We start from the raw sequence: 144179 nt of genomic DNA on the forward strand, positions 1-144179 counted from the left end.
GAATTGCTTGTCCTCACATGTTAAACCCACAGGGCCATAGCGTTCTCTGTTCTGTGTGATGATGCCATCTGACACAGAGATAAATCCAGCTTCTAAGTCTGTAGCCCAAAAGATTATGTTTTGGGGGCACAAGGATACCCAGGTCACCATCTGGGAAGTTTCAAGTACACTATTTAAATTAAATGCCTGAGTTATTGATGACTGGCTATTCAAACTGAGGGCTTGAGTGTAATCTCATTTTCAAAACACTTGTTCAGAAGTTGTTTTCTCTTTCTCATTTTGCTTTTAATAACCTGTCTCTTGTCTTAAAATAATGGTCTGTGGCACTGTGTTGAGGTACATAATTCAAAGGAAAAAAGAAAACAACAGGAAATTGAAACTTCTTGTTTCTCAGGAAACAAGAAAAATAGAAATACTTGCTACTACTCCACCGATTTTCAGATGTGAAAGAGAAGAAACTTCAGGCAATAATTTCTTTTTATAGATTTTCTTAAACAAAGTATTCTTTTATATTGTGGTAAAATATATACAGCATAACAAAATTTACCATTGTAGCCATTTTTAAGCGTACAGTTCAGTGACATTAGGTACATTCACAACGTCAGGCAGCCTTCACCGCCGTCCATCTCCAGAACTTTTCTCATCTTCCCAAACTGAAACTCTGTTCCCATTAAATGCAAACTCCCCATTCCCCCTCTGCTAGTCCCTGTTAACCTCCAACCTACTTTCTATCTCTATGAATTGACTTCTGCAAGTACCTCAAGTAAGTGGAATCACATAGTACTTGTCCTTTTGTGTCTGGTTTATTTGCTTAGCTAAAAGTTTTCAAGGTTCATCAGTGTTGTAACGTGGTATGAACTGAACTGTATGCCTCCAGCTAAAATTTATGTGTTGAAGTCCTGACCTCCACTACCTCAGAATATAACCACATTTGGAGGTCAGGTTTGTACACACATAATTAAGTTAAAATGAGGTCATCAGGGTGGGTGCTAATCTAATATGACTGGTGTCCTCATAAGGGGAAGGAACTTGGACATAAACACATACACAGGGAGACGATGACCATCTTCAAACCACACAGAGAGGCCTGGGCCAGATGCCCCCCACAACCCTCAGAAGGAACCCACCCTGCTGACACCTTGTATGGGACTCCCAGCCTCCAGGACTGTAGAAAATAAATTTCTGTTGTTTATGCCATCCAGTCTGAGGTACTTTGTTATGACAACTCTAACTAACAGCATGTATCAGAAGGTCCTTCCTTTTTATGGCTGAAAAATATTCCATCCTATGTGTAGCACACATTTTGTGTTTATCTGCTCATCTGCTGTTGGACTTTTGGGTTATTTTCATTTTTTGCTATCATGGATATCTACTTGAGTCTCTGCTTTTGATTTTCTTGGGCATAGGCCCAGAGGTTAAATTGCTGGATCATATGGTCATTCTGTGCTTAACATTTTGAGAAACTGCCAAACTGTTTTCCACATGGCTCTACCATTTTATATTGCTACCAGCAAAACACAAATGTTCCAATTTCTCCACATAATTGCCAGCACTTGTTCTTTTACATTTTTTGTGATATATTTGTTTTTTTAATGCCTGTGTAACTGGAGGCATTAGGATGAACATCAAGGAGTTTCACTTCTGCAATGACAGCACATGCTCCTTACAGGTTGATCCTCCCTCAGAGGACCACTGTGAACTCTGTGTAAAATACAAAAACTAGTCCTGGAAGGCTCTGGAGAGTGAGTAAAAGTGAGTAGATTTTGAAAAGGATCAAAACCTGAAAGAAGGGACCAACATGGAGTGGTTTCCAGTTTTGATGTCTTTAGCTTGAAGGCAGGGTGCAAAGGCCTGAAATGAACAGTAGCCAAAACTCCAATAGCGATTCCGCCATCTTTCTGGTCCTGTGGGGCCCTGTGACCCTGGAGAGCGGGGGTGGGGCCTGGACAGGAGTGAGCTGCAGAAGGGGAACTCCCAGATTCTTCGTATTCACCCAAATGCCTCTGGCTGAACACTGCCAACACATGTGCAGGTCAGATGTAAGCAGCTTCCAGCTAAGGCTAAACAAAATTGGTTGTGTTTATATGTATATATTAGTAGTAAAAATTGGAAAATGAAATGTTTAGAAGTTACAGTATCATCAACAATTTAGGAATAAATTTAACTAAAGATGTCCAAGACTTTTATAATGGAAGGCACCTGCAATATGAGAAATGAAGGAAGACCTAGATAAATGGAGTGATATACTATAATCAGAGATTGGAAGACTCAAAATTGTTGAGGTGTCAATTTGTCTCAAATTGGTGTGTAAATTCAACACAATCCCAATCAAAATCCCAGCAGTCACTTTTGTAGAAATTTAGGAGCTGATTCTAAAGTTTATGTGCAAATGAAAATCATCTCTTTATGTGCAAATTGCAAATGCATCAACCAAAACAATTTTGGAAAAGAAAAACCAATTTGGAAGATTTACCTTACCTTGTCTTAAGACTTGCTACAAAATCATAGTGATCAAGGCAGTGCGGTATTGGCAAAGGACAGACATACAGATCAGTGGAACATAAAATTGAGTCCAAAATAGATACACACACATAGGGTCAACTGATTTTCAACAAAGATGCCAAAGCAATTTAATGGGGAAAGTTTAGTCTTTGCATTCTATTGGCCAATGCAGGTCACAAGGCTAGTCCAGATTTAAGGACTAGGGAAATAGACTCAGCTTTTGATGGGAGGGGCAGCAAAGTCACATTGTTAGGTGTGTGGACAGAGATGGGGAGACAGGAAGTACTGAATTCATTTTGGAATTGACCACCACAGGGAACCTGGGTGGGCCTTTGGGACCACTCACCACGCAACTCCGCTTGTCCACCTAAGTCTCAGCTCAAAGGCCACCTTCTTTGAGAAGCCAGCCCTGATAGCTCTATGTCAAGGTGACTCACAGTTACCATTTGTCACACTGGCCTGTTTAGCTCCTTCATAGCCCTTCTAAAATCTTGCTCATTCATTTCTTCATTGTTCATTTTCTATCTTCCCTATTAGGATATAATGATCATTTAAGATGGCTTTGAAATGACAGAAAATAAAGGAGACCCGAAAGGCAGCCAGAGGTCAGGCAGGGAATGCCCCAGTAGGTTTAGGCATCCAATTACAGAGAAAAAAGGAATCAGAAGTTCAGAGCAAGGGAGTAACCTAACAAAATGGATACTTTCTAACAAGATCCCTATGGCAAAGGCACTGATATAGAATCCCCGGGGAGGAAGTGGAAGGGAGAATTGGAAGGAGTGAGAACAGGGACTCCTGAGGGCGACTGTGATGGTCTGATGGTCTGAGTGTGAGTGAGTGGCCTGGGTGAAGGGCCAGTAGTGATGGGGGGCCAGTTCCCTCAAGGCTGATATGACCAGACCTTCTGACTTCTCAATAGAATATGGATATTTAGATGTTCTATGTAGAATGGCAACACTTTTTCATTGTTGGCAACTAATAAAAATGTTTAAACTGTTGGGAGTGGGCTGTGGCCTGATCCCCACTGGACAACCTCTCTGCCAAGCACAACATAATTATGATTTCACAGGCGTAATTGTAGCTGAACTTGAATGCCTGGAATCCAGGTTATTGCTGCTCTGAATGGCTTGTGTGTGCAACCCAAGATACAGCACCCAGGAGACAGGGTCAGGAGGGGAGAGGGGGCGGGGTAGGAGGGATCTGTGAGTCCGTGGAGGGAGGGAGTCCAGCTCTCTGCCCTCACTGGGAGGAACTGGAATTCTCAGGTTCTCCTGTTCTGGGAGGAGGAGTCAGAATGCAGCCCTGCCACATCTTTGCTCCAGTTCCCTCCCTGCGAAGTGGGGTTATCAATTCCTTTTTCTTAGAGCTGGTGGATGAAGAGAACAAGAACATATCACTACTTATGTTTCCCTTGTCTGAGGAGACCTATCCAAAAAAAAAATATTACTATTTGACAGCAATGTCAAAGAGTTTACTGCCTATGTTTTCTTCTAGGAGTTTGATGGTTTCAGGTCTTACATTCAAGTCTTCAATTCATTTTGAGTTTATTTTTATATATGGTATAAGAAAGTGGTCCAATTTTAGCCTTGGTTGGTGTGGCTCAGTGGACTGAGTGCTGGCCAGCAAACCAAAGGATTGCCGGTTCAATTCCCAGTCTAGGGCACATGCCTGGGTTGTGGCCCAGGTCCCCAGCTGGGAGGACTTGAGACGTAACCACACATTGATGTTTCTCCTCTTCTCTTTCTCACTCCTTTCCCCTCTCTAAAAATAAATAAATAAAATCTTTTTAAAAAAGTGGTTCAATTTTATACTTTTGCATGTAGTTCTCCAGTTTTCCCAACATTATTTATTGAAGACTTTTCCCTATTGTGTTTGCCTTCTTTGTCATAAATTCAATTGATTATATAAGCATGGGTTTATGTCTGGTCTCTTTATTCTGTGCCATTGACCTATATGTCTGTTTTGTGTGTGTGCGTGCATGTGTGCTGGTGCCATGCTATTTTGATTACTGTAGGCTTGTAATATAGTTTGAAATCAGGGAGAGTGAAGTCTCCAACTTTAATTTCATTTACTTCTGCTCTGGTCTTTATTACTTCCTTCCCTCTAATAATTTTGAGCTTTGTTCCTCTTTTTTTAGTTGCTTTAGATATAAGATTAGATTATTTGAATTTTTTGTTGTTGTTTCCTGAGGGCCTGTATTGCTAAAAACTTCCCCTTAGAATGGCTTTAAAATGGCTTTTGCTGTATCTCATAGATTTTGTGATGTTGTTTCTATTTTCATTGGTCTCAAAGTATTTTTTTGTTTCCTCTTTGATTTCTTCATTGACCCATTGGTTGTTTGGTAGCATGTCGTTCAGCTTCCACATGTGTTCTTTCCAATTTTCTGTTTATAGTTGATTTCTATGTTCTTATAATTGTGATCAGAAAAGAGGCTTGATATGATTTTAATTTTCTCAAATTTATTGACTTGTTTTGTGACCTAATGTGTGATCTATCCTGGAGAATGTTTATGTGCACTTAAAAGAATGTGTGTTCCACTGTTTGGGGATGGAATATTCTGTACATATCTATTAACTCCATCTAGTCTAATGTGTCACTTAAAGCCAATGTTTCCTTGTTGACTTTGTCTGGATGATCTATTCACTGTTGGGGTGTAACTGGGGTGTTTAAGTCCCCTCCTATTATTGTGTTACTCTCATTTACTTCCTTTATATCTGTAAATACTTGCTTTATGTACTTAGGTGCTCCTATGTTGGGTGCAGATGGTTACAAGTGTTAGATCCTCTTGTCATATTGATCCCTTCACCATTATGTTTTACCCTTGTATGTTGTCACAGTCTTTGTTTTAAAGTCTATTTGGTCTAAGTATTGCTACCCCAGCTTTTTTTTTTTTTTTCATTTTCATTTGCATGGATTATCTTTTTCCATCCATTCACTTTCAGTCTATGTGTGTCTTTAGGTCTGAGGTGAGTCACTTGTAGGCAGCATATGTTTGCGTCTTGTTTTTTTCTTATTCATTCAGCCATCCTATGTCTTCTGAATGGAGCACTTAGTCCATTTACATTTAAAGTGATTATTAATAGGTATGTACTAATGGCCATTTTAATTGTTTTTATAGTAGCTTTATAAGTGTTTAGTTTATTACCTTCACTATATGTTTGCCTTTACTAGTGATATTTTTTTTCTTTCATATATTATCTTATTTCTAGTTTTGACCTTTTCTGCTTAAAGGATTCCCTTTAGTATTTCTTGTAATGCCAGTTTAATGGTGATGAACTCTTTTGGTTAAGCCACCCTTCTGAAAAAGGAGTAGAAAGATACACAAGCGGGAACCAGGCAAACTGGGTTTCAGTCCCAGATGTGCTACCTCCGAGCCTTGTGGTCTTGAGGGAGTTACATTTTACTTAGGGCCCCAGTTTCCTGCAACACATTTTGCCATCTGTGAAATGCAGTGACACCTATTCTGGTGTGCGATTAGCAGCCAAGTGGCACAGGGCTTGTCCCATAACCTTCCAAGCCGGGGTTTCCTCATTTCCAAAATAAGATTAATAACACCAATTTCCATGTAGGCAAAACCTGGGCCCATGGTAGGATCCCGGAGCCGCACTTTCTAGGTTGTATTACTGACAGTAATGCTGCTCACTTGAACTGTCCTGACATTTCCCCCATCCTAATTCCCCTCTGCTTTGTGCTGCGTAGCTGGTGACTTGTGATGACATGGCCAAGGAAACAAACACAGCTGTTTTTGAGCTTTTTTCTCAAGTGCTATGGGGTCTTGTCAGCTTCAGGGGAAAACAAGACTGAGCAAGGACTCACTGGTGACGTGAGACCACAAGCTACAACGCAGTTTCATGTACAGGACCTTTGTCTCCTGCTATCGGACAGAACAGGTCACCCCTGGGTCAGCTTCAGGCCCCTTTCAACGCTGCTGCCGTCCTGCCATCAGCATCTTGGGTGAGAGTGGCCCCAGTCCCCTTTATGGGACCTCATGAATTCTGGTCCAGCAACTGGTAGCTCCAGGGCCAAAATGCTGCTCCAACAAATTGGTTAGTTAAGAAAAACAAATGTTTTTCTTAAACATTTCCCTTCGTTCTCTTTTTAGTCATTTTCTTGGACAGAGTTTAGGTGATGGTTTTCACTTAAAAATATGTGTGGGTACAGGATGGTTAATAATTAACATTTCCAGCACACAGAGATGGTATTTAGGGAACAAGATAACCATGAGGGATTCTGTGGTCTTGTGCCTTTGAGGAATATAGGAAAGAAAATGTCACTGAAATTTCTAAGGTATGTCATCCTAGATGCATAAGAACAATGGACAGAGCTCACTCAAGGTAAAGCTTGACCGTTGCTAAGGAAGCTGTAGGCCTGGGGTGTGACTACTCTCCGTACCCAGTTAGGAATTGACGACCAGACCATCCTGTGCTAAGGTTCCTTTTGTTAAGACCTTCCACATGGGCCCCCTGAGCTTGTCAAGTTAAGTATATGGACCCTTTTTTTCATTCAGAGTTTCACATCTAGAACCCCCAAGAAGAATGGGGCAGGCCTGGGTGGCTGAAAGAGGACACTAGAATAAGCCTAAGCTAATGAAGGGTACCAGAATTCCTGACCCCAAAATGAACTGAAGGCCATTAAGAACCAACGGGTGCAGGAAAATCTATTAAAAGAGGGTACAAAAGGAAATTCACATTTAAAAGGAAATTTCTATTATAAAGGTATCTATCTCCCTGACTGGTGATAGGAAGAGGAGGACTCTTAATAACTCTGATCAATGAAGAGAATTCAGACTTAAATCTGCACAACAAGCCCTACTAAACAACCCTTGTTTACCTTACTTTTCCCGCCACCTTCCCATAACTTGCTTCCTCCTGCAGAAGTCCCCAAACCCAGTTTCCTGTGTTTAGACTAAGATGGTCTATAAGCCTCATTCATTTGGCTGCCTTCTGGAACCATGTTTTTTCTCTGTGAACTGCTAATTACATATGGGTACATAACTAAAACTGTTGTTTTACCCTCTTTTTAAATCCATCTTCGATCACTTTGATCCACAAGCCCCAGCCAATGAACCTAAGATGTGTAGAGGGAAAAAGAATTGTTTTCCTTTCCTACAGCCATCTGCCAGCAGCGCCCCGGTAGCAGGGCAGTGGAGGATGGGTGCAGAGAGCAGAACATGAGGGTGGTGTCTTTGTCTTCAGAATCCCCAGAAGGTTGCTCTCTCAGAGGACTACTGGCGGTTGCCTCCTTTGATGGATCATTTGGTGCTAGGGGATAGTGTCTGCCTTTTTCCTCATCCTAAACCTTTGCCTGCAACACTGCAGTTAGAGTGTTTGCAGAAGGGGAGAATGACCAGATGTTTGGCCCTGAATTCCCTGGGAAGGTAACCCCTCCTCTTCCTCCAGAGAAAGGCGGCCTGATGCTGCATATATCTCTCATGTGCTCCTTAGAATAACTGTTGGTGATAGGAAGAGGAGGACTAGTAATAACTCTGATCAATGAAGAAAATTCAGACTTAAATAACTCTGAGCAATGAAGCAATGTCCAGTTGCCTGCATTTGACTTAACCTTTTGGAGAAAGCCATCACTGAAGATAGTAGCTCTAATTCTGCATTATATTGTAATACAAGGAACAGACAAGAGCCACGTTAGCTCTGTTTCTTCTTACTTCTTTCTTTTTGGCTAGTGTCCTAGCATGGAGGGCACCACAATGTGTCAAATAAGCTCTGTCCGAGACTGGGCTTGCCCTTATACTTAGGGATACAAGAAGTTTCCTAGAGCGAACTCTGACTTTAGAGTGAAATTGTTCCCACCTCAGTCTCCATATGAAACTGATGGCAAGGAAGAGGGCCACGTGTGTGTTCTCACGAGGGGATTCCACTGCAAGACAATAAAATGCAGTGGTAGTTGGGGCAAAATACCTCACTCTAACTAGCAGATTGACAGTGGAACAAAACCCAAACAAAAACAAATACCAGTATCCCTCGGAAGGTACTTGTGACTAAGAAGAAAAGAGCCACAATAAAGCCGGCCTCCTGAGGTCTGTAGCAGGCTGCCTGGTACTTTCTGACTTAAATGGCTTCTCATTAGTTCACAGAAGTATCTCTGCAGCCATTGAAACTGTTGTGTAATCGTTTTAAAATAAGGTGTTTTCATTTTAGGCTGTGGGCATTTCTTCTAGGACATTGGGCATTTTCTTCCAGGCCCCTATTTTAACAACCTTCTGATTTAAAAAATGCTTTCTTTAAAAAAAAAAATGTGTGGGTAGGTACAATCAAGGCTTCTTCTCTCAGACCCAGACATTAATTTTGGAATTTGTGATAATTCAACCACTACCGAACTGATTTTCTTTAGTGAAGCTACACTGGTCATGTACAGTGTGAAAACCACCCGTGGGGAGTGAGAGGGTCTGTGTGTGAGTGTAGTGGGGTGGTGGGGGGAGATGTTTAACTTCTGAAAGGTCCATTTACCACAGCAAGCCATGAGTTTCTCCTAGATGGGAAGGTGTTGTTTGCTCTGACTTAGAAAATCAATTTGTCATAACCTGTCGTATTATGAACCAAGGAGCCAAAGACCACCACACCTTAAACCAGCTCCCTGTTTGAGGGGGATTTTTTTTTTTTCCACAAGAGTTGTGCCCAATGTCACCTGACATTGATCTGATGTCACCTTATCCATGTATTTTAGCTCACTGTCCATCCCATCCACTTCACTGACAACTTTGTAGGGGCTGGAGGGAGAAGAAACTCTAGCACGTTTAATGGACATTGCAACTCTAAGATGAATTCCCATTTTAGGAATGCAGTGTTTTCATTTACTGTGTCCTTTGGAACTGCGGAAACAAGATATTTAACTGTTTTATAAGTCACAGTTTGTACACATGGAGACCATCCCCCACTCCCACCCCCACCCCCAGCGTGTCTAATTAGATAAGACGGGGTAGCAAACTATGGCCTACTGGCCAGATCAGGTCCATCTACTGATTTCTTTTTAAGTATTTCTTTATTGAGGATGCTATTACAGTTGTCCCATTTTCCCTCCCGTTTATTCCCCTCCCCCCAACATCCCCTCCCACCAGCATTTCCATCTCCTGACTTTGTAAATAAAGTTTTATTGGAACCCAGCCATGCTTATCTGTTTATATATTGCCTGGGGCTGCTTTCCCTCTCCAGCAGCAGAGCTGAGTAGTTGCATCAGAGGGTATGTGGCCTGCAAAGCCTAAAATAGTTACTCTCTGGCTCTTGAACAGAAAAACTTAGCTGAATCCTGGACTAGGTTATCGGGATGCAATCTGGCCACCTGCAGACCGTCATAGCCTGCAGGTATGTTTTGTTGATATTTTATAAGTGAAGTAACAAGCAAACAAGAAGACATACAGGCAGCTTGGCCCCTGTGGTTGGCACCTGGCCTGCTTCCTCCATTTATCTCACTGCCTGGATCCTATAATCAATGGAGTCCCATCCTTGGTTATGAGATCAGGAAGGATGTTGGCTTAGAAGTCAGGAGAGCTGGGCTGTGGTCTTGGCTGTACATTGAGCTTGTTGTGTGACCCTGATAAAACTACTGTACTCTCTAGGCTCAGTTTTCCCAATCCTCAGGCCAGAGGTTGGATCACCTGGCTTCTAATCAGCCTTTTCAACTCTAAAAGGCTGTAGTCTTGCTATTCCAAGGGTGGTCCTCAGACCAGCAGCACTGGTGCCCAGAGCTAGTTAGAAATGCAGTCTCAGACCCCAGATCAGACCTACTCAACAAGAACTCCCACTTTAGCAAGCTCCCCAGATGATTCTTATAAACACTACTTTTGAGAAACACTTCTCTAGAATATTACCTTCCTGGTGTGATGTTAGTAGCAAATGTCTGTCTCTACTTTCTAAGTTGGAGGTCTTCAGGGATTTCAATTTCTGAGTTGCTTTTACTCCTAGAGTGATTTAGGTGAGATATAAAATGTATGCTCTTATTAGTATAATGCCTCCCCAGCCTTCCCTCAGGTACTCTCTTAAGACTTCGTAGGACCCATCATGAGTCTGAAAGTCAGCAAAGCCAGTCACCATTCTTAATACATATGCACAGCAGGAATACAATAAAGGCAAGACCTAGGTTGGAAATGGCAGGTAGACCTGTAAAGAAAGAGTATTGTGGGGGTAGAAAAAATAATTTTTTCCCATCTTTCTAAGTTCTGACTGGACTAATAATCAAATTAATATGAGATATATTAGGAGAAAATGACCAAATTTATTATGTAAGTACATATGGGGGTTACCCAAGATATGGCACCTGAGAATGTATTGAACAGTTGAGGCTTATATGCCTTTCTGGGCCATGGAGAGGGAGGCAGGGGTCTGGGAATTCAAAGAGAAAGCAGACAATTCACAGGTAGTTAAGAAAAAGGAAACACATGGTAAATAATTTCTTATTTGGCCACCCAGAAACAATGAGTCACAGAGGGGGATCTAACAGGCTGGCTTGGATCCTCCCTATCCACCACACTTAGTTTATATATGCTACGGGGAATATGCTAAGATTCCCTTCCTACAGTAGGTTTTTCATATGAAGCCTTTTAGGCAGGTAAAGGTGAAGGGGGGAAAATAAACCTCTTGTTGAATTTGTTGGATTTTTTTTCAGCTTGAAATAATCTGCATGCCAGGGGTAGCACATTCACAATTGTGTGTGCGTGCGTGCATATGTGTGTGTGTGTGTGTGTGTGTGTGTGTGTGTGTGTATGCTGAAATTCCTCTCTCAGTAGGCAGGTCATATTTGAACAGAAGGTCTCAAATTAGTAGAAGGTCTCAGAGATTAGAAATAAAGAAAGGAAATTTGCTGGTGGACTTAAAAAACAAACACACAAATTTTTATAAGCCGCTGTTTCTAAGGGCAGAGGATATTGCAATTGAGCCATGTCCTTCCATGGTCCACTGTTAGGTAATATAAACAACAATAATAATGGTAAAAGCCAGTATTAATTGAATGCTTCCTATGCGCCAGGAGCTGTTCTAAATCTTTAAACCTGCATAAACCCATTTAATCCTCAGAACAACCCTGTAAGGTAAATATTGTTACTACCCCCCATTTTATAGTGGAAAAATGAAGGAACAAAATAAAATGGCTTATCCAAGGTGACACAATAGATTCATGACTAGAATCAAAGCATTGAGCTCCAAAGCTCACGCTGTCCATGACAGTGCTGCACTGCTATGCAGATGGGATCTATTTGGTGAGCAAGTGGAAAGATCAAGATGGCTATAAGCCTATTTGCGAGGAGGTTGGGGGATGTCTTGGGAAGGAGCACAAACTGGAATTCTGCTGGGATTCAAGCAGGTCTGAGTAGATAATTGTCTGCTGTTTCTTGCCCTTCTCTGATAGATTGTAACTAACTCCTTAAGGACAGGGACCATGTCTTCTTTGTCCACTTTGTGTTTCCCATGTCTCACACAGTGCTTGGGATATAGTAGGTACTGAGTAAATGCATGGTAAATGAATGAATGAAAGAATACACTAGTGAATGAGTGAGTTGCCTGTTGTTCAGAAGACAAACCACGGAGTCTGACATAGTACAGTCTGGTCAAGGCCAAAATCAGTCACACAGTTGGTTGAAACAGAGCACCTGGATGAATCAGCAAGGACTTCCTGTAGGAAGTGGCAGAAGGGTGGCCTTTTAGGTGGGAACATGAGCCAAAAGCTCATTGTGAGCTCTGGCCCAAGCAATCACAGACACCTCCCCTGCAGAGAGGGACCACACAGGCTACACATTGAGCTGACAAACACCTTCCTACTTGGCCTGGAACTTTGGCTGGAGCATGTTCCTCCATCCAGCTTTGGCACCACATGGTCCCTTGTGTTGGCCAAGGATTCCTGCCTGTCTGCTCCTGCTCCCTCTCCCTTTATCAGCTGAAGATGAACTCCATGGAACTCACTTGTCAACTGTAGCACAAGTCATTCCCTTGTAGGGCAAAGGCTGGCGATCTTTTGCAACAATACTTCATAATTTATATATTTGATTAAAAAGCAGAATCGGCGCCAGCAGCCTGCATAATCTAACATATTGGGATCATTTGCTGCTTGTGTCACTCTTCTATTTTAAAACTTTCCATATTTGAACTCATGGAAGTACATCCTTCACATTTATTAAACTTTTCCCATAAAAATAGTTAAGTAAGTCTCCATCATTTCCATAGAATTAAACAGAAAAGCCCTCAATAAAAACCTTCAGACATTTTCTTTAGGGAATACCATTTTATTTAGGCCTTTAAAAACATTTGTTTTTTTCTTACCAGTAATTAAAGAAAAAATCAAGACAAATGAGATTTTTAGTGGCATGATAATTACTTCAAGATGAGCTTTTGACTTGGCTTCTATCCTTACTCTTTGCTGCAGCTCTTCCCTGGCCTCTCAGGAGCCTCCATTCCCCAATCCTGGGACAGTGTTAGTGCCTCAGTTTCCTTGGGTTAGTTCTCTTCCAGCTTCTCTGACTGCTGCTTTCCTGTGCTTTGCTCTTATATTTTACCCACCGTCCCTCTCTTTGGAGAACAGAGCCAGCTCCACTTTGCCCAGAGGTGTTGCTGCCTCCAGCTCTAATACGGCCTCTCTTTTTCATAATGGGCCTGTTTCATGTGATTTGGATGTGGCTGTCTTTTCAAATCCTTTCTCTTCCCCATCAGAAGTTGGCTGATTGGCACCATGATCAAGGTCAGTCACAGTGCCCCGGCCATCTAGGCACAGTAATTGGTCAAAAGATAGGACAAATCAGAGTCATTACCCAAAGCCCCAGGTGGAGATACTTCTTTTTCACTGGGCTCACTGGCTCCAAAGGCAAGGGTGCCCCTAACTGCTGCTGGCGGCCACGTCTACTACCATCTGGGTGAGCCTGCCTGAGGGTGAAGCCAAAGTGAAGGAAAACAGAGGTGAGAGATGGAGAAAGGAAGCAGATTCTTAGCTTCATAATTTGAACTACTAGATCCAGTTGTTCTTGAAACTGACCCTTCTCTTGAACTTTCTGACTAGAAAGAAAATTCTAGAATGTGGATTTTCTCTAATTTACTGGGGGTGGGAGCGAGGGCGGGGGGGGAGGGAGTAATTTAAACTGGTTTGAATTGGATTTTTCTCACTTGTGATAAGAGAGGCTTAGATAATATTTCTTCTGTCTGCAAGTCCAAATGCTTTCTGTTTTTAAAGAACCGACATTGTCCCAAATTCAGAACAAAGAAATACTTCATGCTTATGCCTGCAGGTTTTATTGTCATAGAAAGAGATCCTTTTGTTTCAAACTCGTAGAATCTGAGTGAATGTGAATAGCAGCTGAGATAAAAGAGCATGCACACTTCTTCCTCCAACAGCATCCTCTACAGTCTTGGCTTGTCAAAGGCAGAGACATGTAAGTGGCCAGCACAGATGCCATTGCACAGCCTTTCCTTTCATGTAACTTTCTTATATTTGAAGCCAAACATTTGTAGCCAAAGTCTGAGAACCCAGTGAGTCAAGTACTCATGTCACTATTATTTCCATCCTTATGGGACAGACTTGATTAAAAACCCAAATGAAGTAGGGAGTGTAATGGCTTCAGAAATGTGTGATCTACCCAAGCTGAAACATGAAACTTCTTGGTTATCAGTCACGTTGTTTTTGGCTGCAATTCAGAAGACCCCCCACTCATGAGAAACCATTTAATGAGGAAATATAAAATGTGCAAATCTTTATCAACCTGCATACAAAATAAGGAAATAATTCTCACGTAACAAGAAGCCTCAGGGTGAGTTCACTAACTCTGTGACATACCCAGGGACCTAAGTTCTCAGCTCCACAGTCCTCAGTTACTGGCTTGGTTCTCATGCCTCCTCAAGTATCTAAGGTGGCACCAAGAGTTTGAATTCACCATCACCCTGCTAAAGAAGAGGGAACTCCTTGAGAAATGGCCAATTCCAAAGCTGGGGTAAAGAAAATACAAGATGATCTGGGAACTCCTTGTGACAGAAGGTAAAATTGTATGTAAAGAATGATGGGGACATGTCCAAAGGACATTGTGAGCTTGAAGGAGCTATCTTTGGCCAAATTTGGAACAGTTTGAGCATCAAAATAAATAATGATAGTAATAGATGATAAACAATTTGATAAAATAGAAATCTATAACTGCAAACTGAAATAAATAAATGAATAAATAAATAAGATAGAGCTTTTCCTGGTATTAGAATGCTAAGTAATAAACATTGACAGAGGAAAGTGGTAGTGGAAAAATGGAGACAAATGTACTTGAACAATGAAAAAAATTTTAAAAAACACTGAAGGAGTGATTGAATGAGAGAAATCAACATTTGGCAGTTATTATAGTAATCATTAATTCAGTCAAGAAACATCAATGTATAATAAAATCCAGTGGGTGGGATTATTATGAGAAACATCATATTAACATAGTCTCAAAGCACCTTCCCCCAAATGCTCATTAAATACAAAGAGAAAAAGAGGAACTTGACACTAGAAAAATCTAGCATAATCAAATGTTTAAAATTAATATCAATACTAATGAAACAAATAAAAATCTTTAATTATCTGATAGGGTGCAATGAAAACAGTACCACTTCCTTGACATTCCTGCCAAACATGCAAAACCTGAATTTTAATTATGAGAGAATGTCAGACAAACCCAATTTGATGGACATTCTGCTCCATAAGTGACCTTTAATATTCTAAGATGTCAAGATCATAAATGTCAAAGACGGGATGAGGAGCACTTCCGAATTACAGAACACTAAAGAGACAAGATAATTAAGTGAAACACATGATCCTGGCCGGGAGCTTTTTGTTATAAAAGACCTTATTGGGACATTTGGTAAAACCTGAGTTGTAACTGAGGGTTAGCTGATAGAATGTTAATTCCTGATTTTGATGGTTGTTTGTATAGTGATGTAGGAGAATGTTCCTGGTTGCAGGAATTATACACACATATTCAGGAGTGACGGGGCATTGTCATAGCCACACCCTCAATTGGTTCAAGAAGAAAAGTTCTTTGTTCTCATAATATTTGGTAAGTTTAAAATTATATCAAAGGAAAAAGCTGGGCTATTCCCCTCAGAGCATCTCTTTTCATTAAAGATGAAAGCTTTTTTTTAAGAAAAATATTTTATTTATTTACTTTTAGAGAGAAGGGAAGGGAAGGACAAAGAGAGGGAGAGAAATATCAACGTGTGGTTGCCTCCTGCACAACCCCTGCTAGGGAGCTGGCCCGCAACCCAGGCATGTGCTCTAACTGGGAATTGAACAGGCAGCCCTTTGGTTTGCAGGCTGGCACTTAAGCCAATGAGCCATACCAGCCAGGGCAGAAGAAAAACTTTTTAAAGCAACCCTCAATGGAGAAGCCCCCTTGGCCAGGATTGGGTCACATGTCCTTTCTATGGCTGCAAAGGAGGCTGGGAAAGTGAGTTTATACAATGAGAAGTAGGCTTTTCCCACTGGGAAGAGAAAGTGGGGGTGGAGAATGGCAACATGTAGGTGGCCAACAGTGTCTGCTTCAGTTTGAAGTTTTTATATTTGGTGTAGGCCACTTTGGAATACAGAGCCATCAGCAGCAGTGAATCAACCAAGAGCGCTAGACTTTTTGTTCTTTCATTTAGTTGCTAGGCCTTGTACTAAGGATTGGAGAGGCAAAGAAGTCCACAGGGGAGCCTTTCATGAATTAATAACTATCGCACAATAGAATCAGTGTGATGATCGCTGTGAGCCTAGGGTATTAAGATGGCACAGATGACACCCCAGGGGGGAGGGTAAGGCCAGGGAAATGTTCCTAGAGAATAGAAGTGATGGGAATGGTGATCACTTTTCTTGCTGATGTGGGGGATGAATCATGTACCAGTTAACACTAATATTTTAAAGCATATGTCCTTCCAATTCTGGTACAGAATCCCACTGAGCTGCGGTGGCCCCATGGAAGATGCAGCCATTGAGCACAGTGTGGGGAACTTGAGGAGAAGGGGACAGCCTGAGCAATGGTGCAGTGGTAGGGAAGGCACAGGACGCATCCAGGGACCTGCCAGCTGTTCATTTAACTTCTGAAAGGGGAGCAGGAAGCATGGTGGGTTAGGGCCAGGGAGTTAAGGAGCTTGATTGCAAGGCTAAGGATTTTCAATTTGTGTGTGTATGTGCAGTAGGGAGGCCCTGAGTGTTCTGTGAGCAAAGTGCATAATTAGGCTGTGTTCCTGAGCCGTTCCTCTGGGCTGTGTGTGCAGACACTGACTGAGTTCATGACAGGGAGACTCACTAGGAAACTGCTGTCCGGCTGAGCAGGAAACGTTCAAGGTGAAATACAACCATGACCTCAGGGGCAGATGGAAAGAGATGGTGGAAGAGAAAAGACTGCACCAAGGGACCCAACAGGGGAGGGGAGTGTCAGTGATGAATCAGATATTTCGAATGCAAAGTTGGGGTGTCATTAGCAGTCACGGGAAGGCAGGAGCATGCCCTGGGTGGGGTCTGCGGCATCTGTTCTGGGTCATCACTCCTACCCACACAATGGTGTGGACAAATAGGCATCATGCTGTGGTTTCAGCAGAGGAGCGATCATGTAATTGATACTCTCCCTGTCTAGCTGTCACCAACCTCTCCTTAAAATTTCCTGAAGGCTCCCCGTTGCTTCTAGAACAAAGACCAGTCTTTTCTGCTGCCCGCGAAGCTGGGTTAAGACCTTCGTACTAATCTAATGCCCACTCTGTGTGTCCCAGCTATACCCGTCTTCTTTCAGTCCCATGCACGAGCCATGGTCACCGCTGTATTTCTAACACCAGTTCATAGGTATCGAATAAACTGGTGCTACTTTCGCCCCAGGGCCTTTGCACAGGCCATCCTCATATCCATCTTTAACCACTGTCCTTTGTCTCTTTGCCTACTCAGATGTACCCACTCTTTAATTATCAGCTCTAAGTGTTATGTTCCCAGGGGCACACCTGACATCCCTGACTAGGTCCAGTATCTTTCATATACTTTGTAACAACGTGTACCTCCTCTTTATAGCATCCTCGGTAGCTGTGGTTTTACATTGACTGTGGGAGTATTTACCTAGGGCTCATCTCCCCCTCAGACTGTAAAATCCAGGGGGAAGCATTCTTTTTTTGAGTGTTAATCTCTGTAGTCAGCATAGGAATTAGAACTCTGTAGTAGTCAGTGAAGATTTGGAGAATAAGTGAGTGAATGAGTGAATATTCCATTGATGTTTCTGGGAAGGGACTGAGAAGCAGGTTATGCTTGAGAAGCACCTCCTAGGACAGGTGGATTTTCAGCAGGAGTTGGTCTTCAAGTAACTGGGTCAGAACTAGCAAAAGCCTGGTGGGGTGTGCTTGATCAAAGGGAGTTTCTGAATGTCTGGGAGAAAAAGGCAAATAGAAATCTAGAGAAATTACGGTCCTAAGACCAGGAAAAAAATTAAGCCAAGTTTTGGAAGGATTCACACGTCAGGTTGAGAACTTGGTTCTGAACTTGAGAGGCAATGGAAAGCCATGAAGGGTAGCCGAGGAAGATGACACGCAGCTTCTCCTTAAGACAGGCAGGACAGGGAAACTGAGTGCGGCTACAGAGGAGGTAGAAGCAGAAAACCACCTTAGAAAGATACTGCAGTAGCTTTGGTCAAACTTGTAACACACGAATGAGGGTACTGCAGATGAGAGATGACAGCAAAATGTCGGTGGTAAAATTCAAGAGACTTGGCAACAGATGGGAAGTTTAAGAAAGAAGGTCACTAGAGACAGGACTGCGAGTTCCTAGGACTCACGTTGTCTTTTGTCCTTATATCGGCAGTAGAAAAAGATGGTTTTTTCTTAGAAATTGTGAGAAGTAAATTAACTTGGGGGCTGCAAATACCCAGAGAGGCCATAAAAGGAGAAAATATTGCCCCAAGACCTATTCTATTTGGCTCATTCAATGTTCAATTGGCAACATTTAAAAATGGAGAGATTTCTCATAACAATCTAGTTATGAGAAATTTTCTTAAAGTCTGTCCACACAAGTTGTCATGTCACATGTGACCCTGTTTGGCGGCTCCCCAACCTTGTACCTGGTCTTACTCCCAGAAGGGTTCACTTGCTTGGGCTTGGAAGGCAGCTGAGTCTGATCCCTCCTCTTTAAGCAGCTTATCAGTTCCCAGCAGGCTACTTTTTGGTATACCATGAAATACAACATGCACGTTCCATCAGTGATCTGGGGAAACCTGAAACTGGGGGTGGTATTCAGCTCCACGGACCTCTGTTCTTCAAAGACATTTGACGAGACCCCCATCGATGACGAGGCGCACCAGCATTTGTAACGCCTTTTGTCAGCACCGGCATTCAGGGTTATGGAGCTAAATGGATGCCACAAAATCACTGCCTCCGTATAAATAATTAGATAAGGGCATATGTGGGCTACATAAAATGTTTATTGATATATTTATCATGCCAAAAAAAGATTTTTATTTAAATTCAAATTCCATTTGAAAGGAGGCAACAAACAGTCATTGGGATACCACCCCGCTCCTGGGGGAGCTCCCAGGCTCACGGAAAAGCGCGCGCATTCTACAGCTACGTGATTCCATCACTCAGAACTGCATTCTGCGAAACTCCTCCTAGACATCCCTTGCAGGCGATTGTGTCTTTAGTTGGTAGCTGGGAAACAACAGCAACAAAAACAAAGTAACTTCATCCTTAGACTTCTCAGGATATTTCTGGCTTGGAAACTATTGACCCTCAAGGATCTACCACCACCCACCTAGAATATATGTGTATATATATTCTCACTGAAAAAATTATCCCTGTTTTTGTTGCTTGCTGGCTGTCACTTCAGACCTGTAGGATGGCCTCAGCGCACCTGGCTTTCCTTCTCAGGGGGCGCCTGTGGATTCTGGCCATAGACAGGTAGCCATTCAGGAGCGTTTGGACTTGCTGCAAGTTGGGCACAGAAGCTGACCCTTGGTGACAATGTATGCGCGGCCACTCAGTTGCTGCTCGCAGCCCTCGCAGACAAAGTGCTTTCGGTGCCAGGCCAGGTCTTCCACACGCTGGTAGTCCTCCGAGAATATTATCTGGAGAGGAGAGCAGAAGAAATGAACCTAGTAGAGACAGTGTATTGAGGGCAAGTTGTAGGATGGTGGTTCATCCTATCCTATTCTTGTTTTGATCTTTAAATGCCTCAGTGGAAGAATCTGACATTAATCAGATGCACTAAGTACAGTATTGGTGACGGCCATGGTTGCATCTTAGTTTCTCAGATGGAAAGAAAAGTCCTCCACCATCAGCAGGTTTTACTCATCTAGTCTCTGGGGCACTGTTTGGATCAATTGCAAAGCCCAGTTGTGTTCTGAGACAATATTAAATACCCTAGTGAGGACAGCCTTACGATAGAGAAGCTGCCCATGGCCAGTCTTCAAGAGCAAGATTATTATTGTCTTTATTAATACACCTGAGAGTTCCTCTAGTCTTCAGCCACATTGGTCCATTGAGCCCCTTTCATAGCATCTCTAACAACTGTATTGTATTTACTGTATTGTGTTATAATATGTTAATGTATTATTAGGTCATATTATGTTACATTATCCTAAGACTAACAGCAGCTCCCATTTATTCGTTACTTGGTCAAGCCCAAACCAAGCATTTTCATTTAGTATCTCATTTATCTTCATAGTAACCACATGGGATAGACAATGTTATCCTTCCCATTTTATGAGTGAGAAAACTGAGGCACAGGAGTTGAATAACCACACAATTAATAGATGCAGAGCCAGGTCCGTGCTTCCTGTTACACCCCCTATGATGTTCTTCTGAGCATTTACTAAGTGCCAAGGACAAGACTGGACAGGCACTGTATGTCTGACCATTCCCAACAATCCTTGGGGTGGAAACTATTATTGGCCCCATTTTGCAGATGCAAAAACAGACTGAGGGAATGAAGTATGACCGGAGCCTCAGTTTTCCTAGCCGTGGATCATCATCAATGAAGCCACACTCCCCCTGGCCTCTGAGTCCTCTCCAACGGTGGTAGGGGTACCCACCCCACCGCCCAGCCCCACTGCCTATCACCTCATCGCAGCCGGAGCACCGGGGCCGGACGCTCTCGCAGTAGTGGCGGCCGCACCAGGGCGCACCGTCCTTCCAGAAGTAGATGAGGTCCACCAGCGGCTCGGAGCACTTGATGCACACAAAGCAGGCAGGATGCCACTGCTTGTCGTAGCCGGCCCTGTCCACGTAGACCACAGGGCTGTCAGCAGGTGCTACTCCCTTGCAGAGCTCACATACCTAGAGGAGCGGGGGAGGACCCCAAAGAAACGAGGTAGTTAGGAGAGTCAAGTGACGCAGGTTCGAGCTTCAACTTCCTTGAATAAATTACTATGCCTCTCTGTTCCTCAGTTTTCTCATCTGCAAAGTGGGATAATACTGCCTACCTAGTAGGCTGTCATGAGGACTAAATGAATTACTTGTTTAGCACAGAGGTTCTCAGACTTTTTGTTTTCATGACAGTTTATACTCTTAAAAAGACTTTTTATTCATATAGGTAATAGCTATTGATATTTGCTATAAGAAAAATTAAAACTGAGAAAAATTGAACAATTATTAATTCATTTAAGAACTGTGAGAAGATAAATTTCTGTTGTCTAAGTTACCCAGGCTCTGGTATTCCCAGTTCCCAATTATAGCCTGAACTGACTAACACAACCTATACTACAAAAACTTGAGCTTAATTTTAATACTATACAGTTGACCCTTGAATGACAGAGGGGTTAAGGGCATCAGCACTCTATGCAGTAGAAAATCTGCATATAACTTAAAATGACCCCCTGCATATTTGGATTCCCAATTGTGGACTGAAAATCCAGCTGAACCTTGAATAACACAGATTTAATTTGCACGAGACCCAGTTACTGTGTTTTTGAAGGGTCAACTGTATTTTGAATTTCCAAAAAAAAAAAAAAATTGTGGAAATGTTTTCTCTTGTTACATAATGTACCTACATAATATCATTGATTTGGATCGTGGCTCACAATCCCTGAAATTCTTATTACTACAGAATAAGAAAATATTTGCTGCCCTTAGCTTTGGATGAGAACTCTGTTACCAAGCAGTCATTACACGTCAGCCCCCATCGAAGTAGGCGTTGTTTTGACATGTAGACATGAGTAGGCCTGTGTTAAGAGCCTAAACACTTAGTATTCTTAAATATTTTCATTACATACTTATTTATAATATACTTCTGTATATGAAGAGGAAATAAAAATTAAAATAGTGAAAGTTGAGGACAGAAAACCAAACGACAAAGGATGTCCTTGTGCCGATAGTAGTCCCTTAGCATAGTGGTTCTAGGGAAGGAATATGTTTGGTTAATTGACCCAGAATGCCGGCTAATGTTCCTTAAGACATGCTAGATTTGCGGTTTGCATTATGTCCACGAGGTGTGGTGTGAAAACCACATGCCTGGAACTCCTCAGAGGGTCTAACCCAAAAGTAAGTGATGAATCAGCATTCATTTATCTTCACCATCTCTTTTAGCATAGCTGTGAGGTGTCAACTATTTGGCAAGGGCTGCCCAAGTACCAAGTGAATTTTCTGTCTGTCTGGCGTTTTAAATTTCACGGATTGAAATTTCCAGTCCTTCCCTCTCACAGAGGGACTTGGTGCTGATCCATGACACCAGGTCGAGTATCATCATGACGCATCAGGGGGGCTCCCCATGGCGCATTTCCAGAGAAAGGGAAGGGGGGAGGGACTCATGCACCTGGGTGGGTCTGGGTCATCAGTAGGCTCCTGACCCAGGGAAGGGAATTGGAGGGTGACCATGGGTGGCTCTGAACCCAGGTTATGGGTTGGCTTTCACTCTGGAAGGAATGGGAAGCCCTCAGTGGTTCTCGAGGTGAGGAGTGCTGTGTTCTGGTTTGTAGTGTAGGGAGGCAATTGTGGCAGCAGAGTGGAGGGAGGAAGGAGAGATCTGTGCACGTGCGCTTGGCATCCGCTCCTTAGCATGAGGCGTGTCTCTTCTCCCGTTTCCCCAGCACCCCTGGCTCTTGGCCTCATTACTGCCAGTAGCCAGCCCTTCTAAGTAAACAGTGCGACTGTCACTTTATGAAAGTAAGATGTCTGGGTAATGAGTCCTGTCAACATGTGTCAGGAACCAATTTTCCCCTTCTGGTCTGTGAGCTGTTTTCTGTGCCCTTTTTCCTGTCATCTCAAAGAATGACAGATCTGATAGTGACCTGGCCCTGTCACCGGGTGGCCCCCCAACCACTAGGGACAGGCTGGCAACTGAGAGTCAGAATGCCTAGCCTGCTTGGGTCCTAGAAGCCAGGCCCTACACTCCTGGCACAAACTTATACTTTGTAATCTTTGGTACTGAGGTTTACAATTTCTAAATTGTAGGGGGTGATTGAGATGCGGGGGGGGGGGGGGGGGGCTGACTTTGTGACCTCGGAAAAGTTACTTACCATCTCTGTGCCTTAGTTTGGGAATACTGCTACTAATAATAACATCATAGGGCTGTTGCATGATTAAATGAGATAAGAAAGTTAATGGGCTAAGGGTTCAATAATAATTAGCTAAAATCTCATTATTCCCTATCCCAGCCCTCCTTATAAGTAAGAGAGCTGAGAGGCCCTGGCTGGGTAGCTCAGTTGGCTAGAGTGTCGTCCTGATATGCCAAGGTTGCAGGTTCAATCCATGGGCAGGGTACACACCCAAAGCAACCAATGAATGCACAAATAAGTGAAACAACAAATCAATGTTTCTCTCTGTTTCTCTCTTTAAAAAAATCAATAAAAACAAGTATAAGAAAGCCAAGGCTCAGAGGAGTTAAGTCACTTTCCCAAGATGACAAAGTCGTGTTAAAGCTGGGATCTGCCTTTGGTCTGGAGGCCTAGGGTTCCTTTTCATAACAGCACTGGCATGCAGGCTGGCATTGAGTTGTGAGAGTTTCATTGTCTGGTCACTGCTCCAGGCTCAGCCACAATCAGTGCCAGGTTTGGCAGGCCTGCCCCGATCCCTCTCCAACTGCCCCCACCTCTAAGACAGTGATTCTCAGGCTGGAGTCTGCCCCAGTATCCCACAGAGGGCTTGTTCAAACAGGCCGCTGGGCCCCAGCCCCGGAGTGTCTGGTTCAGTAGGTCTGGGATGGCGCATAGGAATTTGCAAGTTCCCAGGGGATGCTGATGTGATCAGGCATCCGCACTTTGAGAACCACTGTCATAGAGTGTTTAAAAATGATCTTTTAAATAAGCTCACCAAAAATGATATCACCAATTCGATTTGGTTACAGCAAAAGCCAATTTGAATTCCCGCCTGCTTAAATCCTAGACTATTTTTAAGAAAGCCCAATGTGGTCATTCTTAGGCCACTTTGCCTGTGAAGGAGACAGTGTGGTCAAGCAGAAGTCCTTTGGGACTGTTAAAAGGCATAGAGAAAAACATTCATCATTAGCATATCAGTGGGTTCTTACTCATACTCCCAACTATCTAAAATCAGAGCTTGTGCATGAGAATCTTTCCAACATTTGTCACATAGCTTAGTTTGCAGACTCTCTCCCCTGTGGGGAAGATGTCTGCCACAAACCTGTCATAGGTAGAACAAACATGACGTTTCTTCCAGTACCACTGAAGCTTTGCCCCATCCTTGTTCAAGTGGTGAGTGATTCTTTATGAAAAGGTTCTAAGTGAAAGAGCTGGAAAGAGCTGGAAAGTTGTGTATTTTGGACCTTGGTAATCTATCAAAATACCTGCTTTGAGAAAGCAAATCAAAATGCTTTGAGAAAACATTTTAGATTGGGTTGCCTCAGATGCTAAGACCCCAGAGAGCTGGGGTTCTCTCTGTGTGTGAAAATGATGTTGCAAATTCTGGGACCTTCCTCTAACCAGTGGGGTGTTACGTTCCTCTTTTTAATGTGCTCCTGCCTGAATGGCTTACTTCTGTCGAAGGGAAGGGGTGCTATGGACCCCTGACGAAGGTCACAAAGGCAACACAGCTCCTACTGGGCTTCCTCTCTCACTACACACACCCTGGCCCTGGGCAGGCAGGAAAGAAGTTCTGAGGCCTCCATGCCGGGATGACTATGTTGGGAAAACACACAGAAGCTACTGCTGGCCCAGCCCTAGGTGTTTACATAGTCCCAGCACCAAGGCCAGACGTATGAGTGAAGGAGCTTCAGAAGACTCCAGCCCCCATCCTGCAAGGTGCTTTCAATGACCCCACATGGACAGAGATCAGCTATCCCCACCGAGCCCTGCCCAAAGTGCTGATCTGTGAGCACAACGAGGGTTATTGTTTTAAGCTACTACATCTCAGGGAGGTTTGATAGGCAGCATGAGGTAATAGGAACATCATATGTGGGTCCACGGGATTTTTAAAACTTCTGAAATGGAACTAATCAAAACACGGAGTGTTTTAGGTGATAGCAGATTAATGACAGTGGCCAAGGTTTACACAGCCAGGCAACGGTCTCTAAGGGTTGAACCATGTTTGACTTCAGAGGAGGGTCAGCAGGTATGGAGAACCCTCTAAATGAGCAATCCTCTCTCCATCAGGGCTGCTAGAATTCTGTCCCGTTCCTGCTGTCTCTTCTGGAAGGCTCTTATCCAAAGGCCTACCCAGTCTAAACCCAGAGTGCCTTGTGAAAATCTCACCATTACAATATAGTAAATATTAACACAAGGGGCTTGAATTCAGGCTCTGGGTTCTTTCCAATGCAAATACTCAATAATTTATTTATAAACAGCATCTCCTCATTTCCTCTTATGGTGATTATGCACCATCTCTGCTCTGCAGCCTTACATATTCCAGAGTCATTGTTTTTTCTTTTCTTTTCTTTCTTTCTTTTCTGTTTTCTTTTCTTTTCTGGCTCGGGGTCATTTCTGGCATCCTCAGGCTGTTGCATTCTGTTCCCCACAAACCGTCATTTTCCTGAGGCTCCCGCCTGTGCAGGACAGGCAGGCTGGGTGCAATGCTTAGAGTCACGGCCTCTGGAATGAGGTCTGCACCATGGCTTCTTCACTGGTCAGCCCCTGGTCAAGTCGCCCCCCTCGCTGAGCCTCACTCTCTTCATCTGAAATTTGTGGCAAGCCCTGGCTTGTGGGAAAAGCTTTACACATGGAGGTCACTGCTATTGACAACCACTTTGCTTCATGCTTCCTCTTGGGGCAGGTTATTGAATATGGGGCTCTCTGTGATGCCAGCTAAAATGTTAGGTGTTCCTAACTGAATCTACCTCACTGGGTACCTAGTGAAGAGGGGGAGATGGAACCAGGAAGTCTTCATAAATCTGCACTTGCAAAGGAGAACGTCAGCCTGGGTTGTTCTCAAATCCAGCTTTGTGTACTGTGTGGGCAATGACTGACCTCTTGCAAATGGAGGCTGCTGAGGAGGGAAAGGCCTTACATGTGATCGTCCCTGGGCAACAGCCTCGCACGGTGCCTCCAGCCGGGGCTCTGCCAACGGGAGTTCCTACTCTTTGGGGCCTGGGTCGGGCCTGAGTTCCAGTTCTAGTTTAACCACTCACCGGCTAAGTGACTAGACAATTTCCTCAACTCTATGTTTTCTCTCTCTCTCTCTCTTTTTTTTTGGTCTGTGATCCAGAGTAGGAAATACATGTTATGGCCTGACAGTACAGAAACACATGTATACCTACACACCCCGAGACAAAAGGTTTCCAGAAAAATATTTACTACCTCTGAAGCACTTGCTTTTTTTTTTCAAAAAACATTAAAAAAATTCTGGTTGTAATTCACTAAATCGATTTACTGTCCACTAATAGGTTATGACTTGAAGTTTGAAAGCACTGTTTAAGTAAGCTAAGAACTTCTTTTAATATCTTAGTCTTTAAAAAGGGGGATCATATACCTTGTAGGATAATTCTTAGGATTAAATAAATTGACAATGTGAAGCCCCTGGCTCAGTGCCTGGCACAACGTAGTGGCCATTGAATGATAGATGACATCCTCCTCCTCGTCATCCCCATTGTCCATTAAACTATAATAGCCACATAAAATCAGATAAAACCAAAGTGATTCATAAAAAGGTCAAACTATTTTTCATGGGTCTTCAAGTTCCAGGATCAGCAAACTACCTCGATAGGCTGAATCCAGCCCAACGCCTGTGTCTGCAAATAAAGTTTTATTGGAACACAGCCATGGGCATTGGTTTAGATATTGTCTGTGGCTGCATTTGTGCTACAAGGACAGAGGTGAGTAGTTCTGACTGAGTCTGTATGGCTGCAAGGTCTAAAATATTCACTCTTCCTTTAACAGAAAAACTTTGCCAACCTGTTTTAGTCAATGGAATATTATGTGGTTCACTTCAGAAAAAACAAAAATGCTTGTGAGGCCTTATGTGGCAACATGGAAAAGTATTTACAAGTATAAAAAGTGGAATACAGGGAATTTTCTGTGAAAAAAAACCCCTTTCATGTTATTAAAATATTTCCACCACAAGGGAGGGAGGCAGATGTTGAGAAGCCTGGTAACCATGGTGATTTTTGGGGGCTGCTTCTCTGGGCCTCTTGCCCTCCAGTCCTCCAGCTCAGATGGGCACAAGGTGGGGGGCAGGGCAGTGGTTTCAAATTCCCAGATAGTGGCTGGCAGGCAAGCCGTCCTGCCAAGCCCACAAGCCAAACATCTGCTTGGACAATGATTTGGAAGTCCCTTGCCCACAAATATGTCCCTTGTTGGGGCTGGAGTCCAGCTGAGCCGCCAGCTGCTGTGGGTTTCCATCTGAGAGGCAGACCTCAGTGGAAGGGTGGGGACCCAGGTCTCTAGTCCCTCCTTTGTGCGTTCTTGTGGGAAAAGGGGGGTGGGGGCCACACTGCAATTTGGACCAAATTAAGAAATCTTTACAACTTCAAGGAAGGTCTTCACTTCTCTCAACCTGTTCCCCTCCTCTTAGTCACTCTCTTTGGCATGGCTTGGCCTGAAAAAAGGGTGGTGTGAGGAAGGGCCTGGAATTGGGGGGCAGGAATAATAATTACTAAAGGGTGGAGATTACATTAAATGCTATGTTCTGGCTTTCTCTCCCCCTTCTTCAGTTACAAGTTTGGGGTACAGGAAAGGGCGGAAATGCCTGGGCAAAATGACCGTGCCCAGGAAATATCTGTATATTCAATTTCTGAGAGAATGTCCAGTAAACTCCCTGAATGCAGGGAAATGGTTTGGTGGAGTTGTGAGCAATCAGAGCAGTAAGGTCATTGCCCGCAGGGTGCTCAGGCGCCCACAGGTTCCATCCAGGAGGGAGAGGGCGGAGCGGAAGGCTGGGAAAGTGAGTCTGGGGCTTCACCATTCTGGTGTGAAAGGGTCCAGGTTGCTGGAGCTGGCAGCTACCTGGCACAGAACCCATTGAAACCCCCAAGGCCTAGTGGGACTGGGGTGGGACAGGCAAGTCCTTCTGTTGTTCTTGGCATGCAGACAAGAGGCTCCCAAATTCTCTACTGGGCTGGGCTCTGAGTTACTCCAAACACTGCTCTTCACCCCAGGAAACCTAAACACACACCCCTTGGACTGTCATACCTACCCACCCACACTACTGGCCCACCCAGGACTTCTCAGGCTCCACTGGTCTATGAGGCAGCAGAACCTGGGACGGAATCCTAGCCTCGCTTCTCATCAGCAAGCTGGTTAACCTCTTTGTCTCAGGCTCCACATCTGTGAAATGGGTATAGCCACCCCAACCTCTCTTGCTTGTTGTCAGGGGGATTCAAAGAGATGAACAGGCCTGTTGTGCAGTAAACAGTTCCCTCCCATCCATGCACACACAGTGGGGCGAGTGAGGGCAAGAAAGGGAGCCTAAATATTTTTAGGTTTTTAATTGGCCTCACTGATTTAGAGGGCATGCCTTTGGGAGGGACAAGGGGGTGAGTTAGTATCTGGGACATGTCTGCCGTGGTGTGTCCTATGCAGAGGGGTCACTCTGAAGGTACTACCCACGGTACCTGTCTCTTCTACTCTCAGTAATAGTGATACTTTCAGAAAACTGCTCTGAGGCCGGCGTGGGCAGCCACAGCCCCTGGGTTCACTCTCAGGTGGGCCATGGCTGGCTTTAGGCTGCCTTGTCCTGTCAGGGGGCGGGGGTGCTGGCTGAAGGCCTGGGGGTTGAAAGCTGGGGGTGAGGTGCAGATCTTCAAGCCCTGCTCAGATCCGCATAACTGGACAGCTCTGGCCGCGAGGATGGGTCAGGCTCGGATGCCATTGTCTCCGCAGCCTAGCTGGCTCTTCATCATCTGGCCTCACTCACAGCTCAGCCTGTGGGTGGGAATTCCACACGGGTGAGCTGGGAAAGGCTTTTGGCCATAAGACTCCTCTGCTCTAGGTAACCCTTTCCTCTGAGGACACTGTGGTGAAGGGGCTGTGGGGACTGTCTCAGCGGCTTGACCCTGCTCGCCGGAGTCCAAGCCACTCCCAAGGTCTCCGAGGAAGGTCATGACTGACAGCCTGAGCTGCAGCACATAGCAAATGGAGAGCTCGTGGCCTCCGACTGAGGCGTGCAGTGTGGTCAAAGCCACGGCGGGTCAGGGCCAGCTGTAGAGCAGTGTGTTAGATTCGGTGCCTGTGTTTCCAGAACTCCCCATGGACAACTCAAAGAATGAGAGAGTGGTATACAGTGTTCTGCAAATTGGACTCCTGAAGCCTGGAGGCCAAATAAACCTAGGACATGTCTGGGTTATCGTCTCCTGGGCCCTCACCATAGATCAGATTGCTGATATCATTTTTTGCTGAGCTCATTCATAAGGTCATTTTTAACACTCTTTGGCAGTGGTTTTCAGAGTGTAGCCCCCAGACTGCGTCAGCATCAACCAGGGGACTCAGTAAAAATGCAGGTTTTCAGGCCCCACCTGTACCTACTAAGTAGGAAACTCTGGGGTAGACCCCTGTCCTCTAAATTCGAACGAGACTTCTAGGCGATTTTAGTTTGCGAACCGCTGCTTTAACCTATGAAGGCTCTGAGAAGTCCTGCTATAAAGAAACCCATTTAGTTTTGTTCACTCTAATGTCTCTCAAACTTACATGGCCACATTGACCTTTCTGTAGCACACTTCTAATAGCTTTCTGGGAAACAGAAAAGATGGACTTGGGGTCTGTCAGGGGTTGGTTTAAATCCCTCAGCCTTTCTTCACACCCTTGGGTGGTTCGGAGCTTTAAATTAGACGTTGCTGTACTTACTGCCCTTGGTTCACAGAAACACCCATTAAATTGCAGCTACTAGCAATAGTAAGAGTGATACTATTAGGATGATAAACAGCAATGTGTTACCAATATAGTTCTAGTATTATCGTTTCATGTGCCCTTCTTTTTGCCTCCATTTTTTTCCCATAAAATTCTGTTTGGATTTTGGATGTTCCACTGAATCCTGCAATTTCCTTCTCACATTCAGGCACTTAAGTTGAATGCCCTGAGCACTTTGAGTAAAGTTCACTGCCCTCATGAGGGGAACAAAAATCAGACCTTGTGCCTGATTCTTGGCACTGGTAGCTGTCCTGCAATGCCCTTTTATGAGAAACAAGGGGAGCGCAGCACCCAGGATGGCCAGCACCCATGCCCACAGAATGTGGCCACTGACTGGGGTAAAGCAGAGCCGTTCAGAGGGTGCAGCATGTATTTGGCATAGAGCAGGTGCTTAAATAGAGCAGGTGCTTAGTAAAGGTGACCTTGAGATCTAATCCTCCCAGGCAAAATGGCCACCTAAATTGTCCCCATCTTTTCAGACTCAGTTTAGTCTGAACATTCATTTATTCATTCATTTGTTCTTCATCCATGGGTCACATATTTATTGAGCAACTACTATCTCTATTGAAGGCACCTGCTGCAGATACAGAGAGGAACAAGACTAGATCTCAGCCTCTAGAGGTGGTGACAGACACCTCTAGACCTGAGGCCAATAATTAAATAACTAGCCACTGAATTTAGATTGGGGTTAGGGTAAAGAAGGAGGACACTGTCTTCCCCAGCCAACCCAGGCCAATCAATATTGGCTTCCTTAGGAGTCCCTACTTTATTTTCTGACATTTACTCTCTGGCCGTGTTTAAATGCTTCCTAAGTGTCAGAACTATTTCCTAGAGCTGACTGGAGGCAGGGATTTGGGATCTCAAGCCACCTTTGCCCTGCTTCCCCACTGAACAACATGCGGGGCTGAGTCAAAGATAAAATATGTCCTCAGATCTGCATCTCTCTCTTGGGATGGGCAACTGGGAAATGCCACGACTTAAAGAAGTCGCCTTCCAACGTGAAATTACACAGCATTTATCCTTATGGACAAATAGCTATTTGAGGGTGGATAGAAGGCAGAGTTGGGGAAGAGATTAACTTATAAAACACGATCACTAAATTTAATTTTTTAAAAGTCTCTGGGACATGTATTCTTCCTGAGGAATGGGTCTTTTCAATGTCATTGCCAAATCTGTGGTAGAAAAAGTAAGTTTTGTTCTTTTGCCTAAGAGTTCGCAGATGAACATAGTTTATTGGATGGTAACCCCCAATGAATGTGCCAACAGCATGGGGGACTGGAGACACAGGACTTAAATTTGAGATAACAAATCTGAGTCACTGCAGCAGGGAAGAAAGAGACCGGCTCTTTCTGGATGTGTGGACAGCGTCGTTCGGGCTGGCATTCCCCTGGACAGCTGGCTCAGACAGGTAACTGCCAGCCTCTTCCCAGCAAGTCAGGTCATTTGCTTGAGGGCCCTGTGTACTTTTATCTCCAAATGTCAAACAGAAGCATGAAATCACTTGAAGGATGAGGAGATTGGGCAGGGGTGCAAAAGGTAGAAGGGAGCTGGCAGCTGTGACACTTAGCAAACATCAGCCCAAGTGACACCAATCTCAAGGTTGTCCTTTTACTTCCTGAAGGACAGAATAAGGCTAACCCATCCCTGAGGTTTCACCACTCAGACTCTGGCTCCTCCTATGTATGTTCTCAAACAGCCTCCAGGGGCTCACCCGCACAGCACATCACCTGCCCTCCTGCTAGAGGAAACTTTCAGAAGCGCGGCTCAGATACCTGGCTACTTCCCATGAAAAGCCTGCCACAGCTCCCATGGCACTTGGAGTAAAGCCGTAAGCCCATGGCTTTCTCCAATATGGGGACAGTCTCCTCTTCTTGTTTGGTTTCCTGGGCTTGGCAGCCAGTACAGGCTGAGCGATACTTAGTGAGGAATGGATGGATGGCCTGACTCTTCAGGAAGCGTGCTTCTGCTGACCTGGCCAGCAGCTCACCATGCTTTTAGTCACATGGGACTTCCTTCAATCTTCTGACTGCTGTCCTCTCTAGAACTTTCACTGCACAGGCTCACCTCTTTAGGACGGCACAGGTCTTCCCTTGAAAGCCTAAAGGCCTGGCTGGCTCCTAGTTCTTCTGAGGCCAGCTTGGGCCTCAGCTTCTAATCCAAACCTACTTTCACCCCAAGCAAGCTTAGGTACCCTTTTTCTGAGCTGTGACACTTCGGTTGTCTGTGACTGCCACTGCACAGTGAGACTCTGGAGGGCAGTGTCCTTGTATTATTTTCCATGGGACAGTGCCAGGCACGGAGTGAATGAGCACCAAATAGCTGCTGGAGGCATGAGTATATGAGTGAATGCATGCGTGGGGGCCCTGACCGCGCAGCCCTGGCCAGGGTGGTTGCAGCAACCCCAGAAGCCTGGGAGAGACTTACGTATTCTTTGGCCGGGTCACCGATGCTGCCATTGGTGGTCGGAGCAGTGGGCTCTGCACCCTCCGGCTTTTCCTGCTGCTTAGCCTCCTCCTTGGGCAAGCCGCCCTGCCCCGGGAGGGCCACTTCTCCCACGCCCAGGGCCTCACTCTTATATTGCTTGACAAATTCTTCCATTAGTTTCAGCTCATTCTCCAAAAGTCCGCGGCAGCGAGAGGGGTCCTGGTCGTAGACGGGGAGCTGGTGCATGAGCTGTCGGCGGCGGTAATAGGCGCCTTCGGTGCCGGTCACTGGCTGCCTCTCCTTTGGGATGAGCTCCATGTACTGCAGGCCCTGGGCAGGAGGACAGAAACCTGTTGTGATTCTCAGGTCCCCAGGCAGAGATCTGAGAACTAGTGAACGATTTCCAGCTTCTTCGGGTGTTTGCAGAACCCAAGGATGCTCAGGGAAGGAGTGTTGTGAATTTTGGTGACACCCGAGAGAGGCCTAAAGAAGCTTTCACTCTCCCCCAAGTTGTAGTTGCAGTCATTTCTTTTGATGAGAATGGTGTGATTTAAGTAGATGTTCATTTTAGATTTGTCGACTTTGTGATATGTATTTTGTTTCCTTCAAAAATGGAGTATTTTTACTTTATTTACCTTATGTTAATGCTCCTAATTAAAAAAAAGAGTCAGTCTAGTTTAAAACTGCTTTTCTTAGAAAAGTATAATTAAATCATTATGGACATAAGGTTTTTCATGCCTTATTGATTTAAAAATATGCAAAGACACCTACTAATAGTAGAATCAACAAGGTCTCACATCAATAACATTTCCACATGGATATGAATGGTAACCATCTGAATATTAACATGTCCAGAATCACTGTCCAATTTGGCCTCTTTTTTTAAAAAAATAAACAGAAATCTTTTTAAAACATCCTCACCTAGGGATGTATTTATTGATTTCAGAGAGAGAGGAAGAGGGAAGGAGGGAGGAGAGTGAGAGAGAGAGAGGAGAGAAACATGGATGTGAGAGAGAAACATCGATTGGTTGCCTCCCATACGTGCCCCTACTGGGGATAGAACTTGCAACCTAGGTATGTGCCCTGAATGGCAATTGAACCTGGAAACTTTTGGTGCATGGGACAATGCTCTAATCAACTGAGTCACCTGACTGGGGCTGAAGAGAAATCTTTTACTTGGGTCGGTCCCAGCGATGGGGAGATTGGGGGAAATATAGGTCAAGGCCACACAGCATGAGAAACTGTGAAAGGCAAAGTATCCTTGCCAGTGGTTCTCCATTTCTTTGCCTGATCTTGACCATGACCTTGACACAGCCTCCAGGTTGCCTGATTCCCACTGCCCAGGGGGCTGCTGCCCTATTTACTCTTTTAGAACCTGCCTGCCTCATTTTGTATCATTGAGGCTGGATTCATCTTGGAATTGTGAGAATCAAAGTGGAAATTCATACTGTAATTTTTAATGAGCAGTCCAGTTGTTTTCTGCTTTTAGGGAGTAGGGGTGAGGGATATGAGCAGGGGGTACTAGTCCAGAGCCTGGTATTTGCTGTGTTTCATCATAAATGAATTCTGGATAAGAGTGTTTTTAAAGAAGGGAGAGGAGGCGACCTGGGTTCCTGTGGGACTCATCCATTGAAGGGTGGCTATGGATGTCCTCTTGGTGGCTCTGCCCTAGATTCTAGGGATACCTGGCTGAGATGCCTTCTGGGCACAGAATACCCTGTTAATCCCTGTTCATTGGCACAGACCCTAATACTTTTCAAGGTGCTTTCCCAGGTACAGGAGATGGCTTAGATGACGGACAGAGTCTTGGGGTATCAGGAAATTTGGGATTCAGCCCTGCAGCTGCTTTCTGTGGAGAGAGTACCCAACCCCTTTGAGCCTCAGTTTCCTCATCTGCAAAGCTCAGGGTAGACGGCATGACTGTTATGACTGTTAAGGTCTTGACGATCATGAGAAGCCTGTGGTGACCTCACTTGATCCTCATCACAACCGAGAGAGATGAGCAGCAGTAACCTGGGTTTACAGTCTGTGAAGGGGACCAAGGAGGTGATGATTCCTTGTTTGCCAAAGAGGCCAAGATCCTTCACCCAACACTAGGAAGAACAAGAATCTGACTACTCATCTAGGAAGGGCTTATCCTTGAACCTGTCTGGTGAAGACGAAGAAGACCCAAGGTTTTTCTTTTGATCAGTATGAGATCGCAGGTGGCTTCCAGCACAGTTATGTCAGACAGGCAGGTCTGAGAAACTCAGTCTCCAACTTCATGGTGCATCACTGGGGGACCTTGCACAAAGCTTCCTGGACCCACATGAAGCCTCTGACTTAGGAGTCTTGAGGGGCCCGGAAGTGAGCCCTATTACAGGTCCTCCTGGGTGTGTCTGAAGCAGGACATCTGAGGGACAGGGACTTCCTGGGGATGGTGGGTTGGGGAGTGGATGTGATCACCCAGAGGACAAGGGAAGCAGCAGTCCCACAACCGACAGGCTGGAGCAGGGCTTAGGGCCTTGGGAGATGGTTAGGGAACAGTCCCCAGGGGGCAAACACCCACACCAGCTTTTCCCATTTCTTGCCCTGCTATGAGGATCTAAGAAAGGATTTTGGAGAAGTGGAACGGGGGGCTTTGCTCACTCTGCCAAAATGTGCTGAAGCAGTCTCATTCAGCTCCTGGGAGAGTCACCTCTTCAATGAAGGCCACCTGCTCCCTAAGGTTGAGTGGTTTAAGGAATGATAGGAATAGCTAACACATGGTAATTACGATGTTCTAGGAACTCTTCTAGGTCCTTTACGTATGCGAACACATTTAATTCTGAGAATACCCCTAGGAGGGAGGTACTCATATTACCTCTTGGGAAACTGAAGCACAGAGAGGTTAAGTAACTCCCCAGGGTCATATAGCTAATATGTGGTAGAGACAACTTTGAACTCAGAAGCTTGGGTCTTAACCCCTTCTATTCTGCCTTTCTAGAAGATGGATGATTTGCTAAGAGAAATATGATGTTCTCTCTTCACTGGGGGAGTTTCCCTTTGTCATCATGTCAAGGTGAGTGGACTGGGTATATATCACCTGGTGCCAGGACGCCCTTCCTGCTCAGCTTTATAATTAAACTCTGTGGTAGAAGCCCTGGAGCAGTGGCCTCACCGGCCAGTCTCCTACTGATCCCTGCATTCAGTGACCTTTCATGGCCCTGTCCTGGCCGTGGGAGGGTGTGGCCTGTGGAACTCATGGGCTCCTGGCTGGGGCCCTGGAGACAGGCATTTTTCCTTCCCAGACGCCCAGTGCCCCAGTTGCAGCTCCAAGCCCCAGCTGGGTACTGTCTCTCTGCCGTCACACTGTCAAGGCCACCACATCCGCTGCCTACTGGTGTGTGTTTTATGATGCTGCCCTGGTTGGCCTAAGACTCCTGTCTATGTTTCTTACTCACACACTCAGGACAGACGTTACTAATCACCCTGATGAGGGTCTCAGAATCCACCTCAACACAGCCCTTCAGGCAATCGCTGTGGACTGCATAGGCTTCAGAAGGGAAAGGGGCGCAGAGACAGGGTTGGGTCTGAGTCAGCTGCCTGTGCCACTCAGAGCCGATAAGAGGATGCCCAGGTATCCAGGAAGCGGACTAAGGTCATGTTCCCAAAGCTTTTAGCAAGAGGCCTTTTCTAAACCCAGTTGCAAAGATTGGTTTAGATTTTAAGTTTTTCATAAAGACCTTTCTGAGTCATTTGGTGCTCTGCTGTCTGGCTGGGGCATCTTGGGTGAAGATGTTCCTAGAATCAGGCTTTATCAGGAGAGAAAAAAAAATGCAGACAGAAAAGTAGAAGGGAAAGGAGGTCTGTTCTCAGAGGTTGGGGCGGTAGATCGTGCGTGGACTCTGGAATCAGAAGATCCAATCTGGATCCTGCTCTTCCTGATTCTTCTCCAGTTCCCAGACAAGGACAGAAATGGGCTTCATGCTGCGTGTCAATCCTGGTCAATAGTGGCTACTTGGAGTATTGTGCTGAGAAGGATTCTGAGGGCTCAATTGTGGCAGCGCTTTGATTCAACAGCAATGTCTGCCAGGGGTGCGGGAGTAGAGGGTGAGGTATGAGCGAGTGCTTCCTCTGCATAGGCTCCTCACAAGCCTTTATTTGCTCCCCAATAAAATGGGACAGTAATGGACCCCTCACACAGGGAGTGGCGAGGTGTTGATACCATATCCAAAATGCTGGTTCCCTTCATCTTCTCCATCTTGCCTCCCCCCAAATCCTGGCAAGCTTTCAAAGATCCATTCAACACTCTCTCCGCTGTTTTTGGAAGCCTTCCCTAGATATGCTAACCCAAGATACCTGCCTCCCTTTCTACTGGTCAGGTTCGCCTGGCCTGGTCGGGTAGAGAAAAGCCCAATCACTGGGGTCAGGGAGGCCTGACTTTAAGACCTGTCTCTGCCATTTAAATCAGCTGTGGGACATCTGGCTAGCAGTGCCACCTCTCTGAGCCTCAGTTTCCCCTGCTGTATGTGAGGGTAATTAGTACATCCCTAACAGTATTGGAAAGTTAGATGAGATTGCACATGGATGGCTCTTAGCATAGTGCCTGGCATATAGTAAATACTCAATAAATATTAGCAATTAGGTTGACCGTGACCAGTTTTTAAAGGTTTAAGAATTTCTCTGGCTTTTGTGGTTGGGAATGATGAAAGATAGCAAGATTCAGTCCCATTTCCAAAATACGATCAGTCCCGATTATTTGGGAATTAAAAAAAAAGTTGGGAAGGTGAGTAGGAAGGGAGAATTGTCCGGTCTCAAAAATGTGACTTGGTCGGCAGACCAGATGCAGGGTAGACAGAGCGGCCTTTATACTGTGCGGTTTTATGAGGCATCATTAATCATGGTCTGATGATGCTGTCCTCTGATTAGTTTGGGGCCCAAGCATTTGGGGTTTTCACCAGCCAAATCCTGACACCCACAGCCAGCTCTTTTATGAGCTGCTTGCTTTAGTTTCCATTGACATCTCAGAGACCCACTTGATGGCTTACCCAGACCCGCCTTCGGAACCAGCTGGCATGTTTCAGCACTGCTGGCAAAGGCCAATTAACCATCTGAGTTTCCTTACATGTAAAATAATTCCTACCTCATAGGGTGGTTGAGCTCATGAATGTTGAAGTGCTCTTTTAAAACATGCTTTTTAAAAAGTACAGCTTTAAAAAATAAATCTTTGCCTCTGTTTATCACTTTATCTAGAGGGGATTTCCTCTCTCTTATGCTCTAGATTAGATCCCTGCTGCTCAAAATCTCTATGGTGAGGAATCCAGTTTGTTTGGTTAGTTTTCCCACCTAGTGCAGAGTGAGTTATGGGCTCCTTGCACATGATGAGAAGGTAGCACAGGCCACGTGAGACTTTCTCGTGAGTCTCACCACAGGGAATGAGAGTTCTCTGATCACATGCTTGGATGTCAACTTCTATAAACATTTCCCCACATTTATTCTCAGCTTTTGTACTTCTTGTGAATCAGTCACAAGGATTTTGAGAAGTGGTACTAGTCCGCAGACTGTAAGTGGAGTGTCACTGGCCAGGAGGGTGATGTAGCACAAATACTCAAGTCCACTACATGATCTCATGGTGCAAGGGGCAGGATAGGACAGTGTACAAGACAGTGTGGTGTCTGCCCTCGTGGGTCTTACTTCATTTATGAGGCAATTACAGTTTGCTTCTAAAAGCTTCTCAGGAAACAATGGAAAACAGAGAGAGGAGAATAAGAGGGTGGGTGGCATCTATTATACTTTGGATAGTTAGAGACCTGACTGTCAGAAGGACACAACCATGCAAGAAGAAGGACTATTTCAAGTAAGGGAACAGCAAGTGCAAAGTCCCTGAGGAGGTTGAGAGCTTAGTGGGTTTTAAGCAGGAAGGAGGAAGGCCAGTGCCATGTAACTTGAGTGACAGGGGTGGAGCAAGAGCTGTGGGAGGAGCCTGTGGGGATGGGACCATGTAGGACTCCAAAAGTTCTCTGTTCTCCCAGGAGAGATTTAACTAAATGTCAGGCTTGCATCTCTAAAACTGCAGGACCTCTTTTAGCTCATTAACTTGTAGAAATCATCTAGGCCCTTGCTGTCCCAGGTGTGGCCTGGTGACCAGCAGCATCAGCATCATCATCATCTGGGAGCTTGTCAGGAGTGCAGAGTCTTAGGACCTGCCCAAGCCTACTGGATGCACTCCTGCAAGCTCTCCCGATGATTTATATGCTTGTTAAAATTTGAGAGGTCTACTCAGAATTGGACTGGCTGCTCGGTCCTGAAAGTGGCTGCACATGGTATTACCTGGGGCATCATTTAAATGCTCACTTCCGGTGATTGCAGATTTCTGCAATCTGGAACTTCTTATTTAATGGTCTGGGGTGAGGCCTGTGCATGGGGACTTTTTACTAGTCCCCAGAAGATTCCATGGGGTAACCAGGGTGTGATCTTGTACAAGGCGCCTGTTCTCTGTGGGCCTTATCCTTTCTACCCTCCTCAGGGCTTCTCCAACTATTTGCCCAAGCTTTCTCTGTGTGCCTCTTCCCCACAGTTGTAAAGAGCCAGTTTGGTTCTGTCATCTAAGCCCAAGAGATTTCAGCTGCTAGGAAGAAGCAAGAACTATCTCTCTGCTGTCCTGGAGGCTTGCAAATGACACATCCCAACCACTCTGAGGGGAAACAAACATGGTGCAGATGAAGACAAAGACCTGGAGAGTTCTGGATGATAAGCCATTCAGAAACCGTAAGCGGCCCTGGTCTAGAATTGGAAGGGCTCTCAGAGTTCATAGGAACAACTCTACCCATTTCATGGATGAGGAAAACTGAGTCCCAGACAGTCTTCACTTCAAGATCACACTGGGAGGGAGGAACAGAAGTGAAACCATAGCCATCCCTATTATTTCTATAACCTTGCTAACCTGTGGCATGGCTAACATTTACAAAGGTAAGAAAACAACCACTTGGTTGGAGGAAGCTCTCTTACCAGTTTCTGGGTGACTCCGGGGGGAGCCCACTCATAGGTGATGGTGTCAAAGGTGGGATCTTTCCCAGTGGCAATCGGATTGGTCATGATCATCCTGTTCCTTTTGTAAATTCGGATGCCATCCCCGCCTTTCACCCGGGCTGTGAGGGTAGAATACTTGGAGTCCATCAGCAAGCGGCCAATTTTCCGATCATCTTCCAGGTCGGAGCTCAGGCAGTGGTCCTCTTGGCTGCATTTGCATGACTTGCATATTTTCCTAGGGTGGGGTAGAGATAGGGACAGGTGAGATCAACCTCCAGGAAAGACAGGCAGAGTCTCCTCTGGCAGCACCTACCCTCTTGAAAGCAGAGCAAAGTTTAACTCCAGTGACTTGAAAAGGTTAGCAACAGACACACGGTAACCTGAGACCAATGGGCCTTTGGGGTTGGGACTGCACTTGGGAGTCTGTAGTCTATCAGTCTGTCCTCCTGTGGGGACTGGGGGGTATGACTTTTGCTGGAAGAAACAGCAACACATTTACTCTCACAGTAGTTGTGGTGGCAAAGGCTGGTTCATTCACTGGAGATGCTCTAAAGCAGGGGTCTTCACGGCCTGTGGGGCTGACCCTGGCCCATAACCTGCTTCGGTAAAAAAGTTTTACTGGAACAAGGCCATGACCATTCATTTGCATATCTTCTTTGGCTGCTTTGGGGCTACAATGGCTGACTTGTATAGTTGCACAGAGACCATCTGGCCCGCAAAGCCTAGAGTAACTATTATCTGGCCCTTTATAAACAAAGTGGTGGACCCCCTGCTTTAAAGAATTTGAAATTGTCTCCTAGGATTCCTGAGCTTCATAGCTTCAGCAACTTTTAAACTCTTGAGCACTCATTCTGAAGTTAGAACAGAGCTGGAAATTTTCTTCAGGAAACTGGTGGCCAGGAGCCAGTGGGAAGAGAATGAACTTAGAAAACCCCTAGGGCTGGAGAGACTGGTGTTCACTGGCAAGTCTTGGTCGTGAAGCTGGGAGAAGGAAAAGCATCCTGGGGAAGCTTCAAATTCACTGGAAAGCCTGGCCCTTTTCTCTGACAAAAACAGAAGTGACTGGCTATTTTGTGTCACACTGTTATAGTTTAGGAATCCAGAGTTCTATGTCCTAAAAGGAAAAGTTTGCCACTCTCTTTCTGGCTGTCACTGTAGGCATGCTGTATCCCAGATGTACCATGCATGCGATTTAAGCACTTGTTACGTCAACTGACCTCTTTCAAGACCTGATGCAGTGACGGGGCAGCCTAAGCAAGAGAAATGTCACTGTAGCAGCATGAGCACTTCCTAGCCAGACATGCCTGAAGAAACCCTCCTTGACTCTTCTAAACTTGGGAGATTGATATGTTTAATCATAGATCACAAATATTGACTGTGGGGTTAGGAAGAGTATGCCTTGATGGTCTACAGTAGTGGTTCCCAACCAAGGTCAATTCTGTCCCTCAGGGGGATTTGGCGATATCGGGAGCCACATTTGACTGTCACAATGGGGTGCTACTGCTTTCTATAGGGTAGAGGCTAGGGGTGCTGCTAAACATCCTACAATTCATAGCTTCCCCTTTGCAACAAAGAGTTCTCCAGTTCCCAATGTCAATAGTGCTGAGACTGAGAAATCCTTGTGTAACATGAAGAGGAGATCCCCTCACAACCTTCGAAGAGCTTACGGCTGGGACGGCAGAGGAGGAAGAATCAGATGGAAACTATGATGTAAAATAGAATCAGGTTGGGCCAGGTGAGAGCTGCATGAGCTGCACGGTGGCTCTGCCGGGCGGGGCCGGTTCTCCAGGCTGTTTGTGTGCGGGGCATGGACAAGGGCTCAACGGTGGTGAATTTGGAAAACAGTGGGTTTACAGAAGGTGAAACACCTTTTTTAGTGTGAGGCTCCTTCTTGTCTTTGATGTACTGATGTGCAGCGTGACCCCAAGTAGTCCCAACATTATTTGAGGAGAAGCTTGCAGTCCAGTTCTATTCAGTGGGCTGCAATCTGAAAAAAGTAAAAATTGATGATCTCCAGGGTAATTCTAGCATCTAAAGGTGATGCAGGGCAAAAATTAGGTCTTTTCTTTCTCATAAGAGGGAGTTGCTTGTTTTGTGGAACTGGAGCTTTTTATTTATGATCAGTAATATTCCCATGCCTCTCTTTTTTATGAGGCAGGGAGGAGACCGCCTCTCCAAGAAGATAACACCACTGGTTCAGTGTGGGCAGTGACAACAGGAAGTGGAAGGAGGAGGAAGGGGAAGGAAGTGAAAGAAATCCCAATCTCTCACCCATCCTCTGACCTCCCCAATACCTTCCTATGTGAAACTGGGCAAGGAAGCTGCCTTTTGCTTTCCTGGCTAACATAGACTCTCAGGATGCTAGCAGAGATGTTGAGGATGTAAACACTTGGAAATGGAAAATGTTGACAAATATGAGATGTCCATTGAGATTGTGTCCACATTGTTTCCCCTATATTCACGTTTTTCATGTTGTCAGGCACATGGCTCGGACTTTATAGAAGTCTTCCTCACTCTTTCCAGGTACGAGGATTGTAGAGGACACATATACACAGGTTCTCAGTGGTGGTAAAATGGCCATTTCTGCACCCTGTCATGGGCAACCTTTAACTGTAGAAAAGGCAGAGCCTTGGAATCTAATTCCAATCTAAATATTAGCCCAGCATAGGTCCGTGGTCAAGTTTATTACCTATCAAATGAGAAGGTTGTGTACATCAGGGTCGGCAAACCATGGCTGATAGGCCAAATCCCATTTTTGTATGGCCCATGAACTAAGAGTAGTTTTCACATTTTTAAATGGGTAAAAACTTTCAGTTTCCATGTCCTTGAATAAATTAATGTTTTCATGCTCTAAGGACCAACGTGAATAGGTGTGACAGACACCTTATGACCTGCAAAGTCTAAAATGATTCCTATCTGGCTCTTTGCAGACAGTTTACTGACCTCTAGTCTAGCTGATGAGTTTTCAAACTTGGTTGGGCATCCAGATCACCTGGGGAGCTGGGTAAACTTGGAGATGCTGTGCCCTGGCCCCTGCTAGTCCGACTTATGGGTCTGGAGTGGGAGCAGGACACGGGCATTTGTGATTTTGTTCCCAGGGTGATTTGATGCACACCAAAGTGCGAGAGTCACTACCCATCCTTTCAGGAATTTAAGCAGCTCAGGTTGACTTTCTCTAGATTGTCCCTCAAAAAGCTTAGGAAGCCCAGCTTTTATGTGACTACAGCATTATTGATGAAGATGCTCTGCCCTGGTTAGAAGAGGCAGAATTAATACTACGGTTCCCAGGACAGCTGCTGATGGTGGCCTGCAGACAGGACCTCGTGAGAAGGGGCGCCATCATGAGGAGGCTAGGGGAGTTTATAAAGAGCAACCCCTAGGAGAATGCAAAATTTTGTAATTTGAAGAGCCAGTGGTCTCTCTTCCATTTTTTCATAGTATGTCCTATTTTCCTTAAATCAGATTTCCCCCCTCTATCCCCTGAAGTCAGTGTATATTGAAAAAATATAGTTAATTAGAATAACGATATAAAAAGTCTTTGCGTGCCGGGAAGAGACCTTGCGTTGGGCTCTCTCTGAAATGCCTAGAGTCCTGGAGGTGTGTTTTTCTCCTCCATGAAGGGAGATTCAGCATCCTGTGAAGTTTGCCAGATGGGCAAGGAGCCCAGCATGACCAGTGGGAGTGCAGAATGCTAAAGGCTGCTGGGGGAGCTCCTCCCTGCTTTCCTAATGTTTGTTCTGAAAGTCTGCTCTTGTACCCTCCTCTCTAAGTAATGCTACTCTCCTGTGCTTCTGATACTAATTCTGTTCTAATTCCACTAACCATGTGAATTATTCATTTGACTGTAAATAATTTGCCTCAAACTATGGAATTATAAAGCCAGAAGCGGATCCCAGAGCATTTCAGCTCCAACATCCCCATTTCTCCAATGAGAAGTCTAAGGCTTAGAGAAGGGAAGCATTTTATTCAAGCAGAGTCAGCACATGAATTCTGTCCTGTGAGTGTTAGTTGAGAGCCTTTCCCACTAAACCAGGCTGGCTACCACTTTGCCTTTTACATATAATTCAAACTATGGAGAGTATGGGAACTGGAGCATACAAGTGGTTTGCTCCACTTAGGGGTCCCTCCCTAAGGGTGGGACCTCATTGCTTCAATATGGCTTGAATTTAGGTCCCTGTTAAGGTTGTTTGAACCAAAGAGGACACTTGAGATGCAGGAAGGACCTGCAAGCTGTAATCTGTCTTTCTCAAGGATAAATTCCAGATGTCCTGGCATGGAGTTTCCCACAGACCTGAGACTGAATCCTGCCATTTAGTAGCCATCACCCCATTACCCACCCTCAGTTTCCTGATTTGCAAAATTGAGATATTAATACCCATTAGTTAGGATTAGCTTAACATTTAAATACAAAAGATTTAGCTCAGTTCAATAAATATTTTTGTAATGCCTTCTCACAGTAGAAGCTAACACCTCTGAGACAAAGGCCTCCAAAATTTTGTTCTGCCACCAAGTGCCCAGAGCAATGTTCTGGCAGTGGAGGAAAATAGCTTCTTTTTTGCTACGATGCCCTACAGAGTCTCATGGGACTGCAGGCACAGTCACACAGGCTGTGCCCAGCACAACTTTCAGGGGTGCCGTTCACATAGATACTGTTGTGAACAGTGCTGGGATTGTGCAGTGTGGCAGCCCTACCTCTAGTTTTCAGAGTCCTCAGTGAAAAAAAAAAAAAGAAAAGAAAAGAAAAGTCCAGCTGGCTCTTAAGGTCCTCCTGTGTGCATATGAATACCACATCTTGGTTTGTAAGTGTGTGGACACTGTGACTTTTATTTCTGTCCCAGGGGCACTCTCAGATCGGAACCCACCAACAGGGATAACGGTGCAGTGGGAGGAGATCAACCCCATGCACCAAACCCCAGGACAGACAACTCTACCCAGAGTGGACCAGGCACCAGCTAACCTACTGCCCACACCTTCCCAGCGCAGTCCTTGCTGGGCTGAGCCTCCCCCTGGAAACGGTTAATGGAGTGCTAAGCTCCTTCTCATCTTGGATCCCAAGGTCTCTTCTGGCATTGCTGAGTTAGGCCAAGTGGGAGTGCATTTGCTCCGAGCCACTCCTCCCCAAAACGTGCATCCTAAGCAGTCCCAGCAGAGAATGACCAGGGTTCCCTGAAAGGACAGCCAAGAAGTGAAGGCAGGCAGAGCCTTCCTGACAAACTCTGTTACCTCCACGAATGTGGCTCGAAGCCCGAACACGTCCCCTTGCATCTCAAACAAGGCACACCTCTTGCTGACTGCTGCTGGCCCAGGGACATCTGGAAAAGGAGCAGAAAAGAGGGTGTTTTCCTTCCAAACATCTTGGACAAGGGATGCTTGACCTCTAATAACTGGTATGCCAGCAAAGGGATTGTGTAGGATTCAAAGGGCTTGAGATGAGTAAGCCATCACTAACTGTTTACCAGGAACACTTACTGTTTACCACCACTTACTGTTTACCAGATGACCAGCTGGGAAAGTGGCCATAGGGCAGGCACGTGTAGAAGGGTGGGGCACTTCCCAATAAAAATGCAGTTGGGGCTCATTCCCAGCCTACAGCGCTGTCACTAGTTACCAAGGCTGCTGTGGGGGACCATCTGCTCCTTCCTCCTCCCTCCCCCACTTCCCTGATTCACTTGTCACTGGAATGGAATCTTCCAGCAAATGTCCCCTCTCCCTCATTTATTTAATTTATAGATAGGGTGTGATTAAAGCAAAGAGCAACCCAATGTTCACGCTGCCAAATGTTTATAGCCCAAAGCATAACTTAAATATTTTGCTGAAACATGGAACATCGGGAACATTCGAAGTCTGGCCATGCTTTGGAAGGAGAACGATGCATGGGTCAGTTTTTATTTTTCGTTAACAGCCAAAGGTAATAGAAGTGCAATGGCTGCTGCTGTTGACATGTTGAGACCCAAATGGCTCTCAAATGAGGTCTTGATACCAGAGCATCACCAGAAGCTTGCCAGAAATGCAGACTCTCAGGCCCCACCCAAGCCCTTTGAAATCAGAATCTGCTATTTAACAAAATTTAGAAGTCTCGTATTATAGTAGAACTGGAGAAGGAGTGGGTTGTTAGCACATAGATCTGCTGGCTGAGAATCTTACCTGAGTCTCCGCTGGGAGTGGGGGTGTGTGTGGATGACTTGGGACAGGTATGTATATGTACTATGATTTTATCAAAAAGCAAGGCTCCCTCAGCTAGTAAGATAAAGGGATGAGCTCATCATTTAACAGGCTATGGATCTACTTGACCATTTATTTAGCAGCTACTATGCGCCAGGTACAGGGATACATCATAAGACCAGGTGTGCCCCAGAGAAAGTCATAGTCTACGGGGAGATGGAGAAGGAAAAACATCCTTATCACCTGCTCCCAAAAGGGGTAATTTTGAGGCAAGGAAGTTGCTGACTGTGTAGTAGAAAGACATGAACTCTGGAGTCTGAGAGACCTGAATTCCAAACCCAGCTTCATTACTTAACAACCATGTTGACCTTTGTTGAAATGAGCCAGGTTTTCTTATCTGTCAAAGGGGTACAGAAATAATGTAGGTAAAGTGTCTGACTGTATTAGGTACTAAAAATATTAGCTGCTAATATATTATTTTCACAAAGACTTTAGGAACCCAGAGCCACGTGTCAGTAAACCTGTATGGGAAATCCAGGAAGGCCGCTTAGAGGAGGTGACTCTGGATCAGGGCGGAGTAAGATGAACTGGCAGAAAAGGTGGAAGGGATTCCTGGCAGAAGAAAGAAAATGTGCAAGGGCAAAGGGTACAAAAGAGCTTGACAGGTAGGGTGCTACAGCCTAAGCATGCCATTTTGGACATGTCAGCGCTCTTGGATCTAATGCACATTCACAGCTTTGGCAAGTAAGAGCGGTAATACACATATTTGAAGGGAAGTATATTCATATTTGTGCCTGATCAGTGTTAGATTTGTGTTAAAATTGAAAAGCAAGATAATGCATACCTCCACCCCCACTTGCTATGCTGGGAGCTTTCATTCACAGGCAGAACTTTGCTCCTTGAAAACACTTGTTCTTGATGCCTTGGATTCCACTAGTTTAAATACAGTGATCCCTTCAGACTTCATAGCTGAGCGATTCAAAGGTTACTTTGGGAGGTATACAACTTATGGCTAAGGCTCCACCATGGAATTGTTTTAAATAGACCCAGAGGCAGTGAGGCCTGGGAACAGAAGAGCTATGTGGAAGCATTTCATAAGTGGCCAAGCACCCTGCAAGCTTGAGCATTATCGTTCTTCTAATGAGTGGCTGATTTAAGAGTCATCCTATGAGGGGATTAGTCCTGATGCTTGGCCGGAGGAGTTGAGCGGCTGGCTCAGGGTTTGGTTTAGAAACAGTGATGTAAGGCAGCAGAGCACAGCAGGGCACCGGCCTGCAGGGCGGGGGTGCGGGGGTGGCCCTGCGGTGCCAACTCGGACATTTATAAGCTGTGCAGCTAGAGGCGACTCATTTCCTCACCTGGTCCAAATTGCTCCTCTGTAAAATGAGAAAACTGTCTGGAATTGGGGTTTTGTTCTGAATAATCTTCGTTCTATGAGATGTTACATAGTGGTGGAGGACTGGGGGCTGGAAGGAATACATGATCAAATGAAAACGGTGAACACCAGGTGCAAAAAGGCTTCCAGAGCCTTTCAAGTGCCAGCCTACACTGGAAATGAGAAGAGAGGTGGCGGGAGTCCCAGTTTTGTGCCTTTCTTCTGCTGGATGTGGGCAAGAGACTGGACTTGTGGAGTCTCAGTTTCTTGTTTGTGTCATGGGGATGATGTGAATCAACCTGCCCCATGCAGTTACCATGAGGCCGAAATGGGTTGCTGCCTGGTAAGTGCTGTGCCCGCACTTATTACTTACTGTGTGTTGTTGCCATTACTTCTTGTGTAAACAGTCTGAGAGGCCCTGAATCAGGTGTTCTCAAAATTTTTCTTTTTCCTTGGCTTCAGAATTTGAGAGAACTTCAGAGGGACTACTTTTCTAACTGCACACCCCATATCTTTGTTTCATGGATATGTGTTGCCTCTCTAAGTGCAGGAAGCAGAGGGCTGGCCCTAGTCTCCATCCTGCTAGTGGGACAGTTTCCATGGCAACAGAAGTCTGTGGGAGAGAAAAATAAATGGCCTTTTGAGGAAGAAATAGGTCTGGGCCATCAGGCCACACTTGCAGCTGGTTTCCTGGCACACTGTTGACACAATAAATAGCCATTTGTCCACTGCATATGATTCATCCAGACCCAGTTATCTCTGACACAGAAAATGATCTTGTCTATTGAGGAGGGGAAAACATCAACCAGAAATAGTGTTTCAAACAACATATTCCGGTTTATAAACAGTGGGTTTGTCTGATGTGGACTGCATCTCTGATAAGAGATGGCACAGTGGCCTACAGTGGCTCACAGTAGCTAAGAAGAGAAGCACTTAAAGGACCTGTCACTTAAAAAAAATGCGTTCTTGGAATATAGCATCTATTTTGTCCTTTTTCTTGAGGGGAGGATAAAATGTTTTGACAATTTTCTTTGGCTCAGGATAGTAGGATGTGGTTCCTTTGATGTTGTGGAACAGAATCGTGTGAGGGGCTGAACAGGACTTAGACCAGGAGTCCCCTGGGGATGCAAGGGACAGGGCCAACAGGGACTCCTCCCTCCTTTGAGCATTTACCTCCAGGTGAACCCCAAGGGAAGTCTTAAAGGGGGAAAATATCACCAAGAACCGTGCAGGACGTTGATGATGAGGAACCAGAAAGGGGAAATACAATATGGAGTTTAGGGGTGAGCATGGGAGCTGGAATTAGAAATGGCAGTTCTCCTCCCAGCTCAACTTCTCTCTCCTGTGTAACTTCCTGTCCTCCTCTGGTAAATTAGTCTTCCTTGCCCTTTTTGTCTTAACAAGGCTGTTGTAAGTATCACGTAAGATTAAAAGGTTGTTTGTAAAATGAAATTATTATTTGCCATTGATTGTCCAAAACTTAGCAAATAAGGCAGAAAGATGAGTGGGAATCCTTTCAATGTCATATGGTGGCAATATGACATTGCCCTCTTCCCACAATCCCCCAAGGATTATTGAGAAAAATTCACTTTGCTCTACTCCAAGAGTTGGTGTTACATGTTAACTTGTAGCTTTTTCTCCAGCAGAGATACAAATACAAATAATTTTTTGTCCTTTTGAAAAAGGTAACCCCAAATGTTATGGTTTATTGTCTCCTATAGAACATGAACTAGTTATGTACCTAACCGATCAACCTTAACTTTAAATTGACTATAAATGTCTAGCTCCTTAAATGGTTTTTGAACTGATCTAAATCTCCTACTAAGTCCTTCATTAATGAACGAGTGGACTAAAATCTTTGCTAAGTTCTCATTTACATTTGCACAAGAGTCATGATTTTACCTTTTTGAAAATTATATCTTAACACCATCATATGCCCCCCTTCTGTCCATGCATTAGCTTTCTGAGCAGGTGTGTTCGGAACTGGCACTCAATTCTGTTCCAAGCCAACTACTCTGACATGTCTTACACATAAGTTTCATAGGCATACGTGTCATTGAAAATTATTGGCCAACATGCTTTGTTACTTAAAAACAAACCCTCCCCATCCTGGCTGGTGTGGCTCAGAGGACTGAGTGTTGGCCTGTGAACCAAAGGGTCACCGCTTCCATTCTCAGTCAGGGCACAAGCCAGGTCCCCAGTAGGGGGCATTCAAGAGGCAACCACACATTGATGTTTCTCTTTCTCCCTTCCCCTCTCTAAAAATAAATAAATAAAACCTTAAAAAAAAAACCCCACCCAAACTCTCCTGTACAAGTTCCCAGGAGAGAGGGTGGAGATGGTTGGGGTGGGGTGAAGCTATGAGAAGGCCCAGAAAAGGACTGAGATCACATACGGAAAAATGATCCTGGAAACTACCCCACTACCATCAACAACCCCCAAATAATAAAAGCTTGACAGTCTATGGAGTGATTTTACTTAAGTATTCTCTTCCTTAACAATTATGACAACCGTATGAGGTATAATCATTGTTCCTAGTCAATTGGTGATGCATGACTGAGTCTGAGAGAGGAGAAGCTACTTGTCCGTTAACAATGGTCTGGACTGGAGCTACTCTGAGGGACGGCACCTTTTATATCTATACTTATCTGTTCTGGCCATTAACCAAATGTTTAATCTTTCCTAATGTTAATGACTGTAGCCAACATTTATTGAATACACCTAATGTGCCAGGAAAATGCCAAGCATTTTCATGAGGTTTGACTAAAGCTACTTGGTGAACCTATGAGAAAGATATTTTTACTAACTTTATTTTCATATGAGGAAAGAGGTCCAGAGAGGTTAAGATCCAATAGCTTGTAAGTGGTAGGGGCAGGAAGTGAAACCAAATAGGCCTTACTTCAGAGCTATGCTCTCATGTAATCTCCTATGGCATTTTCCACCATGCACTTTACAGTTTACAAAGTATATTCATATCAGCCATGGGCTGCAGATATATTGCATTTGGCTCATGAGCAAAGCAAGCGCATAGGGCTGATGGGATTTGTTGCTCAGAACATGATTCACACTCATGTCTTTGGAATCCAGATCCTGTGACTTTCTACCACACCAGGAGTCCCAGACCCCAGACAACCTCTTATGAGTCTGGCCTTGACTCTGGGCATCAGGCCAGTTGGATCCAAAGGGGTGGGAGGAGTGTGTTTGTAGAGACTGAAGTCCTGGAAGGGCTAGGGCTGGGGGCAACAGGAAAAGGTCATGATCATCTTGGTCTTGGGATTTCTACCATCCAACCCTGTTCCGCTAAATAAACTAAAGTGTAAATAGATGTGCAAGGCAACGGACAGGCCCTGAGGGCAGCTGTCAGGGGGGTGGCCAGAAGACAGAGTGAATCAGAATCATAGGGTGCCTGTGGGAGAAAAGCGCCAGGGTGCTGGCTTCGCCTAGTATATGGCCCATCCCTGGAAGCCTGAAATGACAACCGGTCGGGTATCTTTAGTACTCCCAGGGAGCTGGAGTGCGCACTGGGACCCAAGTTGTGAAGGTGGTTGCATAATAAGCAACTTGCTAGTCATTTCTGCGTTTATTCTCAACTCTTAATAGTTTGCTTATACTGAGGATACTAGCACCCACCTTGTTCTGAAGTAATGGTGAACCATTTTTAAAGGGATAAAAGTTGCTGAGTGTCCAATGTCATGGGGGCTCCCATGATGTGGCCCACCTCACCTGTCCGCATTTATCCATCTCTGCTTCCCATATCATCTACTGCTTCTACCCAGATTCCCTTCCCAATCACCTGGGCCTCCTGCAGTTCTCCTAAATGTACACTTGGCATTTTTGCTCATGGTCATCTAAACCTCACCGGGCTTCAGCCCCACCCACTCTTTAGGGACCAGTGTAAGTCCCATCATTTAAAAAAAATTTGTCAATTGCAGTTGACATTCCATGTTATTTTATATTAGTTTCAGGCATATAGCATCGTGGCTAGACAATGATATACTTTATAGAGTGATTCCCCCAAAAAGTCGGGGGTAAGTCGGGGGATAAGGTGGTTAGTACCCACCTGGCACTATACATAGTTATTACAATAAATCCCATCTTTTCCATAATAAAATAAGTTAATAACAGCTGTAACAAATACCAGGCTTTGCGGTTTTCTAGTCCCCATGCTAGGCCTGAGCTCACGCAAACCTTACAACACCTGTATGAGATAGGTTGTCTTGGCAGTGGTCCTCAAGATGTGTGCCCCCAAGCAGCACCTGGGAACTTGTTAGGCTCGCAGATCCGCAGTGCTGACCCAGACCTCATGAATCCGGCACGTTGCTGGTGGGGCCCCGCCATGGCTGTTCAAGCCCGCTAGGTGATTTGCATGCACAAACACGTCTGAGAACCACTGATCTTTGCTAGTATCCCCAGGTTGCACATGAGTCCACAGGAGGGGAACTGATTGTGCTGATTTGCCTGAGACTGATTCAAGGCCTGGATGAGACACTTTCAGTGACAAAACCAGGAAAACTGCATGCAAACTGAGGAGGAGTTGGGCTCCCTCATTAAGATGATTTAAAGAGGTCAAATCTGAAGCACTAGAGCTTGGATTTTTCTGAATCCTGAATCTCCATTGAAATTCAACCAATGTACCGCAGGTGACGCCAAGAAGCCTTTTCCGGATATTTTGGGGTCCTTCCATTTTTTTTTCTCAAATAATTCACAGAAATATAGAATTAGATAAAGCAGCATGCCTCAAGTTAACCTGACACCAATTTGCATAAAGGTCCCTTGGGATCTAGCCAATATGCAGGCTGAGGTTTAGAAAGTCCAGGGACCACGCTGAATAGTGAGGGACTTGTCTACATTTTGCATCAGCTGAGGGTCTTTTAACTCTTCCAAAGCCCAGGCCACACCCCAGACCAATTAAACCACAATCTCTGGGAACGGGGTGTAGGCTACAGTCATTTTGGAAGTTTCCTGTGCCATTCCAACATACAGACAAGTTTGGAAACAACTCTGCCACACTGTTGCACCCTCAGCTGCTCCAACTTGGATTTTAACATCTTTAACATTGTTGACTTAACAACCCCGCCCTCAACTTGCAGATCACAATTCCTACAAGTTGAGTTTTTGCAGCATGCCTGACTTTTGTTATTGTCATTTCATTTTGGTCCCATCTGCCCTGGCACAAGCCTGCCTATTAGGCTTTTGTGCCAAATGCTGTAACTGTCTTAACAGCTGTGCAGAGGGGAAGCTACACCCTTTCCTCTTCCTCTAAGTTTCGTCAGTTGGCTGACTTCTCTCAGGGGCTCTCTCGGATATTGAGACCCCCTGATAGGCCTGCGTTCAGGGGTGGGCCTCTCCACCCTCCAGGGCCATGGGGGTTGGGAACTGAGATCCTATCAGATGGAGGAACCCAACCTGGGAACCCCTAAGGCCTAGAATCGTTGGTTATAAGCTGCATCATGAAGAATTTGTTTGTTTTTTCCTTAGGACGTTTGATCCTTTTGGAGAGTGGCCTGGCTGGGAGGTGTAAAGGGGAACTTGCACTGCGCTTTCCTGCTCAAGAACCCCAGGATGCCGACAGGGCCTGGACTTCTTCCAATTTTTGAAGCTCCCCAACAATTGAAAACAGGAGTTGCTAAAAAGAGGTTACAAAATCTTTTCTTTTTTTTTAAAGTTACTGTGTGTTCACCACCTCAAGTCAAGTTCTCCTTCCATCACCATTTATCCTCCCTTTCCCCTCTTCCACCTCCCTCCACTCCCCTTTCTCTCTGGTAATCGCCATATTGTTGTTGTCTGCCTATAAAGTTTTTTTTTTTTCTTAATCCCTTCACCTTTTTCACCCAGCCCTGCAACAGAATCTTAACAGAGTAATGAAATCAATATACTCACCAGCACAGCAACTCTCTCCATTTGCCGCCCTTCCTGACCATAAATTCTCCCTGCGACTTGTCCTGTCACTGGTGGTGGAAGGTAAGGACCAGAACCCCACCCCAGAGATGCTGGGGGAAGGCCAACAACATGTCTCTTTCCAGCCTGTTCACTTTTAATTAGGATGACTTTTGGCATACATTTCCATAACATATTTTTTCTTGGTTTAATGTAAAATGAATGCTCCCTGTCTTGTCCCCTCCAGTCTTAAGCAGCACTGTTGCTCTGTGTTTGCCTCTGTCTTCTGATTCCTTACTTTCCTACTGATGCTCCTCCTCTGGTTGGGGAGGCCTCAAGCTAGGGCTGCAGGTTGTGGCAAAGAGAACTCTGTTTCCCCAAATACGCGATGAAAGAGTGGGTCTTGTAGCCCAGATCCTAGAGGGTTCTAGCTTTTATCCCACCTGGCTGGCCTCAAAACAGCAGGCTTAGAATATGGTAGCAACAGGCCGAAGAGTGTACAGCTGGCTGCAGGCACTCTTTGTCTTGGTTCAAATTTTCATTTTGCACTGTGGACTCTATGGTCTCTATGATGATGTGCAAATCAGCCAGGGAAACAACTTGAGATAAAGTGCTTCCTGAAACCACAGGTACTCTCACACAGGCAGCAGCAAAGTCTGCATCTGCATTAGAGGGAATATCTGGCAACAGTGCTGTGTGTCTATGTGTCCTTTCTTCCCAAGGGTTGTCCCTTGGCCATTTCTACGGCTCTGTCTGGACAAGCTCAGATGTGAAGAAATCTCTTTAATTTAGATAATCTCTTTTTCCTGAACTGCGTTATGAGGATGAAAATGCAGAATAAACTGAGATTAGCTCAAGTGATCTAGTACTTAGACTTCTACGGATAGACTATTTTTCTCCTTTCTTTCCCTTCTTTCCCTCCTTTCCTTCCTTTCCCCGCTTCCTTCCTCTTTCCCTTCCTTTCCTCCTTCTTTCTCTTTTCTTTCCCTCCCTCCCTCCATCCCTCCCTCCCTCCCTCTCCCCGCCCCCCACCCCTGCCTTTCTTTCTAAAACCAATCCTATTTAAAGTGACAGAGTAGGAAAATGTTTTGTGGGTGATGAGCTGATGCAGAAGTGCCTGGGTTGTTGGTATTTCAAGGTACAGATTCAATTATTTTCCTACTAAATGGTTTGTGTGTGTGAAATTTATGTGGAACTGGCTGTGGCAGAGAGTTAGTCTGATGGATTTAGTTCAGGATACTAAGAGTGCCTGATGTTGCAAATGAAGTTTTGTAAAATGCCCAACAAAAGAGTACTTTTTACTCTCTGTAAGAAATGGTGTTTTATTTATACTCTAGGAGAATTTGGGTTTGGGGCAAAATATATCACATTCTCTTTACTGTCCTTCCTCTCTCAAAATATCATGTTTAACAGGTAGAATTAAGTTAGAGTCAGGGTGGCCAGGAAGGAGCACCGAATTCACAGAAGCCTAATATGTTGCTCTGCAGCTCATGGAAGGTCACAGGATATGTGGTAGCCCCTGACTTTCTGGGGCTGGGGGAAGGGGCCTGCTGCTTCTGTGTCTCCCAAACGAGCTGTCCAGAAGTGGGTCCTAATTATCTATTCAGGCTCCTTGAGGAACATGCCCCTGGGAAAGTTCTGGAAACCATGACCTAATTCCTCCTGTCATTTCCTCAAGGAGGTCCTTTATTTTCCCTTTCTAGGTACCTCCTCCCCTCCCCCCATAAACTCCTAACCACCATGCATGACCCTTTACAGAACATTTCTATAGTCGTAACCACTTGTTTGGTTCTTTCTTCCCCTCCAGGGGAGGAAATTATCAGAGGTCCCCAAGGTTCACATCATTTGTGAATAAAAAGGGTTAATCTGACTATGAAAACCGAGTAGAAAAGCAAACCCAGATGTGGGAAGGAAATATAAAATGAAAGGTTTCTCTGTTTAAGACCCTGACTTTGCCTCCCCCACCTCCTCTGGTCAGCAAAGCTTCACCGATTCCAGCTGGTTCCAGAAAAGCAGGAATGTCCAGACCCTGGGCCACAGCAGGAGTAAGCATTGAAGCCTGCCTTGGGGCGACTTGCTCAAAAACCTCACCCCTTCCCAACAATGACCCCATTCTTAACTGTCTGCATCCTGGAAACCTGATTAAAAATGAATTATTACAACCACAGTTCCTCCTGCTATTTGGTCAGCCAACAGAGGCGGTTAGTAATGTCTCCCTCCTACCCCATTATCACTTGGCATGATGGAGCAGACACTGAGCACTCCGTCAGCCAAGATAGGGGATTATCTGCCCTCTTTTCTTTTCCGTCCTTCTGTCTGCTTTTTCGATAATTTTACTTTCTTGTTTTTTTAGCATTTTCACAAAAAAATAGTCAAAGAGGCGATAAAACTCAAATCTGTACATTTTTCAAGGGTTTGCAGCTCTTGGAAAGGCCTGACATGAAGGACATCTGGATAGAAGAGCTGTAGCAATTCTAGGAAACAATTTGCTTGGCTGGGCTCCCTCTCTCAGCTAAAAGTGGGCAGCAGTGAAATATTTGCAGAGTATCTCTTTTATCTTTCAAAGGTGATGGGGCTAGATGATCAAATCTGTGTGAGGGGTCAAGACAAATCTAGGACTCTGACTCCTTAGTTTGACATACTTTTGGCACAATAGAGGCAGAAAGAAAGCCAGCCTCTTCTCTGCCTGCTTCTTGCTGATAGCTGATGTTTATGTGTGGTTGTATCCAAAATAGGTCCACAAGTCTTACGTATAAGGGACCCTGCTGGACTGAAGTGATAGGATTTTTATGACTAAAGGAGATGCAGCCACAGACCAGGCCAACATGCATAAGGAATGTAAAACCAGCTGAGGGGCAAAATCTTTCTCTTGTTTTTGAGAACTTCCCAAGTTTCTAGAAAAACCAGCCCATTATTTGAAGGGTTCCTGCTTAACTGATATAGTCAGTGGGAGGAGGGTCTTCCTGTCTCCCACACCTCCAGACTTCCTATGGATCTTTCCAAACCACTCAAATTCCCAGAGGCTGGGCATTTTCTTTGACAATGAAAGGGATCCCTATGGGTCATGAGCTGTCCTGGCATTTCTTGCTGAAAGAAGTGTTTCCAGAGGCTCCAATACAATCTTTTTTTCCCCCCCTTGAAATGGTCTTTTTTTCTTTCTTGGACAGGCCCTACTAGCTGTTTGGAAGATATAAGAAAAGCCATCAGCCTCACTATGGGCCAGAAACTACCCAGATCCCCTGGGAAAACTTATGTAGAGATTTACCAAGTAGCTTGCGGAGGGTGGGGAGGAAGGGATGTCACAATAAAAAGAAAATAAAGTCTGAGTAGGGTCTCTCTACTCCTCCCTCCCCATTTCCTAAATGAGAACAAACTTTTGGTGTTGCCAGGCGTAATATCTTCAGGTTGCACTTGGAAATTAAAATCTAATTGGCTTCATGGTTCTTAGGTTTCAGCTCTTTATAGACTGACTCCTCAAGTAGAAAACTATAAGCTTGAGACCAGTACTTCCTTATTGTACCTCCCATACTTTATAACACTCTCCTGGTTTTAATGGCCTGATGTCTTCCTATAAGGATATAATTTGGTGTGTGTGTGCATGCGTGCATGTCTGATTTCTTAACTTGCAGTGTTACTGATCTTTCCAAGGATAACACACTTTTATTGGAATAATTTTGGAAATGGGAGAGACCTAACGAAACAAGTTGGAGAATTTTTAATCTTGCCTATTTGAATCTTAATATCTTAAAAGGAAATGTGCCGTGTAAATGTACAGCACTGTTATTAAAAAGTCTGCAGGCTTTGCTTATGCAAATGATTCCTGTTGGGAAATCTCAGACCCAAATTCTTAGGTTAACTTATAAAAGGTATGACAATGAAAGCATTCACATACACACAACCCTTTCATCCAATATTGGTGCCTTGATTTTTTAAAAAAACACTTGCGTTTTAGTGTAATGCTGTAGCAAGACTTTTTTTTTCCATTTAAAACAAGTATCCTTCTTATAAATGGCTTCCCTCTTCTCTCTTTTGTGCTATCATATGTTTTTAAAACTAACATTCAATACACATTCAAATATTTCCTCCTTTTCCTGATTTTACCCCTATATAATGCAGTAGTTGTACATACTTTATATAGCTGAACTTTGTGCTTAAGAAAATCTGACATAAGAAAATCACAGATTCTTAGAAATGAAAACACCTTAAAGAATATTTAGGCCAAGTTTTTCTAAGCGCGGTTTTATTAAACAGAAATTAGTACATGGTTATTCACTTTGCAAATGAGTCACTTTTAAGGTCTTACCTTTGAGGCTCATCTAACATATTTAAAATGTAAAATCAGAACTACAGAAGCCAGGTTTCTTTCCAGAAAATGATCTCTTGAATACATTTAGAACTATTCATCTAACCATGTGCCCCAGAAATAATGACAAATTCCTGTATACCTCTGAGCCTGCCCACATTCAGTTCCCTCTGTTTGAACCATTGCTTTCTCCCTTCATTTAACAAATTCCTAATCTTCCTTCAGACACCCCTAACATATGGTCTTAGAAAACCCTGTGTCTCATATTTCTTCCTATTAGCCATCATGATTATAATTATTTAATTGTGGCTGTAACTCTTTTAATGTCATTCTTTTCTGCTAGATTGCAAGTCTATGGGGGCAGGGTCTCCGCATATCTAGTTCATGGCTCTACCACCAGTGCCTAAAATAATGCCTTGCACATAGCTCTTCAGTAACCTACTGTTTGAATAGCTTCTTTTATAACTTTCATTTTTGCCTTTCAACAGTGCTTCTTGGTGCATTAAAAGCTAACACATCTGAGGCTGACGCCTGAAGGAGGGGCTGGAAATAAAAAGATCCACCCTGGTTTCCAGCATTCTAGCCTTCCCTGAAAGGGGAGGGGTCACCAAACGCCTTCGGCCAACATTTCTCTGCTTCCCTCGTGGCTCCCTTTTCCTTCCAAGGTTCTAGCACTGGGTCTTGTGTTCTTGTCATTCTCAGCATGTTCTTCTCTCATGCATGAATCTACTCAAATAGCTTCTATTCCCTCCATCTCTCAGCTTTTCCTCCGGGGGTGTTTTCAGCTCTTGGAATCTCTTCATATATAGATCGACAGAACTGCCAACTCACCTCCTTTGCCACCCAAACACGCTGGTTCTCTCATGTTTATGGTATCCCTGCCAATGCAGTCACATGGACCTGACCTGCAGTCCAAATGCTAATCAACTGCTCAAGGCAAGTAGACTTGGAAAGAAAGCTCTTCTGATTGGGCAGAGCCTCATCGAGACACCTGTTTCTATTTTGTGTCATACCTTTCATGGTGTTCTTCAGAAGGTAGGAGATGTTCCCCTAATGGAGAGCCAGTTTCTGAGCCTTCTGGAAGGTGACTCACTAGAGAAAATCAGACTTCTTTAGAGAAACTCAGAATGTAGCAACCACAGGCTTTCCATGAAACAGATATATACAAGCACTAGGAAATTGTGAAAATCTCGGCCAATCCGTGAGAGTCATTAAGTTCTGCAGACTTTCCATGTCATTTCTGGTCTTGGCTCATTGCTTTGGAATATCCCTTTATCCATGCCTGCCCTTGAAATAATTTGCTGGCAAAGTGCTGGGGGAGAACTGTTCATGTTGGAGCTTGAGGCACTGAACCTGAGCACTGGCTACTTTTTTCACTACCAGTGTGATCCCCAGCAAGCAATTTCTGCTGTCTGAAACTCGACTTTTTTCCCATCTTTAAAATGGATCATAATCCCTATCAGCTTCATGGGGTAGTTGTGAGAATCAGCTATGATGATGAGTATGAGATGCTCTGAAAACTGTTAAGTGCTATAGATATTGGGGATTATCAGATATGATATATTTATGGGACTCCATGTTCCTCCTTCATTAATTTTGTTCTCAATATACCATCTAGGCTATTACTTACTTATATTTTTCTTTAAACAAATCACTTTTAAAATTTTATGTCTTGAAAAAAATACCTTTATTCCTAAAGTATGTAAATAGAAAGTAACCATCAAAATACAGTAACTATTAAAAAACATTATTAAAATCTAGCTAATACTGTTGCTTTCTATGCTCTGAGCCTGAGAACCACTCTCCAGGCATTTAAAGTAGAGTTGAGTAAAGTGTTCAAGGCCTTAAAGACATTTTAGCACCAGGTGGAGACTGTTTCCTTGGCATAATCTGAAGTGTGGAAGAAGTAAAGTGGGAGAAAATTCTAATATGTTTCAATTTGTAGATGCCTGTCTGTGTACCAGCTCAATTCATTTTGTGACCAGCATGTTCATGGACCATCCTTCCGGAACCCTGTAAACATGTTGGGTATATATAAGAAAAGGTATAGAGGGAAGATTTTACAGCTGTGGATCGGATTTCCTACATTTAATTTGCACCCATCACACTAGTTACCGTATTTTGCCATGTATAATGTATAGGTTTTTGGCCAAATTTTTGAGGGAAAAATAAGGATGTGTATTATGCATGGGTATAATGATCACATACCATGGGTATAATAATGGGTATAATAATCCCATGTATAATGTGCATAAAAACACGGGTGTACATTATACACAGGAGCACATTTTACACAGCAAAATACAGTATGTCATCATGGCAATTTACTTAGTACTTGAATCTTATCCCTTAATCTTAGTTTATGCTTCTGTAAAATGGGATTGGTGGAAACATGAGAAAAAAACTGTAGAACTATATAGAACAATGCCTGCCTGTGGCCTATGCTTGGAAAGTGCAGCTACTAGGCCAAGTGCAAGAGCAAGGCTTCTATTTTTGCCTCTCATACCATGGGCAGGACATGGTTGAAGTTTCTGGTGTTTTGGTTCTGGGGAGTATGGAATAATTAATAAGACTAAGGAGAAAATGTGAGGCTATTTCTTTACTAGCAAAGAACAGAATTAAAGTGATTAATTGAATCATTATGATTTTTAAAAGATGGGAAAAAAATATCAAGCAAAGCAATTTCCCCCCAGCAAAACTTTGCACAGACCATCATTCACTGTTTGAAAGAGCATTTGCAGTCAGCTCGGTATCAAGGGCTTGGCTAAAATTATAAAGCACCTAGAGGTGTTGATATTAAGTGTTTTTTAAAAAGGGAGTGCCAACTCTAAGTCTTCAGGATAAGAAGAAATATGACGGGCCCAGGGCCTTCTCAGAATTTCCTGCACTTCAAAGAGCATGTACTTGGCAATGATTCCACCACTTTCCTGAGTTTGGTCAACGTGGCTGAGGAAAGGCAAAACTCTTAAAATCCACACAGATGGAACTTTTCCACTGGCCCTATTTGGGAATAAATATTCATCAAGGACTAGAAACTTAAAGTAGATATTGGTCTGAGCTATGAGTTGTTTGGACTAAATTTCAGCCAATTTTCAGTTGTCTCGCTGGCTCCTGTCTCTCAGGAGGGCCAACTCTCCTGAGATGTGGCTGCTGTCATCTAGAGATCTGAGCCAACCACCTCCCCAGACCATGGAAACCATTGGAGTTTGTTCTCAAGAGACTTGCAGCTAGAAAGAGGAGGCCTTGGGTTGAGATGAAGGTTCAAGTTAGTGGTCTGAAGGAAGGAAACATGTCAAAGGCTTGGCTCATCCACTATCCTAAAGCTAATCCTTTTGTAGACATTTGCAGGAGGATAATAAACTTGGACCCAGACATTAAAAATCCAGAATCTGGTTTGGAATGGTGCCTTCCCCAACCCTCTGACTTTCATTTCCTTTTCATCTTAAGATCCTTCCTAAACACCACCAAGGAAAATCCTTTCTACTCCTCTGGCCCCACTCCTATCTCACCAGTTCTGATCTTAGTCCATGAATCAGAAGGTTTGAGATTAAGCAACATGCGTTGGGTACTGGAAGAGGTTAATGGTCTCACCTGCTCTATTCCATGTCTGTCTTGTATCCTCTGCCCTCAAGTTTTCTCTCTGTCTCTTTTTATCCCCACAGGATTCTTTGTCTCTGTCAGGAAGGAGAACTGACTTGTTCTTACTTCTTTTGATATCTTTCCTTCTCTCTCCTATATCCTTACTTCATTCCATTTCCTTTTCTGTCCATTAACATTGTTGAACCCTCACTGTATGCCTGGCTTTCTGGGGGCACACAAAGGACAATAGGGTGTGGTCCCTGACTCAAGCTTATAAATGGAGGATTTAGGCACCTGCAGGATATTGTGGTTTAGGAGTTAATCCGACAGGGCTGACTGTACATGTTCCAGGGCCATTCAGAAAACAAAATGTCTGTTCAGTGGGAGAGTAAATCCACGCTAGGAGTTCAGAGGAGAGAGACTCTGGTCTGCACTGATGGCTTCATGGAGGAGGGAGTTGGGGAATGGATAGGGATTTGTCCCATGGAGAAGGCCTGTCAGCATGCACGTGGGGAAGAAAACTATGTTCAGGGAACGGGTGATAGATCAGTATGGGGGAGAAGAATGTTGTAGTGAGAGATGAGGCTGAAAAGGGACCCATCACACAGAAACTTTAGTTCCAGACTAAAGTCAATGGAAAAATTAAAAAGAATCCTTAGGGGCAGGTCCCTGGGACAAAGCTGTCCATTTACATGATTGCACCACTGGGCTGCAACGAGAACCTAGCTCTTAGCTACTTGTCCCCACATACTTCTGCTGTTTGGATACATAAGACTTTCCAATTATTTATAAAACATTGTCTTTTTTACTTGTAACAGTATTTCAAGGAAAATTTACAGGTAGTAAAAATCCACAGATCTCAATTATGCACATGATTATATGTATCTCCCCTTTGATCACCATCCAGAGAAAGACAGAACTTTTCCTGTGCCCCAGAAAGTTTCCTCATGCCCCTTTCTAGCCAATAACAACCTCTTCTTATAAAGGGACCCACTATTCTGACTTCTATCACCATGAATTGATTTTGCATGGTTTTGAAGATCACATGAATGGAATTACACAGTATGCAGGCTTTGTGTCCGACTTCTGCCAAACATATTTAAGATTAATCTTGTTGCAAATCTTAGATATTTCTTTTTACTACTAATTAGTTTTCTGTTGTAGAAATTTAAAATGATTTGTTTATCTGTTTTCCAACTGATGGAGGTTTGAATTATTTCCAGTGTTTTGCTATTATAAATAAAGCTGCTCCTTGCCCTGGCTGGTGTGGCTCAGTGGATTGAGCAGTGGCCTATGAACCAAAGGGTCACCAGTTAGATTCCCAGTCAGGACACATGCCTGGGTTGTGGGCCAGGTCCCCAGTGTGGGGCACATGAGAAGCAACCACACATTGATGTTTCTGTCCCTCTCTCCTTCCCTTCCCCTCTGTCTAAAAATAAATAAATAAATAAATAAAACCTTTAAAATCATTCAATCATCAATCAATCAGTCAATCAATCTGCTCCAAATACTCTTGTCCAAGTTTTTTGTGTGGACAGTAGTGAGCCTTTTTCTCAGCTATATACCTACAAGTGAAACTGCTGGACCATAGTGTAAGTATACATTTACACTTATTGGAAGCAACCAAACAGTTTTCCAAAATGATTGTATCATTTTACATTCTCCCTGGCAATGTATGAGTTCCAGTTGCTCCACATCTTTGTCAACACTTGCTATTGTCATTATTTAATTTTACCATTCTGCTGGGTATGTAACACTATCTTATTATCCTTTTAATTTGTATTTCTCTGATGAATAATAAGGTTCGTTATGTTTTCCTACACTTATTTGTCATCTAGACAGCTTCCTTTTTGACATGCTAAGTCATTTATTTTTTTTAAAAATTGGACTGCCTTTTAAAAATTATTGATTTATAGTAGTTATTTATATATTCTGGATACAATCTTTTGTCAGATCTATGTATTAGGAATATTTTATCTCTGTGGATTGTCTTTCATTTTCTTAGTGGTATCTTTTAATGAAAGTTAATTTTGATGACAAGCTTTCATATTTATTGAGCATTTCCTCCAGATAGAAAAGTCACAAGGATATAAAACTAAGATTACTCTCCTACTCTTTTAGTGTTCCATATAGTAATAAGTCATGACAATTTTGCAAGTCATTTTAGAAAGATTTTAAAAGATATTTTTTTCCAAGGTTTTCAGCTTTTCCTGCATAGCCTTCTCTGATTTCATATTACTTTTTCCTCCTCTTTATAAATTAGGTACTTTGCATGTGAAACAGTGCTAATTTTGCATTAGTATTTATGACATGGGTTTGGAGCACTTCTCATAGTGCCTTAGAATTTCCTATTCCCTTTTCTTGGCACATTTTCCACTTGAAAAACTCTCTTCTAAGAAATAGGATAGTTTGGTGGTATGGAAGTGGCCTTGCCCACTGGCTAAGGATGGGAAGAGAGGGAAACAACCTGCCCAGATGGAGGAGGTGCCACAAGTCACAAAAAGGATGCTCAACAAAAATTGGGGGTTTGTTGTTGGTCATCTCACTCAGCTAAAAGCGTATGTCAGGTCTCCCAGAATGTAGAAAGTAATCCTAAAATAGATGTTCTGACCTTAATCCTGACTGATATGTAAGAGATTGTTGATGAACCAGAACAAAAATGTTTTTAAAAAGTGGCCATTGCATCTTCAGCTAAGGAAACAGAGAGAACCAATGGGGAAAGGTTGGGGCGGGGGGAGAGATTTTAGCTCAAATAAGAAAGAGCTGTCTAATAATTAGAGGGGTTAAGAAAAACCAGATCTCTTTACCAGGTATAAATGCTCATCGGTGGTATTCTTACAGCATCTGGCTGCCCAGTTTATCTCACGTTTAAGGTTTTAGATGGGGTACTTGGAGAAAAATTGGGTTTTTAAGTATTTCTGGACTTGAAATACTATGACACCCTAATTTCTAATCCTCATTCTTCTACTTACAAGCTCTGTGACCTGGAGTAAGTTACCTAACCTGTCAGATCTAGCTCCTTATCTGTTAAACAAGAAAGATGACCTAGGGAATCTCTAACACCCACTTCACCACTTAAAAATAAATTCTAATTGCTGAAGTATACAGTATAAGAATTATTCAAATATGTATATGATTTTTTCCCTTGTGATGGTCCCAGTTAAGGCTGTCTCCAAAGAAAGATGACAGAACAGGTGACAGTAGATGTCCTAATTAGCATGAACCTTATAGCTATGTTCTTCCCACATGCTGTTTGGGTCTGTTGGCTGTGGAGGAGAACAGACATGAGGAAACACAGCTTTTCCATCAAAACTTGTCTCTTCTTCAGGTCCTTGCAAACACAGGGATGATTCCCATAATTTCATTTTCACAGTTAATTGGCAGGGAATCATCTGGAATCTTATTTTCTCTGTTTAATGCACCATATGCAACTAACAAAAATCAAGAACAATCATCCCAATCATATTTCGATATCTAAGCCATGAATTTTTTCAGTTTGAAGCATCACCTGCTCTAACACAGGGCAAGGAGGTACCCATATTTATAGACCAAGTCAGAAATCTGAAATCAGAACAGTGCAGAAGGAATTGTTTTGCTGCAAGATTCTGGATCTTGTCAGTCAAGTACCCTTATTTCAAGGGCTGATTTTCTTCCTCATAGTTTACTGAGGAATCCTACTTGGGATTTCTGTTCCTCTAATAATTATTTCAATGGCATCAGAGTTTACAGGTGAAAGCTCTTTGAAATGTTTTCATTTCTTCACGTATGCAGTGTGCTGAATCTAGGGGGTGTATGTGGCTTTTTTGTTCTTTGCTTTCCATGTTTATTGTCTATCCTCAGTCATCTATTATTTTCTTCTGTCATGACATGAAACTACATCTTTCTGCAAAAAATCCAAACTCAGTGGGGTTGGGTTTGCTGGCACTCCACTGCTGGGCTCAGGGAGTCTCAAGCCGCTGCCATAAGTTCTCTGCAGACCAGCTTGGTAGGCCCTGCCATCCTACCACCCCAAAGGGTTCTGATTGCAAGGCAAGAGGAACAAGTTCTCAGATGAGAAAATAACAGATGTGCACTGTGCGTTGATATAGAAGGATGTATTTCTCCACAGTGTAAGATGGATGATATTCCCCAACTTAGAAGCTAAATACGATGGCACACATGGGTGTCAGACTTGGAAGGCATAAAACTGGACTGTGACCTGATCCTAATAGCTCATTCATTCTTGTCTTTCAACACTTGGCTCAAATGTTGCCTGTTTAGTCAGCCTTTCCTGACCTTGCCAGGTAAGGTTAAGTACTTCCTCTTCTGATCTCACTGAGTCCCATGTTCGTACCTCTGATCAAGGTCTTTAGACACTGATGTAATCTTTGATGGCTAGCTGGCTGTTCCTTTTCTGAAAATATCAGCCTCTGTGGTTCCTTTCCTTTTACTTCTCTACTTCCCAGATCACTCCCTGGCATATAATACTTGCATTATATCTGTATACACAAAATAAATTTTTAAAGTTGGGCAAACCACAGGCGGGAATAAGTTTCATCAAAATGTTTTTATTCTCTTTACCACTTCACTCTCATTTGTTCTTTTAATAGTTGTAAATAACTCATGTTTAACACACATTCATGATTTGTCAAGTACTGTGTTAAGAACTTAATGGACTACTGTTGTGAGGATAACAATTTTTAGGGCCATTTTATTGATGAAGAAACTGAGGTTCAGAGCTAACATGACTTGTCCTAGGTAATAGGATACATGTGACAGAGCTGCTGGGATTCAAACCCAGTTTTTCTACTCCAAGTACCTCAGATCTCAATCTTCTATAGTTGTGTGCATGTGCGTGTGTTTATATATGCATATGTGTATATTTGTGTTAGTATGTAGACTACTGTTAAAGTTTTATTTCAATGGGGGTCTTAATATGGCTAGATCCTTTTGACTGTCTGACATGAAAGCAGCCCTTCTCAGAGTAATATCTTACGTGCATATAATACAATATGTAGAATTACAAAGGAAACTTATATTACTGAAATAGTATCAATATAAGAAAATCTATGATTCAGTAACATTCATGTATTTATTAAATTAATTAACAAGATCTACTAATGGACCTAATCACTGCTATTGCAGAATGGGACACAAGTACATTGGACATCTGTCACCACTGGGATAGGTTATGAAAATACACATTTTCCATTGGTATCAAGGGCACAGGGCCTATATCTAGCTCTTTTTCTAATGTAAATGTTATGTGCAATAGCTTTATTTGATTTAAAAATAAAAAAGGCACAGGGGCTGCTAAACTACGAAGGCTTTTGTCTTCATTCACAGTTGAAGGAAATGCTGAATTTCATTTAGAGGTTGGGGGTATAAGGATGCAATACTCTTCATTTACATTTCTTGGTACCCTCAATTCTATCCACGGATCCCTAGTTTTTAACCTCTCCTCTATCTACGGACAAGATTAAAAAAAATCTCCCTTCCAGACTTCCTCTAAAATAAGAAGCCCCAGGTGCTGACCCCTTCCCATATTAGGGCCAGATCTTATCAAGGGCACCATTGACCTAACGGCAAGGCTGGCCTCCACTTTCCCTCCACCTCTTCCAGCCAACAAACGAGTGAGGTCAGTCACCTCAGTGCTCAGACTCACAAATCAGTACCTCGAAACACCACTTAGTCATACAGCCCAAATAGATGCTGTCTTCTTAAGGTAGGTTTATTGTGGGGTGTTAGTCAGCCAAGAGCCCTATCCCCATGCTCCTGCCCTTTGCTGCCCCTGATATCCACACCATGAAGGACAGAGCCTCTGAAGACATAAACTGAGCACAAACACCCTGTCTACCTCTACAGGTCTTCAAGGAGGCTGAAGTGGCCATGAGGAGCTGCCAGCGGTGGTCAGTCGCTCTCGTCTCAGACTTCTCTTCATTCAATGCTCTGTTTAAAATGCAGCTATTGGGAAAATTATGCTCATTCCATTGTTACATTGTGGAGATGACCAGGGTTGGGATGTGGCTCAGATGTGTGCAGTGCTAGAAAATCTGAGGGAGGGTATGGTAGCAAAGGAGGAGAAAGGGGGTGTGGGGTGTGTGTGTGTGTGTGTGTGTGTGTGTGTGTGTGTGTGTGTGTGTGTGTGTGTGTGTGTTGGCACAAAGAATCATAGAACACTGGCATTATTTGGCATTTTCCCCATCTTTATGAGAAATGAATCCACCAGACTCGAGTTTACATGGCTGGGACCAAAACTTTCTTATTCACTGTCTTGTATTCAGCACTCAGCACAGCACCTGACACATTATATGTGCTGAATAAATAAATAAGGCACCCAAGGCTTGGTGAGGATAAGTGCCTGTGTAAGATCACATGTTTTGTGCCAATGACTGGTTGCCTCTCCAGGCAAGGAGAGGGCTGCTTTTTGGAAGTGTAGCAACCAGACACTCGGGGCAAATTGTTGTCATTGTCATGATTTTGCATATGATGAAGGCTGAGATATTTATGGCTAGGCCTAAGTTTAGCTACAAAGAGAAGGTCTTGCAATCTGATATCTTGGAAGCCACATGTGACGTAGGTAAGCTGGACTTGGTCTTCCAAGTTCCAGCACTTAACTACCTATGGGATTTCTGCTCTGTGCTGGTGGGGGGGGATTCCAGTAACAGCAGGAGGGATTAGTTTCTGAGTACTTTCTATGCACCTAGGCACTTCGCATACTTTATCTGATTAATTATTGTTTAAATATAGAACTATTATTAACTTTTTTCTCAAATGAGGAACCAGAGGTCCAGAAAGAAAGAGTGATTTGGCAAAGGTTACAGACCTAGTAGATGGCAGAATACGAGTCACATCTAGGTGTCTGTGTTTGCAAAGGTCATGTGATTAACCACTCCTCCAAATGGCCTCTCAACCTTATGGCCAAAGCTAAGTTCATAGCCAAAATGTTCACTTGACCTTCTGAAGTTTGAGGATATAAAGTGGACATGAAATCAAGAGTATTCTGAGCATGGAAGTGACGGAATATAGGACACACCCTTTTCTCCTTCATTCATCTAAGATGGTGTGAGTCAGTGTACCTCTCAGTTATATCACATGTAAATTTTGAATACATCATTTCTTCCCCATGTCCCATCTGCAACACTAAGGGACGACATTGATCACAAGCAAATCACTAAATTCTGCTCAGCTCTTTTATATAATAATTCATTTGCATTTTCGCCAAAGATTGGTTTCACAAAAGAGGCAATGTTTTAAAACAGGAGGAAAAGAAAAACAATCCATAAAAGAATCATGTGGATTTGAAACAGCCATCATGTGCTGAACCCTGGTGCTCCTTTGTCCTGCAAGAATGAATTGCCAAATGGAGCCTTCGGTTTCTGCCCCCCTCAGCAATCTTATTTCCTTTTAAAGAATGTCCTGGTAGAGCTTGGGCCATGTTATGCTTGGTCCTGATTCATGTGCTATTGGGTAGACCATGAGCCAGCCTGACCAGGCACAGCTATACAAGCCTATTCCTAGGCTAGAATTTCCTGGAAGCTCTGGGCCTGGGATCTCTAGGATTTCTTTTTTTTTTCCTTTTTGTCAAGTGCTACTGCTTCTTCAGTGATTTCAGGATAATACTGTCCAATTCCTTAGATTGTCTCTCTACCAGCCTAGAACTCCTCCCTAGAGTATTCTACAAAGCTTCTAGAAAACCAGGAACCAGGTGAAATCTAGAAAACCCTTGCTCTCTGTATACCTGGGAAATGGCTTTGACTCAGTGTGGGGGGCAGTATACACCTGGTAGTGACCGAGAGATATCAGAGAGGTACAGATGTCTAGTAACATTTAGCAAATGCTGGGCAATTCCTGAATCAGACTATCACTGTGTAGAGAGACCTTCATCTCTGTGAAGCTCATAGTAATAATCATAGTCTCTTTCCACCAGGCTTCTGTCTATGATGAAAGCCTTCTTGTTTTTTCTTGTAGTGGAAAGAGCTTAAGTTTTGGAATCAGAGAAAACTGAGTTTGTGTTCCTAAACTGCCATCATATGATCTTAGGCAAATCATTTAAACCCTTAGCATTAATTTACTCATGTGTAAAAAGGACATTAATATTTTTGCATGGTAGTCTTTAAGGCTAAATGAGATGAAATGAGAGAAAATGTCAAGCACCCTGTGTGCATTCAAGAGATAGCTTTCCTTCCTTTCTTGTGTCTTTTCTCAAACCGGTCTGTCCTAACAGAAAACAGGTGAATCAGTCTTCCTGCAGAATACTTAGGGGACAAGAGCCCAAATAAATGGTAAAAGTAAGGCCAAACATGTCCCTCCTGAGAAAAAGAATATAAAAGGGTCTGCTTCTCATATACAAGAGCAGACAATGGGCCAAAAAGTTGATCTGGGAGTTTTACAAGGCTTCATAATTGCATTATTGCTTCTGTTTTTGTGAAAATAACTGAATTTACACATCAGATATTTGGACTTAGATGCCAAATGTAAATTTCAGCCACTAAAAAAGTCTCATAGGGGCATATATGATACCCAACTTCTTGTTTAACTCTTTCCATAAACATTTTATAGAAAATGTTTCTTGAGCTTCTGTAGATCTATACCATTGATATGTGCGAAGTTCGATGATGGGTTCATGACACCAAATGTTCCATGTAGAGTTAAGGAAGTATCATGATCTTGAGGGACTCCTGTAGAAGTGACTGGACCTGCATCTGGTGAGACAGTGGCAGCTGCCAGCCAAATAAAAGAGAGAGGGGTATATTTCCAGACAAAAGCTCTTAAAAAGCAACAGCTGTCTCTTCTTCTGGTTGTTCTGAAAAGCTGTTCTACAATTCTGCTTTCAGTGAAACAGAATTTTAGGTCTATTTTTCCATAATCATTTGTTATTTGGGAGACAGTCTGTATACAAGAAAGGTCAGTATACTAGAAGTTCTCATTCAAGGTCTGCCACTTCCTAGGAAAAGTGACCTGTCCAAAGTCACCCAGTGCGTAAATGCCTGTAGTTATTATAATGACTCAACCCCTTGCCAGAAAACTCGTCTTAGAATAAATATTTAAACAATGTTGGATGAACACTAGAGACACAAGAACTCGCAAGGTCTGTACTTAAATAACATGACATATTTTTATTTTATACATGTTATTTTGAATATTCAAGTTCAAAAGAAAGAATGATCCTCCTTTTAAAAGTCAAATCAAATACCTCTTATAAATTTGACTCTAGTGGCTTCCAGGAGGAACTATTCCCTCACTTCTCTGCTCCTTACCTTATCCTCTCCGGGAGTGGCTGGTGTAGGGGTAGAAAGAAAGACACACATAAGGGTCTGTCCATCTGTCCCTCCTTCCTGGTCCCCAGCCTTTGCTGAATCCAGCCTATTCTTTTTCTTCCTTGTTACCTTTGGTCAGTTAATGTGGAGAGATTAAACTATAAAATCTTGGGAGGGGAATAGCAAAGTCATTTTTTCCCTGTCCTATTTGTAAAACTGTTGTAAGCCCTGGGCAAAGAGAAAGTCTTGGAGCTGAGATGGTTAGTTAAAGCCTAGAGACGCTCTGTGATGAGGCGTTTCCCGGCCGCCCCTCACCACAGGTGCAAGTCAGGCATAAGCCTTCAGCCCCACGTCGTCAGACATGTCTGCACAATATGACAAGCATATGCAATTTACAAAATGATGGTTTCAGCATCTGTTTATGGATAGCGTTTAAGAAGGTCTTAGATAATTTATTTTTTCTTCCTTTTCTTTCTTTCTTCCTAATTTTTTTTTAAAATAAGGCTCTTTTGGGCCAAGTTGCTTATACACCTATGGGCATGTCTCCAATGCCTTCGCTATTGAGGTCTTTAAGTGACAGCTTAATATATTTTTAAGATTGAGGGAGCCAACGACAATTCTTGAGGAGCCGTGTTTACGTTGGATCAGCTTGCCTAGGCGACATGCCAGCAGTTTTGCACTCTGCGGGAACTGGAGGTGAAAGCAGGAAGGGCTGAGTACAGAGGGGAGGAGAAAGCTGAAGGACAGGAAAGCCAAGAGGGATGTGATGTGGAGAGGGTGGAGGGAGACGCCCAGCTGAACCTGGCAATGCACTTAGGAGAACCGTCATTGAATGCTCCTCTGACATTGTGCTGAGCAGTGAAAAATAGAACCTTTTGGAGCCAGTCCATTGGCACATGCTCAGTCAACAGTGAACATGCTCTTAGATCTCTTTGTTCTAGTCCTTTCCGAATTCCTGCAAGTTCCTTGGCAGCCAAGGGGTCTGTATTCTTGCAGGGCCTAATAGGCTTCAGCACACCTTCTCAGTAATCTCAAACAAGGAGCTTGAGTCCTGTGGACCTCAGTTTCCTTATCTCAAAAGTGAAAAGAATTCCATGTCCCTTTTCAGGCCTACATTTCTATGACTCCAGAGTGAAATGCTTGATGATTGGCAGTCTCTGTTCTGTGTAAGCAGATTTTGTATCCATTGGGCTAGAATGAAAACAAGATCTTTGGTTCTTGTCCTGGCTGAGCAATGGGTTTTGATTCTACTGAATTAAAATTAGTTGCTCTAGACAGTTATAAAGAAAAGAGTGTCCTTCATTCACCAAAAGACTCCTTTCAGCATTCATATACCCATGGAAATAAACTGCCACCGACGATAATAAAAGCCATCTCTACTTGAGAGTTGATGTGCTGAGCCCCTTTATATACATCATCTCATTTAATAATCACAGTCATCTTGGGAGGTAGATGCTGAAACTGTCTTCCCAATTTTCAGATGAGGACACAGACTCAGAAGTTAATTAGCTTGCCCAAGAGCACACAGCTAGTATGTGGTAGAGCTGGGATTTGAACCCAGATCCGCTTACAAGAATACTAGTACTCAAAATTTTAAAATACACTTAATAAACAATAAAAGAACGAATCCACAATAATGGTTGATTCCACCAAGAGAAATGGCCTTTGGATTTCAGGGCCCTTTGTTACCAAGAGATGTTGGCCATTTCATCATTCTCAGGGATCCTCTGCTACAAAACCTCTCTTTCTCAGTAGAAAAACAAACACTGGAAAGCATCCATCCAATAGGAGCATTTGACTTAACTGTTTCTAAGCTCTGCTACTATGTTTGTGACCCATGGTAAGTTCCTCAGCCTGTCTGGGATTGGTTACTGACCTCAACAACTACTCTGTATTCTCTTTTGAAGACCTTTTTATGATTTTCCAGCTGCTGGGGATTCCCTGCACCCCCTCCCCTTTGGTGCAGGGCAGTGGCGACAGATTGTATGCCATTTAAAACCATTTCTCATTTTGTAAATACGTCCCTTGCAGCTCTAAGAGTCTATGAAATCGTTTTGAAATGCCTAAGTGTGATTATGCACCCTGAAGCCAAATGTTATAAACCGCCCCCCCCCCCCGCGCCACTGTTACAGATTTAAAATGTAAATATGCAATAAAAGCTTTTCAGCGTTCTGTTGATACGACACAATGTTTAATCACTGCTGTAGTGCTCAGCAAAGAGAGCTTCTACTCCCTTCCCTTGACTTTTTGAGTTGAAGACATTGGTTAAGCTACAAAGTGGCGATCTTCCTACTGATTGTCACAGTCCCAAGAGGTAAAAAATATCTGCCCTTTCATCTCTACCCACCACATTCTTTCTCTAAGCCTGTAATTGGATCTAAATGAAAAATAAACCCTTTGCAGGCTGAGAAAGTTGGCACCAGAGGGGACAAGAAGGAGAACATGTTCCACCTCTAACCTAGATAATCACGATCTCCTATGCAAAGAAAAATAAAAACAAGAGAATGGAATATAGTTAAAATATCATAAGAACTTTGTACAATGATAGATGGTTACTAGACTTATCATGGAAATCACATCATAAGGTATATGCAGGGTGGGGCTAGAGTAGGTTTACAGTATTATTATTTATTAATTATTATATTATTTTCCAAATGAACAACTATAAACCTACTTTTGCCTCACCCTGTAAATGTTGTATACCTGAAAACTAATATACTGAATGTCAACTGTAATTTAAAAAAGAAATCAAGTTATAAAAGCAAAAATACAAAAATAAAGCTTCCTCCAAGTGTGGTCTTGATTTTCAGAGAGGAGTGGGGGGGTTCAATGTACCCCATCTCATGTTATACACTAACCATCAGTTAGCTGGTGCTAAAACCACTGAAATCATCTGACTTTCTGGAGGACAGTGGTACTCTGCCTCTTTTACTTTGAAAGAATTTGGGGAGGTAGTTCAGACACAAACATCCTGGGTCCTGAAGTTAAAAAACATAACACACAAAATGTACTGTCTGTGAACATTCTGGTCTTAGCTGAATGGATATTCAAAGGTTCGCTCATGGTTTATTGAGTCTTAATGTGTATGACATGCTTTGCTGGAACAGAGGTGAGCAAGAAAAGTTTGCCCTTAAGGAGTTTAGAAAGATGTGTAGAGAAATAAGAGCAGTGCATGCCTGACTCACTACTAGGTAGGAATTAATAGGTATCGTACGATGGTCTAAAGAGTTATGAGAATTCCATAGAAGGAGAGATGACTTGATTCTGCAAATAGTCTGGCAAATGCAAGGCAGCATGGTACATTCCAGAGAAATGCCCTGATGAAGGCTGACTCGGTGTGCACATTAAGATGGGTCCGCTGGACTCCGTGGGAGTCTGGCGCAGGTCAGCTGGGCAGTGGTGCTGCTATAAATCAGATGTGTGAATCCCGAGCCTCTAAGTGGCTGGCTTGCATTTTTATTTTGATTCTGACAGTTTCTTTTTTTCCCCTTTTGTTGTTCTACCCCACAGGTAATGGCAAATATCTAAGGAGGACTTTCCCCTGTAAGACCAAGTCCCCTGAAATCAGAGTTTAAAAATAACTGATGTGGAACTTCTTGGAGCACCTCTCTATTTAGTACATAGGATACTACCCAGATTCATGAATCCCTCAATAAAGTCTATTAGATTTTTTAAAAAGTGGGGATAAAAGAGACTGCTGTGGGAGATTAACGCACGGTGTACTATTACTGTAACTGCTGCTGGGAGGGAGTGAGAACTATCATCCCGGCATTGGGAACAGGGAAAGTGACTTGGGCAATATGGTGCCGCTAAGAAGTGGCAGGGCCAGGGATTCAATGTTAAGGCTCTCCTTATGCTCTGCGTCCTGCTGGAACCAACTTTCTCTGACCCTGGGCCTCAGTTTCTCCATTGGCCTGGGTTGTCCCTTCCAGCTCATGTCATGAAAGCCTGTGCCCTCTCCAAACCACATTCAGGTAAGTAACCGGTGGGTGTTGGAGCTACAGGCGCAGCTGCAGGCCCCTCCTGCAGTAATTCACCCGTGACCTTCTGGGCTCCCCGCCAGCCCTTCTTGAAAGGGAAACGTGCAGACCCTGGAGACAGAAATTAGTTCCCGTGCTCTGGAACTGCTGCCATTGCCAGCATCGCCAACCAAAGAAATGTGTGTGTGGAAAACACAAAACACTAAGGTGAGGGCAAAAGGGGGGATTCCTTGTGAGTAAACAGTACACGCCACTCCAGGCCCCCCACCCAGCCTGCACCTCAGTCGCTGGAGGGGGAAGGGAGAGAAGGAAGGAAGGGTTCCCCCTACAGACCATTGAATCACCATGTTAAAAAAATGTTTTACCTTACCTAAATTTTAATTAGCATCACCAAAGAACAAAGATCCATTGCAAACACTTTACACAAAGGCCTTTTTTAGGGAATGGGGGGTTGCCTGTTAGTTTAAACAAGTATTCCCAACTATTTGGTTGTCTGTGAAGCCTTGGGATTTAATGAGTTTCCTTCTCACTTCTAGCTAAATCTCTACTAACAAACACATGGGAGAGAAAAACAGGGAAAAGAAAGTTCTTGGATAAGTACAGACCAAGTAGCAGCTCACCTTCTGAACTCCTGGGTTGAGGTCCTTGGCCACCTTTGCCATCTTCTTCTGGGTCGGAGAACCAGCGCCTGGCTTCTCAGGCAGAGGCGCGAGGGCGCTCAGCTGGGACAGTTGCGGCTGAATGGCCAAGTTCGCGGGCCCAGGAGGAGCTCTGCGCGCAGCGGGGCGCGGCGGGCCCTTTAATTGGAGAATGGGACTCCCTCTAAAACCTTGCCAGCCAATCCGCGTGAGCGCTCGCACTGGGCCAGCCAATCCCAGCGCGCGACTTACCCCCCTCCCTTTGGGCAGCGAGGGCCGGGCCGGAGGCTACAGAGCAGGGAGCATTGCCCTGACGTCAGTGCGGCGGCCCCAGCCTGCCCAGGCGACTCACTCCGTTCTCTCGAGCAGAAGGAATCCGTCCCCACGCCCTTCTCCTTTAAAGGACAACGGGCAGAGGGTGGGGCGGGCCGCTGGGTCCCGCGATTCATTCAGGTCAGAAGGGAGACTGATCAAACAGGAAGGCGGAGGTATTTTTAGTGAGCTGGGTCCCAAAATAAATGCTGAGCTCTGTTCCCCTCCCACCCTTTCTGCCTTGTCGCGGGCGGGGTGCGAGCAGAGGGGGAGGCAGGTGGCATGCAGCAGCATTGCCTTGCCGGCTAACGTTTCCCAAACCTGGGCAAATTCTCCAGTCACCAGAGAGGAGGTGAGAGCCCAGCGAGTTATGAATTTTTTAGCTTAATGTTTAGTGAAATGTTAATACGCTTTTCCTAACTTGTCCTGGTGTAAGTCCTCCTGATTTCAGTGAGAAAGAGAAGACTATCCTGATTTTTAAATGCTAAGATGTGCACCTTCATTCCTATCGGCATGTTTTCTTACTGTGTCCTTATAGTTGTCTCATTATTACCATGAACGCGATCACTCCCATTTGACAGCTGAGGAAATATGACCGGAGAGGTTAACTGGTCTAAAGCTGAACTCTGAATTCAGCAAGACTTTAACCCGAGACAGCGAGTGAGAGTTCACCTGGGGAGAAGGGGCACAGAATTGTAAGCCACGATCTAGGAAATTTATACTGCAGCATCTAACATAATTCCTGGAGAGCCCTGGCCAGGTCTTTTCCTCACTATGCCATATTGACTGCCTGTAAATCCACATTCTTCTACTCAGTCAGTCCACAGACCTGCGTTTCCAGAGGCATTTTTGCTGCATGGACATTGGTCTAAACACAAGCCCCTTTTCACCCTGGAGAGTAAACTGCTGTCATGTGGGTGTCATCCTGTAACCTACATTGGTAGTGCCACCTGCCAGAAACCAGGGCTCAAGGGGGCTAAAATAAAACCAGGTGGCAGGGAGACTGAGGGGTGGTTTTGTTTCAAAGTACATCATATGGGACTGATTTGGGGAGGGGGCAGGGGGAGCTGCAGGTCACATTCTAGGACTTTCTTATTGGAGGCACTTTCCCTTCTTAAAGCCCCATCCTTTTGGTTCTTAACACACCATCATCTCCAGCAATCCCAGATCCTAACCAATGATCCCAAATTGTGATTCCTTTTTCACATTCCCGGAAAGGGCTCTCTGATTGTGACTCCCTTTTTCCAAGACAAGGGACGACCTTTTACTTCTTTCATGGATTTCTGCTCTAATTGGGATTTGTCTTGTTTGCTTCCCAGCTCTAGCCCCAGTACCAGCACATGATAAATGTTCAGAACTCGTTTGTGGAATGAATGGAGGTTGGAGCCAGGCTTTTAATCAGTAGTGAGCAGGCAAGGTGAGACTAGGGAGAGATGGTGCAATGCTACACCTGCTCTGGTTTGTCGAGACTTCCAAGGTGGGCTGCATGTTAAGCCAGTGTGCAAGATAATCCATAGCTAACAGAAGCCTGGCCTGAGAGGGGTTTTCATGTGAGCAGCCCTTTTTGCAGCAAATCCTTGGAACAATAGTGCTGTACTGGGTTGTTATGCCCAAAGCCTTTATATTTGAGAGGTGTGGGAACAGCAGCCAGAAGAATAACAAAGGCAAGCTTTATTCCTTGCAAACTAGACAGAAGCCTTTCCAGTGAAGTCATTTCACACTCCCTTCCCAGGCACCTTCATGCCCTGTCTTGAGAAATCATTGTTCCATGGAATAATTCTAATTTTATTAACTTTAACACTGTTAGCCCCAAACACATGACCCCCTTCCCCTCTCCTTATTTTTACCTTTGGCCTCAGTTTCAATTAAGGAGTCAGATATTATGGCTGTGTCTCAGAGAGTGAGAATCAGGAGCTACTGCTTGGAGTGGCCTGGTCTCTCCTTCCTGTAAAAGAGCCTGTTGTGGCAGACAGGTGATCCTGCTCCCTGCTAGAGCTTGCTCTCTTCCCAGATGAGGATGCTGACTTTGACACTTTCAACCTGGCTGGGTACCTGGACAGACTACTATAATTTGGGACTGTTCTGGAAAATGGAGACAATGTGACCATTACACTACATCCTTACTCCAATTCTGAGGTCCATTTGCTTCTCTTTGGGGGAAAAACCCCCAACATGGTCTCTTTTCCAGGCTGGAATAATAGAGGTCTGACTTCTCCAAGGTTCATTACTTTGTGGTGCTGGGGCTTATTAGAAGCTTCATTGATCCATCTAGCAGTTTGGGGGCACCTGCCTTTAGCCAAACCCTGTGCTTCATGCTGGGGGCACACAGGCAAATTAAAGAATCTCTCCCCTTCAATAACATGTTGGTCTAATAAATATCACTGGGGCTCTCTGGTTGACAAAGTTCTCTGTTACTTGATCTTCAAGACAACCACTCTGAAAGAAAACAGAGATTGGGGACAGTTTAGGACTCTACCCAAGGTCACACAGCCAGTAAGTGGCAGGACTGAGATTTGAACTCAGAGCTTCTAACTCCAGACTATAGCCTTTCAACTATACTCTACTGCCTTCTAAAATGCCTGTCGAGGATTGATTTACAGGGAAAAGACTAGGCACCTAGATTAAGATGGTGGTATTGTCCTTATCATTATCACTGGGTTTGACCTAACTGGGATTTTTGACTCATGCTCTTTTCATCATTCATTCATTCATTCATTCATTCATTCATTCAACAAATATTGAGTTAAGAACTACAATGGGTTAATCCATCAACTGTGGATTCAGAAGACAGTGAATAAGACAGGAAAAGTTCCTGCCCTCACAGCTTGTATTCTAGTGTGCGGAGACAGTCATTAAGTAGGTAAACACATAATTAGATAAGATAACTAGGCATGGCAAAGAGTGTCTTGGAGGAAACAATGGAGGAGGGGTTCACTGGATGTGTGATTCCTTAAGATCAGGTGGTCCAGAAAGGCCTGATGACAGAGGTGGCATGTGAACTGAAACCTGAAGAAGGAGAATGAGTCAGCTATGAGTAGAGCCACCATGCAAAGAACATTCCAGAAGATTGAAGTCATGCATACAAAGACCCTAAGGCGGACATGAGCTTGCTATATTAGAGGGATAATAAGGTTAGTGTGGCTGGAAGATAAGGAGGGATAGGGAAATATATGAGAGGACCTGAGAGCGGTAGTTAGACATTGGATCTTTTTGGGCCCAGAAGTTGCACAAAGAGGGTTTAAATTATTATCTGACAGGAGTGAGAAGATATATAGATCATTGCTTTCCAACTGAGGCATAATGTATGCCATATATGTCATTTTACAGTTTCTAATAGCCACATTAAAAAAGGTGAAAAGAAACAGGTGAACTATTTATATTTTATTTATCCAAAATATCATCATTTCCATCTGTGATTGACATAAAATGTTATTGAGATATTTTACATTCTTTCATGTTACACCTTTGAAATTTGGTTTGTTTTATATTGACAGGACATCTCGGTTGAGATCAGCCACATTGCAAATGCTCAGTAGCTACCAGCGGCTACCATATTGGATAGAGAAATTACAGAGTTTTAAGAAGGGGTGTGGCAGTATCTGATTTACTATTTAATACCCAGCGAGGACACCTAACCCCTCATTATTAGATGGCGAGACCAAGAGGCTGGGAACCCATAGCTAAGTGTCTGGTGTTCCAAGCACTTTGCTGGGAGGGACAGTCATTTGTCCAAAGTCACAAAACCAGGAAGAGGCCAAGTGAAATCTTGAACTCAGATCTTTTGGTTTCATGCCAGACACTTTAGGAAATCCCCAATAATCCTAGCTCACAATAATGATGTTTTTATTGTTACAGTATAACAAGTGTGGCTTAGTTGAGTGATGGTGACTTCTTTTGGTTATGATTTTTTAAAAACATATTGTGTTAAAAATACTCTACTCTTAAGAGTAGGTAGATATAAATAATCCATGAACCACATAGTATATTTTAATGTGTATTAATTGATATAAATACAGGGCAGGGGAAAAGTAGGGTTACAGTTGTGAGCACTGAAAAACACAGAGTTAATTCTTGTATTGTTATTTATTAATATATTATTTTCCATATGAACAACTGTAAATGTACTTTTGCCCCACAGTGTATATTATGAACCACATAATGTATCTTAATTTGTATCAACTTGGACCATCATTTATACCATATATATGTGAATTGTTCACAACTTAAAATTTTTGGTTTCTTCCCTGCCATTCTTACAGTAACTTTAATTTTAGAATAACTTTTTAATTTCCTCCAGATTTTTGGATGCCCTCCTAGATCAAGAAAGGCTTTGGCTTTGAGGCTGAAACATCTGGATAAAAACAAAACATGATTGCTGGACCCAAGTATTCTCCTGCCTTGTAGCCTATCTTTGACAGAGACAGTGAAAGACACAAAGAGATATGCTCATTATGAAGGAGCACTGGATCAGGAGTCCAGAGCCCTGCATTTTGGGCCTAGCTTTGCTAAAAATGGTGTGGCTGACCATCCTCTGCAAGGCCACTTACAACTCAGATTTGTTATTAGTTACTGGGAGCAAGTATCCATTTGCTCTGAGGGTGCAATACACATCCCACCTGATGGTGCAATGGAGCCATTCCCTTCTTTGCCAGGTAGACAAGAGAGTGGAAAAAGCATGAGGTTTAGACCCAGACAATCTCTGTGTTTTTCAGCTCCACCATGGAGGTGAACTTAGTGATATGGGCAATGCATTTAAGAGTCTCTGAGTCTCTAAGAAATAGGGATAATAATCTTTACTCCCCTGCCTTACAAAGTGTAGTCGCATGTTCATCTATAACTATCTGCAGTGGGCAGAATTCTAAGATGTTTCTAACCAATAGGATGAGGCAAAGGTGTTGGGATTTCACTCCCATCGTTATGTTGTGTCTTTTGGCAAAAGTGAGGGGATTTAGCAGATGTAAAGTCCCTCATAGGTTAATCTAAAGGGAAATCACCTTGAGTGGGCCTGACTTAATCAGGTGAGCCCTTTAGAAGAGGATCTGTAAGAAGAAATCTCTACTTAGATCCTACAGGCCTTAAAGAAGCTGCCATGAGTTCCATATCTGTAAGGAAATGGATTCTGCCAACAACCACATTCACTTGAAAGAGGATCCAAACCTCAGAGGAGACCCAGGCCCCAACTGATTCCTGGATTGTAGCTGTGTGAGACACTTTGCAGAGGAACCCAGTGAGCCATGTCTAAACTCCTAACTGACGGGAATCATCGAAACTATCAGATGATAAATGAGTATTGTTCTAAGCTGCTAAATTTGTGGTCCATTGTTACACAGCACAGAAAACATTATCATTTTCATGATTCTTGGGTCTGTTTTTAAGGTTTAATTCTCTGCTACTTCTTGGAGTGAAGAAATTTGGTACCTCTTTTTAAAGGAAATACTTTTGGTTCTCTTAATTCTTAAAGCTTTTTGGGCAATAATTTACATAAATTGAGTATCCTTTTTAAAGGAAGTTGCACATTTAATTTCTATAGATAGAACATTTAATGCTACACTCAGCCTTTCCAGTGTGTGTGTGTGTGTGTGGTGTGTGTTTGAGTTTGAGCAAATCCCTATCACCTGGCTTTCTACGGCGACACCGCCCCCCGCCCCCCGCCCCCCGCCCCCGCCCCGGGTAGCTGGAGAAGTGAACAGGTTAAGTGAATATGTGCCTGTTATTTTCTATGTGCCCTCTATACTTTATGAGATTAAATTGTATTTTTTTAAAGATTTTATTTAGTAGTTTTATTTTTCAAATGTATAGCTGGTGGGACCTGTTGTACATGCATCTTCACCAGCAGCTGGGACGCCTGGACCTTTGGTGTTTCTGGCGTAAATTACCTGAGCTCTGTGCTTTGAAACTAGTTGAGTAAGTCCTTTTAAGGAGTGCCTAAAGGGCTGCCCTGGCCAAGCAGAAGGCCCCAGAGACAACAGCTGGGGTTTTAAGCTTATAGTTGAAAACTTTCTTCAGAGTTTATCATGTTGCTTTATTAAGCTAGACTAGGTTATTGAGCTTATCCCAAACTTTGCCTTTGGACCATTTCTTCATTTTGGGCCTTGCCCCAGATTTGTTCACTGGATCTTTATCTTTCTTGGCCTGCTCTCTGGCATCTTTCTTCTTCTTCTTGTCCTTGGGTGGCAGAGTGAACTCTGAGAGCAGCTGCTACCCCTTCAGCCTTGCTAAGGTGTCTCACAAAAAGGAAGTACTGCTAACAAACAGGCCAGAAACTGCCACCTGTGGCAAGTGCTTCTGAGGCAGAGATTAAATTGTTTTCATCCATAAAACAACTACAGGGGGTAGATGTTGTGATTCCTATTTACAGGGGAGAAACTGAAGCCGTACTCAAGTTCTCAGGCAGTTGGGATCCAAACCCAGCTGGGATCACTGAGGAGACGCTGGGCTTCTGAGCAAAGGTTTAGCCTGGATGAACATGAAGAGATGAAACTCCAGCCCCCGGGGAACACTGTGAATGTCTCCCATGGTCCCCCAGATCCACTTCTTCCCCTCCTCCTCCAGCTCTCCCAGGGAGGCTGACCCGGGACTCCAGCAACAGGCTCCTTTGCTGTCTTCTCATTAGGTTCAGGCAGCAGTAGAGGCTCTGGCAGGAGACCAGGTCAGTGTACTAAATCTCTCCAACTTCTCCCTTGTCGGCCTTGGGTTTTAAAGGTCATGATGTTTTTCTACCTATAGACACAACTCTGGCAGCATGAAACAGCTCTCTTCCTTGGCCACTTTGGGGCCTGGGGTGGTCCTTGCTTCCTGCTGTCACTGGCCCCTGGGGTGTTTCTTCCTCAGTGAATTCATTGAACCCTGTTTGCTCCCCCACCAATAGCCCCTTCTTTAAACTCCCTTCAGTTTTACCTTCGATGGTTTCCATCGAGGACCCTGACCAACACTGAAGCAAAAGTGGATTTTAAGTGATGCCCATGTAGCCTTCGCTAGATTGTTGAGATATAGACTGCCCTGTGTGTTTCTTATAGAATCTTTTTGTCTACTTACATATGAATTCATTAAGAGGGTTTGGGATTTGGCAATTAATTAGAATAGAAACACCAGTTAGAGGTGCCGGGAGAGGCAAGGCAGAAATACGTAGGGCCTTCTGCTGGGCAGGTCTGCTGGCCTTTCTGTGTCATGAGAAGATTGTGGAGTTCTCTTTTGGCCACTCCAGTGACTGTAGGTATTTAACTGTGCCTCAGTCTGCTCATCTGTAAAAACGAGGCTTATTGGGAGGAGTAGGTGTGGGCCATATGCAGAAGCATAGTCTGAGCCCTGATGGCCTTCCCAAATGCAGTGTTTCTATGCCATGGTGCCAGCTAACATGAATCTAGCCTTAAATCTTTGGGGATGAGGCTTGAGTGTGAGACACTGGGGAATGTGGAGCAATTTGCTGAGCTGGACCCTCTTTCTTAGCTTGAGTCACTGTAATTTGTTGACCTACATAGAGTTTGCAGCTAAGATAAAGCAAAATACATACTATGTTCTACATGCCTACTAGGCATGAAGTGTTGGCTTGGCTCACTATATAGGGTTAGGGGATAGTACAAATTTCTAGTCTTATTAGAATGGTTTTGATCTTTGGGGGAGGGGGTTTTGGAAAAGGTGGACTAACTTAGAGGGGGCTGGGTGGTAGGTTTACAGTGGCTTATTAAAGAGGGGATTTTCCAGCTTCAAGGGGCATGCCCAAGAAAATTGGTACCAAGTGCCATTTCTGAGCTACCATCAGCATGAATTTGCCAGTCTCTACCTAAGGGTGGTTTTATTGTATCCTCCCAACACTTTCTTGAGGAAGGTGGTTTTATTCCCATCTTACAAAAGAGCAAACTGAGTCCTAGTGACATGAAGTAATTTTACCAAGATCACAATTCAAGTTGCAGAGCCTGAATTTGGACCCACATGTACCAGACTCCAAAGCTGGTACTGATAAAACCTACAAAACAATAATGAAAGCACCAGCAACCATTTCTTGGGATGTCTACCACATGCCATGCTATACTAATCACATGTAATCTCTGCCCTATAGGGTCTGCATCCCTAGCATGGAAGTAAGAAAAATTTCATCTCCCCCTGCCACACTTACACACTTAACACCTGTGGTCTAATTGTAGGTAACCCTCAACTATCTAATTATGGGGACTATTTAGAATGAAATTTAAGAATACAATTCTACTCATGAGATAATGGGGGAAAATCAGGCCTCTCAACCTATCAGAAAAATCTCTAATTAGTGAGAGGTGGGGAGAGCACTGTGGCACCTGTTTCTCGGAAGAAGTTAGGAGACAGGGGAGATAAAAATCAGTATAGTTAAAATTGCCATTAACATGTTTTCTTATCACATTTTCCATTCTGTTTACCGTGTTGGCATTTTAATTTTCCAAAGCCTCATGAACCTGTGTTACCTGGTAATAGCTCCTCATGGGATGTTGAACTCATCCTATACTGGAAAATAATGGTGAAGATGTTTCTGGATGTTACCTTTGGGGCAGAGTTGACATGTGGGTTTTGTTCAGGTTGAAATATCTGAGGTCCTGGGTATGAACCCGCATCATTTATGATTTGGGACCAATCCTACACTTAGGCTCAAGGCTGAAATTAGATTGAATTGTGAAGGAGGTGATGTCTGGCTTGATCCATTTCCTCTGTTTCTTGTCTGTCCTCAATGATTAAATCAACCTGCCTGAGCATCCCACTCTGACCTACTTCCTTCTGTATCACCCATGCTGCAGCCTCATTTTTCTTTCTTTCATCCATCAGAATCTGCTTGTCCTAAGTACCATTCTCTCAGTGTCCCTCCCAGCCTCCAGCTCGCTCACTGGGCTTGGCAGCATACTATTGAGAAAAGAGGGTTTTGAAGTCTGACATATCTGAATTTGAACCCTGGTTCTATCATGTATTAGCTATGTGGCCATGAACAAGCTAACCTCTCTTTGATTGTTCTAGCTGTCAAATAGAAATGATCAGCCCTTCCTCAAAAGGGTGGTACCCACCTTTATGGAGGGAACCTGTATAAAGCACTCAACCCATTTCTCGACACACAGTAATACTCATAGTTTCTTTCCTCTCCCAAGATTCTTCTCCCTTCTAATGTCTACTCAGTTCTTTCTTGTTTATCACAAATAGGTTCAGAATAACAGTTCCTGATGGTTGTTTCCTCTTTCCTCAAAGATACAAAACTATCATGTTGGTCATGGTTCTGCATGTCAGTGATAGATAATGGTTGAGTGCAGGCAAGGGTAGGCTTTCTTTGATGATTAGTGAGCATTTACCCAAAGCAAACAGAGGGACTAGGACTAGGACAGGACCTCAAATGTATCTCATTCTCCCCTCTGTGGCAACCTACAGGATGTTTTCTACCCTCTGCTTGGATGCTTTCCATGACCAAGAGCTCATTTTGTTACTAGTCAGTTCCAGCACTTTTGGACAGCTGTCATTGTTAGAAGGTGCTTCATTCCCTTGGGTTGATATCTGTCTTCCTAGAGCTGTAACCCCTCTGTTCTTTCCAGTTTTTGGAACCTATTTGAGGGGTTCTGTCCTCCTCACAAGTTTCATGAGGTCTTCATTCTTTCCTCCAGATTTTAGGCATTGTTTTATTCTGCCTAAGTTATGTTGGTATAGCCTGTGGAGTAGTAGGAGCATCAACTTTAAAGTTAGACATAATTGCTTCAAATTCCTGCTTGGGCACCTGCCGAGAACCTCAGTGTACCTCTCCCTAACAGAAAGCAAGAATACCAGCCTCATCACTTTGCTATGAAGATTAGATGTTCTGATGTATAGAAAACATGCAGTCTAGTGCCTGACATGGAGAAGGTGTTTGATACCTGGCCGCTGTGTGATTTTTATTTACTAATTGCCAGATAGTAGTCACCATGTGTGGGTCTCTTAGAAAACCTTTCCAGTGACCTTTAGGGTTTTGATCAGCCTGGACTGGGAGTCTTTTACTTCTCTTTTACCAAGAAAATGGCATTATATAGGTATTTCACTTACTTTATTACAATCAGAGATTCTTTGGAGGAGGGTAGGAAAAGCAAAATACTGTTTAATGGTCATTTTAAGTATGTTCATTTGAGGCAGGTTTTAATTTAAAAACAATTTGGATCTTCTATGGCTTAACTATGTACATCCTAAGAGGCCCCCTGGGAATGCTACGGAATGTCCGTGACATCAATGGGCAGAATTCCAGAGCTTCTGAAAGATGAGTCTGTCCTGTGTGTGATGAACAAGGTATGAAGACACCAAATCTCCCTGACAAAGTCCAGCAATGCCTTGCCACTGACCAGCCTTTCTGGAAAGACTGGGTGAGCTCACCCAGAAGAAAGGGGTGGGTGGGAGATTTCAGGAAAGATTCTTAGTTATCAGAAATCATTCAGTGGAAGCTCTAGGGCTTCCTGTTGATTCCTCCAGTTGTTCTCACAGCCCAAGACACATGGTTTGGCCATGATGTCATCTGATATGGATAGACACGCTGAGGCCAGAAGCTGTCAAGTAGATCCTGGATTATGATGGAGGTTGGGGGTGTGTGCAATATGAGGGCCACGTGAGTGTGGAGTGAGTAATGTTTTCCAGGAGGGTATTAACCTCTATCCCATCATTGATGGAGGATGGGGGAGGAAAGAATTGAACTCTAAAATATTCAAAATACCGTGATATATTTCCCCCCAATGATCCTATCTTTTCAAGTTAAAAATCTTGTATTTTGTAGCCTCATCTTTTGTCATGCTAGGAAAGTATTTTCATATCCAGTGGAATTTAGATGACCCATTCAATCATTCATTCAGTCACTCGGTTGGTCATTCAGTCATTTGGTCTATGGTTCAGTCATTCAGTCTGTCATTCCATTGGTCATTCAGTCTTTCAGTCATTCAACAAATTACTATCGCCTGTCTCTTTCTGTACTAAGAGCTCTGTTGGGTGTAGGGCATGCAGCAGTGAAAAAAGATTCACAGGATCTACTCTACTTGGGAAGAGATTCTTAAACAAGCAATTACAACAAAAGGTGATAAATGGGAAGTGTTATGATAGGAAAAGCACGGGCCCCGAGGAGAAAGTTTACTTTGGCTGGAGATTACAGTTTTATTACCTAAAACATCAGATTCAAATAGCTTAACTCCTGGGGTGTATAAATAAATAACTCCAAATACTCCTCCATTAGAAAGATTAAGAGCTAATGTTTGTGGAGCTCTTGCCATGTAGCCAGGCACTGAGCCAAATCCTTTACAAATATGGGCATGCTTAACCCTCCTAATAGTCCTCAGTTAGGGACTCTAAGTATCCCCATTTCACAGGTGATGAAGCTGAGGCTCCAAAAGGATAAGCCACTTGTCTGTAGTCTTGTAGAGTGAAGTGGCAGAGCCAGGAGTTGAACCCTGACCTGTCTTAATCCCAGAGCTCCAGGTAATAACCATGAATGCATTTTCCCCCCACAGACCCTGGAACTGGAAAACTTATAACAAAAGATGCTGAGAAGTCAGGGCAAAGAGAGCCTCTGGACTTTTCTAATGTATTCCCAAAGAGCCAAGAGCTCTGTAGTGAGATTTGCAGCCCATGGGAACAAGAGCAAGAACTTGGGGTAACCAGGTCAGAGAGCATCTTGGGGTGAGCTATGTTCCTGCATCCCAGAAGGCATGAGAAAGCTTTGTGGGAAGTTATTTGTAACAGTAGAAAGACCTTAGGCAATCCAGCTGAGAAATGAACTAATCTTGTGCTCACATGCACATTTTAAATGTAGCTAGAATAATCTAAACCGAATTAGAAAGTGTAATGTCTACACGACATCTTTATTTGGTTGTAAAGAAATCCATTACACATACTCTCTTTCCTTTTCAATGATCAGAAAAATAAAGTGAGTCAGTCATTTTTATAAAAATAGACCCGATATTTCGAAAGAAAATTGTTTTCTTAGAGAACATACCCTTCTATTTTTTTTTTCTTGCTCCGTATGTCTCTTCCTCCAGCTCAGTAATATGTATGTCTTGTCCAGATGTTAAATTGTTTTGAGCTAATTTGGAAATCTTCATGCTTAATTTAGAAATGATTCATCTAAAAATTGAGTAGTACCTAAGTTTGGCCACGGATGGGGATAGTTGCTAGTGGGGGTAATGATTCAGGCTTGCCCGTGAGTGATCTGTCTTCTGTTGCTGGAGATGCTACTGAATTGCTATGATGACTCAGTTCGAGTCTGTATAACCAGGAACATAACGGTGAGTTCCTGTAGCGGCTCCTCATGGTGTGTCTCACATGATCTGAGATGATTCTGTGCTCACGGGCACTGTGAATTTATGCCACCTATTCCCAATGAAGGCGTGTGAGTCATGTTTGCGTGTGCCTCCCAGTTGGTTCTATTTGGTATTCTGCAGTTCCCACAGGATTAGTTCATATATCATCTCCTTTCCCAAAGGGATCCTTTTACCCATTATATCATTATCAATAAAGATGTCTCCTTTCTTTCCAGAATCAAGAAGAGTGAGCCTCAGAATCCAACTAACCAACCTAAACCCCATATAACAACAATGGTATTGCTTCTTCTTGACAACAGCTAGTACTACTCCACTTGTGTACTGCTGCAGTTGTGGCCATCGCTAGCACCACCATCACTACCTTCACCATTACCACCGCCGCCATCACCATCGTCACTGCCATCAACCATCGGTCCTGCCACCACTACCATCACGTTCACTGTGACTGCCGCCGCCGCCGCCGCCACCACCACCCCCTTGCCTCTTCCTACCAGCAGGCAATATTTTGGAACACTTACAATGTTAGAGACACTCGTTAAGTTCTTTATATGTTGTATCTCAATGAATCCTTGTACCAGTCTCATATGGTAGATGCTATTTTGATCCTGACTTTGCTCAGGAAGAAAAACCGAGGCTCAAATAAGCCAAGTAACTCACCTCGTGGCGGCGGCGGCGGGGGCGGGGGGGGGGGGGCCGGGGGCCTTATCTAAATCCAATTTATCTGACAGTATGCTTTAAATAATGACATCAGTGTTTTCTTCCTTCATGATCTTGTCTAGCACCTCATAATGTATAACCTCTGTGCTGTTTTTTATGTAATACTGGTTGCTTGGCACTTGCTGCACTCATGCGAGAGCAGACCAGTCATTTTTAGCATGCAGTGCTTTTAACCTACTGATGCTTTGACCACAATCTACATCATACACCAGAGTAAATCCCACAAAGGAAAACAGAAGTTCTGCATTAGCATGGACTCAGAAGGATGGGTTTTAAGCTCCTGTTCTCCTCTCTGTGGCACGTACTTTTCTTATCCATCTCCAAGCAAGAGTCTTTCTAAGTAGTTCTTCTTTGCTACATAACTTCTTTTCCCTACTATACTATGATTTTGTTTCCTCTAGTGAGGACCTTAGTTTTCTCTAGGTATAGTCTGGGAGCATCTATATAAGGTTTTGTGCAAAGTTTATTTCTCTGGGTTGAACAATTCACCTTTGCCCAGTAAGACCTGGCGGTGTATCTGGTGATTGAAAATTATCCCATGGTTTCAAATTTCACGGGTCCTCCAGTGAATGGTGACTCCTAGTCTTGCATGGGCTCAGGCAACAGTGGCTCCTGACCTGGGGACCCCACTCTGCCCCTCTGGTCACCCACCCCTTCCAAGCCAAGCAAAGGTTCCCTGGACCCCAGAATGCCCTGCTTGAAGGGCCCTAATTCCTCTACTAGAGCATAGTGGGCTTCTCCCCTGGGCCATTCTCCTCCAAGGGTGTACCTTATCACAGTTACTCCTAGACTCTGGGAGGAGGGAACCAAGAGGAAGCTGTTTATGGGGTGTGGATGGAGTTTGAGTATCTGCACGTATGTGAGCAAGATCCCTTGGTGTAGGAAGGGCAGAGCTAGGAGTGGGAAGAGAAGATAGAGATAGACCAGAAGCCAGAGGGGAATCCCAGAGTTCAGAACTCAAACCTGGCCTTCCAGGTTGTTTTGAAGACCGTTATCATGGTAGAAGGATGGAGCACATTTTTATTTAGCAGTGTGTTAGCTTGATTTATAACATCTATATATTTAGACATACAGAGACCTTTACTTATACCCTTTTGCCCTGGGTCCCTCAAATGTTAGGGATAGGCCTGTTAACTCCAAGTAGAGTGACCAGTCATCCCAGTTTACCTGGAATTAAAGGCTTTCTTGGGATGTAGGATTTAAAATGCTAGTGGAGAGAGACTGAGGCAAACTGGACAAGGCAAGTGGATCACTCTAGATGACCCACTATCTATAATATAGTGACTGCTATTGATTTAGATAACTATGCAGAACTCAGACTTCTTTCCGGGTAAGAAAGAACTTCTGTGTACATTTTCATCATAATAGCACACTGGGAATTCCACTTAATGATAGACCTGCCCTCAGAGCGAGATAATTAAAGGTCATTTAACTACAGGCAGGGCTCCTGTCTTCAGGGCAGGATGCAGCCATCAGCAGTGGCCTTTGTAAAATTGCCACCAAAAACAACAACAAACATTCATTGACCACTAGAAGTCAAAATAGGTTTCTTTATATAAGACTGTCTTATTTTTCCAAGAACAAGAGGCTGGGAATGGTTTCCTGTGACATTTTCCTATCAATACCCAGTTCTAGTTTGGCTGCTACTGTCTAAGCAACTCCTTCCTAGAGAGCCTACAGGTAACTAAGAGCTGTGGGAATTTTGAGGTATTTGGCAGCTGAAAAAAAAACACCAAAAAAAAAACCCAGGTGCAAGCACCTTTTAGTCAAACAATTTTCCAGGCAAAATTGAGAAGTAGGTGAATTTAATCTCTACCCATGTTGCTGCTTCTATTTTTTCCACTATCTTGTTCTCTAAGTTCTTGGAAATATCACATATATTCATTCAGCAAATGAGGCCAAGAATAGTAGCTTCCCAAGATAAAGGAACTGTTTGAGAAAAGGCCCTGTGGCAGAAACATACTTATTGAAGGTCTAAAAGCAGACCAGAGGCATGGGCTGCAAGAGGAGGAAAGTGGAGCAAGAGGGGCGTCTGAGAGGTAGTGAATGGCTAGGTGACATAGCCCCTCAGGGTCCACAGTCAAGAATTTGGATTTTAGCCCCGAACAGTGTGGCTTGGTTGTAGTGCCATCGCATAACCAAAAGGTTACAGGTTTGATTTGTGGTCAGTTGCACATACCTAGGTTGTAGGTTTGGTCCCCAGTTTGGGTGCGTATAGGAGGCAACGAATTTATGCTGTGTCTGGCATTGATGTTTATCTCTCTCTTGCTCTCTTCCTCTATCTCTAAAAAAGCAATGAGTAATGTCCTTGGGTGAGGATTAAAAAAAATAATAATAAAAGACTGGATTTTATCAAGGGCAATGGAAAGGCAATGTAGCAGGCTGAATAAAGGACCCTAAAGATGTCCACATCCTAGTCCCTGGAACATGTAAATGTTACCTGTTGTGACAAAGACAGACTTTGCAGATGTGATTAAGTTAAGGATCTTGAGATGGGGGAAATTATCCTGGATTCTGCGGGTGGGTCCTAAGTGCCATCACCCTTATCCCTATAAAGAGTGAGACAAAGGGAGAGTTGACACAGATAGAAAAGGAGGCAATGCAACCACAGAATTGGAGATTGGACTCATGTGGCCACAAGTGAAGGAATGCTAGCAGCCTCCAGAAGCTGGAAGAGGCAAAGAAAAGATGTCTTCTCTAGGGCCCCTGGAGAGAGCACGGCCCTGTCGACATGATGATTTCAACCCAGTGATCCTGATGTTCGACTTCTGGCCTCCGAAAGTGTGAGACAATTAGGCTTGTAGCCACCATGTTTGTAGCAATTTGTTATAGCCAAAGAAACCGATAGAGGCAGTCCTTAGCTTTTGGATAGAGTATGGCATGATATAAATTACATCTTTCTGGGACCACTTTGAGTGCCACATGGGGCAGAGGTTGGAGAGGAGTAGGAGTCGGAGCAGAGAGACCAGCTGGGAAGTTCTTGGCGGGCATGCAGACGAGACATGATGTAGCAGTGGAGGTGGAGAGAGGCAGAACAGTCAAGATTTTCTTTGGGGGTAGAATGAAAGACTTGCTGACAGATTGCCATTGGGAAAAGCAGGCTCTGAAAAGTCATCAGCAACTTAGTAGTCTGAATGTAAATGGACTTTTTCTTCCTAGAAAAACTTGTAATTTTAAAAAGAAGCGTGGAGATAGTCCAGAGGTGGGATTTCAGGCTCTGTAATGCCCCAAATTGGAAAAAGGTACGTAGTAGGTTGTGGGCTTGTGGAGTTTTCCTATAATCCATTCTACTCCATGTTCCACCTGCTCTGTTTATAAGCTGTCACACATCCTTTTTTAGAGGTAGGTGGTCTACAAATCTACTGATGTTACTTTTCCATCAAATTCTCAAAGGGAATTTTTGTGACACTCCTGGGTAGGGGGAGGCATTTGAAAGATGTGGTTTCAATGTCACCATATTGATGTCCTTAGGACATTTCACAGGTTTCTCATACTGGTTATTAAAATTCAGCAAGTATCCAGCTCACCTGGGGAGCTTAATATGTCAAGCAGATTCAAGAAATATAGCTCCAGGGATTCTGATCCTAGGTTGGGGCTTGCTCTGGGATAGCGTTTCTCTGACTTTAAACAATCTGATTCAGCTGGTTGGGGTGAGCCTGAGATTCTGCATTTCTGTCAAGGTGCCAGGTGATGTTGATAGTGCTGATCTCTGGACCACAGTTGGAGTAGCAAAGCTCATGGGGCTCATTTTCAGAGCTTTAAGCCCACAGGTGCCAAGGATGAGCCTGACTCCAGTCTGGATGTAACACCACCTGTGTCAGAAACAAAGGTAGCTCCGGCTTTCTGCCCAGCCCTTTTGTGTGATGGCCCAGCTGTGGTCTCCAGGAGCCGATCCTTTCCTCTCTAAACCGGGGACACTCTGCATTCTCTCCTGCTGAGAGCATGAATGTCTTCTTGCCAGACCTGACAGGGGCCAGCTTCCCAAACTGGGTTACGAGACTGAGGCTGGCCAGGTGTGCCCCTTCCAGGAGTGCCGTGGGCCAGCCGACCTCTTCAGCTAGCAGCTTCTGTCTCCCCTGGGGCCCCGTGAGGGGAGGCACGCCACAGTCAGCATGCTGTTTCTAACCCACGGTCCTGGCCATGCTCCTCCCCAATTTCAAACCCTGCCCTGGCCATGGTCAAGCTCACTGACTTACCCACAAAGTTCACTTCCATCTCTAGCCTTTACAATCTACTGCCCTCCCACATGGAACTGCCACTCAATCCTTATTTCATATGCTCGCTTTCTCTTTTCTCAGGCCCGAGGAGTCACAGTTTAATTTAAAAGCCAACCTCAGATGATGGGGAAGGATATATATGGAGACAGGAGGAACAGGGTTGGGGCCTAAAGGCAGTCAATGCAATATAAGGGTTAAGAGCACAGGCTTTAGCATAAGTCCCAGCTTGCTCACACCTCAGCTGTGTGACCTTGGACACATCTCCAGGCCCCAGTTTTCTTGTCTATTAAATGGGGAATGCATAATCTTTCTCTCAGACTGTCAAAGGCTTCAGTGAGTAAAGGTACTTAATAGACTTAATTTTGCAACCGGTTCATACGAAGGGTGGAGATCAGCAGTTCAGATTAGCTGTTGCTATCTTGCACCCTCTTCTCTCCTAACTTTCCCCTCTTCATCCTTTACTCCTTGCTTTTACTCTCAGGATCTGGGCTTTCACAGAGGTACCATTCTTGGCACTTCCTCTAGGTGAAATCCCATGGAGGTGGGATGTATTGATTGCATCCCAGATTGTTTTTGATAATTGAGCAATAGGAATGGTTTGGGCTGTCCCTTCAGCTCCATTAGCAGCAGCACTTTAAAAGGAAATGAATGGAAATGCTCATTATTCCAGCTATTAGTCCAAACTTTGAGCAAACAGGAATCTCAGAGGTCCAAACATTTCCCCTGTAAAGCTTTGTTTACCTTGGAGACCAATGTCAACACAATTAGGTTTCAATGTCAACAATATGGGAAGGTTTCAAGTCCAGGGTAGTGGAAGTCTTTTATTCATCTGGTGTCCAGGGCCACAGTTAACACCTTCCTTTCTAGTCTCAAAATAAGGGGACATTTTAGGGTTGCACCAAAGATGACACAATCAGGAACTGATGTTAGATTCCAGATACGGTTATAGCCAGAATTATGGGGGAGGGGGACTATTCGAATCTGTGCCGAGAAGGTACAAAGATGAGCATTTGCTGAGGCCCATCCACCTCCACTAGCAGCCAGATGGGACAGCATTTTTTCTTGGATCACCTACAGAAAAGAAATAGAAGCTTTGGCTTGGATTCTTTCCTCCACATTAATCAACAAATGTTTCCCAAGTACTTAGTGTTGGCCACTGTTGCAGACCCTGCTGGTGCAGCAACAAAGCAAACACACAATTCCTTGCCTTCGTGGAGCCCACATTCCAGTTAGGGTACAGCTTTAAGTCTTATAAACTATCTACTTGCCCCAGTCTGAATTCAGAGACACAAAGGATTCTAAGTCCTGGGGTTTGCAGCAGGAGGAGAAACTTTAAAGATCACCTAGCCTCTTGGTTCACTATATTTCTTAGGGTCACATGTTTCTTGGAGAATAGTATAGGATCTGTGAACCTGCACCTGAGTTATGCAAACTTCAACTTTTCACAGGATTTCAGTTTCATCCTCCCTACCTCCCCATCTTCCCGCTATGGTGGTGGTTTCTACTGTCTTGAGAACATTCCTCAGCAACCTTGTTAAGAGGGGCTTACCACAAGGTAGGGACTTTTTTAAAAAAGAGATGGGGCACCTTCTACTTCTCTAGGCAGCCCATTCCACGCCACAGCTCTGTGGACTACAGATGCACCTAATTTTTTTTCCCCCATCCCTTCTCTGCCTCTGATCCTGTGACTGGGATCTGGCACAAATAGGTCTGGCACCCTCTTCATTGTTGTTCTGATTTTTTTCTTGAAGGTGCAGAGTGCCTACCCCTATTACCCTCCTGCGTTTTGGGTGGGGCTATTATGTGCTTGGCTACTACTCTTTTCCCTGAAAGGGGAAAGACTCTAGTAACAGTTCTTCTCCTGGTTTTCTGTATAAAGATGGTGGCCTAAGATAGACCTCCTTAATCTCCTCTACCCTCTGTTTACCTTCTTATCTGAAAATATGACTGGATTTGCAAATTAGCCAAAGGAAACAGAGACATGTTTTTAAGGCTGGCAACTTGCTTTTTGAGCCTGCCAGTATTTATAAGGCTTAAATGACTTCTCTGTTCCTTGTGTTGTGTGGGAGGGAAAAGAAAACGCACCTACCGCCCATGGGAGAGCAGTGTCAACAGCGTGTCTCCACCCCTTTCCTGCTGAAAGCAGTTTTTCTTTTAGCCCAAAGTCTAGGCTGGGTAAAATCTTTCAAAAGGACAGGGCCAGAGACCCACTATGAGAGTTTCTTCTGAAGGGAAGGTGGTACAGACAAGTCACAGGACTTTAAAGAGGTAGTTACTATTCAAAAAAGGTCATTTGGAGATTTTTGGCAGTAACTGGGTCTTATCTACCAGACAAGCGTTGTATGATCTTTAGGCCAGGAGGCCCAGAGAGCCAACAGATACATCCAATGCAGTGTTTGAAATTGTCGTATTTGAAAGTGTTTTCCAAGAGATTGTATTGGTTCACAAAATCGGTTGGGCCCCCAAGCAGTGGGAGGAGGAGTGAAGGGACTTTTATTTTCTTTAGCTCCCTTTGAGCTGGTTTTGAGCCACATGTACATGTAACAACCACAGAACTGGCTGCTATTATAGAGGTACCTAGGGGCTGGGCCAGTCTTGAATCCTCATGATATTCCTGCCACATGGAATCTTTGTCCACATTGTCATTGGTCCTCAACCTCAGAGAATTATATTGATAATGACTCTGGATTCATAACAGACACTAAAAAATTACATATTTTAATAATGCAATGAACACTTATGACCTGAACTTTAGAAGAAAAGCTCAGACATTGACACTTCCATCTAAGAATATGGCTCCCTCCTCTGCCCCATCAGAGGTAACCATTGTCCTGAACCCCATGTTCAATCCCTCTATACATGAACCCCTCTATACAATCATATGCATCTATGTAGTTTCATAAATATATGTGTATATTTCATTTTAGTTTGTTTAACTTTATAGAAAAGGCTACCACATTTTACCTAATTTTCCGGACTTGGTTTTTCCATGTAATACCTTGCTGAGATCCATGTATATGGTGCACTTCTCTGCAGTTCATCCATAGTGATGGCTGTAGAAATTACTACTATACACATTACTATTACTCTACCCATACTACTCTACATTCTACACATTACTACTATAGCTCACAGTTTATTCAATCAGTCTTCTACTCAGGAGTTTTGGGTGATTGCCAGACTCTTGTTCTTGTTAACAGTGTGGCCTTTGAACATTCTTACGCATCTTGTTTTTCCAAAGTGGTGGCCCCAATTTATACACTTACCAGCAATGTACCAGAAAGCCCTCAGATTACATCCAGTGCAGTGTTTGAAATTGGAATATTTGAAAATATTTTCCAGGGTGATGGACATAAGAATGTGACCTCCCATTTGATTTGCATTTCCTTGAGCACTAAGAATATTGAACATTGATATATATATGTATATTTTTACTCTTGTGACTTGCCTGTTTATTTTGCTGACTTTTCCTGTTGCATTGGTTGTATTTTACTTACTGATTTTTTTTTAGGACTTTCATATGTTCTCATTACTAATTTAAAGAATAAATATCCTCATTTTATCAATGGAGAAACTGAATGTCCTACTTATTCAAGATGATGTAGCTATCCACATAGGGCCTGATTGACCCAGTGTATATCCAGGACACAGGACCACACTATCTTTCTACTGAAAAGTCTGTAGACCTGGACTGTGAGGTCTGTTTCTTGCTCCTGCTATACCACCAGCGGGCTGAGGGCATTGGATTGATCCCCTATGTCCTTAGGCTTCCATTTCCTTATCTGTGCAATGATGGCTTTTCTTCCAGCAAAGCTCTGTGGACCTATCTCTAATTTTTTTTTTTTAATTCTTACTGCTTTTAAGTACCAATGTGGTTGCAGCTTTGAGGAAGGAATGTCCCCTGCTGACACCCACTTCATCTTGTCCTGTCCATAGTGAAGTGTGCATGGTCTTGGAAAATTGGATGAGTTAACTCATCCTAGGTCAAAAACTAGTAAACGTTTGAGCCAGGGTTGGAGTGCAGGCTGAATGGCCCCATAGTACCATTACAAAGCGAGTAAAGCCAAATTCCTGTCCTTGGAGAGTTCATGTGTCCTGGGACAGACAAACATTTCAGTGTAGCGTGATTGAAAGCGTCTGGATGAAGTCACATTGAATGCTGATGATGTTTACTTCTGGAGAGAGACCCTGGGTTAAAAGGGAGAATTTATCTCACTTTTTATCTTAAATTTATCTCACTTTATCCTTCATGTTTTGTAAGGATTTTTTTTATGTTGATTATCTCATACTTTGGTAATAAAAAGGCCACCATATATCAGATATAAAACATGGAAGTATGACAGAGATAACAGAGTTGTGGGCTGGTGCTGTGTGAGCCCAGAAGCGGTAGCACCTAACTCCAGAGGAGGTGATGAAGGGTTTTGCAAGATGAGCAGGAGTGTGCTGGCTGGAGATGAGCAGAAAGATTATTCCATAAGAAGGACAACTGGGGGATAGAAGCAAGTATAGTTGCCCTCAAAGTAAAAAACAAACAAATGAGCAAAAACTGTTGGCCCAGCGTATGGGACATAGGAGGTGCTCGATTAATATTAGATTTCCTGTCCAGCACCCCAGGATTTAGGGGATGGCTCTTTGTATGTATCTCCTGGGTCCTATTCATTAATATTATATTAATACTATTTTAATTAAGATATTTTTGGTAGCCATGGGTAGAGAACAATACAAGTTTCTCACCATGTAGTTCTGGCCGTGTAGAGAAAGCGAGGTTACTCCTGCTCATTTGGCCAAAGGGGCTCAAGTCGTCAGGAATCAGTCCCCACATCCATCTCTAAGCACGCCCCTCAGACAGGGTCCCCCTGACAGTCTTCTTTCCATCATCCCTGCCAGCTGCAGGCAAAGGCAGGAGAGGAGGGCTGCCCTTCCTGGTGCTTCCCCCAGAAGCCTCCGGCTCCCTCTGAGTGACTCCGATGGGACTAAGACCGGGTTCTGGCCCTGTGGCCAGCCAAAGAAAGACTGTCAGTGGGTAAGACTGGGTACATCAGGTGCCCTTGACAGTGGGAGTGGAACTTCTCTCTCCCAAATCCCCTGAATGTAAAGGGGAGATGGTAGTTTTCCTCCAGGATAATTAGCGTGATGGCCTTGGAAAAAGGGAGAATAGATGCTAGGCGGGTAAAACCAAGTGAAACCAAACCAAATAGAAAAATCAAGTCTTCAGAAATAAAAAAAATGGTTTTATTAATTATGATATGAGTTGAGGTAGGGAGCCCCTGATATGTCCACATGGAAAGTCCTGTGTCTCTCTCTGAGCTCATGGAGATTTTGGATTAACTAGGGGAAAACTATCATTGAACATGGCTCTTTCTGTTTCTTTCAATTTATCTCTCATCTCCACTTTTGGATATTTTCAGGCTAAGGAAATGTGACCCTTTCGAATACATTTTTAATAATGTTTCTCATCCAAGAAGTGACTTACTTTTATAGACACTCATTCAAATCCACTGTTGTCATTGTTTTCATTTTTGGTGTTTCCAAAGGTAAGCTCTGGAGGCTGGGTCAAGGCAACTACATGAGTGGGTAGAATTCATTCCCAAAGAATGTTTGAGGCTTCAAGTTTGCCCTAGATGCAAACATTAGTAAGGCCACATGTCTCTAAGAAGTCTGGGATGTCTATGGGGGCTTCAAGAAAGTCATGTTCTTTAAAGAGTTCTTTTCCAGACTGGCAACCACTTCTCAACTAGCACAATTGGTTCATAATGTATAGATATCCACAACCTAAGGAATGGCACCTGATTAGGGATTCAGACCTATCTTCAAATCCTGGCTCAACCACTTATTAGCTGTGTCATCTTAAGCAAGTTACTTAACCTCTCTGAGCTTTATTTTTTTTCATCTATAAAATGAGAATAATACCAGTGTGGAGAAGAATAGAGTTGACAATGAGTGTAAAATTCAGCTCAGGGAGAAAGCAGACCCAGTCTTTGTCCTCAATGAGTTAATATTATAATAAAATAAATAAGCCCTTTTAGTAACATTATAGCAAGAATGCAAAAATTGGCTTTAAGCTGTCTGGATTCCAAATGTGGCTCTCCACTAACAACTTTGTGGACTTGCTATTCTTTTCTCTAAAATGGGGATAAGGATATCACCTTGTAGAGTTAAGCAAGTTTATGTAAACCACTTGACACAATGCCTGGCACAAAACAAGTTCTTAGCCTGTGGTACTAACCTCCACATCCCTTTCTTTCTGAGAAGCTGGGGTGAGCTGATATCTCTGTGCTGCAGATGGGGTGGCTGATATTGGCATGGCATAAACCTAGCTAAACTCACAGGGGTTAAGAAGAGAGGGTATTTCACAACACATCGCAGACTTTGTCATTGCAGTACCCAAAACTGCCAAATCCCCACCCCTGAGTACCCAGAAAGTGCTCATTAAATTATTTCCTCTTTGGATAGGATTTGACTTGTAGGACAATGCCTCTGCCATGCTCACAGCAAGCATCATTTGCTACAAATGGAAGCCATGTGCTGATGACCAGAGGTGGCCTCAGCTTTCCCTGCATGGCCAGGCTGTACTGTGGTGGCTAGTAAATGCCTGTCTGACATCTAAGTTCCCAGGCAGCTCTGAGTGTAAAGCCCATGTGCATTGTACTGCTATGGTTCAACCTGAGAGCTTCAGCAACAATTGATTGTGGTACAGGAATCTGGGTGGGAGCAATTGACTCAATGCAAACAGTCCTCAGCCACCTCCCACCAAGGGGATGCTGCTTTTCACCCTGCTGCAGCTCAGGCTGGCAAAGCAAGAGGCGATGACAGGGTAGCATGACCAGAAGTGGGAGTAAATAAAGATGAGTTTGCCTGGAGTGGAGACCCCTGCAAATTCCCTTTGGGGCTGTCACTGTGGGAGATAGTGAGGATACAGCATGGCACTTATCACTGGTTGCTTTTTTCTTACCCTAACTTGTTGTCCCTTTCTGTCCAAACCCTTTCTTGCTTCGCTTTCCTATCTTGTTTCCCACTAGGTACTCTGTGTCTGTCTCATTTTCTGACTAAATAGTGTCTCATGGGACAGATCCAATTGACTTGAGAGAAGTGGAGAGTTCCCCATGTCCCATACTCATCCCCCTTAGATATATTACTGATTGTCTCCTTGCAAGGGCCTGAAGGTCTACTCTGCCATAAGGCACTGGGATTTCCAAAGTCTAATGTCATGGGGAAATAGATCACCCAGTAGACCAGCACCCAAATCCACAAGTGCCCAATGTACTTGTCAGCTATTGCTGGGTAACAAATCATCCTGGGATCCTGTGGTCTGTGCATTGGCCTATGTGACAGCATGGGCTCTGTTGTACATGTGTCCATTCTGTGTCCAGGCTGAAGGGGTGGTGGGTCCCTGGGGGAGCCCTTCTCCTTAGGATGGCAGAGGTGTCTGAAGATAAGTTGGAATGCACAAGCACATTTTAAGTCCTTGCTTGCATCACATCTGCTAATATCCTGGTGGTCAAAGCAAGTGACATGACCAAGCTCAAAGAAAAAGGGTGCAGTCATACAATTTGCCTTTTGTGGAGGGACTGCATGGCTTCATGGAAAAAGTTACCAGTTATAGGGAGGGGTGAAAAATTTGGGTGAATAATTCAATCTATGATAAGCATAACCTAAGTATGAATTATGTGACTTAGACCAAGGAGAGTAAAGAGTAGTGAGGAGAAGGCCTGGCAGATAGGACTCATATAATTCCATGAAAGCAGGTGAGAAGAATGTAGACAAAGCCCAGTTTTTCTCTAGATGGAATAGCAATTTGGAGACCTGGGAGACAATGTGAAGGCACTGGGTACCCAAGGGCAGTCGTTCTCAAACTCTAGCATGTACTAAAACTTCCCGGAGAGCTTGCTAACAGATTGATGGGCCCCACCTCCAGAATTTCTGATGCAGTAGGTCTATGATGGGGCCCAAGAATTTGTACTTTCAACAAATTTCTAAATAATGCTGATGCTCACACAGGAACTACACTTGGAGAACCACTTCTCAAGGGGAATGGTGATTGCTGAAGACAAGCTGTTTCTTAGTGATGATCCAGCTTAAGCTTGAGCGAGCCCTCTCCCTCTGATTCCATGCCAGTCCTTATTCCAACACCTTTTGTCCCCCAGTCCTACTCATCTTCTTGAGTCTATAGCCCTGTTTTATTCCAAGAGGGTTCCTCTCTCCTTTGCCTTCCCCCTAGCCTCTAGATGCGTGTTCTCTTTGCTCCTAGAACATGATAGAACCCAAGGAATAAGTGGAGTCTTCCTGCCCAGTCATAGCCAGGCAGCTTAGTATAACCTCCAGGAGGAAAACATGCCCTGTTGTGGATAGAGATCACCAATTGATGTGAAGATAATGTCCTAGGAAGCAGATGGGTCCCTTGGCTCTATTATTGGTGGTTTATTTATTATTATTTTACACCTGTGCTATGTCTTTGTACCTTCACTTCCAAAATTTGTTTGGTGCCTGGAGTCAGCCATCAAAAGGACTGGCCTTCATGACTTGTGAGGGATGAAGATGGCCTCCATGGGATCATAATAAGTGTGTTATGAAACGTACCTAGGAGTTTGGGAAGTGGTTGGACTTAAAACCTAACTCATGCTCAGAATTCAGCCCAGTGCTGGTGCTGTCCAGCATCATCATGTACTTCCCAGTGAGCCCAGCTCAGCCAGAGAATGGGGTGCCAGGGAGGCCAAGATTATGTGTGCTCAGCTCACTCGTAAGCTCCTGTCCAAGCAAGTCGGTGACCTGCAGATGTTTATAGCTGTTCCCAGAGAGAGTGAGAGAGAGAGAGACAAAAGAGACGGTAGCTGCTATACCGGGGCCCATCAATGATCTTTCCTGGCTAAGCCCCCTATTACATTTGGGGCCCATGTTGTACACAACAAGATGTTTTCTTCTTTCCCTTTCACACAGGCCCCAGCATCTCAGTCTCTTCTGTTCTCCTTTCAGGATATATGCCATCCCTTGGGACTCTTCCCCTGGGCCTGGCTGGGTCAAGGAGCAAGTCTCCCAGACTCTCTTCCTATTACTTCAGAAGACAAATCCATAGGGACATTTTTCTTAATTTAACACAAACTACCAGGGGACATCACAACACTATTGGCCATTGGTTAACAAAGTTTGTCTTTGAAATGATAAATAAAAGCATCCTGTTCTTCATTTTGTTGATCGCAGACTCTATAAATTCTGATTGCCTCTGACTTGCCTTGGTACCAACGTCTTTAGTGAAGGGGCCTTTTTTTTCCCCTGTAAATGAATGAATGACTTTAATCTCTGGGTTTGTTTTTTATTTGTGTAACGATTTAATACATATTTAGTGGCTTATAAAAACATTAAGTGTTAATTACCTCATGGTGTCTGTTGGTTTGGAGTCCGAACTCAGTTTAGCTGGGTCCTCTGCCCTGAGTCTTACCAGCCAGCAATCCAGGTGTCAGCCAGGATATGGTCTCATCAGAGGCATGTCTGTGGGAAGAACCACTCTGAGATCCCTCAGGTTGTGGGAAGAATCCACCTGCTGTGGTTGAAGGACTGAAGTCCCTGTTTGTCTGTCTCTGGTTGTCATCTGGGGGTCATTCTCAGCTTCTACAGGCCACCTGCTGTTCCTTGCCACATGGCCCTCTCACAACATGGCAGCCAGCAATGCAGAGAGCGTCTCTCTCAGTCCCGTCTGCTGAGATGGAGCCTTATTTAATGCGGTGCCATCATGTTTGCCATAATCATTCAGGTAGAAGCAGGTCACAGGTCCTGCCGCACTTATACAAAGGTCTGACTAGCAGGAGGTTCTGCCTGTTGCCTCCTTCTTTCAATCTGAGGATAGAGTGCAGGCAGAATGGCAGGTGCCTCTTAGTCTCATAAATCACTTTCCTTTCCTGAGGACTACTCAACTGGATGTTACTCAATTTTGGGGACCACTTCCTCCATTCAGAAATGATACCATAGAACATTTCCACAACAGCCCTGCTACAGGAGAAGAACTCCAAGAGTGTCAGACATTGGGTGGACGTCATTGCCATTGCATATTTTGTTTTCATTACTTATTATTAGTTGGTCCAACAAACATCGATTAAACACCTATCAGGTACTGGGCACTGTTTTAGGCACTGGGGAGACAACTGTGAACTTGACAAAGTTCAGCTCTCATGCAATTTATATTCTAAGCTAGGGGAGAGACAGAGAATAACAACTAAACCAAGGAATGCATAAGCAAATGAGAAGTTCTCTGAAGGTAGTAAAGTGTGGATAGAATATGCTAGAGGAGCCCTTTAAAGGGGGTGATCGAAGAAAGTGCTCTGAGGAAGTGATATTTAAGTTTAGCCTTGAATAGTGACAAGGAGCCAGCTGTATTGCCATTTGGGGGAAAAAAATTAAGGTAGGAAATAACAAGTGCAAATGTCCTGAGGTTAAAAGGAACTTGGTCTGTTGGCATAACTGAAAGAAAGCCCATTGGCTGGAGCTGAGGGAATAAAGGGAGGTGGTGGGGGATAGGTTTAGGATATTGGCTGATGGCTGTCTCTTGAGGTCTTATGGACCATGGCGAAAGTTTGGATTTGATTTTTGTGTGATAGGAAGCCACAGGAGGGCTTCGGTAGGGATGTCATATAATACAGTTTATACTTTATAAGTCTTGCTGTGTTTGCTTTATGGAAAAAAGGGTTTAGGACAGCAGAAATGGAAGGCAAGAGACCCATCTAAAGTTGACCACAATTTTCCAGGCAATAATACTGTCCCCTGGGCCAAGGTTACAGGAGTGGACTTTGGGAGAAATGATTGGAATTGGAATCTAATTGGGCTTGCCTCATTTACTTCCCAAATGCATGAGTTGAACACTGTTCATTAGGTAAGGAAATCAGTCCTTAGATAAAAAAATGCTCAATTTCTTTAGTTTTATGAGTGCTTGAAAATTTCTGTAATAAAAGGTTAAAGAGACAGTATAGATCTTTCCCATGCACCACCTCAGGCTGCGCTTTCAGAGGCTCCAGGTGCCAACCCTCAGAAACACAAGGCTTTACTCCAAAGGGGAGAGTGTGAAATAATTAGAATTTCACTGACAGAAGAAGTCCACATGCTAGGCCCTTATGCAAACTGACTTCTGCCCTCATGATGCAATCATGAAGCATCTGTAAATATTTTTTTCTGTTGATTCAAGGAGTAAAAAAACAGTGCCACTAAGGCAACAGTTCCTGAGGCAAAGGAGTGGGGCAGATTTTGTGCTGAAGCTTGAAGCAAGCGCTCCTTGTTAACATAGGCATAGTGGCTAAGAGCACAGATTCTGGAGTTAGAGATTCTGGGTTGCATCTCTGTTCTGCTGCATGATCCTGAACATACTTAGATTCCCTTTGCCTCCGTTTTCTCATCTAGAAAGTGGGATGAAAATAAGAAGGACATCATAAGTCATTACTAGGATTTAATGAATTAATACTTGTGAAGCACTGTTAGAGAGTAAAAGTAAATGCTATAAAGGCATTTGGTAAATTAAAAATAGTAGATATTTTGATATCAGATATTTTGATTCTGTATATATCATGATTCTTAAAGAGAATCTATTAAAATGCAAGTTGCTTCCTCTTCCTTTAAATGTCAGCACATCTATTATAGAAGAAACTGAAATTTGATGTCAAGCAGACTTAACTCCCAACTCTGCCATTTACTGACCATATGACCTTGGAAAAGTCACTTAACCTCTCCAGAAGCATCATTTTCTTTATGGGTAAAATAGAAAGAAGAATTATACTGGTGTGCTTGTAAATAGTTGATAACAAGCTTTCTGAATATAAAGTCCTTATCTGCAACATTTTCTAATTTCTGTGGTATAAATTCCATTATAGCTGATTTTTTTTCCTTTCTGTTTTTAAAATCCTTACCCAAGGATATATCCGCTGATTCCAGATAAAGAGTAAGGGAGAGATAGAGAGAGAAACATTGATGTGAGAGAAACATCGATCAGTTGCCTCTCACGCACGCCCTGACTGGGATGAACCTGCAACCCACATTTGCCCCGACTAGGAATTGAACCCATGACCTTTCAGTTCATGGGATGGTGCTCGAACCAACTGAGCCACACTGACCAGGGCATAACTTATTTCAAATTATATGATGTCATTAAGTGCTGAGTTGGAAAGAAGTACATACAACGTGCTCTTGGGAGCCACTTGTACTTACTCCAGCATGTTTACGATGAAAACAGGATCTGTCATTTAGTGAACACTTCCTATGCATGCAGTTCTAAGCTAATCTAAGAGCAATAGGATATCTCACTTATTCTTCGAAGCAGTCCTATGATGAAGTTGTCATTATTATCCCTATTCTGCAGTAGATGCCATCGAGGCGTAGCTAGGTGATTTGCCAAGGGTCATACTGCTGACAGAGATTCAGATCACTCAGCTCAGTGCCTGGCCCTGGGAGGCACTCAAGAAAAGACAGACATTGATATTATCTTCTGCAACATGAGGAGAGATATTTCTTAATATTCAGTCATTTCTCTAATGTTCCATTGGTTCTCATAAAGTGCACCCCCAATTGTTGTACTTACAAAGGAACTAAAAAAAAGCTCTGTCTTTTCCATTAAAGTGAGGACGAGAGTATGAGGTTCAAAGAATTGCTCTTTTAGCTATTTAGGTAAAAGCTGAGAATTCGACTCTGCTATAGACTTGGAAGATGAATTAGGGATGGAGAGAAGATGGGGATATTTAGCGAATACCTACTATGTGCTGGGTACTTCGTATGCATTTAATCGTCCCAGAGGTAGAAAGAATTATCCTTACCCTGCTCCCCATTCAACAGGTGAAGATACTAGGGCTCAGAGAAATGGAGGGGCTTCCCTGATTTTATACCACTGGTAAGCGGCTATGCTGAGATTTGAACACAGGAGCATGGGCAAAACTTGGTTCTTTTCATTGTACCATGCTGCTCACACTCAGGCTTCCCTGTCCTGTGAACTTCAACAAGGCTGCTTTCTGGAACTCAGGTTGGAACTCTGTGAAATAAACAGCTTTGCTGATCACAGAGCATCTGTTGGCAGCTGGCCCAGGCCTCCTTCCCCTGACCGCCATCAGTAGGGGCAGTGGCACAGCCAATGTCACGATCAGTGGCCTAGAAAAACACAGGGGCCCTGCTGCGGGCCTCTGGTACTGTTTATATGGAACTGCTGAGACCATACCCCTGGGATGCCCAAATCCCTGGCTGGTTGTTGAGGGAAAACATCAGCTAGTGCTCCATTTCTGGTCACCATCTGTACACATTCCAAAAGACAAACAGTCCATTTTAGCTCATGACCAAGTTAACTTGGAGACTGCAGACCCAGCCTTACTTGTCAGTACTCATGTTCATCTTACTTGCTTTCGTCCAGGGCCATTGTCCAGAGCAGTCCTGAGTTAAACTGATCTGCATGGCCAGAGGGCCTAAATGGAGGAGGGGTTTACATGTGAAGGGATTTTTAGAAATACTGACAAAATTTTACCACTGTGGTATCTCGGGTTTTCTGACTCAATAAACCAAATGGGGAGGATTGTCTTTTTTTTTACTTAGGAGGGATAGCAAGTGGGCGTATTTTTGAAGCATTACAAGGAGCCTCAGAATATTGAAATGGAAAGGGTCTTTATTTCACTTATTTGTTCATTCACCAAATATGTGAGCATCTTCCATGTTTCAGAAATTATTGGTTATCCACATTAAAGATGAATTTGGAAGGATTCTCATTAACATGAAGCTTATAATATCATTGAGAAGGCAGCTCCATGAAACAATCCTATAAATACATCTAAAATTGCAACTATGAAAAATACTATGAAAGGGAGTGCATGGTCCAGTGAAGGACTTAATTAAGGGGCCAGACCCAAACTATGGGGGTCTTGGAGGCTTCCCCAAAGAACTGACATTTGAGTAGTGAGACAGGGAATGATGGCGGGTAGTGGAGAGAGAACCCCAGGTCAAAGGAATGGCATATGTAAGACTCAAAGTGGAAGATAACACACTTGTTTAAGAGTGGAAATCTGGTCAGAGCAGCTGGATCATTAACTGAGAGGGTGGCGTAAGATGAGGCAGGGGAGGTCAGCAGGAGTTAGGTCATAGAGGGACGGATCTGTCACCAAATTAAGGATATTCTCAGTCTCAAGAGAACAGTGGGAAGGCATTGAAGATTTCCAAGCATGAGGGTAACATGACTGATTCTCCTTAGGGCATCTGTGAAGGATAGTATGGAGGGAGGAAAAGGTGGTAGAGTGGGGGGCTGAGAAATTCCAATATGTCATTTCAGCAATCAAGGGGGGAGATGATGCTGGCCTGACTTAAGAAGGTGGAATTGAAGATGAAGAGAGAAGTGGGGACTTTTCACTCCAGGGAGATTTAGGAAGTGCACTGACAAGACTTGGAATTTTTGGGGGGTGGGGTGGGGAAGAAAAAGAGGCATCAGAGATAAATTCTAGATTCATGGCTTATGTGGATAGATGGATATTAATCTCACTCACTGAAAAAAGAACGGATTTATGCAGTTCATTTGTCAGCTTAAGCTAAGTTATGTTGAGGTAACAAATGACCCCCAAATTGTGGTCAAAACAAAGGCTTATTTTTTCCATCCTATTTGACCACAGGGGTCAGTGGCATTTCTGTTCCACATCATCGTTATTCTGGGACCCAAGGTGATGGAGCAGAGGCTGGTCATAGGGCAGGAGGAAAAAGAGACATGCTACCGCTTGCAGCTTTGGAAATGAAACATTGATTTTTTTTTATTATTGTTCAAGTACAATTGTCCCCATTTTCCTGCCACCACTTTTCCCCCACCCCAACCACCCCAACCTCCCACCCTCAATCCTATCCTTCTTTGGCTTTGTCCATGGGTCCTTTATTCATATTCCTTGATGACCCTTCTCCTTCTTTCCCCCGTTTAGGTCAAAGCAAGTCACATGGCCATACCTGAGCATGTAATCCTCCTCCAGGAAGGGGCACGAAGGGTGGGCAATAAGTATTTGGAACAATAAAAATAAATCTGTGGAAGGGAAATTTGAATTTCAAATTCACCATCTGTAAAATATGGATGATGTTAGCATTCACTTCATAGGATTATCGCGATGTTTGAATGAGTTAATGAATGGAAAATGCTTACAGCATGCACACAGTATAGCTTGTGGCTCAGAAAGAAAAAGGAATTTGCCCAGTAATTTCTATTCATATATTCATATCCCCTCACCCACTTAACTCTTAAGTGTGTGGTTGACGTAAAATTATATCTAACAAACATTTACTGGTACATTTAGACTCCCTGCCAGGAACTATGCTGAGCTGAGATTTAAGTAGGAAAACTTATCCTTTAAGGGATTTATGGTATAATAGGGCCAAGGGAAGTGCCAACAAGTATGAAACCCAGGGGTAATGTAACAGTGCTAAGTCAAACTGGTCAGGCAGCACTGGACTTTCATATTTTCCCTTTGAATGAGGAAACCTGTCTGAAATCCCCATGATTTCTCAGAAGTAGCACTTCTTGACATGGGTCTTAAAGCCTTAGATGGTTCATCACAGACAATGTGGGAAGGGCATTCCAGGAAGAGGGAACAGCATGTGCATTCATGGAGTCAGAGCTGCCTGACGTATTTGTAAACTCTGCAGAGTAAATTGAGCATCAGCACCTACATCTCACCAGGAATGCTGGGTCACCTGGGTATGCCTAATGATTTGGTTTCAATGAAACCTGTCAGCTAGTTTCCTGGCTCTTGTTCTCTTCAGTGGATATTTGAGCAGAGGGAAGGGTGAGGAGAAAGAGTTAATTTCAGTTACAGAACAATTTTTGCACAAAGAAAGGAGAGAGGCTCTTGACAGTTATCACAGGGTAAGGTACTCTGAGGAAACATTTTTAAAGGGATTATTAAAGGATTTGGCCAAATGATACACAATCTAATGCCCTTCCTCAATTTTTCCTCCCCAGACCTTCAGTAAAATTTTACTTTACTGTCTGAATGTTATAGGGAATGTACTTGAGTGTCTATGTATTTGGGTTTATGTGTGTGTAAGCATGTGCATGTTTGGTAGAAGATGACATGTTGAACTTGACTGTACTGCAGTGGTGGGGTGGTCATGAAGTCCAGGTACATTTGAGTCTCAGATAAGCAGTTTGGTATTGTTTGCCTGCCAAGTAAAATGTAGGCAGTGTTAGGACATGGAAATTTACAAGCAGGCTGGGCCAGTTGTGAAAATGGCCTTGAACATCAAGCTAAGAACTTGGACTTGAGCACTCAAAGTTAAGAACCCTTTACAAGTGCACAGGATTAATGTCATATAGCGGACTAGAGAAAGAACTATAATCTCTTGGTAAAGATGGCTAAGGTGTCCTCACATGCCATCAAGAGAGCCTACCAACACTGCTGTGATTGAGGAGTGAGAATAAAAGGGGGAGAATTCCGTTCAGTTTCAAGATAAATAGTATTTCTTTAAAAAGAAACCCAAACCTGCCATATCTCTATGTGGTGTTGCTATGGAAAGAGCTATTTTCATCAGATGTGGGAGCAGGAAGCCACATAAAATAGAGAGGAGCGGCCAGAGATTCAAGCTTGAAATATCCCTGGGCTGCCCTAACTTAGCAGCATTTTTAGAGAGAGCAGTTTCTTCATGTTTATATGACAAGAATGAGGAAAATGAAAGGTCTCAAAATTCCTTCCATTTTCTCATTGAACAAGAAAACATGCCTAAAATCCATGGAACGGAAGAGGTATTCCAAGTAAATGATAACTTGTTGAATGAAGAATGGTCCCTGGGTGGCACATCCATGACTTCACGGCCATCACTGCCTTCTCTTCCCAAACCCACTACTATCTTTGAATGAAGTAGCAGATCTTGTTGCTTTCCTGTTAAATGTATGCACTGACGCTATCTGATCAGTTGTGGTTGATGTTTTAAGGGGCATATTATGCTCCGTTGAAGTCTGAAAGACTTGTAACGAGGACATACAGATCTTTCCAAGAAAAATATGTTTTAAAAAGAAGCACATTCATAATGTTGGAAAAAAAGAAAGCATAGTTAACACTTGGAAAGAGATGCTGGAGCCTCCTTAGGTGTCTGAGAAAATGACTGGTGCCTGGGTGAGTGGTGAAGTTACGGGTTGTGGTAGGAATTTGCAGAGTCTTGGGACTCTGGGAGCTGAAGGCTCCTGTAGAATGTACTAGAAACCAGGGAAGCAAATAATATTTTGTTGGCATGTCTGGCTCCTCTGTGGCCCTGTGGTTAGGATCTGAAAGTTGACACAATTCTTGAGGCTAAAGAAGGGAACAGCTGGCAATTTTAGGCAGCAAAGGGCTAGGACATTAGGTCTTGTGTTTTCTCAACAATTCTTGGGGGTGTGTGTGGGGACAGACCTCTGCTTGAGAAGCGAATGTGAAGATAAATCCATAGAGAGGGATGAGAGGCTCAGATACCAACCAAATGTTATTTCCTGATCACTCTGTGTAATTTCTCTTAGTAGCTTTTTGATTGCTCACACTGAAAAACATGGGTCAGAAGGGCAGAGTGCAGACTAGACATTTGATTGAAAACAATTCTGTTTCGTGTGGGAACACAGGGCATGGTTATTTTCTCATGGTTGGCAACATTTCTTAAAGTTTTGCTTAAGACATGAGCCATATGGGTTTGCTTTCTTTAGACAGCTGCAGATCATGGATAAGGAACATTGAAGCCACTCAAATGCCTGGGCCATATTAGAGTGGCATCCGATTTAATTTGACAAGCACTTATTGAGCACCTACTATGTTCAAGGAATGAGAATACAAAGAGGAAAAGCACATTGTCCCCCCACTGCATGAAGAATTCACAACTTATCAGTATACACACAGCCGCAAGTAGCTGTGATTAATGCTGGAATTCTAAAACAATGGTGTGAGGTGCTGGACAGGACAGTTTCTATGTAGCTGATCTCATTTAAGTCCTCCCAGAAATTCTGTTAGTTAATGCTATTATGATCTCCATGTTTTAGATGAGGAAACTGAGGTATAGAAAAGCTACACATTTTCCTGAGCAGCCATAGTTAGTAAGCACTGGAACATGATTCGAACATGGGGCTGACTCTTACCTGTGCTGCTTCTATCATCCTCTACCTGTTACCTTCCTGGGTGAGATCAGAGAGAGGCAGGAGCATTGCCATTGACTGGGGCAATGGGAGCAGAATTGACACTGTCATGGGCTGATATGGGAGTTGCGGCAAGTTACAGAAGGAAGGTGACATTGGCCTAGGCCCTGAAGAATGAATGGGGTTCATTAGGTTGTCCACAGGTATGAGAGTCGGGTAGGATGTGTACTCCCTGTAGAGGGAACAATCTATGCAAGGGTTTGGAGGCACAAAGGGATACAGGAGGAAGGAATCTGCTATGGCCCCTTTCTGAGCTAAGCATTAGGAGGAAAGGGCCAGAGACAATCAGCTCATCTTTTCAGCAAGTATTTGAGTGTTGGTGGAGGCACTAGCCATATATTGTTGACTGAGCATACGGGGCTATCCTTGAGCCAGAACATAAACAGTATGCCAACAAACCACATACGTAGCAGCTGGCGAGATGCCAGGAATTCATAGCATGCTGTGTGAAGTAGATGGTGTGGTTGGGCCTTTCCAAAGAGGTAACATTTGAGATCTGAAGACCAAGCATTAGCCAGCCACACAGAGATCATAGCAAGGGGCATTCAAGATCAGGAGATCAGCAAGGTCAAAGGCCTTATGGTAGGAAAATTGGACCAAAGAATTCATCCCACCAAACCTACATTGCAGTGTGTGCTATGTTTTTCATGCAGTCACCTTAGGGGGCTGAGAGGTTTGTGATGTTTAATGCAAAAGGACCCCATCTTGGAAATCCTCTTGAAATCAGTGTACTTATTGGTGGTTCCAAATGACATAAAATCCACTCACGTGTTCAACCCAACTCCTTTTCCAAATGGACAGGCATCTTGGAATGTAACCAAGGTTGTGCAGTTAGAAAATGCCTGCTGTGTCTGCCATGTCCCCACTCTTCCCCATCTGAACAAAAGGCTGGTGATTAAATTGCCAGCTTTTATCCAAATGGCACTAATATGTTTCCCTCTTCATTTTCACTGTGGCTGTGAAAAACACAACTTCATTAACAATCTCCTGTTCCCATTCTAAATCTAGGTGAAATGAGGTTTTTACCACTGAGATTATTTGAAAACTGTCAGAGTCCATTCATTAAACACGAACTTCTTTCCCCATCCACATCCTCCACTCTTGGTGTGGAATGATTCTTGGAAGTGCTTTTGGTTGTTTAGCAGCAAGAGGAGGTGACTGAAATGCACAGACTGTTCAATTGTTTCCTCCCTGCCAGAGAAGAACCAGGTGGAAGCTGCGAGGAAGCAATGCAAAGTGCGGCAAAGTGCCTTTGCCCAGCCTCTGCCTCTTCCTTACCCTGTGCCTGTTCTGCCTCCACGTCCCCTTCTGCTCCTTACCTCTGAGTACACACCCTCAACCTCTTTCCCTTGCCCATGAGCTGAACTGTCAGCCCCTCATGGTCACAGGGACTGGGTCAGGGACGGGTACATGCTCTGAGCCAGGCCACTGAGCGTCAGATTAGGGACTTGTGCTGGAGGGTGGGGCAGAGAGCCTCCTTTCTTTTGGGGTTTGTGAGCCGCAAGCACCTGGGCCTGCAGCTGCTGTTGACCATCTTGTGAAAAGCAGAGTCTAGAGGCAAATTGAGAGGGATTCCTGAAAATCCTGTTTGAATACCTGGATCCAGTGAAGCCCTGAAGCCAGCACAATCTCAGACTTGTCAATTCTATGAACCAATAAATATAATTTATTGTTCTTTGAAACTAGTTTTGAATTGGGTGTTTATTTGTTGCAACTCAAAGGATTGTGTTGAACACCTGGCTACAGCCCCTATGCTGCCCCATCTCTTGTAACCATCCCAACGTGCTTGCTCCTTTTCCTTATTCAGAAAATGTTTATGGAGCTCCTACCATAGGCCAGGCATACAGTGACTGAAGCAGACAATGACCCATATTCACTTTTCAACCACTCCCGCCTTATGTGGCTTGCCCCTAAGAGTTTTTTTTCTGTTTGTTCTTCAAATAGCAGTTTAGTATCACCACTTTTGGAAAGCCTTCCTTGACTGTACTCTCTCCCCCTACCCTGTATCAGGTCCCCTCCCAGGTTGTTCTAGTCCTTTGTGTTAAGCTACGTGTTTTATTCTTTCACTGAATTGTAATTTTCTATTGACAAGCTGTCTCCCCGTCAACTGTGAGTTCCCAGGAGGGCAGGGACTGTATCTGTCTTGGTTCTCCTTGTATCTCCAGTTCCTAGGGCTTTGCTCAGCATTCCAGGTGGTCAATACATGTTTGTTGGATAAACAATAATTGAATGACTGTGAGGATATTCACAGAGCCTCTCCCCTTCCATCTTACTTAGGTGGGCGCTACCAGTGACTTCTCATGCCTGTTGTGTGTGTGTGTGTGTGTGTGTGTGATTTGCTGAATGAAATTTTCAGTCTTCCTGTAGTTACTTAAATTCCCTTAGCTGGTTATTTGCAGCTACTCCCAGTCAATCTGGGAGTCCCGGTTTGGATTCAAACAGACCTGCATTCAAGATTTCCTTTTCTGTCACTTAGTTGTGAGCTTACAAGAGTTTCTTAATGATTGGGAGCTTTAGTTTCACCATCTGTAAATGGGGCTGACACCCTATTTGATAAGGGTATGGAGAGAATTAAATAAAGATTTACACAGTGCCTGACATACACTAAGTGCTGAATTAATGTTTTTAATTATTATCCTGAAGCTTTGTGCCAGTCCTTAGGGCTGGGCCAGCGAGGGGAACTGTGCTTCTAGAATGGTGGAGGGCTGACATTTTATGCCTTTCTTCAAAGAGGAAGAGAGGACTTGGGGTTCTCAACTAACATTTCCGATGATTATGTTTTTCTATAAATAGTTAAAAAAAACACAAAAAAACAAAATGTAAGAATGTTTGAATCCAGCCCAAGAATGTATGTCATGTTCTTTAAAAAGGAAATGTCAACAGAGTGTTGGGTGACAACCAGTCTCATGCCGATCTTTCAAACAAAGCAAAGAGGGCATTCCGTGGAAAATATTTAGAACTCACTTCCCTCAGATAAGATTCTTTATAAGTTTCCTGTTAATTCAGAAGACAGGGGAATCAAATCCTTATATTTTGTAACAAGACTTTTGGAATGAACACTGTAAAAGCTGAAAGGACAAAGCTCCCTCTGGAGTCCTGCATGGGAGGCCTTCAAGGGGCAGCCTGGTCTGGGCAGGGGTGTGCCCCGGTAACCAGCAACACAGCTGACCATCAAGGTGCAAACTCTACCACCTCCTTAACACAGGTTGACAGCTCCAAGTCTCAGTTTTCCCATCTGTAAAATGGGCATAATTACAGATAGTTATTTAAAAGAGATGTAGGGAGTGAGGGCACAAGACACACTTGGCATGGTGCCTGGCTCATGGGAGGTCACCAGTGAATGCTGTCAGTTTTCCTTTTCCTCTTCACCCTCCTCCTCTTCATCTTCCTCCTCAATGACTACTTCTTTTATTACTACTACTATTACTACTTCTACATCTATCATTACTATTCCTTCTTTCATGACTACTTCTACTGCAATGACTTATTGTTCCTAGTACTACAATTTTAATTCTATTACCACTGTCACTACTGTTACTATAACTATTGTTTCTACTATGATTTCTTCTATTAGTACTATTACTATTTTTCCCTTTTCTATTATTCCTACTATTACTTCCATTACTATTGCATCTACTACCACTTCTTCTGTTACTACAACTACTACTTTCACTACTGCTTTTAATATTACCACTATTGCTACTACTACATATGTTCATCATTTATAGCAAGTGAGTCATTTTATAGATGGAGAAATGTTGACTGAGAGATAGGAAAGAACTTGCCAAAGATCAGAATCTGCCAGGAGCAGAATTGGCCCTAGAACCAGATCTCCTAACTCCTAGTACAATGTTCCTTTCATTCCTCCATGAATTAGCACCTGGACTATGCGCTACGATGGTAATTCATAATCATAGAAACTGAAGATAATTCACTAACTGGAGATGAGACTCAGGAGAATACCTTTCCATACCTCACTTTTCTTACCTGCACAATGGGGATCATGAAGTGCTTGTCTCATCAGAATGTTGTGGAGATGAAATGAGTCAGCACTGTTCAGAAGCTCTTCTACCAGGGACTAACAAATGGGACTTCTCTTATCCTTGTCCTCAGTCCCCAGCCTCTGTCCAACCTTTCTGTCTTCAATTCTCTCTCCTCCCTGCAGAAGGAAAGAATAACTCAGCCATTGACTGGACAGGTATCAGACTGGAAAACCAGATGGTGCAGTTCCCTGACTTGTAGGCACCACTGGGTGACAAATCAAGCCATCTCTGTCTGGGTGTCTTTCCCTCCCCATCTCCTTCCTTTCCACTTTCTCACTATCCATCCCTCCTGGTCTCTTCCCTTCACCTCCCTTAGTCTCCTGCTTCTTTGTGCCATGGCCAGGACTGGAATGCTGGTTAGGAACATGTTTTCTTTGAATACATGCTGGTCCTTGATGTTGTGAGTTGTCAGAGGTCAAGAGTGCAGATGCTGGAGACTGCTTGCATGTAAATCCTGGCTCTAACACTTACCCGCTTTGTGACGTTAGGAAAGTGACTTTACCTCTCTGAGCCTCAGTTTCTACATCTATTGTATAGATTCAAGAATTGAATAGATATAAAGCTCTTAGTATAGTGCCTTGCACATTCTAAGTGCTAAGTTATAGGCTGCTCCTAAAAGGCCAGGACTTGGGGAGGGGCAGCTCTGGGGCTGCAGGGACATGTTTTTGACCTTTAGGTGTGATGCTCCTTCTGAGTTGTTTTCCAAGACAGACCACAGAACAGAGAACAGACTGCAGAACTGGAGCAGAAAAAGATCTTGCAACTTTCTTGTCAGCCCCCATATTTACTGGTAGGGATGCTGAGGTCAGGGAGGGATGACTTGCCTAAGCACCGAATGCCACTGAAAAACTAAATTTTAAATTTTATTTAATTTAAAATAATTTAAATAGCCACATGTGGCAAGTAGCTCCTATATCACCTTCATTGCCTTAGAAGAATGCATCCTCTTAACCTTACCGAGAACCCTTAATGCTGTTACCAGACGCAGCAGAGAAAGTAGAGAAACAAGAGTTGTTTGAACTCTTCTTCTGTTCCCACCCAGGGACCAGATTTCTGCCTCTCCTTGGTCTCTCTTGATAGCCTTTGTTTGATTTCAATTCACTTGATGGACTTTGTTTGCACATTGTAAAGATTGCTGACTCTCCTTTGCTCATCTCTGCTGCTTGCAAACATCTAATTTTCTTATCTGTGGACTAGTGATCTCTTATATTTCACTCATAAGGCATTCATCTAAACCTTGCACTTCAGCTACTCTAATTTCCACAAGGAACCAGTAATTCAGCTTCCCAGGGGTCTACACTTTGGTTTCTCTCATGACTTTCCCATCTCATTTCTGTGATTAAGCATCGTAATTCTCCCTTCATATAATTGTCTCTTCCTGCCTGGATGAGCTGGCTGCCTCTCCAGCCATCTGGAAGGATGACGCCTGATGCTCTGCCACAGGGGTGATTTTGCTGTACGTACTGGTAACGACTGGAAAGCACCAATCTGCTATTAATGATGAGAAAGCATCTTGGAGCCTTAAGTCTCTGCTTCTCCTTATGAAGATGTAATTCTAGATAACAGCCAGCCTGCAACCCACTCATCAGAATTCCATCTAGGTTGGGGCACTTCCTGGCTGCTGCTTCTTAATTCACTTAGATTCCAAGACTTTTTCTTTTTTCCTCTCCTCCCCTCCCCCCTTCCTCTTTCTTTTCTTTCTTTCTTTCTTTCTTCTATTACTGATTTTTAAATTGTTACCATTCACTTTAAAATTTTAAAGAATTTTTCAATCAGAGTTGACAGTTTATATTGTATTAGTTTTAGGCATACAGAGTAATGATTAGACATTTATATAACTTACAAAATGACTCCCCAGATAAGCCTAGTACTCACATGGCAGCACACAGTTATTACAATATTATTGACTATGTTCCCTATGCTGCACTTTACATCCCCATGACTATTTTGTAACCTATAATTTGTACTTCCTAATCCCATCACCTTTTTCACCCAGCCCTTTAACCCTCCCTCCTCCCCCTGGCAATCCTCTTTGTTCTCTGTATTTATTAGTTTATTTCTGTTTTGTTTGTTTGGTTTCTTTAGATTCCACATATAAGTAAAATCATATGCTATTTTTATTCCCGTCTGACTTATTTTACTCAGCTTAATACCCGCTACGTCCATCCATGTTGTTGCAAATGGTAAGATTTCATCCTATTTTATAGCCAAGTAATATATGCACCGTATCTTCTTTATTCAATTGTCTACTCATGGACACTTAGATTACTTCCATATCTTGGCTATTGTAAATAACACTGCAATGAACTTAGGGATGCATATATCTTTTCAAATTAGTGTTTGGATTTCTTTAGGTAAATACTCAGAAGTAGAATTGCTGGGTCATAAGGTAGTTTTACTTTTATCTTTTTGATGTAACTCCATACTGTATTCCACAGTAGCTATACCAATTTTCATTCCCACCAACAGTGCACAAGGGTTACCTTTTCTCCACATTCTTGCCAACATCTATTGTTTGGTTATCATCAATAAATTAACACTCTGACAGGTATACTTTTAAAATGAAAACAATGAGGTGAAGGTATTCATTACTTCACAATGTGTCTTGATCACCTTTCTACAAATCTTTACTTTCTAGATTCACATTGAAAGGTGAATTTGTTCAGCTCTAATTAACTTATATAGTTCTCACTGCTCTGTGAAAGAGATTCTTCATCTAATTATTAGTAATCGTAGCATCCACATTTGATGAGTATCCATAAAGGACTCCATGCCAGAATAAATGCTTTTTATTCTTCCCTTTTAATTTTCAAGACCATCCTGTGAGGTAGGTCCTAACATTATGCCTATTTTATGGGTAAAAAGGAGAAGAATGAGGAAATAATTCACTCAAAGTTACTCAGTGGCAAAACCAGGGTTCAAACACAGGTTTGACTACACAGCCAGTGGACTTTAGCCCCTGGGCTACCCAGTAAACTGTCTTGTCCACGGGGAGAGCTGGAAACCTGGGCAGGAAGGGTTGTGGCACTATGGCGTATCTCTGTTGTTTTTGGGTGTCCGGCAGTCTTTCCTCTTCTTTCTTTTGGTAATGAAACCTTGACTGGGACCAGGTTCCCCAAAAACAGATGCTGAGAGGGGATTTGGGTACAAATGAGTTATTCATACATGGAGATGGGAGGTTTGACTGGGTAGTGGGCACACAACCCAATATACAGTGATGTATCATAGAATTGTACACTTGAAAGCTTCATAATTTTATTAACCAATGTCACCCAATAAGTTTAATTTAAAAAGAAAGTGTTCCTAGGGGAACCTGGTAAGAAAATAGGGAAGTAGACCTAGACTCCCCTCCCCCCAGCCTCAGCCTGATTCCATGGGAGCTTTGGAGTGTAAAGTGCACCTGACTTAAGGGGAGAGAGCTGAGTTTTCCTATCTCCTTCCCCCAACTTGGGGTCACCCATGGGAGAGGTAAACTCCCAGGTATTCCCAGCTCTCTGAGCTTGCAAGTGGCTCCAGAAACCCAAGGAATATCCTTTGAAGAAAGTTGCCAATGGGAGCTCGTAGAGACAAGCTGAGGCAGGGAAAAGAGAAAAGGCCCAAAGGATTCAAGGGAATCTGGGCAGAGCAGACAGTAGACACATCCTCTACATACTTCAATTTGGCATGGATGAAATGTCTCTTTTGCATTTCTTTGGGATCAGTCAGTAGGGACCACAGTTTCTGAACCTTGGCACTACTGACATTTGGGGCAGGGGATTCTTTGCTTCAGGGGCTGTCCTGTGCATTGTAGGACACTTGGTAGCCCAAAGATGCCTCAAAATATCAGACAGTGCCAGATGTCTCCTGGGGGCCAAACTGACTCCCCCACCCCCTACTGAGAACCACTGGTCGGGTGATCTGCCTTCCTCTGGCTAGAGGATGGACATTAGACTCAAGATGGAATAATCAGATTCTCTCTCCCAGGAATTTCATTCTTGCTGAGTGATGCAAGAACATTCATAGTTGGGGGTGATTAATCAAGAATGCTATGCCCTAAAGAGACTGAAACTTGTATTTTCTCCTCTGATTAGTTTTCCTCTGATTCTGAGTTGCCCTATATCCTTCAATTGATTTCTTCTCCACTTAAGTTAATCTGAATCAGTTTCTGTTGCCTTTGATGAAAGACTCTTAAAATATACAGTGATTAATCTGTTAAATTTTATGACTTGGTAATTTGGATCCAAGAACTAAAAAGTATCTGTAGACAGAATGGAATAGAGAACCCAGCTGGACCATGATCTCTTATCCTCATTTCTAACCCTTCACTTTCTCCCTCTTTCTCACCTTCACATACATTAGACAGTTTTCTGTGACTCTAGAGCAGTAGTGTCTAACCTGCGGCCTATGGGCCACATGCAGCTCAGGATGGCTGTGAATGAGGCCCAACACAAAATTGTAAAGTTACTTAAAACATTATGAGATCTTTTTTGTGATTAGGTGTCACAATGCATTTAATGTGTGTCCCAAGACAGCTCTTCTTCTTCCAGTGTGGCCAAGAGATACCAAAAGTTTAGACATCCTAGGGTATGTTGGATTAGTTAATAAAAATAGTCAGCAATCCCCTTGGAAGAAAGCCTCTTGCTTTGCTACTTCACTTAGCATTGGCTACTGAAAAATTTCCTGCCTCAGAAGATATCATCTTATTAGGAGACATCTCTTTAGATTTTTTCCCCACCAATTTATCTTCCCCATGTCTCAGATACAGTTCTTTCTCTCCAAAAAAGGAATGGTTAATTTTTTTGAACTTGGAGACTACCCCATTCTGTTTTCCTGGAAAGCTATCTAACACTCTGGAATTGTTCCACTCCTAGACATGTGTAGTGAACACTGTTCTCACTGTTTGAGGATGGCTTTATCAGGGATGGTGGGTATAGATGAACATGTGAGCCTCCCAAGTCCTTTCCCAAGACTCTTAGTATGCCATCTTCTCTTGGCTCTAGCACATAGCTCTTTGTTTGCATGGGATGCTCTGCTGAAGAGTATCAGAGAAAAGTATTAGTGGTAGACTGACAATGGTTAGAAGAACTTATAAAACATTTTAAAACCATTTGGAGACTTTTCAACTTCTTGATGATGTGTTTGGGAATTGCCATTAAGAAAAATCTTTTCTTTCTTATTTGTTAAGGATCACTAGTCTTGATACTAAGTATTATGTAGTTTTATTTATTTTTTCTTTCCTGGCTGCCAGGGAGCTCACAGCAAAATTTGGTGCAACTCATAGATTATGTCATCTATACTACCATGGCTCACATTTCTTTTCTTTCATTTTTCTTTGTCTAGATTCACTATTCTTATTTATTTTACTAACCTCATTATACCCTTTGGTGTAGGCTTCTACAGAACACTTTGAAAAGGAAGTAGGGTATGGAAAAACAAACTCTATGTGTATTACATCTTGACTTTTGAGAAGAGGTAACATTCTCTGGATGTATTTCAGTGCCCTTAACATCCCAGTCATAAAAGGACATTATATACATGTGTATATGTTTGCATGTGCATGTTAGGTGTTGGGAGAGTGGACTGAGTGTCATCTATGTACCTTCTAATACTGGTGACCTTGGAAGAGACACTGTAGCTCTCTAGTCCACAGTTTCTTCTTAGAATATTTTTGACTGGAAGTATCCCAAGCACTTGTCTGCTAGGAACCTCTGTAGTGCTGACATTGCTTTGGAATTGAATTAATCTTCAAGATGGTATGGCCTATTAAGAGAGTGAAAAGACATGCCACAGAATGGGATAAAAAAATTAATAATCATACATTTGATAAAGGTCTAGGATCAAGGATATATAAACACAACACAACAACAACAAAAAAATCAAACAACCCAGTTAAAACATGGGTAAAGGACTTGAATAGGCATTTCTCTAAAGAAGATAAATGGTTAATGAGCACATGAAAAGATGCTTAATGTCAATAATCATTAGAGAAATACTAAATCAAAACCACAATGAGATAACAGTTCACACAGTTGTTGGTTGGCCAAAACAACAACAAAAAAGAAAATAACAAGTGTTAGTGAGGATGTGGAGATCTGGAAGTCTTATGCATTGCTGGTTGGAATATAAAATGGTGCATCACTGTGAAAAACAATTTGGCAGTTTCTCAATAAGTTCAACAGAATTACCATATGAACTTGCAATTTCACTGCTGGGTATATATCTAAATGAATTGATAATGGTGTTCAAGCAAAACTTGTACAGCCATACCTCAGAGAGAACTCAGGTCTGGCTCCAGAGTATCACAGTAAGCAGATATGCCATAAAGCGTGCCTTCTGCCCTAGGATACAAAAAATTCATGACTCATTTTATTGCTACACTAAACTGTAGTCTAGCCCTGTGTAACTAGTCCTGTGTCTAAAAAACAATGTTATACCTTAATTTAAAAATATTTTATTGCTAAGAAAATGCTAACCATCATCTGAGTCTTCAACGAATTATAATCACTTAACTGGTGGGATGGTCTTGCCTTGATGTTAATGGCTGCTCACTGATCAGGGTGGTGGTTGCTGAAGGTCAGGGTCACTGTGTCAATTTCTTAAAATAAAACAATGAAGTTTGCTGTATCAATTGACTCTTCCTTTCATGAACAATTTGTCTGCAGCATGCAATACTGTTTGGTAGCATTTTACCCACAGTAGAACTTCTTTCAAAATTTAGGCCAATCATCTCAAACCTTGCTACTGCTTCATCAGCTAACTTAATGTAATATTCTAAATCCTTTGTCATTTCAACAGTCTTTACAACATCTTCATCAGGAGCAGTTCCCATCTCAAAAAACTGCTTTCTTTGCTCATCCATAAAAAGCAACTCCTCATTCATTAAAATTTGTCATGAGATTACGGCATTTCAGTCACATAATTGGGCTCCACTTCTATTTTCTCTAATTCCAAAACATCTACAGTTACCTCTTCCACTGAAGTCTTGAACCCCTCAAAGTCATCTATGAGGGTTGGAATCAAAGTCTTCCAAACTCCTGCTGATGTTGATATTTTGATCTCTTCCTATGAATCATCAATGTTCTTAATAGTATTTAGAATCATGAACCCTTTCCTGAAGGTTTTCAATTTGCTCAACACAGGATTGCCACAAACCTTCAACTTGTAAAAAAACAAAACACAACAAAATAATATCTGTGAAGCACATTAAGCAAAGTGTAATAAAATGAGGTATGCCTGTATATGAGTGTTCATAGCAGTACTGTTCACATTAGCCAAAACATGGAAACAACCTAAATATCCATCAATTGAGGAATGGATAAACAAAATGTGGTCTATCAATGCAATGGGATATTATTAAGCCATAAAAAGGAAGGAAGTACTGATACACAGATAAACCTTGAAAACATTATGTTAAGTAAAAGAAGCCAGACACAAAAGGACAAATATTGTATGATTCTGTTATGTGGAATGTCCAGCATAGGCAAATCCATAGAGAGAAAAAAGAGATTAGAGGGTACCAGCGGGATTCAGGGAAGGTGGGCATAGGAAGTAACTCTTATGAGTATGGAATCTCCTGTTGGGATGATAAAAACATCTGGAGCCAGAGAGTAGTGATAGTACCAAAACACTATGAGTGTATAAATACCCACTGAATTGTATACTTTAAAGTGATAAATTTTTGTGCATTTTATCCCCCCCTACACATTCAAAATATCCATGGTGATCATTTTTCTAGGTTAAAAGAGATTTAAAAGACATAAATAACAACCAGAAAAAATAAAAGGGATGGCTATTTTTGTTTCAAAGGGATTTGTATTGATTTTTTATACATAGGTTTATTTTTACAAATGATCTTTTTTATCTAGTGCTACTCGGTATAACCTGCAGATGGGTGTCATCTATATCACCTGGGAACTTGTGAGAGATAGAAACTCTTGGGTCCCTTCCAGACCTACTGTATCCAACTCTCTGGAGGTGGCTCAGGAACCTCTGCTTTCACAAGCTCTCCAGGTCCATATGCAGGCAAGTGTGAGGAGCACTGCTTTACAGTTCGCTAGGCCAGTTGTTCTCAAACTTTCCATGGGTTAGAATCACCTGGGGGTCTTGTTCCACATGTTGGTTCCCGACCGAGTCCAGATGTTAAGATTTCTTATATGGGTGATGTTCAGAGACTGCATTTCTAACTGGCATCCAGGAGATTCCAATGCAGATCCAAAATCCATTTAAGAAATGCAAAAGTAATGGAAGAAGAATTGGTTTTCCAATTTTCTTGGGCATGCAGGTTTCTAGACCCCAGTTCCTGATATTCTAACTCAATCATTCTAGGATGGGGCCTAGGAAACTCAGTTAATCCTCACTAAATGGGGGGAGGGGATTTAGGAGACCACATTTGGAAAAACCCTGTTCTAGATGGCAAGTTCTCTGAGGATACAGGACAGCTTTTGACTCTTGTTAGACTGGAGCTGTGGCCTCAGTCTAATAAAATGGACTGAGTCTAATAAAATAAAACTGGGATGGTCGACAAATTCAGGACTTGAATCCAGATTATCAAGTACATTGGTGGGGGAAAAAAAAAAGCAAAAAAAGCAGGAGATATGGCTAGCTGCAGTTCATGTACATAATGAAAAGGAAAAAAATATCACTTTGGTTTTATTTAATAGTAAGTGCTCAGAAAGCTAAGAAAGCTCTAGGTTTATTTAACAGAAATATTACGCATGAAATGAGGGAGGTAGGCATACTTACATATGGTGATCTGACAATATGTAGAATATCTTTAGTCCTAGATACCATACATTGTATGGTTACACTGGAATGGAAAGTGAAAAGAACATTTATTAAGCACCTACCATATGCTAACTACACATTTCTCTCATTGAATGCTCATAGTGGTCCTTTGGCATGTAGTTTATACCCATTTTAAAGGTAAGCATAATTGAGGCTGCCAGAAAGGGGAAGTAACTTGCCCACTGATTTCCTACTTCTCTTTGGAATAACTTGAGATCTCTCTTGCTACCAATACTTGTAGCCTGGAAAGGTTACATGCTACAAGATACTAATTTTAATTACAGTTGACTCTTGAACAACTGGGGGTTAGGGGGTGACAATCCCTGCGCAGCTAAAAATTCACATATAATTGTGACACTACAGTTGGGCCTTTGAATCTATGGATTCAGGCAACCATGGATGAAAATCTGCGGCTGGGAATCCATGGCAGGGAAACTGCATTTGTAAGTGTGAAAATACTGTTTTCCATTTGTGATTGGTTGAATCTGTGGATGTAAAACCTGTTGATACAAAATCAGCAGATAGGAAGGGCTTGTTACCGAACACTGGACCCGTGGGCAGGATGCCCAGATGCTGTTACCAAAACAACGATCCCCCCTCTCCCCCGCCACCTTCCCCAGGGTCCCTCAGTTGTAGGTCCTTTGCCCGCCACCCTTGGAATTATGGCTTTCAATGACAGAGTTTGGTGAAAAGGAAAGGAACTATTTATTCAAAGGTTATACAGGTTTGATTAATGGCTAAATGTCGCTCTTAAATTTCAAAATCCCTTCAAAACACCCACCAACACACACAGTCCTGGCTTACCCGCTTTGCCCAGTTAGGCCAGGGGTACCGTCCTTCAGAAGAAAAAGAACAGAAGTCCGGGGCTGGGCTACGCACGCCTCTCGCAGTTCCCAGCACCATCCGCTGCGTCGCTGCGATCTCCAGCTCTTAATCCAAAACCGTGTGGCACTTTCTCATGGCCCACTAGCAAGAGTCCTTTCTCCCCTCTTTCTTCCCGCCTGGTCTTGACACTGTTCCCCAGAGTCCCTGTCCTATTGTCTCTCCCACAGGCCCCTGTCTCTCCTCTTTCTCTCCCAGTTACATTTAAGTCTTTTAAAGCTTCCTGATTAGCCTTGGTGATATGCAAAATAACCCTCCTTGCATAGGAGGAATGAAGCTATCCTTTTATTGACATGCAAAATGACTCTCAATCGCCCTGCTCAAGGCTCCCATCCCCATGGCGGCTTGCCCTGGGGTGGGGAGAGAATATATTTTTCTTGGACACCCCAATCTCCAGACCCCATCACAAATACTCCCCGGGGCGGGGGGAGGGGGGCCCTGGATGTTCCCTGTTACAGGCTGACTGTATTTATTGAAGAGAATTGCATGTTAAGTGGACCCGTGCAGTTCAGACTGTGATGTTCAATGGTCCGCTGGACAGCAAATGTTGAGGTGGCCCATCATCAGCTGTATTGTATTGGAAGATAGCCCTTTGTAACTTGGGAAGCAAGCTACACAGTTTCCAAGTTCAACATTTCCTCATGGAGCTCTGCCAGCACAGCCTCAGGATGACTTACTGTTTGCTTTGCGTCTCTGGTATGAGGCTGGTGTAATATTTACCAACTGGTCGGCTCTGTGGACACAGCAGGCTGTGAGACTGTCTGTGTTTGCCCCACTCTGCTTCCCAGCGGGGCCTGTTTCCATGGTAACAGCCTTTCCTGTCAGCAGCCTTGCAGGGAGGTTTAAAAGAGCGCACTGTTGGGTATTGCTGTCTGGAGCCTAATGGGGTCGGATTTTTCTCTTGGATCTTTAACAAGGAAACAAGAGTAAGTCCTTCACTTAAGCATTCTCACTGTATTTTTCCTGTGCCCTGAAAACTATCTTTTCACCTTTATATTCTACATCAGCCAGTGAGGTTTGATTATGTGATTTGCCGAGGAGTAGGAATTTCCCTCCAAAAGACTGTAACTGGATCGTGGGTCTTTTTGCAGTGAGAAAATCTGAGTTTGACCTGTCAGGTATTTTCTCTCCTCCTAAAGGGCTCTCTCAAATTTCCCTACTCTGCTTTGTTTGGTCCTAAACATTTTGGATCTAGGGGATAACAGCTCCCAGTGCTCTCCCAGACCTCAGCTTCGCCCTTCCCATCTCTACCCCCCTGGGGGGGGTTTCTATACCCACTGCTTATCCAGTGGCCCCTCTGCTGTGAACTTCTGATGACTCCCTCTTGCTACATGATGAGCTCAAGTCCCTCAGGATGCACCTGCCCTCATGCTCGAATGAGCTCAGCACTGTCCAGTGGAGGTACAATGCCAGACACAGATGCCATCTTCAACTTTCTAGGGACCACTTTAAAGTAGTACAATTAAGCAGGTGAGATTAATGGTAATAACATAGTGTATTTAGCTCAATAGATTCCAGATATTGTCATAACAGGCAGACAATATAAAACTATTAATGAGGTATTTTACTTTCTTTGTTCCTACCGAATCTTCAAAATCTTCCATGGCTTTTATGCTTATAGAACGTCACTGCTCCCAATTGTATTGTCCCTCGACGTTCAATGTTTGAATGGCAAACTCAGCTTAGTTGGGCTTTCTCGGCCTCTCAGTAGGCTGTTTCTCCCTTCCTATCTGCATTCTCATCCACTTCCTGTGTCAGACAACATATACACTCAGGTGAACATTATTTTATACCAGACAACACTGAAAAGCTAAGTTGACTGAAAACACACACACAGAATACCACCCTCATCGCCCCGAATAAAGTGCAACATGTACAATGTATGTCAAAAATTTGAAACAAAACACAACAAAACAAAACCAAGTTCTGCTGTTTGGGATAATCTAGGCTATCCTTCCCATCTACTAGTCATTATAATTAGCTGTTGTAAAATCAGGGAGAGATGTTTCTATCAGAGCAATGGAGCCAATGAATTAAAGAATTGCTCTGGCCTGCCTTTTGAGCTTTGTGTCTAGAGACTTACGGTATCGGTGACAGCATGTCACATTCCAGGATGCATGTCATGGCGTAGGTGGAGAAACCTAGACACAAAGTTGGAAAGACCTGGGTTCAATCCTAGTTCAGCCACTCCCTAGCTGTGTGAACTTGAGTAGGTAAGAACCCCTTTGCCGGTGTTCTCACCTGTAAAACCGGAATACTAGTGGTGCGGCCCCTCTGGGATGTTTTGAAGGTTTACGGAGATACTGTGACGCCAGGACACCAGAGTTGTGGTATCTCCTTTGGCAGCAGTTACGAAAATCAGTCCTCCTTGACCTAGAGTGATCTTGCTGTAACATTCTTTAGCTTTTAGACTGTTCCTGGGCTCTAAGTCCAGGAATTCTTTAGGATCAGATTCCCTTGCTTCCTGCTCCATTTCCAGCGGGTTTTGCATTTGGTGACATCTAGTGGTGGCATGGGGTTGTTGTCAAAGCAGAGTGCAAAGCCTCAGATTTGCTCTTCCCTCTCCCTGGAACTTCCTCACCCCTCCCTGAAAAGCTGCCCCTCCTGATTGCCACCTTCCTGTTTCTGTTCCTCCATCTCTCTGGATTCAGGCAGCATCCACCTTCCAACATTGCTCGGCAGTCAAACCTAACGGGTCCAGGACCCATCCCCTCGCCTCTAGAAGAGCACTGCCAGGGTGACTGGAATGATAGTTTCCATGCTGGGGACTGAGAGTGTTCCCTTGGTCTGGGAGCCTATGGCCATTTTCTCTGTCTGGCAAAGTCATTCTTCATGTATCACCACTCACAGCCACCAACTCCATGAATCTGCTCTGCCCAGACCAATCCAAACACTTGCTCTAATGGGGTTTCAAGACATTTATTATTTCCTTTTATTTTAACTCTTAGAAAAATTCTCCTCACTTAGTCGATACTATTTACTGAAAACCCACTATCATCAGGTACTCATTACATTGAATTGGAGCAGTATATTCACATGCCTGAGTCCTGCATTAAACAGTGGGATTTCCCCCTCCACTTACCTCCTCCCTCCTCCCCTCACTTTAACTTTCTTCCTCTTTTATATTCCAGGGGCCAACACATAGCACCTTTTAAACAACAATGTATTTTAAGATACATTTTTACAATGGTAAACACTGAAGAGTCACAGATGCAGAGAATGTCAGCCCCCTTGGCTCCTGAGATGGGTCACATTTTTGGCCAGTCAGAGCTGGCCGTGTAATCTTCCGATTGTGCCCTAAGCGATCACATATGTGATCGATAATTAGAATGGATGCAAATCTAGTGCTAATTCCACTTAAACACAGCAAAAGAAGTAACCAGATAATTGGAGGAAAAGTGAAATGGTTTTAGGGGCACAAAGATCAGGAGAACAGCAAGTTACAGTTCAGACTTTGACCGTTTCATTGCCCTGCTTTGAAAAGAAGTAATCTCACCCTTTGACAAATGCAGTGATTTCCAGTATTTTGACTGTACCACAGCTGTAAAACCCAACCACCCAGCATACATATGTATGTTACTTAAAAATTGTATGTGTGTCCTTCTTCAGTATTATGTTATTTTCATTATAAAGCATACAAAAGAGAAAGTTAAAAACAATGAGAAAAGCTAAACCCATGTAGGCATCTAATGCTTTTCTCTTGTATTCCAGGGTTTCATCTCTGTCTCGCTGGGCTGTGCTGCCCCACTTTGAAGGGCATGGGTTAGTCCTGGCTTCCAAAGCCTTCCCCCTTCTGGGCCCATCGCTCTGACACAAGCTCTTCTCCAGCCAGTCTGGTTTAGTCACACCTCCTGAACATGCTGACCCTTTCCCCTTCCTTGTTTGTGCATTTCCACCCTCCTGGAATGCTCCCTCTCCTTCTCAACCTGTCAAGCTCTGACACCTTTGAAGATCTGGCTCTAGATCCTTCCATTTCAGAAAACCTTGGGGAAACTGAAGCCCAAGAGAGCGGGTTACTGTGCAGGTTAGGCTGCTGGGAAGAAGGAGATCATTTCCCAACTGATTGTTCATTCATTCAACAGTTATTTACTGAAGACTGGCTCTGTGCCAGGCATAATCTATTCTAGTAAGTTCTCAAAGGTTGGTGAGCCAGGAGTTACTGCCCTTGGAGTATTTGGAGGCTGGAATGATATTTGAATAAACTGTGATGTCAGTTGGATTTCATGTCATGGTCTGGTTGGATAAGCTTGGTCTCTGGAACTAGGCATGTCTTGATTTAAATCTTGTCCATATGACCAACTTTATATATAGCTTTAAGCAAGACTTTACATTTCTGAGCCTTGGTTTCTTCATCTGTAATTTGGTGTTCCTAATATCTACCCCATAGGACTGCTGTGAGATAACGAACTTACATCCGTGTGCCTGGGACTTGCCTGATTTTAGCCCTGAAAGTCCTCCATCCTGGGAACCCAGTCAGTTCAGGGAAAACCTAATGGTTGGTCTCCCTAAATGCAGGGAAGCTGCCTGAACCCTATCACCTCGTAAATGTGCCATAAATGCTTGTTTCTATTTCTTCCCTCTTTGTTCAGGCTTCTATCTTTTAATACTCTTGATTCTTCTTTCTTCCCCCTGTCTTATAAGATGTTTGACTTTTGATTCTGGCTAAGAGGGTGACTCCTCAGTGCATTTTACTAGGAGGCTTTTTATTTAAGTCCAAAGAAGTGAATTTATAATGATAGAATTTTCAGACACAGCAAGGGGACTCTGGAAAAACCCTGAGGCAGGAACCTTTCCTTTTTCATTAATTCTTGAGGGTTATTGAGTGCTTGCTATGTGCAAGGTTCTGGGACAGGCGCCTGGGACACTGCAGGGAACAAACAGAGCCAGCCTCCCTGCTGGCAGACTGGCGAATGCCAGCTTCTGACCTGCTTTGTTTGTGTGGAGCTGTGACACTTTATCACAAACTCTTAAACAGAACCTTGGAATCGTTTGTCCTTACATTTCCCCCATTCCTCACCAAATGGAATATCTCTTAGGGCTGCTACCAATGTCTGTTTTCTTAAGATGCTTTTCAAAACTAAAAGAACATGGGAAATGTGCGAAGTGCTGAAAGGCACGTCCACAATTTAGCAGCGTTGCCAGGCCAGTACACAAATGTCCCCTAAGCCATCTGGGAGACTTCAGAAACCTTCTAGGGACTTTGTGTCCCATTCATGGTGCAGAGGGGGCAAGCTGTGAACTCTGTCAGCATTCCTGCTGGGGCCCTTGAGGAGCCCTCCATTCTAATCTGATCCGTCATGGTTCGAATTGTACCAAGGGATTGCCTGGAGAATGTCCATTACTCAGGGAAGAGCTCAAGCTACACGGCACAGAACTGGCCTGAGCAAAGCTTGTATTGGTTTTGGCCACAGAGTCAGAAAAAGAAGAGTTAGTGAAGAGTCAACTTGGGGAGATGGTCATTTCTCTTTGGGGACTGTCACGAGCTCTAAATGGTCTAAAAGTTGGGGGCCTGTGAAAATTGATTGAGAAATGGGTATACAGGGTTTGTCATGGAGCATGGCACAGAGTTAATACATATCAGATCACCTATTAATATTGTTGCTGTTATTATTAGCATTTGGCTAGAATATTTTCTACAAATCCCTATGCTCTTCTCAGCACCTGAAAGTGTTATATGTAAGCAGCAGAGAAAGTAGATGGTATGAGACCAATGGAGGAAAATACATATTATTAAGGAAGGGGTGTTCAGAGAAGGCTTCCTTGGAAAAAAAGAGAATCCAGTTGCTGTTAAAAAACAAACAAACAAACAACAAAACTCAAAGAGGGTGGCTAATCATCTTTCTGCTGTTTGTTAGGATTCCTGGTGCCCAGTTGCCTAGGCAGGAAGGGGCCCTGGTTGGTCTAACATTCAATCTATTCTGCTTCCAAGATGCCTGGCCTGGGTATCTCAGGTCCTAGGACTTGGTTGCTGGGGCTCCATCTCCCTCTCTATGGTCTGGACCTTTGGTGGGGACTAGAGTTTGCTATTTTGCTCCACTAAGGTCCCCTCTGTTAATAGTGTCCACTAGTACTGTCTGGCCAACAGCTGGCAGTGACAGTGACAGTGCCCACGGGGCTGCAAAATATGCTCAGCAAACTGGATGAATTCTCACTTGCTGGCCATGAATTCAGGTCAGGCTGTGGCCATATCAGCACCCTTCTCACCCTGCTCACGCCTCTCCCTGGTTCGCTTCCCTTCTCAGCCCAGGCTCAGGCTCTGGGTTCCCCTCTCCCCTCCCCTTCCCTCCCCTCCTCTCTATTCTTTTTCTATCTTCATCTTTATTCCCTTTCTCTTTTCTCCTCCCCTTCCCTTCCTTTTTTTTTTTCCCATCCCTTCCATGGCAGACAGCAGACTTGGTCATTCAGTTGTCTGGTTCTTTGTGGCGACTGCCAGGAGCATCCAATTATTAGAGAAAGAGGAGGCTTATCATATCCTCCCTGAGCTCTGCCACACATGCACTTGTTACTGAGCAGGTGGCCCTGATAATAATGCTGCACTGCCCTTTGCGCTACTGAACTCGAAGCCGCTGTGCTTTTCATTGCTTCAACAAGCCCTTGTATGAAATGGTCAATGAGGCAGCAGCTGAACTTTCTAAGGTCACGTGACGGATAAGAAGGCCCTGAAGACAAGGTGGGAGAGAAAAGGGACCAAATGGGTTCCAGGCTCAGGGGCCTTTTGTTTGGCTGCCTGGATGCCCGGGTGTTTGTTCTGTGTTTACAAGGGACTGAGGTTCTCTGTTATCACATTTCCAGCCTATGCCTTGAACTCCTCTTCTTTAACCAGTGGAAAAACTATTTCTAACATCTTACCTGCTAATGAATAACCCTCTAGAGCAGATTTAAATAGAGATGTTTGAAATGCTTATGGAGGAAACTTCTGGAGTGTGGACTTCTGATTTGAGTCCATCTGCTGCCCTCCCCATGTCCCCTTCCTGATTAGGGACTTTCAAATGTTAATGAACTGCCCCTAGTGTACAGACTAAAGGCAACTTGTATACTTACTTATCTATATCTATAGCTTTCTCTGTGTCAGTGTTCATAACTAGTACTTTAAAGTAAATGATAATATCCATTCATCCTCATCCTTATTTTTGTAGCTGGTAGAGCTTAGCACCCACAGACTCAGGTTTGTAAGCAGTATCGGCTCCTTTCCCATGCTGTCCCTTCCCTCCCCTCTATTAATTAAGCTGCAGACTTTATTTAGACATCACCAGTTTCACACCGATGCCTTCTGTTCTAGGACCCAATCCAGGAGGCCACATTGCAGTTAGCCGGTCTGTCTCCTTAGTCTCCCCTGATCTGTTATTTCTCAATTTTTCCTCATTTTGCATGACTCTGGCAGTTTGAAGAGTGCTGCCCATGCATTTTGTAGGATTTCCCTCAATTCTGGATTTGTCTGATATTTCTCATGATTAGCTCAGGGCTCTGGGCTTTGGAAAGAATATCACACAGCTGTGGTGAGGTGCTGTCTCATCATATCAGAGCCATGGTCACAACAAGAACGATCACCCTTGAGGTTAACCTGGAGCAGCTGGTTAGGGCAGTGTTTGCCAGGACTCTATTTCCCTCCCTTTCCATACTCTGTTCTTTGGATGTCTGTCACTAAGTGGAGCCCATGTTTCACATATGGGGTTGCTTTAGCTCCACCTTCTGGAGGGAGGAATATCTACTTATAATATTTAGAATCAATCTGTAAAGAAAGATTTATCCCTTTCCATTTATTTACTCAATTGCTACTATCAGGATGGACTTGCGTAACTCATATGTTTATTTAATTCTTTGAGTTGTAACCCAATACAATGCTATTTATTTATTTTTTGCTCAAATTGTTCCATGTTTGGCTATTGGGAGTCCTTCCATGTTGCTCCTGTGTTAATTTCCCATGACTATTATAAAAAATTGGTACAAACTTAATGGCTTAAAACAACACCAGTGTGCTCTGGAGATCAAAGTCCAGAATGGGGTTCACTGGGCTAAAATCAAGGTGCTAGCTGCAATGCTTTCTGCAGGCTCTAGAGAGGGTCCCTGTCCTTTCTTTTGCAGCTTCTAGAGACCATCCCCATTCCTTTGCTTGTGCCCTGACCCTAAGTAGCCAAGGGCCATTTTTTCCATCAACTTACTGCTTTCTGTTCACAATAACATTTTAAAAGTGAAGTCTTCTTTCAACCTTCATTTCTTACGTGCCCGTTTGGCCTTTGGAAAAACCCGGGTCATGGGACCTAGGCATTTTTGCCTTCTGTGGTCTCTTTTCCATGAAGAAAACATACCCATATTATAATTATTCTGTATAAAGAGAAATATATTAACATCATGTAGCAAAACACTTTCATCAATCTAAAAGTTTGTTTCTTTTTATTTTGAAAGGAATTAAACCTTGTTCAATGTCCCCTAAAAGTATTGCCATGGGTCTCCCATGTCTGATGGATAGGTTGACTCTGGAGAAACATACAGGGAAGACGAGGTGACTGGTCTGGCTCACCATCACAATCTGACCTCCCAGTAGGATGATTCACGCCTGCCACAAACTTCTGGGCAGAGAAGTTCCTGAGGTCTCTGGTGAAAAATGTGAAAAGATGCCCCATGCACAGAGCTAAGCCTCTGACAGACTTAAGCCACTGTTGTGGAGTGATTGTTTTGCTAAATGTTGAGGAATTACAAACTTTCAAAGACCTTGTTTGCAGGCCTGGGTACCTCTTCTCCTTAAGGCATCTTTGAAATGCAAACTGGTTCTCTCAGCAGACTCAATGCATCTCAGCCTTCCAGATAAATGCTTCAAACTGGCAGCAAATTCACTTGAGTTTGGTGCCTGGCTTTCCGACAGATTAATTATATTGATTGCTGGCTGTTCGTTTGCCTTTGTGGCCCTCTCTCCCTCATTGGTTCACATTTACCTTCTCCAACCATCACAGCACTGGAGCTTGGCCTTGAAATAAACCGTTATTCAACACACTGGCCACATTGGTGCCTGAGGGCTGACTGCAAACCTGTCTGCTTCCATAAGGAGCCACCGGTGACAGGCTGGCGGGCTAGGCTGGAATTCCAAATCCCTTTTCTTTCTGATGGGTTTCAGATTTTCTTTTTGGGGGCCAGGAGCCCTGGTGTTTCTTTGGAATGAGCAGGTATCCCAGCAAGCAGGGCAGAGCACAGGGCAAAATGAATCCACACATGCTCTAGGAGAATCTGTTTGAAGTGGCTGAGACCCACGGATCTGAGTCCCCATGTGGGCCCCTCATGCACAAGTTCTGTAGCTTTGATTTGGGAGAGTCCTCCCTTCCCTCAGTGTTTGCATCGGCAAAATGATAATAACAGATGCTAATATGTATTGAACTTGTAAGTTGTGCCATATACTGCTCTGGATACTTTGCGAGTATTAACCTTTCAGTCCTCACAGCAGGAGGGGCCAAGGTTTAGAGAGGCAAAACGACTCAGTCACAATTAAGAAGTGGCCAGGGCTTACCCCGAGGTTCAAGGCTAAACTTGACTTTGCGGTTGTGCTGAGAGTGGCCATCAGGGGTCACTGAAACTTGCTGTTTTGAGATGTTGGATTTTACCATCTGTCTTGGTGGCATTCACATTTTCCCACGTGTAGTGGAGAATTTTGGTCACAATGTTTTTAGCATAATGTAGAAACTATGCACACAGACACTATAGCCAGCCAGCTTGCCTGTGTTTAAATCTTTTTCTACTACTGACTAGCTGTGTGAGCTTGGGCAAGTAACAACTCTGTACTTTGCTTTCCTCATCTTCAAGATGTAGCTGATCATTATAATACCTGCCTCATAAGGTTATTTCAAGTATTACAAGAATTGATTCTTATAAAGTGTTTCAAGCAATGTCTCACACATAGAAAAATCTGGTGTTTGTTAAAATATTTAATTATCCTTCAAAAATGAACATGCAGTTTTAGGAAGTGAATGTAGGAGATGTCAATGTCTTATGTTAGCTTAGGCTGGGGGCTGTTTGTGTCCTCATAAACTTGAGTGCAGAGGCTGTGATTTTAATAGCAAATGGAGTAATTTGCTGTTGCAGGGCTGGAAGGTGGGGGGACTCTACATCCTGTGACCCACTGTACCTCATTTTATATAGTAATTAACAAGAAAAAAATTCACAATTAAGAGTGGAAATTAAAATGCAGGGTGTGCTTTTTGTTAATGAGAATTTTCTCATTTTGAAAAAGAATGTTAATTTGGTTCTTGTGAAAACGTTGCTACCCCAGTGGCAGAGGGCCCTTGGTAGGTGTATAGTGGTGGGTCCTTCAGGGTGAGGGCCAGCTACTTGGGGAATGGCCCAAGGAGCTGCTCTGCAGGCCTGGAAGGAAGCATTAGCTCATACTTAAGCCTGGAAAACAAAAATTGGAGCTGGAGTAAAAAAATGAAAAATATATCGCACTGTTGATCTTGAGAAATTTGGATGAAATCCTACTGGGAACCAGTAAACAAAGAATACTTAGACATGCCTGCAAGGGCTTTGAAAACTGCCCCATGCCAAAAAGATGCTTCTGGCAAAATGAAGAGGTCAGATCAGCCTGAGACTTTCTCAGAGAATGGTTATTTCCAAGTTAGTGTATCTGTTTTCCTTTTCTTGGAGGCACACCTTCTCAGGTGGCTCCTGGCTGGCTCAAGGGCCTCCCAGGGACCCCTGGAACTGATCCCTGGCCTGTGTCCCCAACACCCGGCCCCATGGAACTCAGCAGCTGCTGTCCAGCTCCACTCTCGGCCATGATTGGCCTTGATGCCGCCAGACTTGCAGTAGGTTGTCGTGATGCTTAAGTTCTCCTTGGTGCCTAAGCACAGCTTGTTTTTATAATGGAAAGGCAAAAAGAGCTGAAGGAGAAAGTCATAGAGCCAGAGCCCAGAGGAAGGCTTGCCTATGAGTGAAAAAGAGAGACACAAAATGTGTTACCTAGTGGTGAGTCAAAGTTATTAAAAAGGATCACCAATATCATGACCAGTGTGGCTTACTTGGTTGAGCATCATCCTGCTAAGTCAAAGGTCACAGGTATGTTTCCTGGTCAGGGCACATGCCTGGGTTTGCAGGTTTGGTCTCTAGTCAGTGCATGTACGAGAGGCAACAGATTGATGTTTCTCTCTCACATTGATGTTTCTCTCCCTTTCTTTCTCCCTCCCTTCTCCTCTCTCTAAAAATAAATAAATAAAATCTGTAAAAAAATAAAAAGGATCACCAAGATGCTGACAATGAACAAATTTTAAGTGTTGTTCTAGGCACTCCCATATTTTATGACTAGCCCTTCCAACCATTTATTATCTCTACTTTGTACCTAAGGAAACTACCCAAGAGGCCAAGGATCAATCTTACTTGACCTCTATGTACCTGAGATGTGTCTGAATGTACTGAAAATCTGCACGTGAGGTTGCTAATGTTCACCAAAAGGGTGGGGATGAGGTGAGAAAGAAAAGGGATTGAGGGGGAAATGGATATTAATAATGATATAGTGTTAATATTAATAATGGCATATAATATTAATGACATTACATATTAATTACTAATAATGAATAATAATAGCTTCCATTTATTGGGAAATTCTGAGGCACCATGGACAGTGCAAATCCATTCTGGGTGTCATCTCTTTTGACCATCACATTAAACCTAAGAACTTGGTGAAAATATCCTCAAATAAAAATTTTCTGTTTGGAAGACCTTTAAATCATGGGCTAACAAGTCAGCATTTATTCTTTTATTTGTTTACCAGTTACTGAGCACCTAGCAGAGCCAGGTCTCAGTATCTGACTGCTAAGGAGCTCAGTTCAGTTAGGAAGATGGGTCTGGAAGCCAAGGAGTAAAGGTTGTGACAGGAAAGTGCCTGGTTTGGGGTGAGGAGACCAGCACTGAGGTGTTACTTCTATTTAGAGAGACCCTGTGAACTACTGACGTTATTGATGTTATATATACCATGAACCCATATGTGCCAAGTTCTTTATATATTATCTTATTTAGTTCTCATAATGGTCTTGCAAAGTAGATACAGCCTTGACCGAAAAGAAAAGGAAACTGAGGCACAGGGAGGAAGCTGATGTAGGCAAGTGGAAGAGCTAAGGTTTAGATTCATTGACCCCCATCCCTCAACCCCTATCTTCCTCTGGACTCCTTAACAGCCTCTATAGCTTCCCTCTCCCCATGCTGGCCGAAGAAGGTCACCCCCTGAAGCAGGACTGTTGGGTGTCTGGACTGGGCTCTCCTCCTGTGTTAGATGTGGCATACAATAGAGATGACACCCAGAGATGTACCAGAGCCTGGCTGAGGCCCTCAGCCAGTGTGTGTGTTTGTGTGTGTATGTGTACCTAGGGAGTTAGCACTAAAATGGACTTATGGACTAATATTATAATAAGAAGTAGCACAAGAAACAATCCATAGTTCTCTGTTTCTAAATCAAATAAATCTGGCTAGACCTGCCCCACTTGTCAGATAGGACAAGCAATTCAGCCTGATTTATGTTTTGGGGCACCCCCCTCCCCATCTCTGGGGTTACGTGGGGGCTCATGAGTTTTCACGGTCCAGAGCTGTGGGAAGGCCACCTCTCATCTTGTTTGGCTGTCATGGTCCTCTGGGCTTTTTGGGGGCTGGCATCTCGGCACCTTTTCTGAGGTCTGGGTGCCACTGAGCTTCAGATTGAGCCCCTGCCTCCACTTGGGCCTTCTTGGCTGGTCCTGCCACCTCCAAAAGTGTTTCAAGTGGAAGAGGCCTGGTGTTCCCTGGACCCTCTCCCCTCAGTGGACAGAACAGCTCCAAGGGATCAAATCTGTCTAGATGGAGGGAAACCCCTGACCTGGAGAACAGTAGTGCTGGGGGTGGGGAAGAGAAAGCACATCTCTCATTCTTTTATTATCATTATAGATAAGCCAGTAGTCACCAACATTTACTTGCTCCTCCTGCATGAGAAGACTGTGTTATTTCACCTGATCATCACTACGTTCTTCTGAAATCATGCTGTTATGGTCATCCTACTTTGCAAACAGGGAAACTGAGGGCTGGAGAGGTTAAATAATTTGTGTGAGGTCACAGAGCTGGTAAATGGTCCCTCCAAGATTCAAACCCAGCCTGACTCCAGGACCCACACACTTAATTAGTATACTACAGGGACTTCCTGTTTGCAACACTCTGCTTTAAGGTGACTCTGTTTGCTCAACTTCACCTGTTGGGTTGGTGACCCGCTTTTTAAAAAATATCATGTCTTTTTAATATCTGTGTGAGCTTCTACCTGTTAGAGATATGAGCTTAGATCTATTAAAGGCTGAGAGAGTCCTACAAAACTGGGTCTGCTAGATGCTAGGGCTATGTGGACAGGTATGCTTACCTTGTTGGTTGATGTGGAAGATTGTATAAATGTCCACAAATTCTTTCTTGCCTTTGCAATGTGACTTTGAAGCTCCTCCCATTGTAGGAGGTAGAGTCTGTCTCTGTCCTTGAATCCAGGCTGGCCTCATAGTCTGCCACACTGATTACGTGCTGTGTGAGGGGAAGGCCCCCAGAGGCCCCACATCCTTCATCTCTTTCCCAGAACTGTGTTTACAAACCCAGCTAGCTTGCCAGAGGATAATGGACACATGGCCCAATCTCTCTCATCACCCCCAGGAACAGAGTTTTCTATAACCAACCAGCAGCTGACTGCCGATGCCTATGTAAACTCAGACCAGAAGAATTTCTTGCTGAGCCCAGCCTAAGTTGCCAACTTGTAGATACATGTGCTAAATGAATGGTCATGGTTTTAAGCCATAAGTTTTGAGGCAGTTTGTTAAGACAACAGAATCTACCTGATACACTCAGCTTCATGTCACACCCATTCGTACCAGAGTGGGTGGTAAGACTGAAGGCAGAAAGACAGGGCAGCTGAGGGAGAGGCACATTTCTCCTTCCCCTTTGTTTCCTGAAACTGCATTTGTGGCATGGATGCCTGATGCTGTGATTCTATTTCTGAAACCTCAGCAGGTGAAATGAACCATCAATGAGACCTGTGGTCTGGTCCCAGCCCTGGCACCAGCCTGCCATGTGGTGGTCAGTGATTCCCTTAACCAGTCCAGGCTGCAGTTTCTTGCCTAATTAAGAATATGAGACAGACACACATACTTTCTCAATGTCGCCCAACTCTAGTATTTTGTGACTCTGTGATGCATCACTAGGATGGTGTTTATACTGTCCACTTTGATTTGGAGAGTTTACTCTGGACCACTGGAATGGCATAAAATAACTAGATGGATTTTTTTTAATCATCCACATAAAAAGAAACAAAACATAAACAGGCTAGAGCCACTATAAGATAATTCCTTTACTGACAATGAAGCAGAAAAGGTCTTAACTATAAAAGTACAGGTTTGGAAAGGAAATGTTCAAATTTCCTGACAAATAAGCATTTGCATTATTAAAGCTAGAGAGTTTTCCAGGCTTTTTGTTGGCATTTACAAAACCACATTGCACTTGGCTTTTCTCCAAAGGAAGAAAAGTGTTTGGTTGGCCCAACTATATGAGCTCTATAAAATGTGTTCATTCTTCATTTATTCATTCATTCATGAGAGACTAATACTGAATACACTGTCCATGAACAGGGAACACATTTACTACCTTCGTTTTGTCCTCACTTTCCCCTACAATTTCTCATTCATTCTCAAATGTAGCCCATGGCGCTGAGAGGACATCTGAATTCACTGATACATCTCACAGGCATTCCTTATCAGGAAGAACCCAGGAAGGAAAATAACTTTAGACAGCCCAAATCTGGAGGATAGGCTGTATAGGTACTGGGGACTGGTACACCTCTGTGGCTTCCTGGATCAGGCAGCATTGTTTCAAGAGCCAGACATTGATTCCATCTCAGGACCAGATTTAGTGTGTGATTTTGGACAGAACTGATACCCTCTGTTTCTAATACTAGTACCCCTCCTCCACGTTTTGGAAGATGAGATGCAATATCATAAACAAAAGCATTTTGTTAAAGTACTTTCTGTCTGGACTGTACATTCCCTGAGGGCAGGGACCTAGCCTTATTCATCTTATTTCCACAGGGCTTGGCATATGCCAAGTGCTCAATGAATGATAGATGAGTAAATGAATGGGCCAGAGAATAACTGAGCAAAAGAATGAAGTGGAATCCTGTGGGCCTCAATTTCTTCATTTAGCAAGTCAGAGTTCCCATGTATAGTTATGCAGGTTGTGCACTGCACAAGTGAACTTGGCTGAGGGGGTGGGGGGACTAAAACCCAGATTTTCCACTGGCCAAGTCATGTGCCTGGTACAGAAGGGGTTGCCTTTTCTAATTTTTCATGACGGCACCTTGTGGACCAGAAAAGGCCTGTCTAAAATAAAGGAGTTGGACTCTATTGCTTTCCAGAGACTCTGACTTTTTTTAATAATCACTGGAGGATATGTCTATTCACTTAGAGAAACACCAGCCAGTTGCTTCCTGTACAAGCCCCCACTGAGGATTGAACACACAATCTAGGTATGTGTACTGACTGGGAATTGAACCCACAACCTTTTGGTATATGGATGACATTCCAGCCTACTGCGTAACCCGGTCAGGGACAGAGACTCTGATTTAATAATTATGTGCTGAGGCCACAGAAGCTGTGTTTTTCAGAAAATCCCCAGGGGACTTATTTTCTTCCTGGTTTGGGTACCATGGATTGGTGGTCTTTAAGGCTCTTCTCACTCTCCTAGGAGGTGATTTTGAATTGTATTTTATATTTCTTAAATTTATTGTTTTTCAGTATTTCAGGTTTAAGCTCTTTTTGTTAATGAGTCCGTGAGCTGCTATTTACAGCATCCTTACCAACCCTTTCCACCATCTGTTTTTGTCAGGAAATAAGCAGCTGGAATAGATGAAATCTCTAGTCCCCATTTATCATTAGGATTCCACGCCAAGCTAGATAAAAATGTTTTCCCCTCAGATTTATCTTCTAAACCTCCTTTTCCTGATCAATGAGCAGCATCAGGTCATATAAAAAAGTAGGGTCCTTTAGAAAGGAGAGAGGTGCTAAGACAAAAGCCTGGCGATGAAACTTACCAGACTCGAATTTATGTGCCTTCACTTTTTCCACCCTCTGACTGCACCAGTCAGGGTCCAATCAGGAAAAAGAAACCACACAGTAAGTTGAACAAGGAAAGTTTACCATGAGTCAGGGTTTCTCAGCTCCAGCCAGATAACTGGGCATTTTGGGGGGGACGTTCTGCGCCATGTGAGGTGTTGCGCATCATCCCTGGCCTCTGCGGGCTGGATGTCAGTAGCACTCTCCCCTTCTCCCTCAGTTGTGGCCACTGAAAATGTGTCCAGATATCACCGAGGTCCCTTATTCTGCAAAACAGATCCTGCTTGAGAACCACTGATTAAAAAAAGTATTACCCATGTGAGAGATTATCTACAAAGGCATAAAGAGAACTCTAAAGAATGCCCCAGGGCAGAGGGAGAATATGAGAAAAGGACCTCTACCTCAAACTGAGATTCAGACTGTGCTGAAGAAGATGTGGCTGCAGCCTATTGTGTGTGGACCTTCTCTGGGTGGCCCTGGGCTAGGTCTACAGTTGCCAGGCAAGCAGAAACAACCCCAGAGGGTGTGGGGTCAACAAGTGGGAAACACTCCTTTCCCTCCTGGTGCAGGAGGACAGAGGCTAGAAGCTGACTGCTGGGTGCCTGTGACTCACTGGAAATCCATCCTGGGGGTGTTGCAGAAACTCGATGGGGATGAGAGCCACGGGCTGTCCCCTCCCACCCCCTGCCAACACACTGCTCGCAACAGCTCTTGGTAGGAACCAGAAGAAGCAAATAACTGGAAAAGCATGAGAACTGAAAGGAACACCCCTTTTCCCCGGATTGTCTTTCCAGCACCCTTTACTGACAAAATTTAGCATCATGCCATGTTCAAGAGAAGCATTTTCACAGACCTGACAACGAAAGATAGTCTTGGAGCTGAAAGACAATAAACTGACAACTGACATACCCTTGTACCCTCCTCTTTGTCATTTCTTACTTGGCACCAGTTTGGCACTTAGTAGATACAAAATTAATGTTGACCAAATGATTGAATGAATAAATGGCAGGGTTTAATTTTTTTTCTCCTGGCAGTTGTTTTAGAGAATGCAATTTATCGCTGGTTTAAATTTTATCTCCAGAACAGCAAATAGCAGTTTGTAATTTCTTCAGTCCCACTTTTCTACCACATTTAAAATTAACTGAATTAGCCTGTTATATCTTCCCAACTCTCATAAAACTGATCAATTTGATAAACATTCATTGAAGAATTGAGCAATTCAATGGAAAAATATTAATTAAGCTCATTTAAATTGGTCAGTTGTTGATTAAATTCCCAGTGGATCTTTGATCTGATAGCTAAGAAACCACAAGACTGGTGTCTCTTTAAGATCAGAACATTAACCAAAGTATTGCTGGCCAGTGAATTAAGTCCAACAAAATTGTTGCCCAGAAGGCTAATAACAGTAATAGGAAAAGAAGAATTAAGTTTGATTTAGGTGTCAAATGGCTTCTTGCTGATTGCAATGTGGTAAGTTAGCAGTAACCAGGGACTAAGTTAAATTGTAATTTCTCACCATGAGGAAACATGGTGAGAAGATAATTGGACTGGGATTAAGTAAAACTTTTGTGTGGACTGCCTACAATGTGGACAATCACTTGGCCTTTCTGGGCCTCCTTCTCCTCTAGAGTGCGAGAATAACCACACACTTCACTGTAGGGAAGAGTAAATATAATATGAATGTACAGGCGTTTTGGAAATGGAAAGCACTACACAAATGTGAGGCTCTTAGTTCATAGTTGTAAAATGGCACTATGGAGTTGTTTCCATTTTCTTACATTTCTAGAAGATTCTGAGTGCATCTAAAGTGCTGAGAATGCACTTCTATTTTCTAATATAAGGCAGGTGCTCGATTGAGTTTTGGATTTAGGATTATACACATCATACCTCCCTTACGTATCTCAGGGCCTTTGCACATGCAGATCCCCCTGCCTGGAATTATTTTCTCTTCTTTGCCTCTAGAACTGCTCCTTTTCCTTTTGGCTCCATCACCCCTTCCTGACCTCCTGCACTGGTCACCTCTCCCTATTAAAGGCTCTTACCACATTTCTATTATATAGTGCTTACCACAGTGAGTATTTTACATTTTATTGTGATTATTTGATTAATATTCGTCTCCCCAACAAAGCTATTAGGTCCATGACATCAGGGACCACTTCTGCTTTTGCCTAGAATGGCATTTTCAGTAGGTGTTTAATGACTATTTGTAGGATGGATGGATGGATGGATAAATGGATGGATAGATGGATGGATGGATGAATGAACATATTTTCCAGAGTTGACTAAAGCCTACTAATTTTGATGTGATGACCACATTTTGAAAGAAAAGGTGATGCTTGTCTTTCTAGAGCTATAGAAAGAATACAATGTCACACACAGTCCACTACAGTGTCTTCAGCACCCAACACAATCTCTGGCATATAGTAGGAGCTCAATAAATGTTTGTTAAATGAGTTAAATTTGGAACTTGAAGTGGGGGCTCAGCAAACTTTGTGGAGATGTTTAACCTTGCTATAACATGCAATGCAGTGAAAACAGTCCCAATGGCCAGCATTCCTAGGGCCAAATTTATGAGATGTCTGCCAAAACATTTAACATTACTACACACAAATATGCTTATATACTAAAATGAGGGTAGTATCGATATACTAAGATTATTTCAAGAGTTAAATGAGAAGAACTGTTCAAAAGGCCTTGCCTAACACAGCACATATTAGGTAACAATAAATGTTTTGTCACAGTTCTTCCCCCTCTCTCAGCCTCCATAATGTAGAAATGACATTATCTACTTAAGAGTCATTGCATTTCAAATAAGATCATGTATGTCAAACACTTTTTAACCTGAGGTGCAAGATTCAGTTTCCTTCTTTCTCATTCTGCATGAAAAGAAAAGTACATGCAGAATCAGCATTAGCCACCAGGTGGCACTGTGGTAATAGCTTTGATTTTGGTGTTTTAGCTCAACAACATAGCCCTGTAGTGTTCCTTTTAAATTGGAGTCTAGAGGTGAGAAAAATGGGTTGCATTTAAGAGAGAAGCATTGCTCGATAATGGAGTAATGTCTGTTGTAAATGATATTTTAATGTCCTGGGTCTTCCTCTGGAGAATCAGGAAGGAAACTTTTAAAACATTCTTTTTGATTCTTAATTTGGAAATGTAAGAACCACAAGAACCAGATAAGTGTGGGATAAGAGGTTTTATTTGCTTTATTACAACATAATCTTATCACAATTTGCGACTTTTCCTCCTCAAGATCCCTTTTGTTTCCTCAAGTATTCTGGGAACTTATAATCTTTTTCTTTCTCTTCTTTTTAAAAAAAAAAATGTTTAGTTTGGTTGACAAATGTTTCTTGAGTGCCTGATGTGTGCCATGCACTGTTCTGGGTGATTGAAATAAGGCTACAAACAGAGAAGACAAACTCCATGTCCTTAAGGGACTGGGGAGACCCATTATCAACTAGTAAAAAAATGAACAAAGAAGGGAATTTTAACTGGGTGATGGGAAAAAGAGTGACTTAGGTGTGGGTATTGGGGACACGAATTTCAGGTAGGGTGGCCAGGGAAGACCCTTCCAGGCTGGAGGTGTTTCATCTACAACCTGAATGGTTAGAAGGACTGGGTCAGGCAAATGCCTAGAAGAAGAAGAGCCCAGCAGAAGGAAAAGCCAGTACAGAGCCTCTGACATGGGAGCGAGCTTGCCATGTCCAAGAGAAGCATGTTTGATAAATTAACACAGTGATCTATTGCTGCATAAGAAACCATCACCACACTTGATGGGTTTAAGTGACCTATTTATTTTGCTCTTAGTTTTGCCAGTGTTTTGATTACTTGACATCATCAGCGAGGACAGCTGAGGCCAGAAGACTCACCTTCAAGATGGTTCTTCACTTCATGTGTTGACACCCTGATGCTGTCTGGACTCTTTCTGCTCTGCATGGCATCTCATTCTCAGAGCCTCTGCATATGGCTCAGGCTTCTCACAGCATGATGGTCTCAGAGTATTTGTGCTTCTTACTTGGCTACTGGTTTCTAAGAGACCAGGGTAGAAGTTGCCAGTCTTCTTTTATTTTTTTTTTATTCCCCAGCCAAGGATTTTTTTTTTTCATTGCCTTTAGAAAGAGAGAAGGGAGAGAGAGAAACATGGATGCAAAAGAGAAGCACTGGTTGATTGCCTCCCATATATACCTGGACCAGAGGTCAAACACACAACCCAGGTATGTGAACTGACCAGGAATTAAACCCTCAACCCTTCAGTTACTGGATGATGCTCCAGCCAACTGAGCCACACCAGCCAGGGCAATATCAGCTTCCTTAAAGCCTGGGCCCAGAAAAAGTTATTTCTGGTCTATGGTCACTTCTGCTCAATTCTACTGATCAAAGAGGCCAGTCCTTTTACTTCAAGGAGAGAATAAAGAGACCCCACATTTTCCTTCCTTCTTCCTTACCTACCTCCCTTCCTTTTTTTATTGAGATATAATTGACATACAACATTATATTAGTTTCAGGTATACAGCATAACGATTTGGTAT

General features: G+C 43.4%; 1 protein-coding gene and 1 pseudogene across 1 annotated transcript; both read right to left on the minus strand.

Annotated features, from left to right (window-relative positions):
- Positions 1-18869: 18869 nt before the first annotated feature.
- LMCD1 (LIM and cysteine rich domains 1) lies at positions 18870-74381 on the minus strand. The gene is made up of 6 exons (XM_054595216.1): positions 74233-74381; positions 44321-44409; positions 39077-39332; positions 32108-32437; positions 20520-20735; positions 18870-19525 (listed from the first exon to the last, which is right to left on the minus strand). The coding sequence occupies exons 1-6, from the start codon at positions 74272-74274 to the stop codon at positions 19367-19369; spliced, it is 1092 nt and encodes a 363-aa protein (XP_054451191.1). The 5' UTR covers positions 74275-74381; the 3' UTR covers positions 18870-19366.
- A 5961-nt stretch (positions 74382-80342) lies between these two features.
- On the minus strand, positions 80343-87259 carry LOC129088131 (40S ribosomal protein S25-like; annotated as a pseudogene).
- Positions 87260-144179: the final 56920 nt, after the last annotated feature.

Source organism: Pteronotus mesoamericanus, unplaced genomic scaffold (genome assembly GCF_021234165.1).
Source record: "Pteronotus mesoamericanus isolate MK-2021 breed Mesoamerican mustached bat unplaced genomic scaffold, CSHL_Meso_final scaffold_54, whole genome shotgun sequence".
NCBI classification, from domain to species: Eukaryota; Metazoa; Chordata; class Mammalia; order Chiroptera; family Mormoopidae; genus Pteronotus; species Pteronotus mesoamericanus.

Coding starts and splice junctions, on each gene's coding strand:
- LMCD1 (XM_054595216.1), bottom strand. CDS start 74,274: ATGGCAAAGGTGGCCAAGGACCTCAACCCAGGAGTTCAGAAG. Junction 44,410..74,232: donor TCAACCCAGGAGTTCAGAAG/GTGAGCTGCTAC, acceptor CTCCTTTTCCAG/ATGTCCCTGGGCCAGCAGCA. Junction 32,438..39,076: donor CCGGAGTCACCCAGAAACTG/GTAAGAGAGCTT, acceptor CCTCCTGCCCAG/GGCCTGCAGTACATGGAGCT.